The sequence below is a fragment of the Panthera uncia genome (genome assembly GCF_023721935.1).
Source record: "Panthera uncia isolate 11264 chromosome A1 unlocalized genomic scaffold, Puncia_PCG_1.0 HiC_scaffold_16, whole genome shotgun sequence".
Taxonomy (NCBI): domain Eukaryota; kingdom Metazoa; phylum Chordata; class Mammalia; order Carnivora; family Felidae; genus Panthera; species Panthera uncia.
The window spans coordinates 35,355,843-35,457,374 of record NW_026057576.1 but is presented as its reverse complement, the minus strand read 5'-3'; the positions used below and the strand labels follow the sequence as shown (position 1 = coordinate 35,457,374).

The 101,532-nt window shown below is 35.7% G+C and overlaps 1 long non-coding RNA gene across 1 annotated transcript; it reads right to left on the bottom strand.

Annotated features, from left to right (window-relative positions):
- Positions 1–25,717: 25,717 nt before the first annotated feature.
- LOC125933843 (uncharacterized) lies at positions 25,718–72,223 on the bottom strand. Its single transcript, XR_007461118.1, has 3 exons — positions 72,117–72,223; positions 50,115–50,214; positions 25,718–26,055 (listed from the first exon to the last, which is right to left on the bottom strand). It is a non-coding gene; the product is annotated as an uncharacterized LOC125933843 (long non-coding RNA).
- Positions 72,224–101,532: the final 29,309 nt, after the last annotated feature.

Below are 101,532 nucleotides of genomic sequence, written 5' to 3'. Positions count from 1 at the left end.
GGAGGGCACCTTTTGGGATGAGCACTGGGTGTTGTATGGAAACCAATTTGACAGTAAATTTCATATATTAAAAAATAAAAAAAAAAAAAAAAAAAAAAGAAATAAGTAATTTTTATTATCAATTGGTACTGAGAGACCAAGAAAGATGAGACTGAGTATGTCCATCCTCAAGGAGGTAATTTTGGTGTAAGTGAAATTAGTTTAGAAATAGGTTAAGGAGTAAGCTGGAGAGGGGGAAATGAGAGTGGGTTCTTTTACTGAAAGCTGTTTAGAATAAAATACATATTTCTCAGGTAAGATAATGGAACTGATAAACAAACCTAGGCAAGAATTGGATACTCTTCGGGACAAGGACTCATGGTCTTATCTTAGGTGTCATGGGTCTCTTGCATTTCTTTTTTTTTTTTAAGTTTATTTATTTATTTATTTTGAGAGAGAGAGGCATAAAGGAGGGGGGACAGAGAGAAGGAGAGAGAGAATCGCAAGTAGGCTGGACACTGTCAGCACAGAGCCTGATGGGGGCCTCGAACTCATGAACAAAGAGATCATGACCTGAGCTGAAATCAAGAGTCGGACATTTAACCGACTGGACCACTCAGGCACCCTGGGTCTCTTGCATTTCTACATGTATTTTTTTAAGATTTTACTTTTAAGTAATCTCTATGCCCAAGATGGGACTTGAACTCACAACCCCAAAATCAAGAGTCACATGCTCTGAGCCAGACAGGTGCTCCAGCATTTCTACATGTCTTTTTTTTTTTATGTTTATTTATTTATTTTGAGAGGGGAGGGGCATAGAGAGAGGGAGACAGATAATCTCAAGCAGGCTCTGAGCTGCCAGCCCAGAGCCAAATGTAGGGCTCAATCTCACGAACCACGGGATCATGACCTGAGCCGAAACTAAGAGTTGGACGCTTAACCAACTGAGTCACCCAAGTGCCCCTCTACATGCCTTAAAAGCAGAGGCACTGACTGCCCTATGTTTCAGACTTTTTCAAGGATGTGTGTATATGAGTCTTGGAAAATAGAAAAAGTACCTCTTTGCACAGCAAAAGGCATGCTTATTGACCATTATATTTAGGCTTCCTAAGTTTGAGGTTTATCTCCTCCTACTATACGACACACTACCTGTACAGGTGTCACCTGGCCTGCTTCATATCTCCTTGTGCAAACTGGGTCTCAGCAGACTGGCACAAAAACAAAAAACAAAAAACAAAAAACGCTGACACTGACTACTGCTATTACTGTGAGTAATGAAGTCCTTTGTCTCTGGCTGAGGACTCTTGTGTCTTCTGTCAGTATCCATGAAACTATGGCAGGCTAAGAATCCTAGATTCTTCACAGTTTGACTATTTGTACCTTTGTCCTGGTCCTGCTCAGAAATCTGACTTTTCAGTACTTAATACCACCTAAAAAGTCAGGGTAAAATTGTTTCTGTAAAGAGAAAGAGCTTACTGTTGTATGTTTTACTCTCTTAAATATATACTGTCAACTCCAATGGAAGCTGTAGACCAGCATTATAAATCAGAAAAATGAGACTCCATCTTGACCACTGCTGACAAGGTTACAGGACACTATTTGTTACTTCTGCATTTGAGAACATCACTTAGAGTGCATATTTCCTGGTTATGCTCATCCTGCATACATCTACACAGCGGTAACTGCAGTGCTGTCATTTTAATGCCAAGTTACCCCTATGACACAGACATATGATTTTGGTAAGATACCACAGGGTGAATAATTTCTGAATGATGGAGCTCTTTGGAAATGCACTATAATTCATTAAAAATGGTATCTAATCTAAAGACAGTTATTCCTTCCTAAAAATTAAGATATTATAGACTCCTTCTATGGGAACCAATAGAATTGAACGATGTCTTGAATTACTTTAAGTGAATTAAGTGAGTGAATTAAGGTTGACTTGAGTTGAAGTCATTTATGGTAGCTGAGAGCCTTGTGGTTAACATCTAAGGTCTTCTCTGAGTAAGTTAGAATCTCTCAAACCTTTTCATAGATTGTGCTCCCTTATATAAGTACAGATCTCATCAGGACCAAAATTTCAGAAAGCAAACAAATCATGTTGACCTGCACTGCATTAAATGTTCAATAAACAAAAAGCAACTGAAAACAAAGGCTAAAAGAACATCTAAAGGGCATATGTATACATTTAGCTCAACAAAATGTAATAGTAATAAACAAACTAATTGTCATATTTAAGTTATAATGTATAGAGCAGACACTGCCAGGGAAAAAATAACCAGAAAGATATTTGTATTCTTTAAAGTCTATTGAGATCAATATTATGCAGATTGTTCTCTATCGGATAGGACTTGTATAAGGTTTGACAAGGAGGGATGAGTAATCAGTTAAATACTTCAGATTAAGAGTAGGAGGGAGCATTTTTAAAATCATATTAAGCTCCAGGAAACTCTGGCCATAATCATTGCCAGGCACTATGCCCCGAATTCTAAGTACATTTCAAAGATAGAGATAACTAAAGGTAATGTGAACAATCCCTCCTGTGAAAAGTCACAGCTCAAGAACAGACACGTCTATGAAACACAAGATGTTCAGTTTTTATTTTTGCAAAAGCTCTTTTTGGGAATGTAATAGTTAAATGCCATAAGTTTCTACTCAGTAGAGACTCTGAGCAGATCCTATAGGCACTGGGAATACCACAACTCCAGATTATCACCAATGGCCATCTGAACAGAAAATAGCATTTAACATAAAATATTGCCAAAATAATTCACTCTTTACATTTTATAGTTTCCATTTGTTATTATAAATATGCTATTATGCCAATACATGGAAATTCTTTCTAGGTAATCAAACAACACCTTTAAAATGCCCCCAGCCATGGGGGTACCTGGGGGGGCTCAGTTGATAGAGCATGCAACCCTTGATCTTGGAGTTGTGAGTTCAAATCCCACATCGGGAGTAGAGTTTATTTACAAAAAAAAATGCCCACAGCCCTTTTCAAACTCCCAAACAGTTATCTTCCAAATAAACTGATCGGTATAGGAATATTTAACAATCACACTTAAGGCAGGTAAGTTAGTAACTGATTCCAGAGCCAAGACAAGTTATTAAGAGAAAAGTAACTATACTCGCAATTCTTTTAGAAAATTATTGGCTTCGGTCCACAAGATGTAGAGAAAAGGACAACCTACGGATGACATTGATGGATGCTTCCATTCCATTTCACCTGGGACAATCTCAAGGGGTTCAATTACCTAGTATATGTTTGCCAAGAAGTTAAAATCTCTACCTCATTGTATTGAAGAGAAAAGCAAACTGGGAAACTCCTGCTTCAGCCGCTAGTATAGCATGTAGAATCACAGCAGAAGTATTAGGCTTGTTAAATTCATTCTCTAAGTACCTGAGGAGTCAAATTTGTTTCTGTCCACTTTGTGGATTTGTTTTGCCATCTTTCCATCAGAGAATATCGTTCTGAGTAGTGGGCAAACAGAACTAACCCAGGACCGAAAGTCAAGGGGCACTATGGCTTACCATTATTCACTAAAACAAGGTTCTCTCTGTGTGTGTGTGTGTGTGTGTGTGTGTGTGTGTGTGTGTGTGTGTGTGGTGTAGTGTGCAGGGGCTTGAGTCTGGGTGGTGAACGGGGGGCGAATAAAATCTGTTTTCATGAGTATGGAGAGAAGTTTATAGGAAAGTACAAATATATATGGTGAAAAATCTTATCATCTTAAGCCAGGAAAATATCTTAGATAAATCATTTAGCCCATTCTCATCACATCTTCTTCCAAACATAGTTATATCTTTTCCATACTTTCAAATCTTCAGAAAATCACCTTCAGTGGTTCCATTACAGCGTTTTGGAGCTGGTAAAAAGCAAATTTTTTACCCCAAACTCTAAAATCCTTCTCTACTACTTTATAAGCATTCCCTCTTGTCCTGACCTCCAGAGAACCAGAGAAAAACCATTCAACATTATCCTTAAACTATATTTCTACAGTAATAAATGTAACTAAGTTATCATAAACACACTGAGAAAGAATGGCATATGGCAAAGAAATCTGGAAATGAGCTTAAAAAGCTGAATTGAAGTCACAGCTCCAAAAGTAACTAAGAGAAAATGGAAGTCACAACTTAATTAAACCTTTGTTGTCTCAGCTGTTACTTGGGGCTACTGAAATCTCTATTAGTTACTACACATAGATAGAATTTCAAATGAGGTAGTGAAAATGATAAAGCTTCTGAAGGTCTAGAACACTTTTAGTATTTCAGTTTAGAAATCAGTACTATTCCAGCCAAACACGAATTTCTCATCTACATAACTGTATTCCAAGTTTCGTCCTTACAAAGTTGATTTTTACAATTTTATGTAGAGAATATACTATAAAGTAGCCAGCTCAATAGCCAGTACATAGTAGATACTCAATTAAGTTTATGTAAAGCCACTGTCCCAATACAGATTATATAACAGACGTTCAATAAACAGAAGTTATTGCTAATGGTAGTATTAAACATAGTAGTAATGCCACTACTCAATTATATTTTTCCTTTATTTACAGGAGAAAGAATAGGAACAAAAGATTTATTGAGCACCTGAGTACAGGACACTCTATACTTGATATCACATGGAATACCTTATCCCTAAGAATTAGATATTAGTTTCCCCATGTTGTAAGTGAAGAAACGGACACTCGAGCAGGTTTTATAATTTGCCAAAGGCTCACAGCTCAAACCGAGTTACGTTCAATTCCAAAGCTGCTCATGTTCAATTACAATCTATTTCCTCCCAGAAGTTCAAAGTTAAGGCTGTATTCTTAGAAAAGCATGTCTAGTGCTGAATACATATGGATATCAGAAGGTAATACCTCCATTTCTGCAAACACTTTTATCATGTACATTGACTTTAAAGTTTTTAACAACTACCCTCTCAGATTCTTAAAACACACTGAAGGATGAAAGAAAATATTAATTTTATTTGTTAAACAGAGCTTTAATATTTTGATTTCTCCAATACGCGTGCAGAATTATGGTAGTGCATGCAATTAAAATTTCTTTTGTTATATAATTCCATTACCGTATTAAATCGCTTCATTAAGAAAAACTAGGGGCGCCTGGGTGGCTCAGTGGGTTAAGCGGCCGACTTCGGCTCAGGTCATGATCTCGCGGTCCGTGAGTTCGAGCCCCGCATCGGGCTCTGTGCTGACAGCTCAGAGCCTGGAGCCTGTTTCAGATTCTGTATCTCCTTCTCTCTGACCCTCCCCCATTCATGCTCTGTCTCTCTCTGTCCCAAAAATAAATAAACGTTAAAAAAAAAAAAAAAGAAAAAAGAAAAACCACTTTCTTACACATTTTGGCACATGTGAATTTGTTTGTGTTTTCACCACATCCTCCTTGTCAATTCTGCCCTACTAATTATATTCCAAAAATGCTTCTCTCACTAAATAGCTCATAATTATTTAAAAAATTAAAAAGAGGAAATTGTCCTTGTAGCATGGCATCTTGTGATCCTGCTGCTCTTTTAAATTGACAAAAATATGGAGATTGAGATGTACATTTAAAGCTTTGACAATTACGTAAGGACTACTTTCAGCAAAAATAACAGACTTGGCTCTAGTAATTCTAATTCCTTATGTATTATATTTTGGGAGAGCTGTAGTTTATGTGTCATAAATTTTTCATATTTGTGATTAATGTGACAATATTTGTGTTTTTCTTTTATCCTTCTTATTTATATACCTGTGGTCATAGCAAATTAACCCAATTCTTTTTACATTTGCAAACTATATTTAGACCTATAAGCTTTGAATATCTATTTTGACCAGGCACTTAACATTGCAATTTCTAGATAAAATACATACTCATAGACTATTTAGTGTAGTCTTCCTACAAAATAGAAATGGAAATGCATTTACAGAAAACAAACACATTAGCAAATTCAAGCGGAAGCAACTCTTTTGAGATCTCACCAAAAAACCTAATTACTTGTTTTAATACTGAATCTATAAGAAAACCTGTAACAAAGAGAAAAAAAAATAATCCATTTCAACCCCAGCCTAACTCTGCTGCTGTTGCTCCTGAACAATGAGGAATTCTATTACGTAATCCATTCACTTGTGAACTCAAAACTTCTCTAGGCTGTCCTACCCAACCATTTCACCAACGTGCACTTTTTGTTACCACCGGACCTGGTTCAATTTTATTTTCCATTACAGAACCCTAGGATCTGAGATGTTTGTTATTCTCCTTCTTTTAGCATCTGGCCAGATCTACTTATAGACAGAAGCAAGTCCTGATTCAGATTACCCCAACCCAGTAACAGACGTGTGAATACCATCCATGCACTCAGATCCCATGGAACAGCTGACGCACACAGGTGTTGCACAGTGTTCCAGCCAATATTAGGAGTGACTCATGCTCAGTGTTCCAGTGCCCAGGAAATCTGAGGTGAGCTACTGTTATCTCTGGCCACACATCTTGTTCAAAAGGCAGACTACAGTAAGGATACACTTGCAAATTTTCAGAGATAAACATTCAGACATTCTGTTTTATATACTCACCCAAATCTCTTCTAGGATACCAAAAGATGGAGGCAAGAAAGCAATATGTATGGGGAAAAAAGTAATTTTCAGTCATGATGGGATGGTCCAGAGTTATCAGAGGAGAAGTTTAAATACTTGTGAGGAACTCTCCTTTTAAATCTGCATAACATTGGAACTCTTCAATGGCATCTACCTTTTGTTTTGACTTACAGTTATTTAGCTACTTATATTACTCCCCAAGTTATCTGCATACCTACCCAATTAAGAAGGAGTCTCATATTCTAAAAGTGACTGGATTTCCTGAGCAAGTTCTTATCAGAAGCTTTAGAAAACTAAGCAAAAGGGAATTGAAATTGATTTAGTAAGAGTGGGCACAAGAAGTAAGGAAAGGTCCAAAGAACCATATCTGGAGGTTTATATCAAGACTAAGAACAAAAAAGAGGTAAACTCAGAAGGCAGAACCAGGCAAGATTTCCTGAGACATTGGTGCACTGGAGAGAAACCTTTCATAGAGTGTTGCTGATGTTCCCAAGGGCAGGCAAGCATCTGTTATGGACACTGATACGGGTCACACATTTTGCAGACTGTAAACCTTTAAATGTCAAGAATGCTACATTTCTGACTCATCTTTTAAAGACAGCTCAAATGTTACCTCCTCTGTGCAGGCTACTCTGACAGATCTCCATAATAGAATTAATTTCTTGCTTCTTAGTGTTCCCATAGCATTCGTTTATGCCACCAGAATGGCCCTTACTTGTCTTTTTATGGCCAAATATTTATTTTATGCCTCTTCCAATAGAATTCTTTAAAGTCTGGGGCCATATCTTGGTCATATTTTTATCCCCTGGGCCTTGCAAGATTGGGGGGGAAAAAGAGTCAGATAACAGATGCTTGTTACAATGATTTGAGGTCTCTATGATACACAAGAGTGTGGAAAGGTTTAATTAGATTAGAATAGAAAGAACTAAATACATTAAAATAAATTGAATATATGAAATTTTGATCTTATGTCCTGGAAGGACTGAGATAGTAATAAAGAAAATAGGGGTCATGAAAACAGATACAGATTGTCTGTGGACAGTAAAGAAGTATGGCAAGCTGCCGAAAGTTCACTTCTTGGGAAGGAAGCCAATGTAAAAACAAAGTCAAGACTCATCCACTAGAGATGATAATTTAACCTGTGGGAACAAATTAGATTACCAAGGGAAAAATAATGAGTTGAAAGTTAAGGACAAATCTTTAAAGAATTCCTATATTTATGGGGTGAGAGGGAGAAAATTTCCAGCATGTGAGGCAAAGGAAGAACCTATGAAGTGGGAAATAGAATAATGCCCAATTATGGAAGCCTAGAAAGAGTTCTAAAAAAATTGTAAAGGCAAAAGTGATGAAAGGGAGTGGATTTGAACTCTGAAGCTGGCAGAGAACAAGGTGAATTTGAGATGCTAGGTTGAAAAGAGATAAACAGCAGTGGATAATGTCAGCTCATAAAAAAGCTATTGAGCCATAGCAAAAGAACAATTACCTGAGAAGAGGTATGAACAATACAAAGAATATTCTGCATGAACTTGCCAGCAAACGAGTTCAAAGGAAGACCATGAAACAGTTGGAAAGGAATTTGCAATATTAGGAGAAAGCCAAGTTTCAGTTAAAGGGAATCAGGTAAGAGGAACTGGTTGAAAGCTGTTAAGCACTGTGAATATGATGAAATGGTCAATACGGTACAATGTAAGAGGTTATGGAGGCCTTTACAGGCAGTAGATATAGGAGGAGGGCAGGCTGGGTGGAGTAGGAGTGAAGCTATGGGAGCACACAGCACCTGAGTGGTTCGTATTATTGCCATTGGAGACACATGTGTCCTGATCACCCCAATCCTTTAACATTCTCTGTATCTGTGCCTTTTGCCAGGTAGCTTTTCAGTTCCCCCTCCACTAAAGTGGTGGAGTGTACTTGACCACTGTCGATTTTTGTTTCACCCATATGACTTACCTTAATCAATGGAATATTAGCAAGGGTAATGGCACCAAAATGTTGAGAATCATTCAAGCAGTTGGGCTAGCCCTCTTATACTTCTGCCATCTCCATGAGAACACCAAATCCAGGCACACCTTCTGATTCCCAGAGGAAAATAAGAAACACACAGAGCAGAATCAATCCACAATGCTTGAGGAGACCCATCTGAGAGCAGCAGAGCTATTCACCCAAGCCCAGCCTACATGTGCACCTCCAACCAATTGAGCTAAATAAATGCCTATAGTTCCATGCCACTGAGAGGTTTTTTTTTTTTGGTAACCATATTGTGTCAATAGCAAACTGATAAAGATAATAGCCAACATTTATTGAATAATTAAGAAGTTATTATTTTTCCCATAAGTATTTACAGTTAAATCATATTTCAATATGCCTCCTTTTAGGTGAGGTTTTGGAAGACTGGCCTTTCTAGAATCCCTAAAGTCATAGCCATTTTGTGGTATGATGCTAGAGTTCCTTCAACTCACTCTTTAAAACAACTCTATAAACAAAAGGCAGTGCTAAGAAACCTTCTCATGAAATGGACCTTTATAGTTGCACTCCTTAGGATACTTCTCAAATCTGTAGGTGAAAAAATAATGACAGCCACAATGAGGCTGGTATCTACTGAGTACTTACTATATTTCAAATGGCATAAAAAATACTTAACACAAATTATCCCTTTTAATTCTCACAAGAGCCCTATAAAGTAGATATTATTAGTCTTTCCATTTTGTAGATAATTAGAGTTCAGAAAAATTAAATAATTTTCCCTAGCTAGTAAAGAGCTGAATCAGAATTTGAAATGCAAGATGTTATCATATTCTAAGAACTGTGAAGTCATTGAGGTCAAATATTATATCTCATGTGTTCCTATATTCTAAGGATTATAACAATGCCTAGAAAGTATTGGGAGTTTAACAGATATTTATGGAGCAAATGCTATTTTTGAAGGAAGTGTCAACAATAATATAATATGAAAAATAAATTTGTTAAAATGGTGCAAATACAAAAATGCTAATTTTTCATATAAGTGCTAGAAGTCTCAGAGAGAGTTTGACATGTTCCTTGTATAACATCCAGCTACACTGGCCAAAAAATAGTTTATGTGTAAAATATAGCATCCTATCAATTATATTTTCCTCTAATATTTTATAACAAAATGTGGCAATATGTGTTTTTCTTATAATAGAAACAAAGCCAAGGAAACATATTGAGACATGGTTGTTCTTATCTCAAGACAAAATCCCTTGATTCTCCCTGATTTAAGAACTCCTTTGCACTCAGAGATTTTCCTGCTAAATTGAGATTATACCTTTTGCATTTAGAGATTACAGAGAATGAATAACTTATCAAATAAGCAGGAATATCCTGCCAGATATGTACAGTTCTTTCTAAAGTAAAATAGCAACTACCCATACAAAATGCAAAGTAAGATAACCCCCAGCCCAACCCAGGCCCCAAAACACATCACACCCATACTATCTCTCAGGGAATATCAAGCAACATTGAGATAATAGACTTGTCAGGAAAAACAAACATCCCCACAGACAAAAAGAGTCACTTTGTTAATAACTGTCAAACTGTGACATCCACAAATTTTATCCTGAGGTCTTACTATGCTAATCATAGTCCTCATTCAATTATTCACTGCTATAAGAGAAGCAGATCATACTGGGAGGTTACAGGAATTATCTGCCTCTTGGACATCCTTCCCAAATGAAAATACAAGAAAGCTGAACAGCTGCTTTCTCTTAACAATTATTTTACCATCTTTTCTCTCCCTGTGCTGAATGAAAAGTGCTGGCTGCATACTGTTATACTGATTTTATAGTCTGCCTATTGCAAATCATTTTACAACTAAAATACTGAAGATAGGCTGATGGTAAGTAACAATATTTATAAACATTATACCATTTATCTTTATTATTTTTGCCATGAAATTCTCTTTTTATCTTTGGCAAATTTTACAAGTTGAAGAGAACAGAGACAATGTACTTTAATCTTTGAAAAATACTACAAAACGCATCTAGCCTCAAGAAGTCCAGGAATGACAAGCAATAAAGCAGTAGCATAATGAACAGAAAACTTCAGGGGAAGAGACCTGTAGAAAGGAAGGAGAAAAAAAATCTCCCAGACTCCCAACAGCAAAGTACCTGTGAATTAGTCATTCAATTTCAACAATTATATATTGAAGGCTTGCTAGGTGCCAAACACAACAGTAAATAAAGTAATAATAATAAATAACCATTATCCCTGTTGTCATGGGGCAGAGAATCAGCGATATAGAGGACAAACTTATAGAGAGTAATGAAGCAGAAAAAAAAAGGGAGATTAAGGCAAAACAGCACAATTTAAGAATTAGAGAAATCAGTGACTCATTAAACAGGAACAAATCAGAATCATAGGGGTCCCAGAGGAGGAAGAGAGAGAAATAGGGGTAGAAGGGTTACGTGAGCAAATCATAGCAGAAAACTTTCCTAACCTCAGGAAAGACACAGACATCAAAATGCAGGAAGCACAGAGGACTCCCATTAGATTCAACAAAAAGCGACCATCAACAAGGCATATCATAGTCAAATTCACAAAATACTCAGGCAAGGAGAGAATCATGAAAACAGCAAGGGAAAAAAGGCCCTAACGTACAAGGGAAGACAAATTAGGTTTGCAGCAGACCTATGCACAGAAACTTGGCAGGCCACAAAGGAGTGGAGGGATATATTCAGTGTGCTGAATCAGAAAAATATGCGACCAAGAATTCTTTATCCAGCAATTCTGTCATTCAAAATAGAAGGAGAGACAAAAAATTTCCCAAACAAACAAAAACTAAAGGAGTCTGTGACCACTAAACCAGCCCTGTAATAAATTTTAAGGGGGACTCTCTGAGGGGACAAAAGATGAAAAAAAAAAAAAAAAAAAATATATATATATATATATATATACACACACACACACCAAAAGCAACAAAAGATTAGAAAGGACCAGAGAACACCACCAGAAACTCCAACTCTACAATCATCATAATGACAATAAATTCATATCTTGCAGTACTCACTCTAAACATCAATGGACTCAATGCTCCAATCAAAAGACATACAGTAACAGAATGGATAAGAAAACAAGATCCATCTATCTGCTGTTTACAAGAGACCCACTTTAGACCTAAAGACACCATCAGATTGAAAATAAGGGGATGGAGAACCATCTGTCATGCTAATGGTCAACAAAAGAAAGCTGGAGTAGCCATACTTATATCAGACAATTTAGACTTTAAAATGAAGACTGTATCAAGAGATGCAGAAGGGCATTATATCATAATCAAGGGGTCTACCACCAAGAAGACCTAACAATTGTAAACATTTATGTGCCAAATGTGAGAGCCCCCACACACATAAATCAATTAATCACAAACATAAAGAAACTCATCGATAGTAATACCATAACAGTAGAAGACTTCAACACCTACTCACAGCAATGGACAGACCATCTAATCAAAAAATCAACAAGGAAACAATGGCTTTGAATGACACACTGGACCAGATGGACTTCACAGATATATTCAGAACATTTCATCCTAAAGCAACAGAATATACATTCTTCTCTAGTGCACATGGAACATTCTCCAGAATAGACCACATACTGGGACACAAATCAGCCCTCAGCAAGTACAAAAAGATTGAGATCATACTGTGCATATTTTCAGACCACAACACTATGAAACTCAAAATCGACCACAAGAAAAAATTTGGAAAGGCAACAAATACTTGGAGACTGAAGAACATCCTACTAAAGAATGAATGGGCTAACCAAGCAGTTAAAGAGGAAATTAAAAAGTATATGGAAGCCAATGAAAATGATAACACCACAACCCAAAACCTCTGGGACTCAGCAAAGGCAGTCATAACAGGAAAGTATATAGCAATCCAGGCCTTCCTAAAGAAGGAAGAAAGATCTCAGATACACAACCTAACCTTACACCTTAAAGAGCTGCAAAAAGAACAGCAAATAAAACCCCAAACCAGCAGAAGTCAGGAATTAATAAAGATTAGAGCAGAAATTGATGCTATCGAAACCAAAAAAACAGTAGAACAGATCAATGAAACCAGAAGCTGGTTCTTTGAAAGAATTAACAAAATTGATAAACCCCTAGCCAATTTGATCAAAAAGAAAAAGGAAAGGGCCCAAATAAATAAAATCAAGAATGAAAGAGGAGAGATCACAACCAACACAAAAGAAATAAAACAATAATAACAGAATATTATGAGCAATTTTATATGCCAATAAAATGGGCAATCTGGAAGAAATGGACAAATTCCTAGAAACATATACACTACCAAATCTGAAACAGGAAGAAGTAGAAAATTTGAACAGACCCATAACCAGTAAGGAAATCAAATCAGTAATTGAAAATATGCCAAAACACAAGAGTCCAGGACCAGATGGCTTTCCAGGGGAATTCTACCAAACATTTAAGGAAGAGTTAACACCTATTCTTTTGAAACTGTTCCAAAAAATAGAAATGGAAGGAAAACTTCCAAACTCTTTCTATGAAGTCAGCATTACCTTGATTCCAAAACCAGACAGAGACCCCACTAAAAAGGAGAACCATGGACCAATTTCCCTGATGAACATGGATGCAAAAATCCTCAACAAGATATTAGCCAACTGGATCCAATAATACATTTAAAAAATTATTCACCACAACAAGTAGGATTTATACCTGGGATGCAGGGCTGGTTCAATATCTGCAAAAAAATTAACGTGATTCATCACATCAATAAAAGAAAGGACAAGAACCATATCATCTCAATAGATTCAGAGAAAGCATGTGACAAAATGCAGCAACCTTTCTTGATAAAAACCCTCAAAAAAGTACGGATAGAAGGATCATACCTCGAGATCATAAAAGCCATATATGAACGACCCAATGCTAATATCATCCTCAATGGGGAAAAACTGGGAGCTTTCCCCCTAAGGTCAGGAACAAGACAGGGATGTCCACTCTCGCCACTGTTGTTCAACATAGTATTGGAAGTCTTAGCCTCTGCTATCAGACAACACAAAGAAATAAAAGGCATCCAAATCGGTCAGGAGGAAGTCAAACTTTCACTCTTTGCAGATGACATGATACTCTATATGGAAAACCCAAAAGATGCCACCAAAAAACTGCTAGAACTGATTCATGAATTCATCAAAGCTGCAGGATATAAAATCAACGCACAGATATTGGTTGCATTCCTATACACCAACAATGAAGTGACAGAAAGAGAAATCAAGGAACCGATCCCATTTACACTTGCACCAAAAACTATAAAATAACTAGAAATAAATCTAACCAAAGAGGTGAAAAATCTATACATTGAAAACTGTAGAAAGCTTATGAAAGAAATTGAAGAAGACATAAAGAAATGGAAAAAGATTCCATGTTCCTGGATAGGAAGAACAAATATTGTTAAAATGTCGATACTACCCAAAGCAATCTACATATTCAATGCAATCCCTATCAAAGTAACACCAGCATTCTTCACAGAGCAAGAACAAACAATCCTCAAATTTGTATGGAACCAGAAAAGACCCCGAATAGCCAAAGCGATCTTGAAAAAGAAAACCAAAGCAGGAGGCATCACAATCCCAGACTTCAAGCTATACTACAAAGCTGTAATCATCAAGACAGTATGGTACTGGCAGAAGAACAGACACTCAGCTCAATGGAATAGAATAGAGGACCCAGAAATGGACCCACAAACGTATGGCCAACTAATCTTTGACAAAGCAGGAAAGAATGTCCAAAGGAATAAAGACAGTCTCTTCAGCAAGTGGTGCTGGGAAAACTGGACAGTGACATGCAGTAGAATGAACCTGGATGACTTTCTTATACCATACACAAAAACAAACTCAAAATGTATGAAAGACCTCACTGTAAGACAGGAAGCCATCAAAATCCTCAAGGAGAAATCAGGCAAAAACCTCTTTGATCTTGCCAGCAGCAACTTCTTACTCAACATGTCTCCAGAGACAAGGGAAACAAAAGCCAAAATGAACTATTGGGACCTCATCAAAATAAAAAGCTTCTGCACAGTAAAGGAAACAATCAGCAAAACTAAAAGGCAACCGACAGAATGGGAGAAGATATTTGCAAATGACATATCAGATAAAGGGTTAGTATCCAAAATCTACAAAGAACTTATCAAACTGAACACCCCCAAAAAATAATAATAATCCAGCAAAGAAATGGGCAAAAGACATGAATAGACACTTCTCCAAAGAAGCTATCCAGATGGCCAACCGACACATGAAAAAATGCTCAACATCACTCATCATCAGGAAGATCCAAATCAAAACCACAATGAGATACCACCTTACACCTGTCAGAATGGCTAACAGTAACAACTCAGGCAACAACATGTTGGCGAGCATGTAGAGAAAGAGAGAGGATCTCGTTTGCATTGTTGGTGGGAATGCAAGCTGGTGCAGCCACTCTGGAAAAGAGTATGGAGGTTCCTCAAAAACTAAAAATAGAACTACCCTACGACCCAGCAATTGCACTACTAGGCATTTATCTAAGGAATACAGGTGTGCTGTTTTGAAGGGACACATGCACCCCATGTTTATAGTAGCACTATTGGCAATAGCCAAAGTATGGAAAGAGCCCAAATGTTCATCGATGGACGAATGGATAAAGAAGAAGTGGTATATACATACAATGGAGTATCACTCGGCAATCAAAAAGAATGAAATCTTGCCATTTGCAACTACATGGATGGAACTGGAGGGTATTATGCTAAGTGAAGGTAGTCAGAGAAAGACAAAAATCATATGACTTCACTCATATGAGGACTTTAAGAGACAAAACAGATGAACATAAGGGAAGGGAAACAAAAATAATATAAAAACAGGGAGGGGGACAAAACAGAAGAGACTCATAAATATGGAGAACAAACAGGGCTGCTGGAAGGGTTGCGGGAGGGGGCATTAAGGAATCTACTTCTGAAATCATTGCTTCACTATATGCTAATTTGTATGTAAATTTTAAAAAATAAAAAATAAAGTTAAAAAAAAAGAAGACATTACCACTAAACAGAACATGTGAACTAGAACACTTTTTTTTTTTTTTTTTTTTGCTATAAAGGGTATTATTGATAGAACTGGTGAACACTGAATAAGATCTGGGTATCAGGTGGTAGTAATATACATCATTGTTAAACTTTCTGATTTGTTAGTTATACTGGGGCTATGTAGGAAAATGTCCTTGTTTTTAGGAAATACACTCTAACATATTCAGAATGATAGAGAACAATGTCAACAACTTTCAGATGGCTTAGGGAAATGCTATTTGTACAATACATTTAACTTTTCTCAAAGTTTGAGCTTGTGTTTTTTGAAGAGTTACCAAATCATCTGGAATGTATATGAAACCAGCTGGGAAAAGTAGATTTCTGTTTTTTTAAAAAGAGAATAGAGAACACAATAAAACATATAAATGAAATAAAGAAATATTGTGCTTTTTTATCTTTTCAGTCTGCCTTTTAGTCAACAATGCTTCTGAACTAATTTTTAAAACATACAAAATTTGACATAGGAAGATGATGAAGAATATGAGCTGTAAAGACACAGATACCTAATCCAAAAACAATTAAAAAAAAATCCACATGATTTCTATCCTTGTGGTCTCAAGGGGTTACTGTCACTAGCATTTCAGGTATTAGTTAAACCCGGCTTCTAATACTGAAATTCAATATTAAGTGTATTACAGAAATGCCTACCCACCTCACATTACCATTCCTTTTTGAGAGTGCCTTTGAAAGAGCAGATAATCCAAGATTACTAATTTGAGATGCTTTCAAGTCAGAATGAATACTGAGCGAATCACTGGGCTTTAGTAACTTGAAAGCACTTGATCTTCAACATAACCCTTAAGAATGTGATATGCCATCTATTTTTCTTTTACCCATGATTTACTACTGGATATCTAATTGCCTAAAAAGAGAGGAAGAACATATTTTAAGGGGATTCTTTCCTCTAATTTACATTAATAACTTGACTTATTTCATTAGATTCAAGTAAATAATAAATTCATCAGACTTAGGATCCTAAGGCCTAAAGACACAATAATGTTTCTGTTGGAGCTTAATGTATTACCAAAGTAGAACTCAGTCAGTGGAATAAAATGTTGAGGTGAAGTAAGTGCCTACCTCCTAATATTTTACTTTTTTATATTGCATAAAAGGAATAGTATGGAAGGAGGAAAGGTGGAGGAAAGGGCAGCTGAGATAAAATTCCTACCAAAAAAAGCCGACACAATTAATAAATGTAAAATAGATATTAACCATGGCAAAGATTGACGATGATGATGATGGTGATGATGATGTCAGTAAATCTATCTGTGGCCTTTTGATTTTACAGATTACACTAAAATTACTAGACATATGATCTCTTTCTGAAAACAAATAATAAACAGTAAATGCAGAATATGGATAGAGCAATGTGTAAATGGTATTTCTTCAGCCTCACATTCATTTACCACAATTAATGGTATCATCAGTAGTTATCTGCTGCTAGTCAAAACAACTAAATCACTTGAATTATGGCTTCCATCTCCTCATCCCCACTACAATTGCTTGTGGCAAAAACAAATCCACATAAACAAATCTACTCTGTTTCCATATGGCATCCTATTTTTTTAAGGCTTCATCTTAAGAGGCACTCCCTAAAAAGGGATAGTAAAAGCACATCATTTTTCCCCTTTTGGCTTGAACTTTCTTTATTATTGTCCACCATCTTCAAAGATCCAAAAGGAAATTAGTTCACACCTGAAAATGAAGCCTGAACTTTCATGTATTCCTACTGGTTTTAACTCCCACTACTGATGAAATCTTGAATTCCATTCAGACCTTAAGGTCCACCATGTCCACTAACGTCCATTAAGGCTGTTGTTACCTTCTCCACTGAAAGTATGCTGTCTTCTTATGATAATACCTGGCTACTCCAACACAGTGTGATTGTGTCAAGACCTCTAAAAATGTCAAAAAACAAAAACAGAACACAAAATTGTAAACAAAGAAAACAAAAATCTGTTTTGCTTTCTACCAAAGAGAGAGGAAAGAAAACACATCTCACATCTCTTTTTCTCTGTCCCTCTCCCTCACTTCTCTCTCCTCTCACCTTTATGTTACTACATCACTGGGCTCTCACTAAATGTCTGTTATATACTTCGAATGCTATTCAGAGTATTTTAGTGAGACACTTTTAAGGTGAAATAGAGAATATAAAAATAATGGAGAAAATCAACAAAATCAAGTTGGTTCCTTGAAAGTTCAACATTATTGACAAACTTCTGGCTGAACTGAATAAGAAAATAAAAGAGAAGACTTCAATGACCAAAATCAGGAATAAAAGAAGGGACATCACCATTAGCCTTACAGAAATAAAATACTTTATAAGGGGATATTATGAATATTATTACTATATGCCAACATATTAGATAACTTAGATAAAATGGATGTATTTCTAGAAAAACACAAATTACTGAAACTCAAGAATTAGATTAGGATAACTTTCCTAACTCATTTTATGAGCTCAGTATCACCCTGACACCAAAACCAGGCAAAGTCATTGCAAGAATAGGAAACCCCAAACCAATATCCGTTATGAATATAGACACAGAAACATTAAACAAAATACTAGCAGACCTAATCCAGTAACATATAAATAATAATACAGTATGAACAAGTGAGATTTGTACTAGTAATATAAGAATGTTTTAACATCTGTCAGTGTAATACAACATATTAATAGAAAAAAATACAACCATCTCAATGCATACAATATAGTAATTTGACAAAATCCAATATCCTTCTATGAAAAAAAAATAATGAACTAGACGTGGTAGGAAATTTCCTCAATGTGATAAATAAGTATCTTTAAAAAATCCACAGCTAATATCATACTTAATGGTGAAAGACTGAATGTTTTCCTCCTGAGATCAGGTAAAAGAGAGGGATGTGGGGCACCTTGGTGGTTCAGTTATTTAAGCATCCGACTTTAGCTCAGGTCATGATCTCATGGTTCAGGAGTTCAAGCCCCACATCAGGCTCTTGATGTCAGTGCAGAGCACACACTGGATCCTCTGTCTCCCTCTTTCTGCTTTCCCACCCCCTGCTCAAGTTCTCTTTCTCTCTCTCTCTCTTAAAATACATAAATAAACAATAAAAAAAAGACAGGATGTTCTCTTTAGCCACTTTTATTAAACATTATACTGAAGGATCCTGCCAAGGCAATTAGATAAGTAACACAAATAAAAGATATCCAGTTGGTAAAAGAAGAACTAAAGTTATTTGTATTCATAGATAATACAATCTTATATACAGAAAATCATTTAAAAATCACTAAAACGTGTTGAACAATAAACAAGCTTTGCAATGTTACAGGATATAAGATGGATATCAAAAAAATGTATTTCTATACACTAGCAATGAGTAATCTGAAAATGAAATTAAAATATAATTTTATTTACAAAATAAAAGTAATAAAATATTTAGGAATAAATTTAATAAAGCACAAGGCTTGAATGCTAAAACCTACATTGCTGAAAAAATCAAAGTTCCAAATAAACTTATATCCCACATTCATGGATCAGAAAACTTAATATTGTTAAGATGGCAATACTTCCAAATTGATCTAGAGATTCAATACCACATCAATCAAAATCCTAGGTACTTTTTTTTTTTTCAGAAATGACAAGCTGATCCTAAAATTCATATGAACATTCAAGAGATCCAGAATAGCCTGAATAACCTTGAAAAAAAAAAGAACAAAGTTGGAATGTTCACAATTCCTGGTTTCAAGACCTACTGCAAAGCCACAGCAATTGAGACAGTCATCTAGTAATGGATTAAGACAAATAAATCAATGACATAGAATTGAGAGTCCAGAAATTAACCTTTACATTTATGATAAATTGATTTTTGCCAAGATTTCCAAGACAATCCAATGAAGAATGAAGTCTTTTCAACAAATGGGGCTGAGATAACTGTATATCTGCTTACAAAAAATGAAGTTGGACCTCTTCCTTATACCATACCAACAAATAAAACAAAAACTCAAAATCTATAATAGGCCTAATATGAGAGCTAAACTATTAAACTCTTAGAAGAAAATACAGGAGTCAGTCTTTGTGATTTTGGATTAGACAATGGTTTCTTAGAAATGACACCTTAAAGTACAAGCAACAAAGAGGAAAATACAAAAATTGGACGGCATCAAAATTAAAAACGTTTGTGATGCAAAGTATACCATTAAGAAAATAAACAGACAACACAGAGGATAAGAGAAAATATCTGCAGATCATACATCTGAGAAGAAACTGGTGTTCAGAATAAAGAACTTTTACAACTAAACAATGAGTCCAATTTTTAAAAACAGGCTAGGGCCCTGTATAGACATTTCTCCACAGAGGATATACCAAGGGTCAATAAGCACATGACAAGATGCTCATCAATATCAGGCATTAGAGAAATGCAAATTAAAGCCACCAATAAGATAATACATCACACCCACTGGGATAGTTATAATCTAAAAGACCACAACAAGTAGGTGAAGAAATTGAATCCTCACACATTGGTGGGGAGAGTGTAAAATGTACATTAGGTTTAGAAAACAGTTTCAGCAGTTTTTCAAAAGTTTAAGTATATACTTAATCATATGACATGGCAATTCCTCTCTTATATATATGCCAAGTTAAATAAAAACATATATCCACACAAAATTTATCTTTGAGTATTAGAACATTATTAATAATAAGCAAGATATGGAAACAATCCAAATGTCTATCATTTGATAAATGGATAAACAAACTGTGTTATATCCATACAAAGGAACATTATTCAGCAATAAAAGGAATCAATTACTGATACATGTTATATAACAGATGAACCTTCAAAATATTATGCTAAGCAAATGATGCCAACTACAAAAAAAATCACACATTGTATGATTCCATTTATATAACTATCCAGATTAGGCAAATTCAAAGAGATGGAAAGTATATATAATGCATTAGAGATTAGGGCTGGGGCAGGTATGGGGAGTGACTGTAATGGGCACAGGGTAATGGGGTGATGAAAATGTTCCAAATTTAGATTTTGATAGTGGTTGCACAACTCAATATACTAAAACTATTGAATTGTATACTTTAAATGGGTGAATTTTACAACATATCTAAATAGCAATGTTAAAAATGTTCCTACTTTATAAATTCTTTCATATTTACATGTCCATTCCTCATAAGCCTAAAAAAAGACTATCTTTCAAACAATTTTTAAAAACTATTCCATTATGAGAAAAATTTAAAGGCAATATTCTTTTATATCCAGTTTGCAAAGTGTAACAAGTCCAGATTATATATTTTTCTTCAAACATCTTTACATCGGATGAATTTTTCAGTTTTTGCTAGTTTACTAGGAGGGATTTGGCAATGCAAATATATCATTGGTGAGAGTTATGGAAATAAGTACCTTGAAATATAGCAAAAACCATACACTTTCTCAGGATGCTATTCAGAATCAAATTCATTTTCATGCATAAATATCTTCCTGATAGCTTCCATACACAGCTCCTTTTTTTGTCCAGACCAGCAAATCTGAACCAACTGATTTGTCTTCATTTTTAAATTGCAGGGTATTTTTTAAATAAGAAAACAAGTTTTTTGACAACATATAATGAAAATTCTATTTATATCCCATAATTAATATAGATACGTCAGTCCTGTAGCTCCAATAAAGCAAGAGTATTTTTCCCTTTTCTTAACTGCTAATCACTTAAGCAAGTAAAATAAATGAAAAAATTAAGATTGAAGAAGAGGTTTTATGATAAAATTGTCAAGTTAAAGTTTGATTCCTTATTCACAGAAATGACTACAAGTGAAGATGCAAATGAAAATTAATTCGCGCATCTTTTGAAAACACTTAATATTACATGGCTAAACATAGAAGAAAAATGACAGGTGAAAGAATGTGTGAAAAGAAGGGAACAGTAAAGGTATTGGAGATTGATAAAGAAACACAATTAGAAGGTTAAACTCTGCAGATAAAGAACAGTAAGCTTTAAGGATGGATTTCATACGATTTTGCAAGAGGCTATTGTCAGTGAAATTAACACTTAGAAGTACGCTGATGAGATTTCTTAGCAGAACACCACAGTCTCCTATGGCTTGATCCTTCCTCACCTCTTCAACTTTATCTCCTTCTTCTCCTATCGGAAAAGCAACAATGATCTTGATGACCATGTGGACCACAACAACGACTTGCAATTAGAGGGTACTTTCCAGGGGCCAGAAACTGACAAGATTCTATAAAAGGCCATATTTCATCCAAACTTTATGAAGGAAAAAAAAAAAAAGTCTGAGGTGAATACTATTATTCTCATTTTTAATGAGTAAAACTCAGGTGTTGAAAGGTCAAGAGACTTGATCCAACTTATATAGACAATAAATGTCAGACAGAGCTAAGTTCAAGTCCAGCTTTTCTGGCACCAAAGTCAGTGGCTTCTGGGACTCTCCAAGTATGTGGAACTATTTACAGTTCCCTGAACAAGCCCCATTATTTCATCCCTTGCACAAACTTTCATTCTGCCTGTAATGTTCCCTCTTATTGTTCCCCTGATAGACTCTAAGACTTTCATCCTGCAAGACCAAATCTCATGTGTGTTCTCCTCTGTTAAAGCCTTTTCTTACACAACCAAGCAGAATTGATGACACTCGCTTTTTACTCCCTTTGGTCCTGGTCCAAATTGCGAATCTAACCCCACTGTAGTGCAATTATTTATACATATATCTGACTGGAACATAACGAGCATACAACATATGCTGTCGAAACAATGAAGGGGTGAATGAACGAATGCCTTGCAACCATAAAACATCACGCCATTGTGACTGGAAACATGACATTATCACAGCACTCAATAAAAATTTGCCAGTTTTAGTTTAACTATAAGGTTTTAGGCCAGACAATAATTACTTCACATAAGCAATCACAGAAAAGGTTCACAGAGGGATTTATTCACATTAGTAGGGAGTTAACCTATTAGCACAATTTTCTGTCTGTGTTTTATTGCAAGTATTCCTTCTGTCACATTGTCTGACCTCTTCCCTCCTCTTAACTTAGTGTCGATTATTGACCAGGAACATAAATGAAGGACAAGAACATTTTTAAATGGAGGAAATAAAACATAACAGCCTCTTTTACATTTGTGCATATTAAAATAGTAGTTTTCAGTTTGAGACTGATCTTTGCCTCCTTAAACTTAATGCATGTATGAACTTGACTAGAAAAATGCATGCGCTGGCCAAAAAGGAGACTTCTTAGGAAAATCAAAATCCTCAGGAAAGACAGGGGTCAGACCAGGATACATGACAGTTGCCCCAGTTACAATGTTCAACGCTGTTGCCTCTGATAACTTCAAATGCACTCATACTTGTAAAAAATAATTATGAATTCAACCTATAAATACCTATCTTTTCTAAATCTTATGTTTATATATATCATCCTATTCTTAACAATTCAGGTAGTGTATATTTTCCCTAAGATACTTTCATTTCACCCTGGAGCAGGCAGTAAATACTAATGTAGTCACTGTTTTTAAAAATAATAAGAGATTTCCTTCTAATTCCTCCACATGACACTAAAATTTCAAAGATTAATAGTGGAACCCCCTGGGGACTCCCTACAGAGCTCAAGCCAGCCTTCCAGAAGCCTTGGCAGTGAGGGAGAGAGGGGCATATGCCACTTGAAGGAAGAAAGTCCCACAGATTCCAGTGTTGGCTTGAATTTTTTAAATCATGTCTTAAATGTTGGGGCGCCTGGGTGGCTCAGTCAGTTGAGTCCGACTTCGGCTCAGGTCTTGATCTTGCAGTTCATGATTTGGAGCCCCACATCAAGCTCTGCACTGACAGCTCAGAGCCTGGAACCTTCTTCAGATTCTGTATCTCCCTCTCCCTCTGCCCTCCCCCGCTCGTTCTCTCTCTCTCTCTCTCTCTCTCTCTCTCTCTCTCTCTCTCTCTCCCCCTCCCTCTCTCTCTCTCAAATAAATAAGTTTTTTAAATGTTTATTTATTTTTGAGAGAGCGCAAGCAAACATGCAAGCAGGAAGGGGCAAAGAGAGAGAGAGAGAGAGAGAGAGAGAGAGAGAGAACCCTAAGTAGGCTCCTCACTGCCAGCACGGAGCCCCACACTGGGCTCAATCTCACAAACCATAAGATCCTGACTTAAGCCAAAGCCAAGAGCTGGATGCTTAACCAAGTGAGCCACCAGGCACCTCAAAATGTTACTTGAATACATGCAGACTTGTAAGTAGATATAAGGCCTCTATGTGTATAGTTCTTATACAACTATACAGCTGACACACATGTATAGCTTAAATAAAACCAAAGCTATAAAACAAAGCAAAACAAAATAATTAATTGTGGGGAAAATGTGCGAACAGTACTGAATGCTCTATGATTTGGTGGTAGGCTAAAACTAGCTGCAACCCCATGTGTAGCTCCCTCTACCTATAACCTTCTCCCTTACCCCCATATATAGTAGTACCTCTGCGTAGCATATAATGAATACCCAGTGACTGTTAATTTGATTTTTTCTCAAAGTCAATATCATCCTGTAACCAACAGGGGAATATCTAGAACAGCAGAGGTTTTCATATAAAAAGAGGCGAACTCTCTAGTTGGACACTTCCCACCAGAAACCATTCAAGAATTTGGAATTCCAGTCAAATGCCGCAATTTGAAACAAAATGTAACATGTTTAAGCTTTGCCCAAAAAGAAGGAAAAAGACCACAAGGGATAAGCAACAAGTGACTAGCAGAAGTAAGGATAGAAAATAGCTATAATAAAGTATTAAAAAGCAAGATGGTGTCTGTTTCAGAACAGAAATAATAGCAACAACCTCACATCACAAACTCAGTAACTCTTGTAGAAAAGATAAGTACAGAGGAATGAATTCATACAAAGTAAGCTCTACCTGATGAGATACCTTTTATTCTAGCATATATTAATAGTTTCTATTAATACATTATTTTAGTTACAGTGTTAGCAATTGTAAAGTATATTTCTTAGGTCATGCATTTCCAAATTCATTGTAGCTGGTTGACTGTTCATTTACTATACTGCTGTTTGATTAGTACTAAGATATTTCATTCTTTTTTTCCATTTCTAACCATTTTTCTCCTTTCTAGGATCCTTTGACTATCTTGTCCCGTGTTCAATCATGGTGTTAAAATCTATTTCCTCTTTCCTCTCAATTTACTTGAATGTTCTTCACTGATTCTCCCAATTCTTATACCTGATTCAGCAATTTTTATACTTCATGTTATCAACCTTTGCTAGATAAGTAAATACTCAAAACACATTAAATTCTTCAAAGAAATAAACAACTGAGAAGCATACATTTTACTTATAAGTGCCTTTATGCTCCATATTAACATTAAAAGAGATAGCACACATGTAACATGACAGGATATAGATATACCATGGTTTTAAAACGGCTAATGAAAATTTAAAAATGTATACAAATGTTATAACAACTATCTATTAGTTTTGTCAACATTTATTTTAAAAAAAAAAAGCATTGTGTTTACCTACTCATTACATTCTTCTGTGATCACTGGCTAAAGTAATGACACACAAAACATATACTCAGCCAAACATTAAGGAGAAAGATAAGAATTCTGGGCTTTGGGGAGCCTGGGTGGCTCAGTCGGTTAAGCGGCCGACTTCGGCTCAGGTCATGATCTCGCGGTCCGTGAGTTCGAGCCCCACGTTGGGCTCTGTGCTGACAGCTCAGAGCCTGGAGCCTGTTTCAGATTCTGTGTCTCCCTCTCTCTGACCCTCCCCCGTTCATGCTCTGTCTCTCTCTGTCTCAAAAATAAATAAACATTAAAAAAAATTAAAAAAAAAGAATTCTGGGCTTTAATGGGGAGAGATGAAGGTTGGATTATAAATGAAACCTTAAAGCAAAAACATGGGACTAGAAACAATTTTGCTGATAAAGAAAGCTACAGAAGTGCAATGTGATAAGCTTCGTGTATTCAATTATATAAGCAAAAGAGTTTTTAAAAGCAGACAACTGGTGTAATTAGTATTTAAGTCAATATACAGTTGTTATTTTACCACTGGAGATTTTCCTAGAGGGGAGACAATAGGTTTACAATAGCCACACAGAAGAATAAATGCAAGGGTTTTCTTTACTGCTACTTATCAAAAGGATAAAGATTATAAAGATGTGAAGTGGGTTAACCACACCCCCAATGTTTTCCCAGAATTTTCTTAAAATTCCCAAAATTTTCTTAAAGCAGGGAGGGACAATCACCACATTTGGCTACTTTGTAGGATGTATCTCAAAGTCAGCTGCTCACTGGAATGATGGGATGCTTGATTTCTACCTCTACAGCTCCTGATGCAACTGGCCTAGAGCACAGACTGGGAATTTTTTAAGTCCCCCTGCTCATTTTCGTGAAGCCACAGTTGATGACCACTGCTTTACTGTAAAGGAGAGAGAGGGGGGATGAGTATGTGTATAAGATAAAATCTCTCTCTCTCTCCCACACCATGTGTACACACACACACACACACACACACACACACACTGACTTATATAGTTTTCTCAAAGCCCCTTATCCCTCCCTGGCAGTGAACACACCAAAGCCCCTTTTATTTCTGTTCTAAGAAAGATTACCTGAGGTTGTCTTCATTCTGACAGACTTGGAAAAATCAAGTGGGAAAGCAAGGGAGAGTATGAGACGGAAAAATAAAGGGAAAGAGACAGATCATCACTGTCTTGCTGTGTATATTTTTGTGTATTTTATTATTTTCACACTCTATGGTTTAACTGGATAAGAATCAGAATACTAAAAGATTCCACAAGCTGTGAAAATGTTGCATTTGCTTTTTCTTAAATATTTATACAATTTTCCTCAAATGTGATCTCATAAAGTTTACAAATCCTTCTTTTCCTGTCACTAATCTGCATTTTGTCAACTTGCATACCTTTTCAAAATCCAAAATGTTCTCAACCATGACCTTTTCAAAAGTACTTTGGGTTACCTGTTGTGAGTTTAACTACTTTGCCCCAAACACTTTATCAATAAATAGCACATTCTTTCCTTCAGGTCTTTAATATGCAAAGTGGAGAAAAAAAGTGTTTCTTCTGCATCACATTTCTCAGCTATGGAGTTCTCTCACCTTAGCTAAATATTTAATTCTGCCTTCTAGTCTCATATTTCTAGTACAGCAATCATAAAGGCCACCCATTATAATTTGCTTCCTATAATTGAATGTTTCAATTTAGATATTTCTAATCTCTAAATTTTCAAAGAAAGAAACAGAATTTTAACTAGAAAAGAATTCATCAGTATCAAAGGATATCAGTTCAGCCAGCAGTCTCCAGGGAGCTTTGGAATTATAGGAGCCAGTTCATGACTACTTTCTTACCTCTTAAATGTGTTTTCTTCAAAAGTTGGCTATGATCTCTTTTCTCTGATTTCATGCTGACTGTCCCTAATTAAACTGTAAGTGGCTGGGTCTTTCCCCAGAGTATCCTTTGATTAGCAATTACACTTGTGTTTTTTTCTCAATTGTCTAAAAGTAATTTGTTGACTAGAGTTTTCTCCAAAAATACTTCAATGACTCCCAATTACAGGTCTTACACTCAATAGTAATAATTGTTTTCAAAGATATCAGGTGTAATATACTTGTGTATCTTTAACCACTTTTTTCCAACTTTCAAATCTCAGTTTTGAAATCACTTTTATACCCAGCCTTTGTTGAACTTAGTGAAAAGTTTAAGGAATCAGGCATCAGGCAGTCTATATTTGAATATTGAATCCTGCCCCCTAATCAGCTGTCATCTTTGAAAAGCTGTACTACTTCCTCAAAAGTTATAGTAACTTCTTCAATCTTACTTTACAGTCATTGATAAAATTTTAAGGAAAATACACAGGTTAAAGCATTTTGTAAGCTATAAAACAATACATATATATATATATATATATATATATATATTTTATTAACTTTGTTTTCAGCACTGATGTTTCCTTCAAAACTAACAGGTAGTTATAATATTCTACAATTTAAGAGCTTCCCCCCACCTCTTTTTAAAGTTTATTTATTTAGAGAGACAGATCACGAGTTAGGGAGGAGCAGAGAGGAAGAGAGAGAATCCCACGCAGGCTTCGTGCTATCAGCACAGAGCCCACTGCAGGACTGGAACTCATGAATTGTGAGATCATGACCTGAGCCAAAATCAGAAATCAGATTCTTAACTGACTCAGCCACCCACGTACCCCTTCAATTTAAGAAGTGTTTTTGAAAGACTGATCCAACCCCACTGCCCCTTTAACAATACCTTTTCCTCATTAGCTTGAACTCATGGTCAAAATGCCACCATCAGAGGCCATTTACCTGATTAAAGTACACTTATCTCTAGAGTAATAACATATAGTCAGTGATAGTGCTGTTTTGAGGTTAAATGCATGGGTACTGGGACAATAATGCCTGGATTTAAATCCCAGCTCTATCATTTGTTAGCTTTATGGCCTTGAGCAAATTTGTTAACTCCCTTCATTTTAATATCTTTATGTCCAAAATGGGAATAATTATAGTATGTACCTCATGGGGTTGCTATAACGATTAAATGAATTAATGCACATTAAGTGTTTAGAACGGAGCCTGGCACATAGCAGAAATTAAATAAATGTTATAACTAACTTTGTTATTGCTGTTATCATTATTAGCTCACCCGTCTTCCTTATATTAGCTGTTGCTTTTCTCCTAACTGCTGCCCACATAATGTATCTTGTTCTCCCACTATTATATTCAAATGTCATTATTTCCAGGACACCTTCCCTGACTTTTCTCGTCCCTCCCCCTACACCAAATACAAGAGATGGGTAGAATGAAAGAGGAGAGATGGATAGGCACCAAAGAAAAATTTCCTTTTCATAATTTTACTTAAAATTTGCATTACCTATGGGAAATATAAAATGTCTGAGAAAAGGATAGTACATCCTTTCCTTTGCCTATCCCCAACCCAATGTGACACCAAGAACAGGGAATAAAAGGCTATTTTCATCTATGAAATCATTCTCTGCTGCCAGTGGGTTGTATCAAAGCAAAAATTGCACTGACAAAAGTCTTCCCCCAAATTTCTATGTTGAAGCTCTAATCCCCAATATGATGGTATTTAGAGATGGGTTCTTTGGGAAGTAATTAAGTTTAGATGAGGTCATGAGAGTGGGGCCCTAATGATGAGACCAGTGCCCTTCAAAAAAAGAAACATCAGAGAGCCTTCTTGACCTCTCCCCTCCCACCTCCCCACCCCTGCCCCTGGTCATGAAGGACACAGTGAGAAGGTAACTATCTGCAAGCCAGGACAAGCTCCCTCATGCAAACTGGACCATGTTAACACCCTGGTCTCCAAAACCATGAAAAATAAACTCCTACTGTGTAAGCCACCCAGTCTATGGTATTTTGTTATAGTGGCATGAGCTCAGTAAGACACAAGGCTACAGTCCATAGAGAAAAGAGACCAGAACTCAGACTATGCTTAACTCCATTAACACAAAAGGTGAGAAGGATCTTAAGTGCTGGAGTAGCTAGTGGAAAAGTACTGAAGAATGCTGGGGGTCGGGTGGGGTAAGGGGAGTTCTCAATGAGATGTGTTGAGCACATTGAGTTATTCATCAGTTTGCAAATGGTTTTCTCTGTGTTTTGGCCATCAGGGTTTTCTAACTGGCTCCCAATGAAGTCAGACTGAGAGAGAGGGGCACTGAACCACCTTGATGATTACACTTCAAAGAGATGGCTCCCAGGTCCCCGAGAAAGACATTCCTGGGTTGTAAAACTAGTGTGTGTCTTCCAAGAATATTTGCATATAAAATGGCCAGAGAAAGAATTTACCATCACAAATTTTCTAAAGTAAGTGTTCTAAGAAAAAGGAGGTCAGCGGTCTGTCAAAGTTCAGCCAAGCTGAGGGGAATGGTAAGATATTTTTGGTCAGTTGCTACTCTCATCCCTAAACCACCTATTTACCCCCTTTAACTGACTACACAGGAATGAAAATACTGGCCCTATCAGATCCTCTGTGTCATCCTCATTTTATTCTCTACCTCAACGCGCATTTATCCCATTGGAATTTGACAATTTTAGTTCCATTCACATGTTGATTTCAGAGTCCTCCTGCACCGAGGAGTTCCCATGTATAGCAATGAACTGAAATGTAAAATCATGGACTTACAACACTAATATGAAAGTAATAATATAATATACCTGTGTTTCATGGTTGTGTATAGGCATTTATGTATAATAATTTATCTTTGGAAAGAGCAAATATTCATAAACAGAAATTAACAGTAGTAATTTTTTTAACAGTTTATGCTATTGATATATTGTTAACATTTATTATATCAAGTAACGAAAGACTCCTTATTTCATGGACCAAGATTTGTAAAGTAGGTTTGAGTTTACTCAACAGATAAATCTTGGCTCTGATTCTAATTTGAGAAATTGTTTCTTTCTGATCTTCAAATCAAGAAAACTAGTGTCTTTGTTCATATGTATCAGCTCTTTTAAATAAGCAGTAATAAACAGAACAAAATTCATGCTGCATGCTTTTGTAAAACTCCACCAAATCTTTCTTGATTTTTGTCAGATCATATTGAAACCACTGCACCAAGTTCATAAGCAAACAGCAACTGAGGACTGAGCCAGCTTTGAATATGAATAAAGAAACTTTTGAAAATCCTAGAAACTAACATTAATTCTATTTATAAACAAGTTTTCACAAGGTGACTTTTTTCTTAAAAGCACATGTTGAGTTCATTCAAGTGATGTATTGTCAGAAAGTCTAAACATTACTAATTTTATTTACCTGGAAAGGAAAAAGGAAGTATGTTGACTTTAAAATAGTCAAGAAGAATGAAGCAATGTTACCAAGGTTAAAATATTGACCTCATAAGCCTGTATGAAATCTATGAATGGAGGGAAGCCTACATTATTTAAGTACAAAATCTAGTAAAGCAAAGTCAAAACCTCCATAAAAATTAAAAAGGAGGAAGGCTTAGTGAAAAAAATGCTGAAATTGAATATATACAGTAATTCTAAAATGGTAAAGATGTAAATTACTTTCATTTTAAGTGCTGAAGGCTATTTTATTTTCTAATGTAAAAAAATACATCATTTTTCCCCTCCCTATTTGAGGACACACTGGTGAGAGAAGAAGTGTACTGTGGGGCACCATTCATTTTCAATAATCAGAATCTAAGAGAAGCTAAGAGGATGAAGAACTCATTAGCAAGCTGTCTTTCATGGTTTTGTGTTTTTATTCAAGTAATGTGAAAAGGAAGACAAAATAAATCCACAATTGATGTTATATTAGGCTCACAGGAAAAGGACATTAAACCTACACCAAGGGGAACCATTGCTCCTACTCACTGGCTACAACACACTCAAGCTCACTTCACACCCCAACTTACTCTGAATATTGCTCCTCGTTCTAGTTATACTGAAGCGTAGAGTTATCTTAAAGACTATGTGACAGCCTAAATTCTGTTTATTCAAAGGAAATTTTCTATTTCTTCTCTTCATCTTTAAAAACTAGTTGTTCCTGGGGCGCCTGGGTGGCTCAGTCGGTTAAGCGGCCGACCGGCTCAGGTCATGATCTCACGTCCGTGAGTTCGAGCCCCGCGTCAGGCTCTGTGCTGACAGCTCAGAGCCTGGAGCCTGTTTCAGATTCTGTGTCTCCCTCTCTCTGACCCTCCCCCATTCGTGCTCTGTCTCTCTTTGTCTCAAAAATAAACGTTAAAAAAAATTAAAAAAAAACAACTAGTTGTTCCTTAAATTAAATGAATATCTACTCCAGATTCAGATTCATCAAAGAGAGAACATGGAAGCATTCATTTATGGTCCTACAAGGTCTATAAGGTACAAAGTCTACTTGTTTTATTTCAAACACTGAATAATAGAAAGCAAATGTTACTAATTCTACTCTGGTTGGATTGATGAATGGAAATACAAGGCAATTGTACTGGGGAAAAAAGGGGGGTTGGGGAAATAAGAAAAAGATTTGGCAGACAAATGGAGATGTTCTCCTCACAAAGCTCTTTGCTACGTGAAAACCTAAACTCTTGATCTTTGGAGAACTAACCCATGAATTTCACCCTTATCTAAACAGGATTAGGAAGGAATAGTTATTGTCCTCAGGGATGAAACAGAAATAGAATGTTATCAGTGTAACTTCACTCTAGTAGCTTAAACATGTCAGGCAACACAGTACCTTTATGTAGTGTACAAACCTTGTTAATTACTTGCATTATCTTGTTATCCGGGTTTCATAATAGGTAGTGGATAAATTATAATTGGCACATCCTTAAAGACTATAGATTAAGGAATAAACACACTAGAAAAAAATGTATCTCTACTGATTGCCTTCAAAATCCTCAATAGATGTAGTCAAGAAATGACTTAAAAACCTTCCCTCTGACAGTAATGGATCATTTGTCAGTTGTTACTGTAAAGTGATGATAGAGTTATTGTGTAGTGAAGTACTTAGCACCCAATTCTTCTTTTTTTCTTTTTTTTTTTCAGCTATTTATACCTTGGCAATCATTCTAGGGAAGAATGGGAATTGGCACTGAAACAGAGACTCCTAACGCCTTCAAGGAAAAGTCTATTTTATTCTGAAATCATTTTCAATGACTAGCACATATCCAACAATACATACTGGAGATCAACAATTCTGTGACAAAATTTCATATCTAACAATCTAAGACTAGGATGAACTCCTGCTGGTTTCTTTTCAGGAACCACAACAGAGTAAAAGAAGCCACAGAACTATACTGAGATACTTACTCTTCAAAGCATTTTGCATTGCAACAATATTGTAGTTGTTTTTCAAATACTGACAGGTGAACCTTTAAAATTGCAAATAAAGTTTCTTTTGTAAGTCTGATCCAAACTTTGTCCTTTAGTAAGGAAGTTCTCATTATTTCTTACATACATAGAATTTGTAATAGGGAAAAATTGGTTAGGTTCTTTAATATTATTTTCTTCTAATATTTCTTCAATAATTTTATACATGTATAGTGAAACTTTAATGTTATAAATTTAATTCTCTTATCTATAACATATCACACAATATTATCTAACAGTTAATAATTTGATTTTTTTTCTCATGAGGTAACCTAGGTTTGCAGGTTTGAAATGTACCTCCCAAAACATAATTTAACCACAAGGGTAGACGGATCCAAACACATTCACATAACACATGTATGGGTACATTCAGATCTTCTAAGAAAATAGGGAATGACAATTCCAAATGGGACACAAGCCCTGTATCTCTGAACTGAATCTAAATATCGATGTTTTAAAGTGACTTAAGTTAAATGACAGAACCAAACTTAACACCTATGTAAGCATTCATGTCAACTGAGGATTCCCACTGGCTTATGAAAGATATTTCAGTGAATATGCCATGTTTCACCTGACTCCTAAACACTGAAATTACACTCTAAGGAGATATGGCAGTTCTTTCTCAAGGCCTAAAATTATTTTTTTTTAAATTCTAGGCAAAATGCTAATCTTTTGGGAATTCTCCAAACCAAATGGATTTTAAATTTCAGTACCTAAAAAATTGATATTTAGCCTCAGGGGAAAAAGTACAAACTAAACAAGCTGCCTCTGAATATATACATGTTACTCAGAGACAGAATCTACAAATAACATACTAAAGTCATTTTGCTCAATAAAAGATGGGAAACTTCCCAAATAAAATTAACACAGCTTTGATACCCAAACTTTACAAATATAGCACAAGAAAGAAGATAGTGGAGTAATTTCATTAAAAAATACAGACATGAACACCTTAAAAAATATCATACAACTCTAATCTGAAAATGTACTAAGTAGATAGCACACCATAATCCAATAGAAGAGATTTAAAAATATAGATATGTGCCTCAAAATTAGGAAATCAATTCAGAGAACACATTATCGATATTTCAAAAGTTTAAAAATATATAATTATCTCAATACATGTTATTAAACAAATACATATTTCAATAAAGTGTTAAGCTTTAATATCAATCCTGGTTATTTTTTAAATCCTTAAGAGGATTAAAAAAGGGAAAAAAATCTTTAAAATTATGATGCATATCTGGCCAAAATCCAACTGTAGTCTTAACAAATACATATTAAAGTAGTTATAACAAATGGAACAAAGCAAGGTTGCTATCACCACCAAGACTAAAAATACTCTAGCCAAAGGAATATATAAAAAAGGGGGAAATGTGATAGAAGTTGTAATTATCCAAAAAGAAGACAAAACTCTCATTATTTGTACATGATGCTATTGTTAACTTAAAAAAAAATCCCACAAAATGATTAAATAACTGATAAAACATATGAGTTTATTATGTTTATTTTTTTTAAATATAGGAATCAGTACATCTTTCATGTACTCAAATAGTCCACTAGAACACTTTTTAAAAATCAATCACAAAATAATATCATAATAACATATAAAACTATTTGCAGTAACTTTAACAAAAAAAATTAATCAGAAACATAAAAAAGAATAGGGAAATACTATTCCTGAATAGAAGCATAGAATATTTTAAGACCAAAATTCTCATCAAAATAATTTAGAGAAAATTTAAGAGGCATTTAACAAAAAACTAAAACTTACGTGCTATATATAGAAGAGTGACCAGGATATTTTTGAGACAGAGAAGTGTTGCTTGGCTTCTGTATTTCAAATGACAAAAAACTAATTTTAAACATGAACAAGAGGGGCGCCTGGGTGGCTCAGTCGGTTAAGCGGCCGACTTCGGCTCAGGTCATGATCTCGCAGTCCGTGAGTTCAAGCCCCTCGTCGGGCTCTGTGCTGACAGCTCAGAGCCTGGAGCCTGTTTCAGATTCTGTGTCTCCCTCTCTCTCTGACCCTCCCCCCTTCATGCTCTGTCTCTCTCTGTCTCAAAAATAAATAAACGTTAAAAAAAAAAATTAAAAAAAGAAAAAAAAACATGAACAAGAAAAAAAATGCCTGCTACTATTACTACTACCCAACACTCTATTGTCACTCCTAGCCAATGCAGGAAGAACAAAAATGAGAAATAAACACTGGAAATAAAGATTAAATTGTGTCACTATTTGTCTATGTTACGATTGTTCTGCTATAAAATCCACAAGAATCATCTGGAAAACTATTATAACTAGTAACATTTTGTAGTATGTTAGTAAGACAAAAATTTGACAGGAAAAGTTTAATAGTTTCCTATACACAAAAGAATAAACCGACAACAGAATATATAATGAGAAGGAAAAAAAACCCACAAAAGCAAAGAAAACCCATAAATAAAGAAAAATAATCCTTCAAGATGAGTGAAAACAGTAATAGTCTTTTCTGCTAGAAGTAAAACTTTTCATGAAACTCAAGTAAATAAAAGAGTATTTTATTAGCTGGGAATGGAAAAAAATAGATAATGAAATAAAACAGTGATTTCGGAAATAAATCTACATATTAGGAGAATATATTCTATAAAAAGATGAAATTTCAAATCAAAGTGAGGCCATGTAATTAATAAACAGTATTGGATCATTTGGGAAAAAAAGAAAGTAGAGAGCTGTACTTCACATCATGCACTCAAGTAAATTATAGCATATCAAAAATTTCAATGTAAAACATGTATAAAATACTGGAAAAGCTATAGAAAAATATTTGTACAATCTTATAAAAGGAAAGATACAAAGCCTAGGAATAACAAAAAAATGAGATTTGATAAAATTTTAAACAACTATATGTTAAAATGTACCATAAATAAAGTTAAAAGACAATACTATTCAAGGACCGTTTGGCAAACTATAGCCCATGAAATGGCTGCTGATTTGTGTAAATAAAGCTTTACTGGAAGGCGGCAGCACCGACTCATTTACATATTATCTATGGCTGCTGTCCTAGTACAAGAACAGACTTGAGTATTGTCACCAGGCTCAGACAGCCCACAACCCCTAAAATGTTGCCAATCCTTCATCTAGGAGAAAATATTTGTAACATACCCGACAGACAAAAGATTTCTATTTCAACTGACCACTAAAATAAGCTGTCAACCACACAAAGCTGAGTTTACTAATTATAGCACCAAAGGAAAATACTTCCTTGAGAGAGTCTTGGTATTATCAGAAACTGGCAGTGAAGGGAGGATATGTACAGGGTTTTGAACTCTGGTTTCTAGTGATTAAAGGCAAGTCTTTCAGTAAAGACATCTGACTGTAATAGAAAATAATACCAGTACTAATACTAATAATATAACAATCTTATTAAAGTATAATAGGCATAAGATAAACTACCCATATTTGAAAAAGACAATTTGATGTTTTGACATATGTATACACCTATGATACCATAACCATAATCAAATAGTGAATAAATATATCCTCCCCAGAAGATTCCTCCTGCTCCTCCCTGCAAAATTCCTTCTCCCTAGTCAGTCACAAGGGATGTCACCGTATTAGTTTAGATCTACATTAATTTGTCTTGGCAATGTTTTGTAGTTTCAAACAGCAGTCTTTTATCATTACCTATGATGTTAGCTGTATGTTTTTCATAGACATTTATCACATTAGAAAGTCCCTTTTACTCCTAATTTTCTCAGAGTTTTTCATCAGGAATAGAACTTGGATTTTATCAAATCTATTTTTTCTGTATCTACTTACATGACCATATGCTACATATAATATCTGAAAGAGCAATCTTATTTGTCAGAAACTATCCTACTGACCATGATCGTCAAAAAAGTGGTAAAATATCGACTTCCTGTAAATGTCAGTAATGAAAAGTCTATTCAGTTCATACAATTTAACTACGACCAATGTCTGTCCATTGAGTCTAAGACAGAGCAATACTACAGTATAAATTTACTCTCTCCTTACTTCAATCATTCATTCCTGTTACAATTTTTAAACGTATTGAAACAAGAAAAGAAAGAGAGGGAGAGATAGAGAGACAAGGGGACAAGGAAATCAGGAGGATGAAAACAATCTAATGAAATACAAGCAATGCACAGAAAAAATTTAAATATCCAATTACATGTGCAAATATGCTCATTATAAATAATTACTTGTTGGAATGTCTTTCTAATTTTTTTATTATGTTTCATAAATCTATTCATTCTCATGCCAACACTGCATTGCTATATTTATTTTCTCTTTTAAATTATTTATTTTAATACAAAGTAACATAAATTCCCTTTATTTGTCCTTCAGAAAAACTTTTGGCTATTTTTCTTGTATATTTTTGTAAATAAGGTTTAAAATTTTTAAGTAATTATGTATTTTACTATATTTTAAATTTATTTTATTTTATTTTATTTTATTTTATTTTAATCTTAATTTTTGAGGGTGAATGAGAGTGCACAAGCAGGGGAAAGGCAGAGAAAGAGGGAAAAGAGTCTTAAGCAGACTCACTCAGCTCAGAGCCCAACTCGGGGCTGGATTCAATGACTGACTGAGTCACCCAGGCCCCCCTACTGTGTTTTAAATTTTAAAATTCCATAATGTGGATGTATGCCATAACCATTTTTATTATTTCCACCAGAGTAGAAATTAAGTATCCATTAGTGGTGGTGAAGTAGATACTTAATCCTATTAGTCACTTTCATTCACTAAGAATTTCCTGCATCTGGGCTTTATTTAAGAGTATCACAACAGTTGAGCGGTGCCTGGGTAGTTCAGTCAGTTAAGCATTGGACCCTTGACTTCGGCTTAGGTCATAATCTCACGGTTTGTGAGTTTGAGCCCCACATTAGGCTCTTTGCTGACAGCGCAGAGCCTGCTTGGGAATCTCTCTCTGCCCTCCCCCTGCTCGTGTGCACTCTCTCTCTCTCTCAAAATAAATAAACTTAAAAAATATTTTTTAGAAAAAGCATCACAACAGTTGAATGATGGTATCTCTGGGTAGTGATTTTTAGTCTAAGCAAAAGAGGTAAGGCAACCTACTGACTCAGCAAAAACAACAAAGAGCACAACACACAAAGAGCCTAATCACAAATTCATTTTGGCAAGAGAATTCAGTAAATATTCAATAGCCAGGAGTGCAGAAAATAAAATCCAGGTTAATTATACAAACCATCCATAACTCACAGATCTAATACATCTTAAATACCAAATAAATACAACATTAAAAAAAATAATATAAAAACTTATATAGAGATAGTTTGAACACCTGAAAGAGATTTGGAAATGTCGAAATGTCTGAAGATGACAGATGTGTTCATTCCCAATCTGTCAATGATTCTACTACATACACTCCTTCCTTCAGAGACCCTCCAGGAATAACTATGTTTCAGTCTTACTTATCAATTACATGGTTTCTAAATCTATATATATCTAGTCTAATATTTCCTGGACTATGCAGGTCATAGTCTATAGAACCTAAAACACTGTTTTATCATCAAACCATCTCTTCCACCTTGCCTGGCATGCTTACTGTTACTGAGTCACTCCTTTTACATGGGATAATACTAGTGTTATATCTTTTTTTTTCAACCACTTCTTTTGTTGTCCTTATCTTTCTCAAATCTTTACCCTTCTATCATTTCCAAAATCATGAGCTGCTTTCAGTCATAAAATAGCAACTATTCAGTGAGCATCTAATACATATTAAGTTTCGAATCTCATCCTGAAAAGTAGACATTATCCTCCACTTACGGAATAAGACACTGAAACACATGGAAGTTGTTGTTCACCCTTCTCCCCTAAAATCACCTTTAGCTAGTACATGGCTTAGCTGGGATTTAGACCAACATCTGTCCAAATTCATGACGCCCCCAATTTAACTACACTCTATGTTTCCAAACTCTTTTCCAAGCACAAATAAACCAATAACAAAAGCCAGTTTATCTAAATGCTCTTGATACGATCCTTTCCCATGAAAGAAATCCAGCTTATTTTTCAATCATTATTTACTCATAATTTATACTTTCCCCAAATTGTCCCACTCTTACTTAAGTGCATGTATGTGAATTTTGTGATCTCCACAGTTTGCAAGAAAATATATATCATTTGTTAATTTAACAATATGTGTTGATTTATGTGCTGAGTTCCTGTTATTATTCTCAGTCCCTTTAATTCACAACTCTATTATTTATCTCCTTAATGCAAGTTTTCTTAATATGCCCCAAAACAAGCCTCGAGATCATCTATACTAAGCACTCCAAAAATCATCTGGAATTCAGGAGTATCGTCTCTTTACGGTTGCAGTCCTTGCATGCACGTACTCAGTTTATAGAGATGTGTCCATCCATTCATTGTGTTTATGGTGCCTCCCTTACCCATCACTATGGATGGGATGCCAGCCTAGAGCTCTCCATGGTACCTGATGCAGTAGTCAATGAGTGAATGCTTATATCTCACTTACCTTAGCTACATGCTCTGGAAAAAAAGGTGAGAATCAGGTCATTCATACATGCAGAGGATGGCTGAACACAGGAAAAAAATGTTTTATCTTAATTATATAGGTGAATGAAGCCAGAAGGTGGCATACTAGAATGTAAAGGACATAGGGTCTTAAATGCATTAGTGTCTATCTACAATCAAGCCTGATATTCTGATCACCAAAACAGGGCAGGATTAGAGGACCACAATACTCAAATGTAAAAATACCCTCCAGTACACATAAGACAGAATCAAGATTGGCACGGAGTTAAACTATGAATGAGGTGGCTACTCTTGGGAGGCTTTCAACAAATGTTCATTAATTGAATAAATGCCTACAAGATTGTTCCTTTTTAGTGTCAATGCTGTGATTCTGTCTATACAGAAATGGGATGGTGTAGAGTTGAAGGGAATTTTGTTCTCCATACATCATCCATGCACTTTATCTCAGACTTACAGTGATTTGATCATATACAACCCAATAAAATTCCTATTGTCATGTAATAAAATAGCATATTATAAATAACTTTATTAATGTTGTATGATTTATAAAGAAAATGCAATATTCTGGTCTTATTAAATGTAAGCAAATTCACCAAAATATCAATAGGGTATGTAATTAAAAGAAATAGCTGGCTTGCTTGATTTTGTTTATGTTAAGCAATAAAAATAATAAAAATATGAACATAGTCTTATTCTAAGAAATATTAAAATCCTAATAACCGTCTGGTATTTTGCTCATGCTCTAACATATCCTTTTAGTACTTTACTCTTCAGCAAAAATTGCAGTTTCCAAAGACAAAAATCTAATTGCATAGTGTTAAATCTGCTTTCTTCCAAACACTTCAAAAAATGAAAACAAATGAAAATCACTTTAATGTACATAACTAAAAAGTAGCTGCTTTTGCATTCTCACAAAGCACTATTAATTTCAAACAAAAGTTTTACCTCTTTCTGTTGCTAAACCACCAGTATTTTATTTTGTACTTAACTTATTTTCTTTAATGCACTTTTTGAAATTCAGCATAACATCTTTAAAATAGTAATCATTTTTCTTTATGGTGACTAAAGTTAAAAGCTGCTCCACTGTTGTGCTAATTCTTTTGTTTTTCTCCCCAGCAGCATCAGTGAGCACTGGGCACCAAGCTAGGAAGTTGGTTACAAAAATCACAGTCACGAAAGATCCCATTTATTAAACAATGATTCTAGATTGCAAGGTATCTTCTGATCGCAAATATTGGCTTGCCCAAATATTTATTGCCTTTAGTTAAGATAGTTTTCCATCATAATCTATAAAAATCAGATAAGAACCCACTTGAAATTCTCTTTACTGGACTTAATCAGCTTGGGCAGTTATTATTCAACCATTCTTACTATACTGATAAGTCATGTTAACATTTTCGTAAAAGTGAGGATGATGACTGAGATGCTAAAACAGCCCTGATAAGGCATTGTCTTCCTTTTGAATTAATTGATATAATTGAATATTAGTTTCAGTTGTACAGTATAAAGATTCAATATTTGTGTATATTGCGAAATGATCACCATAATTAGTTAACATCCATCACCATACATACAAGTGTTTTTCCTGTGATGAGAATTTTTAAGATATACTCTCTTAGTAACTTTCAAACATACAATACAGTATTATTAACTATACCCTTTCTTTAGTATATTAACTATACTCTTTCTATAGAGAGACATTCATCCTGAGTGTGTGGTTGAAATAAGGGATACACCAATAACTGCAGTGGAACAACTGGTAAAGCAAGGCTTTAAGGATCCAGCGAATGACAAGTGGGGCAATTTGTCACAGCAGTAAGATGGATCTGGAACAGCCCAGGCCAACAGCCTTGCACACAGCAAGCACTCTATTGTAGCAAGGGCTTTAAGCAGATCAGGAAGTCAAGAGGCAAATGTGAGAGGAGGAAGATCAGCCCCAGGCACAAGTATGGAGTAGATACATTTTTGCTCAGTTTCAGAACTCTACACCTCATTTGTTTCTCCGGATGTTTTGGCGCAACCTTATTCCTGCCTCGGGCATTCAATCCTAAAATGTGCATCTGGTTTCCTCAAATATCCTCAGGGCCACTCTCACCTTACTTCCATTTCATCTTTCTACCTAGAAAATTCAAAGTATATTATCTCCTAACACATATCAAAAAATTGTCTCCTAACCTCTATTTTGCATTCTTTGATTTCACTTATCTACACATGAAAGCAGTTCTATACCACATTCACTCTAAAATGCTAATGGCTGGGGGTAAAAAAAAAAAAAAAAAAAAAAAAAGAAAGAAAGAAAGAAAGATTATTCCACTCAGGAAGATTTACATTTTTAAAGCTGTCTGTAACTTAACCAATGTTTTCATGTGAAATTTCAGGAGGCATAGTGTTAAAAGTGAGGATGATTTTTTTTTAACATTCCAGAGCCATTGCAATGTTTGCTATTCAGATCATTATTTTCTCCACCTTACTATCAAGGGCTGTTTCTTCTACTGAAAACAGCTGTAATCATAAACCAAATATAATCTCCATCCATACACAGTATAGGAGAGACTATTAATAATTTGTCTGTTGTTCTCAGACACTTATAAATACAAACATAAAAATATTTGTGCCTGTCTCCTAATACCTTCTACCCCAGACACATTTTTTTTTTTTAAAAGGGATCTAACATGAAGATACTTAGAGGGGCACCTGGGTGGCTCAGTTGGTTAAGCTTCTGACTTCAACTCCGGTTATGACCTGGCAGTCAACTCCGGTTATGACTGAGCCCTGCATCAGGCTCTGTGCTGACAGACAAGAGCCTGGAGCCTGCTTCAGATTCTGTGTCTCCCTCTCTCTCTGTTCCTCCCCCGCTTGCCTCTGTCTCCCCCTCTGTCTCTCTCTCTCTCAAAAATAAAGATTAAAAAAAAATTTTTTTACAGGAACTTAGACTATTTTGGTGAAGAAAAAAATGTAAAAGAAAAATTTCACTTAAATGTCAACTTAAGTCATAACAAATATGAATATGTGAACTACTGTGGACTAATATTATCTGTGCACAGATTTTCCCTTATATGCTAAAGTGTTCTCGATAGTTTATTATTGACCTTAGGAAAGTTAGAAATTCTAGGATCATGAGGAAGCCTACTTCTTCAATGATGACTCTTTTTCAACTGGCATAACCATTTCTTTATCTTATCCCTGGAAAAATTAACTACTCTTGATTATTTTCAAATGTAGAACAAAATCGAGGAAAATAAGCATCAAGATAAATAATAATATAATGGGTCCAACTCATTAAGTGAAATAAGAATCTGAGGCTATAGAGACTCGAATTAATGGAAATGTACTTCTTTATAGTAAAATGGTAACTAATGAATATAGCATAGATGAAGTTAGAAAAGCATCTATGATGGTCAAAACTAATAGGTAAAATTTTGGCGAGGAACTACAAATTTACATGGTCTCAAAAATGTTTCCCATAAGTTACAAGGGGAAAATTACTAACTTTGCGGTAAAGAACCTGGCCAATTCCACCTTAATTATGTGATCAAAGTCAACAATAATATTAGGAAAAACCAGCATCATACACCTCCTGATATACACTGAGAACAACATAATATCTCTTTACTGATACTACTGACAAGAATATGTACCTGAATCTAATCATGATAAAAGATGAAACAAACCTAATAGCAATAACTGGTACTCTTCAAAAATATCAAGGTCAAGTAAGCAAAGAAAAGAGGAGGAACTTTCCCCAATTTATGAAAACTAATGGAACATAAAAATAAATGCAATGCATGATTTAATCCTGGAATAGAAAAAAAAATGCATATAAAACATTACCGGAACAATTGACAAAATTTGAGTACAGACTATGGATTAGATAACAATACCGCATCATTGTCAAGTTTTCTGATTTTGACAACTGCAACTTTTGTAAGAGAATGTCCTTGTTCTCAGGAAACACACACTGAAATATTTAGGAAAAAAGACACTGTGCCTACAACTTACTCTCACATGGTTCACATAAAACAATCTCAATTTATATATATGATAAAGTGAGACAAAATGTAAACACTTAGTAAATCTGGGTAAAAGGTATCTGGGAAATGCTGATACTTTTCTTTCAAATTATCTGTATGTTTGAAATTGAATAAAAATACATTTTTAAAAATTTTCACAAATAAATATCCCAGCCCAGTTGATATCATCAATTCTATCATCAAACGTTTACAAAGGATAAAGTAAATAAAATAAATAGGAAATATCACCAAGCATACAGAAACTTTTCAGCAAACAGAACTTATTTTACTAGGTTAATATAATCTTGATATTACAACACTGAAAAAGACATTATAAGAAATTTACTGACTTATATCCCTCGTAAACACAGACGCACAAGACTTTACCAAAATACAAGTTGAATCCATCAATATATAGAAAGGATAATACATCATGAGCAAGTAGATTTTATATTAGGAATGCAAGGTTAATTTAACATTCAAAAATCAACATAATTCACCATGTTAGAATAAATTTTTTAAAAATAAGTTCATCTCAATAGGTGCAGGAAAAACATTTGACAAGATTCAATTACATAATCATGATAGAAAAATCTTTAGCAAGCTATCAGTAGAAGGGAAATTCACTGATCTGATAGAGGAAATTCACTGATACACAAAAAAACTATAGCTCCAGACTTTATGATAAAATACAAATCAATCTCAGTGTAGGTTGAACAAAAACTATGGCAGTGTTAAATTTCTTAGTAATATTTTGGAGTTCCTAAGTATCTCCCGCCAGTTAAAAATTATGCCATCTGTTGTAACAATTGATGTTATTAAAGCCAACAGACATAAGAAAAATTCAAATTCTGTCTCAGTTCACTGCTATCTTTCTCCATGAAACCCTAGAGAAAATACATACAAAGAGCATTCAAAAAGGAAAGGAAAATAGTATTTTACTAATTACAACCACTTTTTATTTTTTATTTTTTTATTTTATTTTTTAACGTTTATTTATTTTTGAGACAGAGAGACAGAGCATGAACGGGGGAGGGTCAGAGAGAGAGAGAGACACAGAATCTGAAACAGGCTCCAGGCTCTGAGCTGTCAGCACAGAGCCCGATGCGGGGCTCGAACTCACGGACCGCGAGATCATGACCTGAGCCGAAGTCGGCCGCTTAACCAACTGAGCCACCCAGGCACCCCTACAACCGCTTTTTAGATTTAGGTTTCAAAATAAAGAATTTTGGTTAACTGAGATGGTATTTCTCATAAGAAAGTTAAACCCAAAAGTCTTCAATGTAACCAATGATCTTCCTAATTATCCATATTCCCTCCCTATCTCATTCCCTACCACTACCCTTTCCATGTTTAAACCAATAGTCTTGGATAATAAGATGAGAAAATTTACTTGCTCCTTTCGTATTATAGCTGAATAGGCAACTTGCTCTTAAATATATTGGTAAGTAGGGTTTTAGACCGTTTCCAAAGTAGTGATTATCAAACAGGGGTTTTGATATTAAAAGACTATATTAAAAGCCCATATTAAAAGACTTTTGAAGAGTCATGGAATACTGAAAAGTTATTTAAAAATCCAGTTTCAGAGTTTCAACTGACTTTTACATTTTTCTTTTATTTTTCTTTTTGGATGTCTGATCTTATTTATTATCTTAGAAAAGCTCATTTTTGACTGGACTCAGGCTCAGAGATAGAATCTCTCAGAGAGGATAGTCTCTGTCTCTTGACAATCTATTTCTGGCATTTTTCTTTGGTCCCCTTCATTGTCTTCACCACAAGTTTCGCATATTCTGCAGCTTCTTCCTTATTTTTCTTAGTACACTGCTTTTTTTTTTTTTAGAGCAACACTGATATTTGTGATAGAGGAACAACAAGACACTAAACCTTGGGCACTCTTGTTCTTATCTGCTTTGTTTAGGGGCTCTCTCACAACATATCAGAAGACATCATCTTCTCTAGAGAGACTGAAAAGTCTGTGGATTCTGCTAGCTCTTTTGGGCCCAGGCAACAAGGCACAGTAGTATCCATGAGTCCAGGAATATCCTTCTCCCCCTTTCTAACAATGACCAAATTGAGAACACTGAGATTGGCATCCACAACCTCATACAGATCTGTGCTTTCTTTCCCCCAGTCCTCCTTAGTCTGTAGCAGGAATGCCCCTTCTCAGCAGCAGGTGGAAAAGACCATGGGTCAAGACTCCCTGCTTCATGTGGAAGCCTTGTTTGCTATTGCCACCACTGGTTCGGACCATGTAACTCTTCCATTCTTAACCCAGAGCAACAGCAGCACCTTCTGTGGCCATATGCTTTTCATAAAAGGTACGGAGTTTGCATTCATCATCCACTTCAATGAGTTTCTGGCAGCCAGCAGCTGGGAAAGAGATGTTCAGCTTCATCCTAAAGCAGCGTACCATCTCCTAGGTGCGACGACAAAGAAGTATCTTTTTTTTAACTAACCCTACCTACACCCAATGTGGGACTTGAACTACAACCCTGAGATCAAGAGGTGCATGCTCTACCTACTGAGCCAGCAAGGTTCCCCTAGCAAATGGTTCTTTTATATTTTTTTCAAACACTTGATCAGCCTAAAATGTATCATGCTGGTGCCTCTTTCCCAACTGGCTTTCTCCCAACTTTATAAAAGAAAGACCTACAGCTCATGCATCCAGAACCGTGCTATGGTGAACTGCTCCAAGTTCTAAGAACCACCAAGGCAGCTGGGGAACAATTCCAAAAGAAGATGCTGATAAAATAAAGAAAATGAATGGAAATGAATGCATTTCCAAAACAGGTAGTTACTGATTATTTGCTTAAAACAAAATGGGGTGGGGGGGCAGGAAATGTCCTAAATCTATCAACTGGTAAATCATTAAAAATAATTTTTTATGGTAGTTCAGTCTGTGATCCTTAGCAGATAAAGAAGAAGTTCAAAGTGACTGTTTTATTCATATCCACTTTTTATGAAGTGCTTTCAATATTTATATTAATAAAAAAGAAAAATAGGATAGAAGTGATACTGAACTATCTCATTCTAATAATATATTATTATTCAGCTAGGGATACATAAATTAACTGAAAAAAGTCCAACATATCATTTAAATGGATTTTTATTTAAAAAAAATTTTAAGTTTATGTTCTTTTGATTATTTTGAACTTGTAATCAGTGCAATGATAATTCAAGATTTTGACCACTTAAACACTTACTAATCATAAGAAAGACAAATTTAATTTATATACATAGCTTTAATGTGTAAAATATATTAGTGCGATCAATCAAGCATAAATACGTTTAACATTAAGGTAAAATTATGTAAGAGGAATAAAAATAACATCACAGGGAAAAATAAGTAAAATTTCTGTTAAAGAATACTCGTGTTTATTTTTTAAACAATATAAGTATTAAATTGCTATTGCATTTATCTTTCATTGGACATTTTTAAAAGGATAATACGATAGTTTTCTTTTTAAATGCCAACATTTGCAACATGCTGAAAGCTGCATCTTTATTATTTTTTTTTAACAAACCAAACATATTAATCCTCATCACCTATTTTACCAATCCCACCACCCACATTCCTTCTGGTAACCATCAGTTTGTTCTCTACAGTTAAAAGTCTGTTTCTTGGTTTGTCTCTCTTTTTTTTCCTTAGATCATTTGTTTTGTTTCTGAAATTCCACATATGAATGAAATCAAATGGTATTTGTCTTTTTCTGACTTATTTCACTTAATATTATACTCTCCAGATACATCCATGTCATTGCAAATGGCAAGTTTTCATTCTTTTTGTGGCTGAATAATATTCCATTGTATCTGTATATACCACCTCTTTATCCATTCATCAATCAATGGACACGGGCTGCTTTTGTATCTTGGCAATTGTAAATTATGCTGCTATAGACATAGGGATGCATGTATCCCTTTGAATTGGTGTTTTTGTATTCTTTAGGCAAATACCTAGTAATGTGATTGCTGGATCATAAGGTACTTCATTTTTAATATTTTGTGGAACCTCCACACTGTTTTACAGAGTGGCTATACCAGTTTGCATTCCCATCAGTTGCCAGATGGTTCCCCTTTCTCCACATTCTCACCAACACCTGTTGTTTCCTGTGTTGTTGATTTTAGCCATTCTGACAGGTTTGTGTTGTGGTTTTGATTTACATTTCCCTGATTTTGAGTGATGATGAGTATCTTTCCATATATCCATTGGTCACCTGGATGTCTTTTTTGGAAAAAAGGGTCTGTTCATTTCTTCTGCCCATTTTTAATTAGACTATTTGTTTTTTGGATGTTGAGTTATATAAGTTATTTATATATTTTGGATACTAACCCTTTATTGGATGTCATTTGCAAGTATCTTCTCCCATTCTATAGGATACCTTTTAGTTTTGTTGATTGTTTCCTTTACTGTGCAGAAGCTTTTTTATTTTGATGTAGTCCCAATAGTTTATTTTTGCTTTTATTCTCGTGTCAGGAGACATATCTAGAAAAAAAGTTGCTACAGCTGATGTCAGAGAGATTATTGCCTGTTCTCTCTTCTAGGATTTTTATTGGTTCAGGTCTCACATTTAGGTCTATAATCCATTTTGACTGTGTACAGTGTAAGAAAGTGGTCCAGTTTTGTGCTTCTGCACGTAGCTGTCTAGTTTTCCCAACACCATTTGATGAATAGACTTTTTCCCACTGGATATTATTTCCCTCTTTGAATCGCAAAGATTAATTGGCCTTATAATTACGGGTTTATTTCTGGATTTCCTATTCTGTTTCATGAATCTATGTGTCTATTTTGTACCATATACCAAACTGTTTGGTTGCTACAGCTTTGTAATATAACCTGAAGTCTGGAGTTGCGATGCTGCAGCTTTGCTTTTCTTTTTCAAGGCTGATGCAGCTGTTCAGGGTCTTTTGTTGTATTTGTACTCAGCTCATACAAATTCTAGGATTATTTGTTCTAGTTCTATAAAAAAATGCTGTTGGTATTTTGATAGGAATTTCATTACATGTGTAAATTGCTTCGGCCAGTGATAGTTACATCTTAAATGGCAACTTAGGTGTGAAAATATGATTTTTCAAAATTTCTTATAAGGGCTACACAAAAATCTTGAGAATTATTAGTCCAAAAAGTAGCAGGCTAAAATTTGGAGAGACAGATTTTCCTTTTTAAATATGGGAATATCTGTATCTAGAGCTCATCTATAGAAACTCTGAGTAATTAACTGTGAGAATTTATAAGTATTTGTACTCAATAATCAGATCAATATTAAGGGAAGTTTATAGTATTTTTTTTTAAGTCTGGTGTGATTTTTCAAGTGTTTAACAATAGAGAGCATTGCACTAAATAACCACGGAGAGAAAATTTCAACATCCATCAAATATAGGGGAAATTTTAAAGATTTGCAAAGATGAGTCAGCAACTTTCCAGTCATCAACATAGATTAATTTGATACCTTTTGTACAAACAGCATAAAACAAGTAGGAACACTGTCTCCACACCTCTATTCATCATTGACTATGATCGCTGATTCACAACCTCTCAATGAATTCATTAAAATTCCTGCTTTGGGGGCACCTGGGTGGCTCAGTCAGTTGAGTGTCTGACTTCAGCTCAGGTAATGATCTCATGGTCTGTGAGTTTGAGCCCCACATCGGGCTCTGTGCTGACAGCCCCGAGACTGGAGCCTGCTTCAGATTCTGTCTCCCTCTCTACTCCTCCCCCACTCACACTCTGTCTCCCTCTCTCTCTCAAAAATAAACATTAAAAAAATTTTTAATTCCTGTTGTTTTTTTTAAAGAGGGAGGTGTTTAAATAATTTTACACTGCTTTACTTTTCTGATCATCTTTACAGAAATAAGAGTATATCTCACCTGCTAGTTTCCTTAGGTAGAGAAGTGGTAAAGACACACTACAATCTGTTAAAGTTCTACTAGAACACATCCTAGAAAATGTAATAATTTGGGTACAGCAATAAAATGTACACATCGTGAAGTCATTTACAGAATTGGAGAGATCCTTATTCCAATTCATATTAATAAAATTTCATTTTTCAATTACACATATAATCAAGCACTGACAAATTAATATTGAGGGGGGAATTAAAATGAAGAGTGGAATGGACTCCTTATACCTAGTCTAAAATATTTACCTTATGATTTTCTAGTTAGCTATTTGAATAAGTATCATTTCCTTAGGCTTAACTCATATCTTTTTTATTTAACACTATTATGTTGTGATGATAAATTTAAAAAGTAGACTTTTTTTTCTTTTGGTTCAAACATGTTCATGACAAATAATCTATATGGAAAGAATGTCTTGAGCCCACATATATTATGAATAAGCTTTATAAGAATTGTGCCATGAATATTCAATGCCCCTAAATTAGTAAGTTAGCTATTATGAAGTCAAATACTAAAACAAAAGCTGCTGAATGCTGTCAAATTGGTGTCATCAGCTTGAAGGACCAAAATTAACTTATGTATCACACACATACATTTTTACGTTGTCAAGAAATGACTGAGTATTAACAAAAACACATTTTCATTATGCATATAAGGTAGATCAGAAGTTGATCCTTTGATATTAAGATATTAATGAAGTTATTCTACCTTTGCCTTTGCAAAATTGCTTTGCTAGAAAACTAAATAAGGAAAGAATGTAGATCCCTAGAAAACGGGGGCACTTACTTCTTAAAATTCAACTCTTTCAATCAAATGTCAGTAAATTCTGACAGTAAAGTTGGGTGGGAGGATCTTTGTTTTTACTTCTCAAAACAATCTCCCTTTGGTTATTCTCTTGGTGCACGCCAATATTGTCACAGTTTATACGCTTCGGGAGCTAAAAGGATCTCATCAGGGGCAATAAATAGCCTTTGAAAGGCAGGCTTCTACTTGGACTGCCTCTCCTAAACTGGAGTTTCTCTCTCTCTCTCTCTCTCTCTCTCTCTCTCTCTCTCTCTCTCTCTTTTTCCTTTTGAGAAAGAGAGAGAGGATGCAAGTGAGCAAGGGGAAGAGACAGAAGGAGAGACAGAATCCCACAAGGGGCAGAGAGAGAGACAGAGACAGACAGACAGAGAGACAGAGACAGAGAGATGCAGGGCTCAAACTCACCTGACATAGGGCTTGAACTCACGAACCATGACATCATGACCCGATGATAGAAGTCGGATGCTTAACTGACTGAGCCACACAGGCACCCCTCTTTTTCTCTCTTTAAAAAGAAAAAAGTTCATAAATTATTGGCCAACGTTAAAATGCTAATATATTCAAATAACATAAAACATATATTACATATAACATTATGGTAAGAAACAGAAATTTTTTAAAAGAAAAATAAACAATCTTCTAGAAATATACTTCATTGTAGCAAAGAGTTAAACACTGTTTACAATTCCCTAAATTCTAGAATGTCCTTAATTTGAATAATGTTTGATTTCTTGCTCCCATCAAAGTGAATTTTTTCAAGCTTCACAACTGCCCTTCCCTTCTCTGGGAGGGAGCCTATTGATATACTATACTATGTTCTTGGTGACTTTTCACCCGCTTCTTCCATCATTGTTAACATTAACTTCTTTCTACTAAGATCAAGAAGAGTTCATTCCCGCATAAAGTTAGGGATCCAAAGGACAGTCTTAAACATTCAGTTGTTTTACGGCCACTATGTTCAATAATTGATCAGGGATTGCCTGGACTTGGTTGGGTGAGACTAGAGTTGATTGGTACTTCTCAGCATCCTACTCTGCTAATTACAAAGTTGGTTCTCTGAATGGAGCCTAGACATTTCGACTCTCTCCTCAGTCAGAACAGGCCCAGTGGGGCCTTCCCATCTTTAGTCTCAGAGAGCCATCATTCCTCCTTGTGATTCAAGTATTTTAATTTTTTTAATGTTTATTTATTTTTGAAAGACAGAGAGTGCAAGCAGGGGAGAAGCAGAGAGAGAGGTAGACACAGAATCTGAGGCAGGCTCTAGGTTCTGAGCCGTCAGCACAGAGCCCGACATGGGGCTCGAACTCACAAACTGTGAGATCATGACCTGGGCCAAAGTCAGCCGTTTAACCAACTGAGCCACCCAGGGGCCCCAATGATTCAAGTACTTTAATCCCTGTGTCCCAAAGTCTAGGGAAAAAAAATCCCACGATCCTCATTGGCTCCTTCAAGAAGTCTCTGATCAAATAGGGTTTTCATTGGCCATTCCAGAATTCCAAAGTTTCTCAAGCAGCCATGCAACTGACGAAACCCCAGGACTCTTAATACCTTAAATACATACACATTTTTCAGATATTCTAGCAATGCAGAGTTTTTTCACATTGGCCAGTTCAGCTAGTGTCGCAAACTTAGTATTATTTTTCCAGTTTACTTCTGATCTTTAGAAGTTTGTAGAGAAGGGTGCCTGGGTGGCTCAGGTGGTTGAGCATCTGGCTTCAGCTCAGGTCATGATCTCACCATTCCTGAGTTCAAGCCCCACGTCAGGCTCTGTGGTGACAGCTCAGAGCCTGGAGCCTGTTTCAGATTCTGTGTCTCCCTCTCTGTCTCTGCCCCTCCCCAACTCATGCTCTGTCTCTCTCTCTCAAAAATGAATAAACATTAATTTTTTTAAAAAAAGTATGTAGAGAAATTAAAGTTTTAAAAATATTTTTATTATTATTCCTTTATGATCTAGATCTATTCAGATATAAATGTAAATAACAAAATAATCCTCAGGAGTAAATTATCTTCTCAATTTTTTTCTCTCCATTAAGAGAAGAAGATTTAAAAAAAAGCAAGGAATTTTGATTTTCTCAGGAAACTGGGACAAATAGTTCAACATAAATTCTATGAAATTAAACCTGCAAAATTTCAATTTTAGTCAGCAAATGTAAGCACTTATCCCTGTGTCTTTACCTACTGCATGATGGCTTTGATTGTAAGAGTTACATGCCAAGGTCCCTAGATTACAGAACAACAATAAAGGCTACCATGAATATTGATCTGCTCAGACCTGAAGGCAATGAAATTTATTTTGCCTACACCAGAAACTTGTTCTCCTCTGCTTTCTGGTGCTGGAAATAGTCTTTCTGGAAATAGTCACCCAAGTGCTCTACCTTAAAAACTTTTATCTCAACCCTACCTAAAAAAAAAAAAATTCTTTTCTATACTGAATCTCCAACTCTCCATTTAAAGCTTGTTTGGGTACATTTTGGTCACTCAATATCTCAAAGAAGATAAAAAGGACTGCACATAGTTGTGCTGGTCATTTGAATTAAATTTCACGAGAGATTATTCTTTGAAAATAAGTAAACAATATGCAATTCGGTTAACAAACACAGAACAACTCTGGAAATGGTTAAGCCCAATGCCTCTAATCAGATGAACAGATCAGTGTGACAAGTAATTGAGCTGGAAGTCAATATTTAGGATTTGGGTAAGAGGGGCAGGTAAGACCTAGAGAATGTGAGAATTGCAAGCTGGTATGGGAAAACCGAAAAAAAAAAGAGAATTGATAAGAGTATATCAGGAAGTACAGGTTCTAATAAGAAGGAGGAATAAGAGACAGCACATGGTTAAATTTTAGAGTGAAAAGCAAGGCAGAAACCTAGTCATTTGATCATGTCAAATGACAAGTTGTATTAGCAAAATGTTTAGCTGCAGGTAACAGAAAATTCCAATTATTAGAGGCTTAAACAAATGAGTTGCTTTTTCTCACATAAAAGTCAAGATATGAAGAGTTTACCTTCTCCATTCACTAAAACTACCCTTAATCCAGTGTGTTATTTATTGCTCTGCTCTTGTATTACAATACAAGGGCCATCTTGTATTGGCTCTCATTCATACATGTGTTACGCAGTGGTTGACTGTGAGATGCCATTGCAGCTCCAGACAACATGTCCACATTTAAAGCCAGACAAGTGGGTTATGTGTTGTACTTGGTTAATATATCACTTTGGATTGCAAAAACCTTCCCAGAAAACCCTAGCATAAATCCATGTACATCTCATTGGACAGAACTACCATGAGGCAACTCCCTTAGCTATAAGGGAAGGGGGAAAAAGCATGTTCTGCTGTGCTATGTATTTCTTGAACATAAACTAGCCAATACATGCTTGGTAAATAATGCAATAATGTCATTATAAAGGAATATATATCTATTGTTTCATGTAGAACTTTTCTTACGCAAAAGGAGGCCAGAACAGCAGCAATAATACATATTATATTAATTGAAAGATGCAGTTTTTCACATTTTAACATTTCTGAAACCAACAAAGTTTATCATTGTTTAGATAAGGTAAACTCATCACAAATTGCCATTGCTTTTGCATACATACGCAAGCTTGGTCATAATAACATATATTATCATATATTCAAAAGAATACTATATTGTTGCTACTACATGCCAAGCAATATAACTAAAGGCATGACAAAGTGCAAAACTCCTCAAAATCAATGGAAGACATTTCAAAACAATCAGGGACTGGTATGACTGATATATCTATTAATCATGTAAAACTATCATTAAGATAGAAACCACCAATTTGTCAGAAATTTAATACTGATTTTGAACAGAGGCTATTTAACATCTATCTAGTAACACATGATTCAGTGAAGATAAAGTAAAAACTATAAATTAGTCAAAGAGAAAAATATGAGCCTCAAAACTTGTAAGTTAGTTACTTGGAAGAAAACCTCCAAGTTTTTAAGTTTTTAAGAAATGCTACAATGCTCTTAATGGCATAAGCTACTGTATGTGCAAAAATATGGAGGATTTTGCTAAGTTGAAAGTGATACAAAAGAGTTGACCTCCAAATATGAAAAAGTTTTAGCAATTTTTACCAGTTTTCTTTAATTAAAATTTTTAGTTTTAGGTATGTACAAGAGTGATTATTTTTACAGTCTTTGACCAAATAAGTCTAAAAGAATTCTTTCAAAGAGTAAACATCATTCTAATTTGAAAATAAACCATTGCTTCATTGCTTAAATAGCATGTATCACTCTTATTAGTACATAAAATAATGGAGTACCTTCTCTTACAGTAAAAGCATCTTAATAAATTTGAAATAATCAGCAGGAAAGTGGGGAGAAAACCTTCAGGTTGGCAACTGTACTGGAATCAGGAACCTTCCTTCATAATTTTAAGAAAATTAAAAATGAGCTCCACATGAGGTAGCCCCTCTCCAGGGGCATTCAACCAAGGCTTGAATGACTCTAGTCCCAAAGGAGGCTGTGCTACCTTCCGTAGTTTTGCCAACAGCAGCCACACTAGCTCAAAGCGTCCCTTCCATTTGCTTTACCCTGCACCTGCTACTTTTGGCCTGGCTGGAGTGTTGCCAGTATCTTTTCTCTGCTGTTTTTGTAAATTTTTAATATTCCCTATGGTAGCTTCTGTTCACTTCTGGTTTTCAGGAATACACTTGATTTGTGACTACTGACCTTGAACCTGCAACCCTACTAAATTCCCTTATTCTTTGTTCATAATTCATTTGTGCATCATTTTGGAATTTCTATATAAACAATCACTTAATCTGCAATGATTAAAGTTTTATCTCTTCAATCCCAACCCTTATAATAGTTGTTTTTTCATTACTATACTAAATAAAACTAAGCATAACTATAATTAAAAGCTGTAAAAGTGTAATTTTGCCTTGTTCCTAAACTCAGTGAGACAGTTTTCATTATTTCACCATGTATAAAGTTTTATTTTTGCATAAGTTTCAATTATTTGATTTCTTCAATTATAAGAAAATTCTTTTCTATTTTTACTGCCTATAAATTTATTTATTTATTTATTTATTTAATAAATGTGTTCAAATATCTTCCTAATGTTTCAGCATCTATAGCAACATTACTCTGTTCATTTCTAATACTGATAATATGTTCCTTTTTTTTTTTTCCTTCTTTGGTCTCAGTAGACATTTGTCAACTCCTTTAGCCTTTTTAAAGAACAACTTTTTAGCCTCGTTTATTGTTTCTGGTACAGGTTGCCATTCGATTTCTTTAATTTCTGCTCTTTTATCATTTCCTTCTGCTTTCTTCAGATTTTTTTTTCTTGTTCTTTTCTCTGAATTCTTTAAATGGATGCTCAGCTAATTACTTTCAGCTTGTTTTCTTTTTCTAACAATGTGCTTTTAAGTCCATAAGCTGCCTCTAAACTCAGCTAGAACTATACCCTACAAGACAAATACAAATGCAGAGAAGGAGGGCTTTTGACTCCAACATTCCTTGAGGATTTGTCTTTGTTTTGTTTTTCTTTTTGATGTCAAAGTCTGCAATGACCTTGACTCCATGCAGTACTAACTTCTCTTTATATTTTCTTGACCCTGCAGTTTGGGACATATTTTTTTGATACAGTTCCTTTTTTTAAATGTGGTGATGCTGGTGTCTCCTGGTCTTCTGACTCACTTCTCTGCCTCCTTTGGGAATTCTCAAGTCACCTCTGCTTGACTTCTAAATGTCAGAGAGCCCAGTGCTCATTCTTAGACTCTTTATTTTTAAAAAATATTTTGTCCCTAGGTTACTTTCTCTAGTCTCATGATTTGGAATATCATCTCTATCCTGATGAGTCCCACACTTTTCTCTCCTATAATCCCATGCCTGTATTTTTTTTCCAGAAAAAAAAATTGGATATATAACAGACATATCCTAAAGAAAAATCTTGATGTCTTTCCACCTACCTCCACTAAGCCTGTTTCTCCCCCATACTGGTAAGTGGTACCACCAGTCTCCCAATTCCTCAGGCCAAAAGCCCATGAATTATCTTTACTCATCTCTTAACAGCATTCACTCCAAAGTATACATGCTCTCACATATGTATACATATACACATGCACACAAACACAAACCTTGTAATGCATTGACAAATCCTATCAATTCAACTTCCAAGGCTCATATGTATATTCCATGGTTCCCACAAGTATCATAGCTCAAGCCATCATTACCTATTGAGTAAAATATCAAAGAGCCTCCTAACTGGTTTCTATGTTCCCTTGCTTGTTTCTCTATAATCCACCCACCAAAAACTCAGAGTGATTTTTATAATATAATGACGTAAGTCAAATTATATTATCATTCTGTTTAAAACCTTTCAGGGAACACCCACTGCACCAGAATAAAATCTAAATTTCTTCACCTGGATTGGTAGGCCCCATACAACTTGGGCCATGCCTACCTGTCTGACCTTTCCAGCCTCACACTTCATTCTCACCCAGTGTGTTCTAGCCTTCTACTGTTCCCTGAACACTCTAGTACCTTCACTAGCTGCTTCCTCTGCCTGAATGCTCTTACCCAAAGACTTTGTGGGGCTAGTTCCTTCTCTTCTTTTAGCTCTTCATTTATGCTACTCTTTCAGAGCAGGAGGCCAACCTAATTTAACCCCGGAGTCACTTGATCATATTAGTCAATTATAATTTTGTGAAAAACACTTCATATCTATCTTATTATATACCTGTTTGCCTGTCTCTTCCCGAATTTAACCATTCTGCAAACAAAGATAGACAATATCTTTTCCCAACAGCTTTTTCCCCAACATCTAGAAAAGTGCCTGTTACATAATGAGAACTTAATAAATTAATGAAAAAAAAACCTGAATCCTTGAGACAAAAACAAACAAACAAACAAAATTAAGATTAGTTCCTAAAGTAGCTCAGAGGAACCACTGGATTAATATAGTTATTTTAATTCCAGAGTGATTTGAAGACTCAGAGTAAACCAGAAAGCTGAAACTTGTGGCCCCTGACACAAAATCACCTTTAGTGACCGCTGTTTGAGAGCACTGCCAAAGGCAATTTAAAAGAAGACCCTGAATCAACCTCAGTTTCCATCATGAAATATCCATAAATGCCCTTCAGCTCCTCCTTTAATTCTTATAAAACATGCAAACAAGAACACTTAAGCTCTCTTTTGGGAAACTGTTAAAAATGACTTAATTAGGAAATTTATTTTTTCTTTCTCTTTTAAAACGTTTTGTGTATGCTCTGGTTTTGTTTCTTCTCTCATTCTATAATAATACTTTTCAGTGGCTGATCTCATTCCTCTGAAAGGTGAAAGTTTCTCTGCTGGGCTGGGGAAAATTAGCCTGGGACAGGGGCATCTAGACAAGAGGTCAGGTGACTTCTTCCCTGAATCTGCTAGGGTGTGAAGGTGTCATCACACTTCATTTGATCTCAGTGCAGAGAACAGCAGGTGGGGCACAGAAAAGTTCCGGAAGCTGCTTTTGGCCAGAATGCCCAGCATGGACTGGCCACCTACACAGTGCAGGGCAGAGTGGGAACAGGAGAAGCCTGACCACTGTGACCACTGCTATTTCTATTTGTCCCTTCCCTTGAAAGGGAAGCTTTAAGAAAACCCTTTGGCTGGAAATGAATAAAGATCAAGAATCAACTTAAGAGACTGATTATATGAAATTTTTATTCTTCCTCTGGACCAATTCAAATGAATTAGGACTAAGAAAAAGCTGCCTGAGACTTTTTACTAGGCCTATTGAGTCCTGTCTCCCAAACAGCCATGGCCAGATGGCAATGCAAGTCAGCTGGGTATTTTATTAAGGAAGGCCACTGCCAATGCCATCGGTGCTTTCATGGTAAGCAAGAACCTCTTAAAGTGTTTCAATAGATAGAGCCTTTATGCCAATTAAAATTGCATTCAGATGATTATGCTTCCAAAAATTGTTTTTACTAAACTGAATCTCCTCTTTTAGAAGCAGAAATTAAATATGTGAGAGTATCACCAGTTCTTCATTTTTTTACTTACAGAACTGAAGAACTAAAATTATCGACTGTGATCTTTCCAGAGCAAGGTCACTTCTGCCCTTGTTAAATTTTCTCTTTTCACAAGGTCAAGGTCCAGAGTGACTGACCTGCTACAATCTCCAAAGGGCCATAAGCTGTGGAAGCTGCCCAGTGTCCTCCCTCATGCTCTTTGCGGAAGACGTACTAGAAGCCCATTCAAACTGGCTTACATTCCAAAGTGGAAATTCGATGTAATGGTACAGAATTTTATTACTTATTATGGTACAGGACCTCTGAACAACTAAAGCCAGGGACTTAGACCGGCTCCCAGTCTCTTCACTCTGTTCCACTTTCCTGTCTGCTGAGTTCTTCCCACTCTTTGTCTTTCTGCAAACTGACTTCCTCTGCTTCTCCAGTCACCTGGATGGACACAGAGGCTTATACTGAAGTTTCTTCTACAATTAGGTGTTTATATTTAAGTTTTTATAAGAGCTATCTTCTAGAAACAAACAAACAAACAAAAGAAGAATAATTATAAACCTGAGCTCAGCTATATAATAATAGCAAACACAAGTACTGGGATCCCTCCAGATTCTCTAAAATACCACAAAGTTGAGTTAGGGGCTCAGAAGCAGTGGCTTCTAAATCGGGTTCACTTACTTCAGGGATTTTCAAGATGATGAACTGAAATGTTGGAGAAAAATATTGAAACTATAACTTTTATTTTTATCCTATTAATACTTCTATGTTTTTTATGTCACATAATGTACATAGGACCGTTTTAACGAGTTCATTTTGTTTTTCAGGTTAAGGAGTTCTCTTTTTATTACATCTACAGCTTTAATGATAAAGAACTAGAAATTGGACTAACATCTGGCCTGTCCCAAACCACAATGAACAAAGAATCAAGTTCTAAAAATAAAGTACCAACAGTTAATTTTAACGCAGGCATTTTATGGAACAATGACCACTAGTCCTATTATGGATTTTATGCAGAATGCTCAGTGTTCCAAATATCTTTAGAAACTTTATTTTGTAACTTTTCAATCCGTTAATGATCTTCAGTTCCACATTGCTGAACTGGAGACATTCAGTTCTATTGACTTTGAATACTGCCTGTTGTTTCTCTGACATTAAATGCAGACCTGGGACCCCCAACACAATTTTACAGAAGAGCTGCCAATGGTAAACGTCTATAATTTATCTATAAAGAGAAAGAACTTTAAGAAGGCAACAATTGCTATTGATTAATCCCTTCATAATTTGTCTTCAAATTAGAAGTTATTATGTTTCACATTAAGATGACACATTTGAGTGGGAAAATTGAGGTTATTTTTTTTTTTTGTAATGGAGAAGAGGATTCATTTTCAAAATGGACCTGAAGCAGTCTTGTTGATTAGCATAATAATAGGAAGGCCGTGAAGTCTCAAAGATCATATTAAACTTCTACAATAAAACCAGAAATCAAAGCATTATCAGTCTCTATACTTTGCAAGGAAAAAGGTGAGCCACCAGTTATATGGAATCAATGGGCAAATTAATGTTCTTATAGAACATTCATAGTTTGTGTGCATGAGGGTGTGTGAGTTTTTCTTTTTCTTCATTACTTGACCATGATCCATGTGAAATGGATCTGTGAGTACATCTGTAACAATATTGCTGGTACTTCAATAAATATAAATAAGACAAATTAAATCAAGTAAAAATTTAATCCAAAAAAAAATGGAATTTGTCCTGCATCCTGAAGGTTTAGCACTTTGTGGGAACTCAATAAATATTAAATCAGGGTCACAAGATTCAAGGCTTATTGAATCATAAGGAAAAACTAATTTCAAAGTCCTAGGCTATCTATAAAGGACCCCCTACTTCCAGGCTCTGAATTCCAATTTTAAGGTCTCTAGCAGATATGCTTTAACAGATAATGCTTACAGCAGCCTGCATAGGGAGAGATATTATTTGTGAGGTAAAGAAGCATAAAACCTTACAGAATATAATGAATGAAAATCTTGCACCGTACCAGGTAGCAAATAAATGAAGCAGATTAAAGACCCCAGGAATGAAACAACTCATCACATCAACTGCTAAATAATTTTCTTTACTCCCAAATTGTAAAAATAATTTGAAAACAAATCAAATATTAAGCCAAGTTCCAAAAATTTAAGAGGTGAATTTAGGCTCATGTGGGCTAGAATTTCTAGAAGCCAAACCAGTGAGCACAGATTAGCTCAGGACAATCTTTCTCCACACCCTTCTGGAGTTTTCCGTGAAAAAAACAGGTTTACCTAATAAACCTAGCTTTTATAATTAGCATTTTTATGTATAAAATTGCTCAAGAACATCTTGCATACTTTCAAGTTGCTTCTAGGCAAGTTCCATAAGGGCCTTAAATAAGACCAGTTTCCTATTAAAGAACAGGTACTTAATGATCTGATGTAAAGAAACAAAGTCATTTAGTTGATAAGTAACTTGACCATGTCATTTAACTTCTCCGGTCCTCAATTCCCTCACCAATAAAATGGGAATGATAACACTGATGTCAAAAGGTTCATGTGCAGATTAAGAGAGAAAGTAAATGAGGAACCTATATGGCAGAGGCATAGAATAAAGAAATTAAATCTAAAAGAACCCCATATGGTTCTCCAGATAGAACAAAACAGGCCCTAGAAGCCTTGGCTGCTCTGTTGGCCAGCTGCAGAATGCTGGAGTGTATGAGTTCTAAATAGTGCTGGGCTACTGGATTCCTCCTCCAGTTCCCATCATAAACAAAAGTAAGATTTTGGAGGGACTCTGGGATGGCTTCAGAAGCTTCTGTTATGCAGAGCACTCATTCATAAGACTCATACTCAGATATGCTTTACAGCTTCCTAAGGAAGTCAACACCACATTTCAGGACTTTGATCCTGAATAATCAAAGAAATGATCCAAAGAAAGGTCTTTGATAGATGAGGCAATTCTGCCCCATCCACAAAGATTTAGATGACCTGAACTATTTGTTAACCCTGAGGACATTTTTTGCCAGTAGAAATTGTCAAGGCCTAGCTTGAAGACGGTTTCTGTCAAACATCTGATGATACCACAGACAAAGGTACGCCTACCTACCACCAAAAATCATAATGTATTCTGCATCTCTTTCTAAACACATCTCAATCTACCTTATGGTATATTTATTTGTATATTTGTGATACTGCTCGTATTAATCAGCTATTGCCATCATAATGCTGGATAAAAACAACCTTAAATCTCAGTGACTTATAACCATAACCACTGATTTATCTCCTTTGTGGTTTTTTCTGGGTTTTTTTGTTGTTGTTGTTGTTGTTGTTTTACCATTCTCCTATGACCAGCGGCTTCCAGGTGCACATCCCTCTCATGGTGGGTCACAATAGTACAAGAAGGCAAGCCAAACTACACAAACACATTTGAAACCTCTGTTGCATCATGCCCACTGACGTTCCAGTGGTTAAAATAGTCAAGCCCATTCAATGGGGTCATGGTATATATTACACATATACTAGTGAGCACTAGGCACGAAGACAAAGGAGTAAAACATTGGGAACAATTATCCAGTGCCATATTATGCATAGTGTAGGACCAGCTCTATCTTGCCAAATATATGGTGTTCACGTCTATAGTCTAAAGGCCTAATTAAGTACTCAGTTCACAGGTAAATACTGAAAACTCAAAGCAACCCCGTTCTTAACACAGTGCTTGGCATTCAAGAGACACACAACCGGTATTTGCTGAATTCGTTTCTCAATGAAAAAGAGTCCATGACTTATATGTAATTTTTGCATAATCCTTTAATGCACATCAGCCACTGAATGGGAACTTCTCTACAGTTTGTGTCCTTCCTGAAGCCAAAATATCTGACCCCAAAACTCAGTCAACACCATTTCAACATCCCAAAACTGTGGACTCTGAAAACCAGGTGGTATCTGGAGTGATTTAAAAAAGACAAGCATCTCTATTAAATGCACTAGAGTCAGTTCAGTCGTTAATTCTGTGATTAGACAAAGCAGCACACTACATAAAGAAGAGAGACCATATTTACCTTTTACCTTTCCTATAAATGGACCTTAGCACCAAGTCAGATCTGCTCCTCTAGAGACCATTCTATTTTGCTTTTCTCATTTTTATTTTAAAATTTCCTTTAGGGAGTAAAGTCTACAATATCTGAAAAGCTGACTTATTTTGATGAGTGGAAAAGAAACTGTTGACTCTTCACCTGCTGACTGTATCCATGGAAAAAGAAGTTTTACTCAATTTCTCAGAGCATTTAGATTACTCACTCTGAGGCTATATCAACAGTGCAAAACTTATTCCTCTGTCTCTTGCCTATATAATGACAGTGAAGTTTCAACTACAAAGGTGCCTCAAGGCCCACTGATTATTTAATCAGCTCCTGGAAAATAATTTCCGAACGTGACAAGGGCATCAACAATCCTCGTGAGTCAGCTGCATTTACTTCATCCTTCACCTTGTCTACTGTCTCCTCGTATTACTCCCCTGCAGGGGCGGATTCAGGCTTTGTGGAGCTTAAGATGTACATAATTGGGGAGAAAGCCCTTTAAAGCAAAAAACTATACAATTACAACATTAGATTAAAATGTTCTTGTAAGTAAGGGACCCTAAAAACTTAAGCTTCATTAGCTTTAGGATTAATCCACCTATGTTTCTCTTATGCAGGATTTCCAGATAAAATACATGATACTCAGTTAAGTTTGAATTTAACTTTGAATTTAAACAACATAAAATTTTTATTATGTATGTACAGTCTTTGAGACATATTTATACTAAAACAATAATTTATTGTTTATATGAAATTCCAATTTTAACTAGATAGCCTCTATTTTTGTTTACTAAGTCTGGCAACTCTGTTTAAAAATGGAAATAAAGGGGGCGTCCGGGTGGCTCAGTCAGTTAAGCATCCGACTTCGGCTCAGGTCATGATTTCACAGTTCGTGGGTTTGAGCCCCACATCAGGCTCTGTGCTGACAGAATAGGGAATATAGTCGATGATGTCATAATAGTGTTGTCTGGTAATGGTAGCTATATTTGTGTGAGCACAGCATAACATATAGTGAAGCTGAACCATTATTTTATACACCCGAGACTAATGTAACATTGTGTGTCAACTGTACTCAAAAAACAAACAAAAAAGCCCCTTCCCTACATACCAAGATTCTTTATTTTTGAGATCTAACCGCAGGTAAATTACTAAGGAAGACCTAAAGTCAGTATTAAACATAATTTGAGAATAATCTTATAATCTGAGTTCCTATGCTATTTTTGAATAGGTTTTGGGAAACCGAAAGTGTTTGGTATTTGTTCTCATACTGACCAGAAAACGAAAATTGTCAGATAAATGAGGTAAGGGACTGTGGTTTTATGAACTGTATTATAACTGAAGAATGACGCTTTTCAGGGATGAATCATGTGCATTACAGTTTGTGTATTCAGATACAGATAGTGAACATTTAACTCTGAAAAAATGACACCCAATACATTTCCAAAATTATTAACAGGACCGACAAATTATTGAAATAAATAAAAAGTTCAATACCTACTTCCAAAGTAACAACTTTGAAGAAAATACATACTTTATTTATAAACTCTACTAGTTTTTTTTAAAAGGCTTATTTTCTGTAATTAAAAATTATTTTGTCTTCATATACAAATGGGAAAAATAAAAATACCTATTTCATTGAGGTGCTGTAGGGATTAAATGAAAATGTATTTTTAAAGCACAGCATAATGACGGTGATACAGTGAGCATTCAATAGATGTTTCCTATTATTTTCACTACACATCAAAAAAGTTCCAAAACATATTTAAAAAGGAAATATTCTTTTCTTTCCTTTCTCTTCCTTTTTTCTTATGTCTCTGTCCGCATGCTTTATTTTCAATTATTTAAGAATTGTTAATACAAATTTAGACCATTTTAAATAGAGAAACCAAAAATTTTGTACTTCATGAATATTTTCATAAAGCTCACAAAGTTACCTATCTCAGAATCCTAGTAATAATGTAGCTACATTTCCATTACACAACACTCTCACTGCAATGTGAATCAAGATGATTTCAAAAATTGCTGGTGCTAAATAAGTAAGATATTGTTTAAAAGTGTGACCTTAAAATGAAGTGAAATATATGTCTCCATAACTTTTTTCCATTGCTATTAGCTCTGCCCTCTGCAGAAGCACCCCATCTCTCTTCCATAGAATAGTCTAATATAATCTTCCTTTTGGCAGCTCTCCAAGTATCTAAAAATGTCTTTTCAGTAACTGTCCACATCAAGTCATTTCTTCTCCAGTTTAGTTCACTTTATTTTATAAAATATTGAGAACCTAGAATGTACCAGGAGCAATTCCTCATGCTAAAAACAAAAATTAAAAAATATAACACAAGCCCTGACTGCCAACAGTTCAGTTTAATGGAAAGACAGATTTTACTTTATTTTTTTTATGTTTATTTATTTATTTTGAGGGAGGGGGGGCAGAATGAGAGGGAAAGAATCCCAAGCAGGCCCCACAATGTCAGCATGGAGCCTGACAGGCTGGAACCCATGAACCACCAGATCATGACCTGAGCCAAAACCAAGAGTCAGATGCTTAACTGATGGAGCCACCGGGTGCCCCAGGAAGACCGATTTTAAAAGAGACAAAAATGTAAACAAAATAAAATTATGGAACTAGTGGAGTCTTTGGAATGAAGGGCACCTGGCCTTATCATCCTTCTTAATCACACCTTCTCAACCCTTCACTTTCCTTAGGACCTTCATTTTCACTATCCTCCAGCAGGAGGTTGCTTCTCAACCAGGGCGATTTTGCCTCACAGGGGACATTTGGCAATGTCTACAGATATTTTTTGTTGTCATGCTGGGTCCGGGAGGGGGTGCTGAAGATTCTCCTGGCATCTAGTGGGTAGAGGCCAGAGATACTACTAATCATCTACAATGCACAGGACAGCTGCTCCCTCAAAATATCAACAGTGCCAAAATTGTGAAACCTTGCTTAGCCTTTTTACCACCTTCATAAAACGTGGAATCCTGGTAAAAACACAAAATTCCAGATTGGTCTGACCAGTTTAGCTACAGAGCAACCTTTATATCCCTTAGTCCACAGTTCACACCTGAATTAATTAGCCTAAAATAAAATATTTTTTTGATAGTCACATGGTTGGCTCTTAAGAAAGTGAGAGTCATGGAACACTTGGCTGGCTCAGTCAGTAGAATACGCAGCTCTTGATCTCAGGGGTTGTGAGTTCAAGCCCACACTGGGCCTGGAGCCTACTTTAGAAAAAAAACAAAAAGTTTATACAAAATGAGAGTCAGCTAAAACTACCATGCTAATCAGTTTTTCCCCTATAAATTTTATTTTCTTGGTTTTAACCTATATTCTAGACTACTGATAAGTTTCTAGTCTAAACTTAGCTATTTTCAAGTTTTATATACCTGTTCTTTACATCTTTACCAAAATATCGGCAAAAATATCAAGAAGACTAAGCCTCATATCATTAAACTGCAAATATACCGTGAGAGATTGAAACTGGTCAATTAACACTGCAAAAGACTTTGAATAAGTTATTAGGAGTCACTATATGCCCACAGCATTTACACTAGCTCCCCAAAACAATGCTGAGGGAGTAGACTGTGTTAAACCCACTTATGAGTCAAGGACACTGGGGGTACTGTGAGGCTAAGGGACACGCCCAAGGGCACACGGCAGCAAATGGGAAGGAGAGATTTTGATACGACCTCCCTATGTCTGCGAACTTCATGAATATGCTTTCTATTATAGCATTTTAAATTTTTTTTTTAACGTTTATTTATTTTTGAGACAGAGAGACACAGCATGAACAGGGGAGGGGCAGAGAGAGAGGGAGACACAGAATCGGAAGCAAGCTCCAGGCTCTGAACCATCAGCCCAGAGCTCGACGCGGGGCTCGAACTCACGGACCGCGAGATCGTGACCTGAGCTGAAGTCGGACGCTTAACCGACTGAGCCACCCAGGCGCCCCATATTATAGCATTTTAAAAAACAACAACATCGGCTAGCTGCCATTACTGAGTACCTACAACAAACTTTTCCCTATTGTAGCTACTCCTCACAACAGTCCCATGAGGCAGATATTATTACATTCACGTTACAGATATGGAGACACCTGTGGCTTAGCAGAGCTATGATCGGCCCAAAGGCAACTGACCACTTAAGAATCAGACCCAGAATTCATACATCATCCATGTGGCTCTAACACTGCCATTTGCCCCCCACCAGGGGCCACAAATCCACCCCACTACACTGTCAGCTAGCCCTTACCTTCCTTGTGTACACAAAGGTACGTCCTGGAAAAGCTTTGCTAAAGGCTTTCTTAGAACAGCAGTACCCTTTGCTTCTTCTTATTGAGACTCATCATACTCACCTATTTGGGAAGAATTTTCATTTATGGGAGCAATTAGGAAAAACAACCAGAGAAAACTATAGAAGTAGTCAATTCCTCACTTAAAAATTATTTTTTTTTTAAATTTTTTTTAACGTTTATTTATTTTTGAGACAGAGAGAGACAGTATGAACAGGAGAGGGGCAGAGAGAGAGGGAGACACAGAATCTGAAATGGGCTCCAGGCTCAGAGCCTGACGCGGGGCTCGAACTCACGGACCGTGAGATCATGACCTGAGCCGAAGTCGGACGCTTAACCGACTGAGCCACCCAGGTGCCCCAAAAATTATTAAAAATTATAGTATAAGGCACCCGGGTGGCTCAGTCACTTAAACATCCTACTCTTGATTTTGGCTCAGGTCATGATCTTGTGGTTTGTGAGATCGAGCCCCAGTGAGGCTTGTGATTCTCTCTCCTTCCCTCTCTCTCTGCCAGCCTCCCCCCGACCCCTCAAAATAAATAAACCAAAAAATTAAAATAAAAAAATTAAATTACGATAAAGGCTACCAATTTCTGTACATTGCTTAACTTCGGTGAGACTTTACCTCTCTCCAGGAAAAAAAAAAAAAAAAGTAAAATATTTTCTGCTTGTAAATGTCCTACGCTTACAGCTATGCATTAGAAAAAGGTAAAATTTTTTATGTGTAATTAAAATGATGCCTTAAAAATACAGACCAACGTAGGGCCTGGGTGGCTCAGTAAGTTAAACGTGCAACTCTTGGTATGGGCATAGGTCATGATCTCATGGTTCATGAGAGGGAGCCCACGTCAGGCTGCGCACTGACTACACAGTGCCTGCTTGGGACTCTCTCTCTCTCTGCCCCTCCCCTACTCGCTCTTTCTCTCTCGAAATAAATAAACTTAAAAAAAATACAGACCAAACGTAAGTTTAAAAATGAAGTTTAAAAAAGTAGGTAAGCAAATGTTGCAAAATACTAATATACTTGAATATACTTGACACAAATATTTTTATTTCTACCTTTACTCTGGATGAAACTTCTCATAATGAAAAGTAAAACAAAATACAAAGTTTACAATTTGATAGTGCTTGTTTCCCTCTAGAAAGTAATTTTTCTTTCACATATTTTCATCATTTATTAATGGTAGTTCGATATAATTTACTCCAAAATATTTTTCTCATATGTAATTCTTAAAAATCATTAGATCTCAACCTTTAAAAGATAATCAGAATCCCAATCAAATCCTCACTGCAGTCAAAGCATAAAATCTGTCAGTTTTACTTTCCAGCCTTACTAACCATGCTGCCTTTGAGTAGAGTATTAAATTCATATTTGATTTATTATCAAATGCAGGGTGCTTCAATTTCATTTTAGATCCCTCACATTTAAACAACATTTAACAGAGCTGAAAGCTGCTGCTGAGGTTGACAAGTGTTAGTGTAACAAGTAAATGAGGCAACCGGCATTTTTACACGTATGAATTATTTGGCAGTATTATGAGTCAGTCTTACCCTGAAATGATAATTACTGAGTGAGCTGTAAGTCAAGTGAACTACTCCTGCAGTGAGTTCAGAAAAGAGGTGAGGGGGAAAAAAAAAAAAGAACCTACCTTTCAGTCTTTTTAAACCTTTCCAAATCTTGTATTTTCTTTAAAAAGGAAGCACTGCCAAAAATTATTGAAAGAATCAGACACCTTCATAACTATTTCATCATTGTAGGCTTGTCCAGATGGCAGCAAGATGTCTGCGGTTGATTCCCTTGCCTCAAACATGTGAGGCAGAGAGTAAGTTTTCACAGAGCCCTGAAATAGGCACTAGCAGAGAAACAGCTATTAGCCAACAATACACTGTGACTTGATTACTTCCCAAGACCAAATAGCAAATGGAATCTCATTCCAATAGAGTGTCAAAATTACTGTGTGAGCACTAGAGAGCAATGACTCCGTTCTTAACAGGGGAGAGGTGATTTGAAAAAAGCACTTCATGCAAATAATAACCATCATTACTTAGGAGTTCACTATGCTAAAACCCTTTATATACAATAACTGCTATAATCCTCACCACCATTTGTAGTAGCTAATTTTATATATCAATTTGACGGGACAACAAGGTATCCAGATATTTGACCAAACGTTATTCTGCACGTTTTTGTGAGGAAGTGTTTGGAGGATATTAACATTTAAATTGACAGACCGAGCAAAGCAGATTGCTTTCCCTAAGGTGGGTGGGCCCCATCCAATCAAAGGCCAAAATAGAACAAAAAAACTGACTGTTCACCAAGTAAGAGAGAATTCCTCTTCCCTGACAGCCTTCAAACTGGCACATTAGCTTTTTCTTGATTTTGGACTCAAATTGAAACACTGGTTTTTCCTGGGTTTTGAGCCTGTCAGCCTTCCAACTAGAACTATACTGTCAGCCCCCCTGGGTCCCCAGCTTGCTGACGGCAGATTAGGGGACTTGTTAGCCTCCATAATCACGTGAGCCAATTATCTATAATAAATTACTATACTCTTAAGTGTATATATACATCCTATTTATTCTGTTTTTCTGGAGAACACGGACAAATATACAATTTTATGGAGTAGTATATTTATCTACATTTTCAGTTAAGAAAACTTAGGTATGGAGAGCATATATATATATTACTTTTCCAAGGTTTCTTCTTCTGCTAGAAGCTCCTGAAACACAAGTGTTTTTGTCTGTATCACTTACTGATCTGTCCTAAGTGCCTAGGATAATGTGTCACATTGCTAAATCTGTTAACTAAGTAAATTCCAGTGGAGAGTGGCAGAGCCCAGGCTTGAAATCCTGTCTGGGTGCTACCCAGATCCATTCTTTTACTTTCTATAATAAACCAGCTTTTAAAATTCCTTGGTAGTTTCTGAAGGCAGGCTTTTAAAGAATAGTCCTTAAAAGAATATTACTAGACTATTTGAGCTCAGTTCTAAAATTATTAATTCCTAAAAGATGATAGAATCAGGACCCAAAAAGATCCCAAAAGGTGGAACAATGGACTCGCAAGATGAAATTTAATTAGAAAAAATGTGGAATCCTTTCTTTCATTCCAAACAGCAACTAAACTTATATGGATGTCAAAGGCTTAGCTTACCAAGAATATAAATAAAAAAGTCCCAGTAGGATTAATTGACAGGGAGCTTGATATAAATCAACACTGAGTAGTGGGTGCCAAAAGAGCTAATGCAGTTCTTGGCTGCATTAATAGAATATTTTGTCCAGATCAAGGGAAATAATAATTCCATTCTATCACCTCTATATCAAACCACATCTAAGCCACACTCTTCAAGAAGGGAGGTAAACTGGAATACATTCAAAGGGAAGTCATCAAAAAGATGAGAAGAAACAAAGCCATGTTATGCAAAGATTAGTTGAAGAGGCAAAAGATGTTGTCAGAAGAGAAAATTCTACAAATATCTCAGATGCTTTCAAAACTTGTAAGGCTGTCACATCTAAAGATATTAGAATTTTTCCCCTGACTGGCCCCAGAAGATGGACTTTGACCTAATAAATGCAAAGTTAATGCTACAATAAACTACCTCAATTTTCCAAAAGTGAGATGGCTAATATCATGGACATAGTTAAGTTCTTAATTTCTGGTTGACAAATCTATAATTTGTATTTAGTTGGCAGCTAAGCTTTAGATGGATTGTTGAAGTAGAAGCCCCTCATGCTTCCTTCCAGACATAAATGCCATGATGCCCAAGTAGGATACGAAAGGGGAAGAATCAAGGTGCTCAAAATGAATGAAATAGGAGAAAATATTTGCAAACCACATACTTGATAAAGGGTTGGTATTCAAAATATATAAGGAACCTAAACAATTTAACAGCAATCAAACAAATAATCCAATTAAAAAATTGTCAAGGGACCTGACAAGATATTCACATGGCCAACAGGTACATGGCAAGGTACACAACATCACTAATCATGTGGGAAATGTACATCAAAATCACAATGAGTTATCGCCTCACACCAATTAGAATGGCTATCGTCAAAAAGAAGAGGTAGAAAGTGTTGGCGAGGATATGGAGAAAAGGGAACGCGCATGTACTGCTGGCTCAAAAGTAGATGGGTGTAACCACATTGGAAAACAGTATGGAGGTTCTGTAAAAAAGTAAAAGTAGAACTACCATACCAGTCAGCAAATTTGACTTTTGGGAATATATACAAAGGTAACAAAAACACTAACTTGAAAAAATATCTGCATTATTTACAATAGCCAAGACATGATAGCAACCTAAGTATCCATGAATAGATGAATAAAAAAGCTGTGGTATATACATACACAATGGAATATTACTCAGCCATGAAAAATGAGAAATTCTATCATTTGCAACATGGATAGAATTTGAAGTCATTGTGCTAAGTGAAATAAGTCAGAGAAAGACAAATACTATATAATCTCACTTATATGTGGAATCTAAAAAGGGAAAAAAAACTCAGAAAAAGAGATCAGATTTGTGGTTGCCAGAGGTGGGTATGGGGGAGGAGGAATCAGAGGAAAGCAGTCAAAAGGTATAAACTTGCAATTAGATAAGTAAGTACTGGAGATGTAATGTACAGCGTTATGACTATAGCTAACACTGCTGTATGATATATAGGTAAGTTGTTAAAAGAGTAAGTCCTAAGTGTTTTCTTCCAAAGAAAAGTGGTTTTATACACACACACACACACACACACACACACACACACACACACACTGGAGTATTATTCAACCATATAAAACAAAGAAACCCTGCCAAATCTAAAAGTATGGATGGACATTGAGAGCACTACGTTAAAAGAAATAAATCAGACAGAAAAAGACAAATATTGTATGATATCACTTACATGTGAAATCTTTAAAAATCAAACTCCTAGAAACAGAGAACAGATTGCAGGTTGCCAGGGGTAAAGGTGCAGTATGGGAGAAGTGGGGGACATGGGGGAAGGTGGTCAAAAAGGGTATATAAACTTCTAGTTATAAGATGAATAAGTCCTGGGAATGTAACATACAGAATGGTGACTATAGTTAATAATACTATATTGTATGTTTGAAAGTTGCTAAGAGTAGATTTTTAAAGTTCTCACCACACACACACATACACAAGTATAACTATGTAAGGTAGATAGGTATATTAACTAACCTTAGTGTGATAATCATTTTATAATATATATGTATATGAAATCAGGGCATGTACACGTTAAAGTTATACAGTGTTATATGCCAATTATATCTCAATTAAGCTGGGAGGGAAAAAAAGAACAATAATGCTCCCATCACAAGATTCAAAAAAATAATAGTAAGATGGTCAGGACGAGGAGGAAATAAACCAAAATCTATTGTATACTTAACACTGCCAGCATTGTTTAAGGAGCTTCTAGTTAAATTTTTAAAGGAATCTTCCTAATATGATGTGAAAATTCTTATTTCCACTTCAGAGAGGAAAAGAACTGTAGCTCTGGGAAGTTAAGTAACTCATTCATTGTCATAGATAGGTAGATAGATGAGTATAGTTTCCTATGACTCCAGAGTTCTTTCACCTAAAAGGGAAAACTGGTTTGACTCTTGTCCACACTTTTCAGTTGCTTTTATCAAATCATTAGTGATCCCTTCTAAAGGGAGTTTCTTGGTGCGGATATCTATGCAGCAACAATATCTATGCTGATATCTATGCAATGGAATGTGTTTCCATGGGAGACTGTGAGGGTCCCCTGCTTTAGAGATAACAGTTTGCCTCACACCATTTAGGACCCTCCAGATTTTGATCCACATGCGTATTAAAATAAAAGAGCAATGATACTACAAGAGTATCTGAATATGGCCACCCTTTAAATTATTACATCTAAGTTTTGTATAAAATATAAAAGATTCTATATAATCTATTTCTGATAGTATTATCAAAGGAAGTTTCATTCCAAAGAATTCCCAAGAAGAATATGATTCAGAATCTTCCCCTCTTCAATAATTCTGTTGATTTAATAAGCTACTATATTCAGTTATTCTAAGTTCTAAAAATACCTTCAGACTACATTCAAAACCCTCCAGTGGCTTCCTGCATCCCTTGAAATAAAAGAAAACTGTCTTGAAATGGCCAGCATGGCATTACACAACCATTCTTCTGCCTTCTATGACCTCACCTTTGTCTACTCTCCCCCTTTCTGCTCAATTCCAGTCACACTGGCCTCTTGGCTGGTTGTCAAACAGTTCCTACCTCTGAGCACTTTCAGTTCTACTGCCCACAATGCTCATCCTCAAAGAGCTGAATGGTGAGCTTCCTCACCTTCTTAGGGTCTTGAATCAAATGCCACCTTCTCAATAAAGGCTTCTTTGACAGCCTACATAAAGTTACAACACCTCTACCTTAAACTCCCGATCACCCTTACTTTATGTTTTTCTTCAGAAATTACCATAATTTATATTCTATATCCTTTATTTGTTTTGGTTATTATATCTTCCCCCGCACCAAGCACATTAGTTCCATGAGGATAAGGAACACTTTTATTCACTGCTACACCCAGAGCTATAAATGCTTGTCGAATGAATGAATGAATGAATGAATGAATAAGTAGCAGTAACTTTTATGCAGTAATTATTTTTAATTAATCTCATGTAGCTCTACTACATAAAAATTGTATAACACACTGTATGTATTTACTGTCTCTAAAAACATCTCTGTTAGCATTAGGTAAAGACCCCTCTAAAAAGTGTTTTTAAAACAGTAAAATATCTATTAAAAATGTAGTAGTTTCTCTGAAATTCACGATAAAAAAAATAACAGAAATTTTCTATATGCATAAATAACATGATAACAGAGAAAGATGATGGCTTTCTGTTAAAAACATTGCTAAGAGATAGACAGATTGGGGGCGCCTGGGTGGCTCAGTCGGTTGAGTATCCGACTTTGGCTCAGGTCATGATCTCGTGGTTCATGAGTTCAAGCCCTGCGTCGGGCTCTGTGCTGATGGCTCGGAGCCTGGAGCCTGCTTCAGATTCTGTGTCTCCCTCTCTCTCTGCCCCTCCCCCACTCTCACTTTGTCTCACTCTGTCTCTCAAAAATAAATAAATGTAAAAAAAAAGTGTTAAAAAAAGATATAGACAGATTGGATAATGCATATTTATTTACACTTCCGGATCATAGTCTTTTCAAAGAATGAAAAATAAAAAATGTCTTCCTACTCACTCCTAACCATTGATGTGTCCTCAGAAATATCTCCACCAACACAATAAACTGCATTTACAAATCCCTCTACATAGAGCCCTGCACCAGGTATGAGGGATATAAGGGAAGCAAGCACATAAAGAAGGTCCTGCCCTGGAAGGGCTTCTGATTGTAACTGACAGAAAAGGAGAGGAGAAATTGATAATGACCAGCTGCTCTCTTAGAATCAGCAGAAATACTGCCAACACTCTTAGAGATGAATGATACCAAGAAATCTGAAAGGTTTTAATTGAATAATTGAGAAGAGATTACAACTGGATAAAACACATTGCATCAGTTATAACTTGTTCTCCATTGTTAGCTATTTTCTCTAGTGCCTCTGAAGGATTAATAAGGTTATCAAGACAGAGTATCACAATTGGTAAGTGTTTTAACCCTTATTGTGACCTGCCTGCCAGCAACTGTGAAACTTTAATAGTATCTAAATTGTTTAGAGATGGAACATGTCACTGATTTATATCCAAGTACCCTATTTGATTCTTTTATTCCCCATGACTAAAGAATTTGACAATATTTTTGATTGGTGTCACTGCAGTGATAATATTTGATGCTGCAGTATTCTGAAGGTCGATTTTACATAATTTTCAGCTCTCTACTTTTAAATCTCTCACTTAGTCATACTTTTAGATCTTCATCTGAAGTTCTCACCTTCTCAAGTTCATTTCCTAGTCAATCTAGTTATAGAAAGCAAATGCTTAAAACACGATTCAATAATGCCAAGGCAGACATATTGGATTTAAATTCCATCCGCTTCGACATGGAAATATCAGAAATGCAATTTAGAATCAACACACATTCCTTTGTTCATGAATTTAGGTATGCATTTTTTTCTTACATTTTCAAAGACTAAGTTGAATTATGCCAACAAACTGAACTTTTACTACTTTACGCTGTTTCTTAAAATATGAATCATCTGAGAAAAAGATCATGAGTATTTTACCCCTTTATGACTTGGAATGAGAATCAAAGGTTGACTTTTGTTTAATGTATTCTAGATATCCTGTATCTAGCAAACTACAGTTCCAGGAATTTAAAGATACCACTAAAGCTGTGGGGAGAGAAAAGCCAGCCATTGCTGCTTACCGCCACCTGTCAGGGAACTTTACGCTGCCAGCAGATATCTACCCTCCCCCTATTAACGATGCTTGTAGAGATAAATGCAACATGAGCTACAAAGGTAATAGATACTGCATTTTAGTAAGGTTTTAATGGACATAGACATTTCAACGAAGCTATAATAGGTGACAGCTTAAATTCAGTAGCTAAGAAAACCTTCAATTAAGATTTATAAGGCCAGCTTCTGGAAGCAAATATAAAATGATGGTTGGACACGGTAAAAAAAAGTGAAATGACTGATGGTCCCAGTGGTTTGTAACTAACACTAATTCTAACTTAGGTGATTTAATAAAAATCCCAACTCTGGAGAACTTTGTAGCTCTGTGTCACAGGAGATAGAGAGGAACAACCTTGAAATTGCTCAGTCTGGATCAGAGAGTTAACAAACGCCAGGCTTTTATCCTGGGTGATGAATACCAATATTACAGTGTCCCTCTAGCTTCTGATGATCAGGAACCATTACTCCCAGCAGTAGAAAGGCCCAACAGAGTTCCAGTCTCATCCCCTATAATGTCAAACAGGCCTCAAACCCTGTTCCTTAACCTGTCTCAATCAAAAGCAGGTTCATAAATGCCTATGCAGTCACCTATAAAGATAACATTCCTCTGGATCCAGGTTAGAATCAATGCTGTTAAACTTTATCAATGCTGATAAACACCTAAAGGAGATGACCACAGCCTGGCTCAAAGAGCATTTACAGTGCACTGACAACAACATTCGCCATACAAGGAGGTCCATATGCTGCTACAGCTGGGAGGTCACCAGGGAAAACATAATATATAAGCTTTTATTATAATCATGTTGAACAGGCAGCCTTTATTTTAACAGAAAAAGGCTACTATCAAGGGAACAAAGTAACCATAAGAACGAAGCAATAGAAAAATACTGAAAAAAAATCTGTGTACTAATTCCTACTATTATCAAGCTAGTCTAGAATTTTCTTCGTGTTATCTGAGTCATAGAATCTCTTATTTAGAAGGACACTAATAACGATCTAGTTCAAAGGCATTTTCAATCTTAATAAGACTATGAACTAAAATGACTTAAACCCATTTGTCATCTTATGACTTTCTACTGCCAAGGTACGGTTTCTTTCAAGAAAAGAAACCTCATTTTAGAGGGCTGCAGAGAAGATAGCACAGCTACATAAGACAAAGAATAAGACAAAAAATGTTAAATTATTATTTTTTATTTCACCTCAAAAAGTTATTAGAGTTAGATGTTGGAATTATAGAGCTTAATTTAGGCAGAAATTAGAATGAATAAACAGGGTAACATGTAGGTACTCAATATATTTTCATATGTAAAATTAATATAAAAAGATACATTTTTGTTATGGAAATAATCTGATAATGAAGGCCACATATTTAGCAAATGCTACTGATCCACTTTTTTTTTAATTTTTTTTTAACGTTTATTAATTTTGAGACAGAGAGAGACAGAGCATGAACAGGGGAGGGGCAGAGAGAGAGGGAGACACAGAATCAGAAGCAGGCTCCAGGCTCTGAGCCATCAGCCCAGAGCCCGACGCGGGGCTCAAACTCATGGACCGTGAGATCGTGACCTGAGCTGAAGTCGGACGCTTAACCGACTGAGCCACCCAGGCGCCCCTGATCCACTTTTTTTTTACTCAACAAATGCAAATTCAACACATTTCCTACCTTACAGTGCCATATACAATCTTCTCTCATAGCAGAACATTGTATCGTAGTTGTTTATTTACAGACTAATTCCTGTGTTAGTCTATAAACTTGCCAAAGGCAGAGATTATTCTTCAACTATTTCTATATTGCAGGACCTGAAGAAGTACCTTTAACATAGCAGGAACATATAAATGTTTTTTGAATGAGTAAGAGATACATGAAAAAATGAACAGAAGTCAGGAACTAGGCTTTCATCCAAACCAAATTACTTCTCAAAGGCCCCACCTCCTGATGATGCCATCACATTGTGGGTTAGAGCTTCAGTATCAATTTACAGGAAACACATTCAATCATGACAGTTGGTAAGACATGAACATAAAAGTATGGTCATAGAGAAAGAAAAATATTTTGATAATGATACAAAAGACATGTAATGAGAGCATTAAGAGCAGCAAACAAGCCCAGGGAAAGGAACATAGAAGATTTTATATATTCTTTTTTATTCATTCAACATATATTTATCAAGTATCGATATACACAGGCACTGTTTAAGATGCTAGAAATGCCATGCTGAACACTAGTTTCTGCTCTTGCGGAGGAGTTGAGATAATATTACCTATGATTTATGAATATTATCTATGAATGTATACTTACAGCCTCTCTTTTTCTCTCCCCCCCCCCCCCACTCCCCTCTCTGTCTGTCTCTCAATTCCCTCCTTTGGAAATGAGATGGAGATGTGAGAAAGAGAACTAAATTCAAAATTTTTTGTGCCAAAGTCAAAACTTGGGGAAAACATTTTTTTTAATTTATTTTTTTACTTTAATTCCAGTGTGGTTAATATACAACACTCTATTAGTTTCAGGTGTACAATGCAGTGATCCAGCAGATCCATATATCAGTCAGTGCTCATCAGGACAAGGGTACTTCTAATCCTCATCAGCTATTTCATCCACCTCCCTACCCACCTCCCCTCTGGTAACCATCTGTTCTGTATAGTTAATTGTCTGTTTTTCAGTTTGTCTCTTTTCCTTTCCCTTTGTTTTGTTTCTTAAGTTTTACATATGAGTGAAATCATATTGTATTTGTCTTTCTCTGACTGGCTTTTTTCGTGTAGCATTATACTCTCTAGATCCATCTATGTGGGTGCAAATGACAAGATTTCATCCTTTATTATGGCTGGATAATATTCCAGTGTGTGTGTGTGTGTGTGTGTGTGTGTGTGTGTGTGTCTCATAACTTCTTTATTCATCTATTGATGAATACTTGGGCTACTTCCAGAGTTTGGTTATTATAAATAATGCTGCAATAAACATAGGGGTGTATGTATCCCTTAGAATTAATGTTTTCATATTCTTTGGGTAAATACCCAGTAGTGCAATTACTGAATTGTAGGGCATTTCAACAGTGGCTGCACAAGCTTGTATTCCCACCAGCAGTGCACAAGCGTTCCTTTTTCTACACATCTTCACTAACACTTGCTGTTTCTTGAATTTTTTTTTATTTTAGCCATTTGACAGGTGTGAGGTGATATCTCATTGTGGTTTTGATTTGCATTTAAAATTTGGGGATATCTTGGAGCACCTGGGTGGCTCAGGCAGTTGAACGTCTGACTTCAGCTCACGTCATGATCTCATAGTTCATGGGTATGAGCCCCATGTTGGCTCTGAGTTGACAGCTCAGAGCCTGGAGCCTGCTTCAGATTCTGTGTCTCCCTCTCTCTTGCCCTCCTCTGCTCACACTCTGTCTCTCTCTCTCTCTCTCTCTCTCTCTCTCTCTCAAATAAATAAACATTAAAACATTTTAATAAAATAAAATAAAATTTGGTAAAATCTTAAAGACGATCCCTTTTGCTCCATATCTAACCCAATATTTTTTTAAGTTTTTTTTTTAATTTTATTTATTTTGAGAGGGAAAGAGAGAGCATGTGAGCAAATGTGGGAGGGCAGAGAGAGAGAGGGAGACACAGAATCCCAAGCAGGCTTTGCATTATCAGCATAGAGCTCAATGCAGGGCTAAACCCCACTAACCATGAGATCACAGGTTGAGCCAAAATCAAGATTTGGATGTTTAATCAACTGAGCCATCCCGGTGCCCCTTTAACCCAATATTTTCAGTCTCAGTAGCACTGAGTAGTGTTGTTTCTAAACACTAGACATTAAATCCCACAGGATTATGAAAAGAGAGAGAAGTGGAAATATGTAGATTATTTTCTCAAGGTAGTCTTAGTGATGAACTGAACTGAAGAAAGAAAAGGACGATGCCTTGATTTTTGGCTCCAGTAACCTGGTGGATACCGATGTCATGGTAAGATGGGGACAACTGGGGAGTGGCCTAAGAAAACAATGGTTCCACTGGCTAAGATAAGAAATAAATAGGAAAAGAAGATTTATGACAAGGAAACAATTTTAGTTTCAGGCATGTGAAAGATGAGGTAAATTGATATTTCCATATGGAATGTTCCAGTATACAATCTGGAACAATAGGTGCTCTTGAGCCCATGATACCAACTTAGGGATTTTCTACTTACAGGCTACATTTGAAGCCATTGGGGCAGATAAGATTGCCCAGGAGAAACGAAATGAGAGAAATGAAATGATGTGAGAAATGAAAGTTAGACTTAGGAGATGCCAGTTCTTGGGAATGAACAGAAAGAAGAAAACAAATGAAATTGAAGAGGTTCATTCAGAGAAGTATGGAGTCACTGAAGAAATGTCATGGAAGTTAAGAGAGGACAAACTTCTAAGAACAAAGGCTTGGTTGGCATCATGGAATACTGGGACAAGCCACATAATACAAGAACCCAAAGCATCCGTTTGACTCTTCAATTAAAGGGCCAGTGGTGATTTAAATAAAGAGAGATAGTTGAAGAGAGAGTGAATGATGTTAAAAGAAGTTTGAATTCAAACAGGAGAAAATAAGGGCTATACAGGAGCATTTAATATGAACGTTTTAAAGAGTATCGCTGAAATGTGAAATGCTTTTCAAAGCAAACATTTTAAATATAATTTTCTAGTAATAACTTGGATCTTTTAAATTCCTTATCAGTAGTATTTTTCAAGTTATTTTCATAATTAAATGCATGTTGGAAAATTCTATTTTACATAAGAGGGTTTTCTTTTTCATTCTTTTTTTTCTTCTCTTTGTCAATTTATCATAACACAAGAAGCTTTTGGAAAACAAATCTATCTACTCACAGAAAAGTTGAGGCAGAGTAAATAATGCCAATCATAAAAAAAATTACATATAGTTGCAAACTATCAACTGTGGAAAGATACATAGCTGTAACTAACAGTGATGGACATTTTAGTTCCTAATAGCTGCTGTTGAAGTAGTCCAAAAAATTTTTTTAATGTAAATAACATCTCCTTTAAAGATAAGTTAATATTACAAAGAAGCAGATTTAAAATTCTTTTCCCAGGCTCTGTGCTTAAATTGCCATCACAAGACAATTTTCTACCATAAGCAACTGGCTCAATGCTGACAATTTAAATTACCTTTTCATTTACAGAAGTGTTTGATTTTGTTCTAATTAAAAACCTTCCTTACTTTATAAACTCATTATTTGTTCATTTTGTCTAAGTATATACATTTCTACTTTCATGCTATGGAGTTTTAGTTACTATGCAATTTTTTATCAGATATTACTTACTGTTCAGTTTCAGGCAAAATTAGAATGAAAGTTAGCAATAATAACAATGAATTAACGAACCATGAAATTGGTGCATTGAAATAAATTGCACTAATTTGGCTTAAGATTTGAATACTGCCAAATGAATCCTCTTAATACAAACTATAAAATAATAAAAAGCTTCATTTTTGACACTGCTCATAAATATAAGGATTCATTCTTTGGAAATGAAGTGATGTAATAAAATACAATACAAATTGTAGACAAGGAAATGAGGTTTGGTATTTGGGGAAACCTCAAGGAGAGCCAGGACCCTCTAAAAGCAGGTCAGGCCCTTCCAGTTTACCATCAGTGAGGGCAGTGACCCCATAAGGGGAGATCCATCCACTTCCAAGTAAACCCTCAGAAGACACTCACCAAACACACATACAAAAATGCTCACTCGTCCTTGCTGACCATTGTAGAAACAAAGTTTGATTTAAATTGTCACCAAAGTGAAATGCCCTCTCCCTCCTGTGTGTTTGTTTTGAAGGGCGTTAATGAGGCCTCTGGGAAAGTCTGTGGCTGCTGGACCTGTATTTGTCTCACAGATAAATAACTAATTTCATTTCTTCAGGATTACCATGTCTATACTGTTCTAGAATGTGTCATTATTGTAAGATGTACTCTGCATTTTTCAAGAGAATAAAAATGTCTCGTGTAGATATAGCACATTTTTTCCCCTTTAAAAACACATAAAATGTGATGCTGAAACCATCTGTTCCTGCTGCCTTTACTGATTTTAAATCAGCTCTAACCCATTCAGTCTCCTCAGATGTTAAATTACCAGCTACCATTCTATGTCTCCATCCTTCAAGCTAGGGTCATATAATTGATTCCATTTTCAAGCCTGGATTGATATTTAAACCAGTTCAGTCATGTGGGGAGTATACTTTAATGTTTAAAAATGATATAATGTGAATTTATCCTAGGCTGTAGGATAAGTTGAACTGATTTCACATAACTCTCCAGAGCATTCCTTCCAGCATTATTAGTAAAGAGAGACTGCTGGGACATCACCTGGGCTTGCCAAATACATGGCACATGATTTATAACAATTCAGCTGCTTCCCAAATATGGCTATGTCTCACACTCACCTGGCAAGCTATTTTAAAAGAGCTCCTAATATACGGGGCTATTTAAAATTGTCCTAGTCTACACCTACTGGTTAAGAATCTCCAGAATTCTGCCTTTTAAAAATATTCACTGAAGATTCCAGTGCTACTAACCCAGAAACAGTCTCTTACTTCTCTAGGCTAATGGGAGAGTATTCTTAGGAACTTGCAAGGAGGAAATGCATCCACATAATCGGAGATCTTGAGGTTATTTTAAAGAACTTTGGAACTAAAATACAAAATTATCATTGAATAGAAGAGGAAACTGAGGCCAAAAGAAGCTGAATGACTTTTTTATGTTAATAAACCTAGCTAATAGCCAAATGGATCATTAGAACTCAAGTCTGGTGGGTGAACTGAACTGTCAAAAGCAAATAAGTTAGTTGAAATAACAGCAATAATGGTTGGCTCTCTTGATTTTTTTGGTTATTTTCCAGTTAATGGAGTTCATTGCTCTATATCCAGTTGTCAAGATAATTTTAACTTAAACTGTGAATGAAATCACTTGATAAGAACCCTTCAAGTTAAGGGGTTCCTGGCTGGCTCAGCTGGAAGACCATGTGACTTTTGATCTTGGAGTTGTGAGTTCGAGTCCCATGTAGGGTGTAATTGATTTATTGTAAATAAATCAATACATAAATAAATAAACTGATACAAAAAAGAACTTATTTAACTTTTTCAAGTTAAAACTCAAAATTTTTAAAGGATAAAATGACATTGATAAATTATTGTTTTTTTCTACAGCAATTAAAACTGAGTGCTTTTGAAAAAAATTGAAGAACCTCATAAGGTTTTCCATGGTGGTTGTACCTATTTATTTATTTTTTAATGTTTATTTATTTTTGAGACAGAGAGAGACAGCATGAGAAGGGGAAGGGTAGACAGAGACAAACACAGAATCCAAAGCAGGCTTCAGGCTCTGAACTGTTTGCACAGAGCCTGACACAGGGCTCGAACTCATGAGCCATGAGATCATGACCTGAGCTGAAGTTGTACGCTTAACCAACTGAGTCACACCAGGCACCCCGGTAGTTGAACCAATTTAAATACTCGCCAACAGGGCACAAGGGTGCCCTTTTCTCCAAATCTTTGCCAACATATGTCTTTTTGATGATAGGCATTCTAACGGTATGAAGTGATATGTCATAGTAGTTTTGATTTGCATTTTCCTGATGATTAGTGATGATGAGTGCCTTTTCAGGTATCTGTGGACCATTTATATGTCTTTTTTGGAAAAACATCTATTCAGCTCCTTGGCTCATTTCTTAAACTGTTTGGGTTTGGGAAGTTGTTGCTGTTGTTGTTTGCTACTGAGTTGTATGAGTTTTTAAAATCACTTGGTACATTATTTTGTACATTAGCCCCTCATCAGATAAATGATTTGCAATTATTTTTTCCCATTCTATAGGTTGCCTTTTCATTTTTTTTGATGGTTACTTTTGCTGTGCAAAAGCTTTTTACTTTGATAATAACTAGTCCCACTTACTAATTTTTGGTTTTGTTACTTACGTTTTTGGTGTTATAACCAAAAATTCATTGCCAAAATGATTATCAAGGTGTTTTTCTCCTTTGTTTTCTTCTATGTGTCTTATGGTTTAAAGTCTTCTTTTTAAGTCTTTAATATACTTTGAGTTCATTTCTGTGAGTAATGTAAGATGGATTATCCAGTTTTCCAGCACTATCCTTTCCCCACTCAGTATCGTTGGCTCCTTTGTCAAATATCAGTTGACCATAAATGTGGAGGTTTGTTTGATGGCATAACTTTGTAGTATTATTTGAAATAAGGATGTGTGATGCCTCCGGCTTTGTTCCTTCTCAAGACTGCTTTGGCTATTTGGGGTCTTTGGTGGTTCCATACAGATTTTAGAACTTTTTATATATATTTCTATGAGAAATGTCATTGGAATTTTTACAGCAACTGCAGTGAATCTATAGATGGCTTTGGGTATTTGGGACATTTTAACATCAATCCCACTTCTCAGTATATATCCGAAGGAAATAAAATCCCATATTCACTGCAGCATTATTCACAATGGCTAAGATATGGAAACAATCTAAGTGTCCATTAGTAGATGAATGGGTGAAGAAGATGTGAAAGAGAATATAGATGACATAGATATAGACAGATAGATATAGATAGATAGATATAGATGATATATAATGAAATATTATTCAGCCAGGAAAAAGAAGGAACTTTTGCCATTCTGCCATTTGGGACAACATGGATGGAACTTGATGGTATTATGCTAAGTGAAACAAGTCACAAAGAGAAACACAAATACTGTATGATATCACTTTTACATGAAATGTTTACAAAACCAAACTCAAAGAAACAGAAAAGATTGGTGGTTGCCAAGGGTGGGAGCAAGGCATGGGGGAAATGGATGAAGATGGTCAAATGGTACAAACTTCCAGTTGTAAGATGAATAAGTCTTGGGGGTATAATGTACAGCATGGTGACTACAGTTAATAATACTGTATATTGTATATTTGAAAGTTGTATATTGTATATTGTATATTTGAAAGTATATTTGAAAGTTGGTAAGAGAGCAGATTTTAAGAGTTCCCACCACACACACAAAAATATAATTATCTGAGGTGATGGATATATTAGTTAACCTTATTTTGTTAATCATTTTGTAATATATACACATATAAAATCACTTCATTATATATTTTAAACCTACACAATGTTATACATCAATTATATCCCAACTGAAGAAAGATTGAGTGCCTCGGGAACATACTGCTATTAGGGTCCTAAAGACAAATCAGGAGTTGACACCAGATGCTCCCTGCTCCTCAACCCTACTTTATAAAGAGTTACTCTGGCTGGCATCTGATTCATCTTCCAACTAATTACCTGTCCTGCTTTTGGCCCACCTCTACCTCACACTATCATGAATTGAACTCAGAGGTAAAAGAGAGATGAGAAAACTAGACAGCATTGTAAGGCGTGACCTTGACCAGAAGTAAAAAAATTTTTCCCAGAGGAAGTGAAAATATATGAGAGTCTTTATATGAGAATATTATTCCCAGCATGCCCTTATACATTTACTTTGGCCAAACAAAAGGAGGTTTGCCCCAGAGCTTGCTACAGCTTTATAGAGGAAAGGAGCTTTGCATGGCACATAATGATACCGGGACATAGGGAAAAAGGAGGTGAGTGTCAAGTCTCTCCTATTTCATATTGTAAAAAACATGCAATTTTTAAATATATTTTTAAGTAGGCCACCATAAAAGTGCTATATAACTGCTTAAAACTATTAATAGCAAAAAGATCAGTGACTATAATATGAATGTCTTTAACTAAAGAGCAATTCTGCTAATTTTGCTATTAGAATCAAGGACAATTATATACAACCAGGTGTGCTGAAGACTATTTTTTCCTTCAATATCTGAAGGTGTGTATCAAGGGACTTTAATAATGACATATTTTAATGAAGTAAGAAGCTCTAAAATAAGTAAGTGATTTTCACCTGTAATAGCATGGTATGTTGAAACTATATCCAATAACATTCACTTCAAACTATTTCTATGGAAACCTTATACTTCAAATCACAACAAAGTTACTTTTTCTAAAAACATCTCTTTGGGCACTACATGCATTAATTTTCAAATGATTCCTTTTACTTGCCTACTTAGATTCCATCCTATAAACATCATCTGGAGTATGCTGATAAAACATGGCATTGTGTTTTAGACATGTCAAATTTTGCATGATCAAATATAAAAGCACTCAGTACAGTTTTAACCTGTTTAATCATTATTTTATATAATTTAAAAACTTATTACTAGATTTTATACTGCTTTCTGATTTCTCTTTATCTCATATATATTTGCTGGCCCCAAATTATATTATTTCTTTTACTAATGTCTGTATGCACAGCCACTAAAATATAGATGTAAATGTGAAAAAAAAAAAAAAGCATAAAAGGTGTGGTTCTAAGTAGGGCTCGTGTCTCACTCGTATCCAGAACACTCTACCTGCAGTTTCTGCTGCAATGCCTTGCAAACATTAGATGCTCAAATAGATTTATTGAATAAATAACTAAGCTTTCAAACAATGCTCTACCAAAGCTTCAGGAAGAAATTACTTTCCCAGCATGCAAAATAGATAATGACACCCAAAGACCAAAATTCTAGTCCACATAATCCAGAGCCTGGGTCTGTTTATTTCCAAAGCTCGTGCTATTTATGACTTTTCTTTTTTGCCTTGAGGAGATCTTCTTAGTGAATCTAAAATATAAAGCATAAAATATTATTCTTCTTTTACCCTCCTGTATTTTGCTGTGACACAGCCCTCTGTTGTGTCATATTATATAAAGGGTCAACTCAACTGAAATCATCCATGAAATTTCTGTGTATCTTTAGATAAGTCACTTAGTCTATCTGAGCCAGTTCCTTAACTTGTTCTTATTTTTCACCTATGAAATATGATGCTTGAAGTAAACAACCAGTTTTAAAATTCTACAAAAATTATTAAGTAGAGAGGTTAGTGCTACAACTAGGTTAAAAAAATATAAAACAAGCAAACAAGGAGAACTATTTTTATAACATGTCTAGAAATGGAGTCATATTTCTTATCAGGCAGTTTTCAATCACCAATAGTCCAATTACTACTAAGTTTCTTCCAACACAATAAGTAATTTCCCTTTCTTCCTACTCTCAACAGGAAGGAGCTGCCATTAGTTAACAGGGTTTAAAATGCTGCACAAAAATATGGACTTGTTAATACCTTGGTATATATCAAATGAAACGTTTCCACAGAAAGTTATTTTATAGAAAAAAAGAAAAAAGGAAATGGAAAAATGAATATAAATTGTCACTGGATACAAGCATGAATTTAATTCCATTAAATTATGACCCCTCTATGAATATATTTCTAACAAGCAAAGCTTCATTTTGTTGCCACTGTTAAAATCCAAGAATTCACCAAGATCTCACGTGCCCACCACTGGTGCAATAAATAATCAAGTGTGTATTTCATCTCTGCGCATGACTAATTTAAATATATAACAATTTCTAACAAAATAAGAAAAAGTAAAATGATAAGAATGGCCTTTTTTAAAATTTCTCGGTGTCCTCCAAAGAGAAGGCTTCCCTAAGAGCTCATCTTTCTAAAATGTTTTCCTATAGCCTCTGGTTATTTATCCCAAATTACATTAACTCACAGAGGATTTCTATAGGCATACATCATTTCACTGTGTTTCACTTTTATTGTGTGTCAGAGGGATTACATTCTTTACAAATTGTAGGTCTGTGGCAACCCTGCATGAAACAAGTCTATTGACACCATTTTCCCAACAGTATTCACTCACTTCATATCTCTCTGTCACACTTTGGTAATTCTCATAATATTGCAAACTTTTTCAATATTATTATATTTGCAATAGTGATCTGTGACCAGTGATCTTTGAGGTTATCTCGTAATTGTTTTGGGGCACCATGAACCGTGCCCATGGAAGACAGCAACCTAACTGATAAATGCTGTGTGTGTTCCGACTGCTCCACTGACCAGCTGTCCCCCATCTCTCTCCCTCTCCTCAGGCATAACTATTCCCTGAAACACAGCAATATTGAAATTAGGACAGTTGATAACCCTACAATGGCCTCTAAGTGTTCAAGTGAAAGGAAGGGTCTCACATCTCTCACTTTAAATCAAAAGCTAAAAAAGATTAAGCTTAGCGAGAAAGGTATGTCAAAAGTGGAGACAGGCCAAAAACTAGGCCTCTTCTGCCAGTGAGCCAAAGTGTGAATGCAAAGGCAGAGTTCTTGAAAGAAATGTAAAAGTGCTACTCCAGTGAACACATGAATGATAACGGGGCAAAACAGCCCATTGCTAATATGGGGGAGGTGTTAGTGGTCTGGATAGAAGATCAAGCCTTAAACCAAAGCCTAATCCAGAGCACGGCCCTAACTCTCAAATTCTATAAAGGCTGAGAGACGTTAAGGAAGCTGTAGAAGAAAAGTTTGAAGTTAGAAGAACTGGCTCATGAGGCTTAAGGAAAGAAGCCATCTCCAGAATATAAAAGTGCAAGGTGAAGCAGCGAGTGATGATGTAGAAGTTGCAGCAAGTTATCCAAAAGATCTGGCTAAGATCATGAATGAAGATGACTATACTAAACAACAGATTCTCGATGTAGATGAAACAGCCTGCTTTTGGAAGAAGATGCCATCTAGGGCTTTCATAGCCAGAGAAGGAAAATCAATATGCGGCTTCAAAAGTTCAAAGGACAGATTTACTCTCTTGTTAGGGGCTAATGTAGCAGAGAAATTTAAGTTGAAGCCAGTGGTCATTTACTATTCCAAAATTCCTAGGGCCCTTAAGAATTACACCAAATCTACTCTGCCTGTGCTCTCTAAGTGGACCAAAGCCTGGATGACAGCACATCTGTTTACAACATGGCTTACTGAATATTTTAAGCTCACTGTTGAGAACTACTGCTCAGAAAAAAAAAAAAAAAAATCCTGTCGAAATATTACTGCTCATTGACAATGTACTTGGTCACCCAAAAATTCCAATGGAGATATACAATGAGACTAATATTTTCACACCTGCTACCAAAACATCTATTCTGAAGCCCAGGGATCAGTGAGTCATTTTGACCTCCCAGTCTTATTATTTAAGAAATACATTTCATAAGGCTATAGTTATTCCTCTGATGGATCTGAACAAAGTAAAGTAAAACTTTCTGGGGCACCTGGATGGTTCAGTCAATTAAGCGTCCGACTCTTGGTTTCGGCTCAGGTCATGATCTCATGGTTCGTGAGTTCAAGCCCCACATCAGGCTCTATGCCGATAGTGTGAACTTGCCTGGGATTCTCTCTATCCCTCTCTGCCCTATCCCTGCTCTCTCTCAAAATAAATAAATAAACAAAAAATTAAAAAAAAATCTTTCCAGAAAGATTCACCATTCTAAGTAGTCATAAAGAACATTTGTGATTCATGGGAAAAGGTCAAAATAACATTCACAGGAGTTTGGAAGAAGTTGATTCCAACCTTCACGGATGACTTTGAGCGGTTCATGACTTCAGTGGAGGAAGTAACTGCAGACATGGTAGAAACAACAAGAAAACTAAAATTAGAAGTGGAGCCTGAACATGTGACTAAATTCTGGCAATCTCATGATAAAACTCCAACAGATGAGGAGTTACTTCTTTTTTTTTATGTTTATTTACTTTTGAGAGAGAGAGAGACAGAGCATGAGCAGGGAAGAAGCAGAGAGAGGCAGAGACACAGAATATGAAGTAGGCTCCAGGCTCTAAGCTGTCAGCACAGAGCCCAATATGGGGCTCAAACCCCAAGTCGTGAGATTACCTGAGCTGAAGTCCAATGCTTAACTGATTGAGCCACCCAGGCAACCCAGTGAGGAGTTATTTCTTATGGAAGAGCAAAGAAAGTGGTTTCTTAAGATGGAAGCTACTCCTGGTGAAGATGATTTAAAAATTATTGAAATGATGAAAAAGGATTTAGAATATTACATACACTTAGTTGATAAAGCAGCAGCAGAGTTTGAGAAGACAGACTCCAATTTCGAAAGACGTTCTATCATAGGTAAAATGCTATCAAACAACACTGTGTGCTCCAGAGAAATCATTCACGAAAGGTACAATCAACGGGGCAAACTTCACTGTTGCTGTATTTTAAAGAAGTGCCACAGCCACCCAGCCTTCCACATCCCCCACCTTGATCAGCAAACAGCCATCAACATCAATGTGAGCCTCTTTACCAGCCAAAAGATTACAACTCAAGGAAAGCTCACATGATAGTGTTTCTAGCAGTAAAGTATTTTTTTACTTAAGGTATGCACATTTTTTAGACGGTGCTACTTTACACTTAATAGACTATAGTATAGTGTAAATATAACTTTTGTATGTACTGGGAAACCAAAACAATTCATTTGGCTGGCTTTATTATGATATTTGCTTATTGCAATGATCTGGAACCGAAGTCAAAATATTTCAGAGGTATGCCTGTATCTTAAAGTGCCTTCCAAATTGTGACTAAAATGACAATATTGGAGGCTTCCTCAGATTTTCACCTAAAGGGGAAAAATGCCTGGTTGTTATTGTCACTGTTTATATTTTTTCTAATGCATACCAAATTCGTGATGAAACCAATACAGGAAAAGAAGCAACCTGACTGGAGCAGTCCTCACAAACAACAATTAAGAAGAGGGCTGAGGCTCTAAGACCTCATGAATCAGACTAAAACTATTAACACCAAGATGAAGTTTAATCATCAAGTTTTCATGTTAAAAAAAGATTTCAGTCCCAAAGAGCTAAAAAAAAATACATATATATAAAATCCTTAATTAAGTATTTCTTTTATTCACAGTACTTGAAAATGTATTTCTGGTGTTTTGGTTTTTTGTTTTTTTTTTTTTTTAACTTTTATTTATTTTTGAGACAGAGAGAGACAGAGCATGAACAGGGGAGGGGCAGAGAGAGAGGGAGACACGGGATCTGAAACAGGCTCCAGGCTCTGAGAGTCAGCACAGAGCCCGACACGGGGCTGGAACTCACGGACCACGAGATCATGACCTGAGCCGAAGTCGGCCGCTTAACCGACCGAGCCACCCAGGCGCCCCTCTGGTGTTTTGTTGTTTTAATATCATCCCCTTTCTTTCTTAATTTAGGTCCAATGGGGCTAAAAATTTGCTGTTCTTTCAACATGGCAGATGACTTCCTACCTTCTCCCAATTATAGGACATATACGTGGCCTGTTCTTATGAAAAGTTGCATTATCAAATTTATTTTTTTCCTTTTTCTAATAGAAAGTAAGGTAAGTTCAATTTAAGATTCAAACAATTGTGCAAACACATGTAATGTGGACAACATAACAATGATTCTAAAAGACTAAGCGAGTAGTGGCACCTAATACCTCAAAACGTTCTCTTTCCAGCTGCTGTATAAAGGGTGAAATTCAGCTTACAAAAGAGGCTACCACGTTTGCTGTATGAAAATGTAGGTTTTAAGAAAGTCAAACCTCTAAAAGCCAGGCACTGCTTGTATATGTAATTGCATTTTAGAGAAAGTTGATGGTAATTAGGTAGGTTTTAGTTGTAATGCTGGGAAAACGTATATACAGAGATCATTTGGCTTTTCTGGCCATTCCTTAGGTATTGATTCACTACAACTTTTGATTCAGCATTGAGAGTCCATATAGTAAATTGCTGTTCTTTTTATTCTTTCTGAATTTGTCTGCCTAATCTTTAATTCTTTCTTTCCAACTCCTCTCCATTCAATTATTTAGCTTCTTACTAGCCCATCATCAGCAATTGGGTATCATCTCTTTAATCTCCCTAGGAAACTTTGAGAGATTCTAGCCACAAATGTTTCCACACCCTCACACAGCCTGTCTTTTGTTTACACCCCATATTGTTCATCAAGAAACAAATGTAATCAGAAGGAGAAGACAGATTAATGTGCAAGCACTGGCAATTTCCAAGACTCCAAATTGAAGAATATTTCGGCCTATTGTAGGAAACTTTGAAAATCTCTATACATTTAAAATCCCTCCTGTGCTGGATATATTGCATAGGGTAGTAGCTGTGGAGTAGACAACTACCAATATAACATGATCTGGGGGGAAAAAGAAGCTGCCATTCCTTCCTATGCATAGTCTGCAGTGATACTGAAACTATTATCCATGGTTGAATGATGTTGATATTTTAACTCAAGAGGCCTGTGTGAAGCATTATTGTTCAAACTCCTGACATCAGAATTCTACCTTCATTTTAAGGCAGAAAGTAGTAATAAAAATGCAACTACCTCACCCAAGAGGACAAGAATCAAGTGTGAATGGAAATACTATCCAAAAAAAGCAGGCAATAGTAACAAGTTAAACTGAAAAAAATCAATAAAACTCATAACCATAAATAGAGAACATTTTTTAAGCTTTGTCACTAAAGTTGGCTCAATAGTAGCATCAACATTACTTTTGGTTCTCATTAACTCCCCTATATACCCTTCTTTTGTGGATTTGTTCTCTAATAGCATTCTCCACTAAAAGGAACCAGAATTCTGTGGAGGGTAACTGACTCCATGACAAATTTAGAATATCCTAGTAATGCTAGTGAATAGAACGAGTCATGGTTATAAAGGCAATGGGGCCAACTAAAAAGTGATTCTTCCAGCCAAGTAACTTGTACCTTCCTGTATAAGTTCTGGAACAAGATGAACCTGCAAAAGGACATTAGTACTTCAGTACATGATGATGTTCAGATGAGAAAAGCTAATATAAATTGTAAAGATAAATATTTGTAGAAAAAATACAATTAAATAAGATGACCAGGGCTCCTGGATGGCTCAGTCGGTTAGGCCTCTGACTCTGACTCTTGATTTTGGCTCAGGTCATGATTTCATGTTTCGTGAGTTTGAGCCCTGCATTAGGCTCTGTGCTGTCAGCACAGATTGTTTGGGATTTTCTCTCTCTCCTTCTCTCTCTACCCCTTTCCCACTCATGCTCTCGTGCTCTCTCTCTCTCAAATTAAATACCTAAACTTAGGGGAAAAAAAAAACAACTTAAGAGGCACCTTGGGTGGCTCAGTTCATTGAGCGCATGACTCGGCTCAGGTTATGTTCTTGCTGTTCATGAGTTCAAGCCCCACGTCAGGCTCACGGCTGTCAGCACAGAGCCCATTTCAAATCCTCTGTCCCCCACTCTCTTCCCCTCCCCTTCTCTGCTTACTCATTCTCTCTCTCAAAAATAAATAAATATTAACAAAAAATTTAAGATGACCTTATCTTAACAGAGGAAGGTCTTGTGTACGTATGCGTGTGTGTACATATTTGATATATTTATTCTGTTAATTATAAATTTCTAAAATACAGACCTGTGTTTGCTTTTCCCTGCATAAGCAGGAAAGAAAAAGTAATAATGGATAAATAAGTTTTTTCGAAGGTAGGAATTTATGAAGGACAGAAAAGACTGATCAGTTCTGTTGGTCATATATAACAGGCAGGTGGGAAAAAAAGGGCATTCAACACAATCAGGCCAATGACAAAGTAGAGCTTCAACCATGTGTTCCAAAGTGATTAATAATTTATTTTAATGTTTATTTATGAGAAAGAGAGCAAGTGGGGGAGGGGCAGAGAGAGGGAGACACAGAATCTGAAGCAGGCTCCAGGCTCTGAGCTATCAGCACAGAGCCCGATGCGGGACTCGAACTCATGAACCACAAGACCATGACCTGAGCCGAAGTCAGAGGCTTAGCCGACTGGGCCACCCAGGCTCCCCAAAAGTGATTAATGAAATAAATGTACCCTAAACAAGGATTAAGTCAACTTACTCAATCCTTAATATCCTATGAAATATAACACAAACTAAGTGGCACAATTGATAAGCCACACATGTTTTTAATAAAGTCAGCATCTCATAATGATAAAACAAAGAAGATAGCAGATTTGCAAACAACTAAAACCTATCTCAAAGGTATTAATTAAAAAAAAAAGGATTACTGACCTAACACTGAAATTTTAACAATACAAAAAGAAGTTCAGATTGAAGATCAATAGCTCAGTTTTTAATCACCTTGGGAGAAACAAGGAAAATCTAAGTTCCAACCAAGAACCCAAACTCTGACTGCTCAGAGAAGATATTCTTTGGAGTCAATTAAGAAAACTACAACTCTGGAACTATATGAAAGTAATATCGCCAAACCTTTAAAAGATATCAAAATAACTAAAGCTATGATACTTGAAAGATTATGCAAACAGAGAACCAATGGAATTACTGATTAAATCACAGAATCGGTTTGCATAGAAATAAAGTAATTAGTTGAGTGATAACTGTGTTTGTTCTTTGCCTCCTATTTAAGGTAATGTGTCAGGGATAATAATTTCATAATTATATTTGAATTTTTTAATAGAATTTAAAATATGTAATCTACTTTTAAAAGCCAAAAATGTTTTAAAATGTTTTATCACATTTATGTATTTAATACACTAAGCATTAAAGTACAAATAATCATGAATGTGCTTCTCCATGTACAAAAGCCTGTCAGACATAAAAGGACCTTCTATCAGGAAATGGGGTGTGTGCCCATTAGCACCTATTGTCACATTAGCAGAGACCATTTTCTTGATAATAGGAGAGGGCAATATTCTCAGAAAAAACATTCTCAGAAAGGTTTTAATGAAAAATAGAAAGTAAAAGCCAGAGGTATTATCCAAAAGAGGGCAGGTCTGAATAGGACAAGGCAGTATAAATGCTGTTTTTGTCATTGTTTTGGTAAGTCAACCATGTCTGTGATTTCTGACCTGCCACTTAACATTCTACATCCCAGCGCATTTCAAATAATATGGGCAGTATCATTTCACAGGAAAAGCTGGCAATTTGGAGTATAAGAAATCTGGACTTAAATCATCCTCCCATTATTAACTATGCATTCTGGGTCCCATTGTTAAGTAGCCCCAAGCTTCAATTTTTTATCATTAGCACGAACATATTTATATCTGCCATAAAGGTGAACAAGGACTACATACACAAAAGTGCCTAATATACAGTTTAGTGCCTAATATACAGATTAATAAATGTTAGTTATCCTGATTTCATAAGGATGAGGTGGAAATACACATAAATAAGAAGTCTAACCTTCCTGGGTAATAGATGTTTCACCCACAAAGATGATGGTGACCATGAAGACGTGCCTCTCAGGTCTCCCCTATGGAGAGCATAATTGACCTACAGCTCCAGCTACTGCTCTGAAACCCATCACCGCCTTCTAGCAATGCTCCCAGCCAGTGATGGAACAAGACAAGCCTGCTAAGGAAGGCCTACTCCTGAGAGATGGGGAAGCCTTGGCCTGGGGACTCTCCATCAGTCTTGCTCAAATTTACCAGAGCAGTGCTGCAGTCTCAGCCTCTTGCACCAACCTTCCTTCTTTACTTCTCTCCTTCAGGATCAGAGCTACATCCTAATGGTACAGTCTAATGGTCTCCCAGCCTCTCCTAGCTTCCCTCCCTCCCCATTTTCCCCTAAGAAAACTCTTACATGTCTAACGCTGCCTCAGCATTTGCTTCTCAGAGGATCTGGACTAACACAGGAACCCAGGTTCTTAAATTCAATTAGGACAATAATTTATAGTATTTTAAAGCCTTTAGTAGGTTGAAGAGTTGATTCTTTTCTGAAAGAAAAACCTCACTCACAGGCAGAAACAGAGCCAATACATTTAAGGACTTGAAAGTCCTAACGCTGAAAGACTTTATAAGTCCATTAAAATAACTCATTTATAAAGGCTAATTCTACCATTAGTGAAAATAATGGCAAATGCTTGTGGAAATGTACTTAGAATTCAAGATAATCCATGGTCAAGGCCACTTGGTCTATGCTTTATATCAATCATAAAATGTACTTTCTGAAATATGTGTTTATTTATTAAAACCATGCCCCGAAAGGCCACAGTACAGATCAATAAATCTATAATGGGGTTAAGACTACATGTTCTAAAGGGGCATAATCTTTATTAGTGTATTAACAATGAAATAGTCTCCAGCACCTTAAACTGACACTGAAAAAAAATTTAAATCTTCATCCCCATCCATGGACCAAAAACTTCAAAATTTCTATCACTGAAAAGTGTTCCCATACTATTCTATTTAAATATTTTCTTAGACCCCTTGAAGTCTGCCAATATAAGGCATGTCTACAATTCATTTTCTTAGCTATTCTTTCTATAGTGCCTTCATTCTTATTTCGAATTTTAAAAGATACCTTTGTAATTCTTATAACTATTATGGTAACTCCTTCAGACACTCAAATTCCTAAGAGACCCCAAATTAACCAAACTGAATTAGGAAAAAAAAATCCCTTTCAAAGCACTCTGTCTGCTAAATTCAATCAGTAGTCTATTTTTGCTCTCTGGCCGTATACAAACTCAGAGGCCCCTTCCAAAAACAGTCACTGAACATTCAAATACTTTCTGAGCACCTAACCTCACATCAGGACAAAAAGGGAACTATCTTACTTCCAAATTACTCCCATACCATCAGCATTACAACATATCTAAACGCTGGAAGATTATTTTCACTGTAAAGAGTGAGTTCAACCACATAGCCCCAAAATTACTCATTTGTGCTTCTTCCTGACACTTGACGTTTTCCCTTAGCTCAACTTCACATTTCCCTTGTTCATTTACCCACTAGATGCAGCTCTTTGCAAAAGTATTTCTCTTTCAAGCGTCATTTTTAAATATTAGTCTCTTTAGTACTTTAATCATTTTTACTAAAATATCTGGATTCCTGCCATCTGATGACATTTCTATGGAATTAAATTTGCAAAATGATTTTAAAGTATATTCATAAGATATATATTTACATGGGCTCTAGCATACGAAAAAATCCATCATCCTTGTCTTATTGTTGTTTGTTTTTCAACTCAACGGTAGTTATCTTTAGGAAAGTCATTACTTAAGTCTGAAAAGCTAGAACTGTCAATTTATTTAATAAACACTTATTCAGTGCTTCCTATTACAAATAATTCCCCTCTATTTAGAGATATTAATTCGTAAAGTCCCTCCAGCAGTCCTATGAGGTAGGGTGTTATTATTATTCTCAATGTTGGGGATGAAGTTAAATAATTTCAAGGTCACACAACCCATAAGTCACAGGCTACGTATGAAACCAGGTAGCCTTGATCCAGATTCAGCAGTTTAGCACAGTTTATGCTGCCCATAGCGTGACTCTAGTGACTGCAACCCGTAAGTTATAGAATTCATTGCTATTGTAAAGAAAAATTAGCTTCTCTATAATTTCCTTGTGTGACAAAGGGGTTTTCTCCAATTTTCCACTGGACCATGATTGATGGTAGCTGCTTGGAGGTCTGTGTTAGGAGGAATTTTGAATATGAGTGTGCACTTAATAGGAAACAGTAGTGAGACTGATCAGGCATGTCTGACATAGTCTCAAGTGAGATCTTCTGTGGTCTCTAGATACGTATTAACCACACCTAAGTTGGATTTTTCCAGTTAAGCCTACAGCATTTTTTCCTTCTAGATCTTAAGAAATGTGAAGTTGTGGGGCACCTGGGTAGCTCAGTCAGTCGAGCGTCCAATTTCAGCTTAGGCCATAACCTCATGGTCCATGAGTGTGAGCCCTGCATCGGGCTTACTGCTATCAGGGCACAGCCCACTTAGGATCCTCTGTCTCCCTCTCTCTCTTCCCCTCCCTCCCCTCCTTCTCTCAAAAATGAATGAACGTTAAAAAAAATAGAAAAGAAATGCGCAGTTGTTAAAGTAAGACTAAAGGAACTGAGGAGTCACTGGAAACTTTAAATTGAGTTTTTCATTGCAATTGTAGTATGATATTTTAAGGAGTCAAAAATCCTCCTTAAAGAAATTGGTAACTTTGCATACTTAAAAGGCCATGAAATAAGACACTGTCCAGCAACCGAGATTCTTCCTCAATAACCTGGCTTCTGATGTACCATGTGAAACAACACTTGCTCTGGTTGAGGTGATCATCGTCTGTTGGCATCTAGGTTTTGGCTTCCAGATATAACCTAGTGGATTACTTTTTCACAAAACAATCTTGTGGAAAGAAAAGAATACAGTAACTTAAACAATAATAGTCCCCATTCCCTATTTCTCAGCAAATCTTTTTTTTTTCCTCCATCAGTGTATTTTCATTTTCTCTAGTTAAGGGTCTGATAAATTTTTCATTACCTCTAAGATGTTTTTTAAAGTGTGTCATGAACATAAATGGTTACATCCCTAACCAGAAACAAACCACCTAAGTGAAATGAAAATCTAATGTATACATTGTCTAGCTATAGATATTAAATGTGTGAAATTATATAGGTGCTACTGAAAAAAGGATACAGTGAAGATTCGTCTTCATGGTGCTCAGGGCTGAGCATGAGGGCAGATAAATAAGCAAAGACTGAAATAAAACACTAGCTGATTAGAAGAGATATGTGCAAGACACTATAATGGACATAGATAAAAGCATATTTAACTTTTTGCCTAGGTCAAGAGAGGATTACATAATTCTTCAATGAAATGACCTTTGGTCTGAGAATTAAAACATATTTCGGATTTGTCAAGTGGACAAGAAATAGGGGAGTCATAGATATTTTTTTAAACATCTTACAAAAAAAAAGCATACTGGAATAAATTAGCATGCCATGAAGCAATTCAATAGAGGGATGGGAATATTGGGAGGGCTAGGAAGAAAAGAAAGCAGAATTGAGTTCATATTCATCATGAGAAGTAGAGATTTTATCCAGAGCATGGTAAGAAGTCATTGGGAAAGAAACATGTGCTGTTGAAATGGCATGGTTACAACTGTATGTTTTCAATATATATTTTATACACAGACATTGTGCCTACCCAAAAGCATGATACAGGATAGAACAAGGGGGAAGTCTGGCGATAAAGAAATCAGTGAGCTAATTATTCAAAAAGAAGAGGATGTGATGAAGGCCTAAACTTCAACAGAAAAACCCAGATTCAATAAATATCTGGGTATATAAAACTTCCACTAATACACGTCAATGGGCTCCAATCTGATTTAGGCATTAGTCCTATTTTGATTCTGCTTTATATACACCTATTTGTAATTTCACATGTTCTTCACAACAGCATTATGAAATTAATATCATAACCTCGATTTTACTGATAAGAAAATGAGATCTGGAGAAGCGGTTCACCCAGTGAAATACTGCTACAAAATAATGAAGCCAAAGGTTAAATCCAAGACTCCACACTCCATTCTTCTCACCGACCCATAAGGCCATTATTGAAAAACTCTTCATCAAAGTGACTAACAAGTTGACTTTTGTTGTTGTGACTGTATTTGATATTTCAATGACCATTTTTGCCATGTTAAAGTTCAAAATCTATGTTTTACCATATTGTTAGAGACACGACAATCCTTGCAAATATTTAAAATACCAGTCAAGGACTTAGTAACAGAAATGTGAAATATATAATGATGTATTTTTTTACACAGTAAAAGAAAAAAATTCTTAGGTCCATAAATTCTCCTTATAAACCATTAGATAGAAAACTCCCTATTACTTATTTACTTAGAAATAAAAGTTAAATAAAGCTTTCTGTTTTCTAGCTACTTTTTGTTAAGATAAAATTTGCATGCAATGAAATGCACAGATTTGAAGTGTACAGTTCCACAGAAGTCTATTATACAGAGGATATGTCCATACCAACACCCCATCTCTTAATGGGGTATTAATCTCTTTTCCTCTTTATAAGCAGAGAAAAATCATTTTTCTTCATCCCTCATCCATAGAATATCTAGCTACTTTTGTAGGACATATGACTTCACTTCCATTACCTCATTGCAGAGGTAATCATACTTCTCCTGGGACAAGATAAGGTGAGCAGCAACACCTTTATTATTCACTGTGCAGTATTTAATAAGAACCGTATCTCTGGGCCAGAATACTCTGGAGAAAATTAATAAAGGTGAATACTAAAAAAAACAAAAATATGTTAGAAACTCCATAACACATTATTATTTATGCTTTTAACTGTCAATTACCTTTTAAGGTATTTTTATAATAATGCCGATGTCTCTTTTACCTATATATTTACCATTTCTATTTTCTTCTGGCCCGTGTATAGATTCAACTTTTTACCTGGTATTATTTTCTTTCTGCTTGAAGAAATTTAAAAATAAAAAATCCTTGTAGTGTAAGTTGGCTGCCAGTGAATTCTGTCAGCTTAACTTTTCTTCGTCTGAAGAAAAATTATAATTAACTTTCATTTTTGAAAAATACTTCTCTGGGTCTAGAATTTTAGGTTGACAGATTTTTTTTCACTGATCACTTTAACTGAAAAGTCTAACCTACTCTTAATCCCATTCAGTGAAATTGTCCAGTTAATACACTTTCTTCCTCAGAATTCATTCTCTTTTGGAGGTTGTTCTTTTCCTGGCCTCTGGAGTTGTGCCCTAGGCATGTATGGATGCAATCAAAGATTTAAGAGGATGCTTCTGTAGATTTCTAGGTGCTTTTCTTTCTGCAGCTGCCTTCTGTTCACTATTTGACCCCACAAATTTCAGCCATCTTGGTCTCTACAAATTCGGACCTTTCTCTCATCAACCATGCAAAACTGCCAAGCTCAGGTTGGTTTTTCACTACCTGTACAACAGAATGAAAATTGCCTGCAGGCAAAAACTGCCTCCAGTCGATTTGGAAGGCTTACCTTTTTCATGTCCCTTCTCTCAGGGATCATAGTCCTATGCTGCAATATGGAGAAAGAACTATTTTTAGTTTATTTACCCTGACAAGATAGTTCTGTAGCCTATTCCCTCATGGATGAAAACAGACTTGCCTAATATTTTTTTTGAGATTCATCGATGGTTTTGTGTTCATTTTTTAAATCGAGTAGTATTCTATTGTTTCAATATACCAATATGTTCATCCATTCTCTAGTTGGTAAATGTTTTGATTTTTCTTTTTACAGAATTTAGCTACTGGTTTAAAGCTTCTACAAACGTTTGTGCATCAATATTTGTATGGAGATAAATTACCATTTCTCCTGGATGTTTACCTAAAAGTAGAATTATTGTGTTACAGAATAGATATGATTTACTTCATAAGAAACCACACAGCAATTTTCCAATACAGTTATATCATTTTATATTCCCATCAGCAATGTATGAGCAATCTGGTTTCCTCTAAATTTGATATTTACAGTCTTTTTAATTTTAGTCATTCTACTTGGTATAAAATGGTATTTCATTGTGATTTTATTTTGCATTTTCCTAATGACCAGTTAGATTAAGTGTACTTTTATGTGTTGGTTGGCCATCCAAGCATATTCTTTTGTAAAGTGTCTGTTCAAGTCTTCTGCCCATTTTTGAGTTTTCCTTTTAATTGAATTTTTAAGTAAATCTGGGTTTCTTTTTTTTATTATATGTTGAACACTGTATGGAATATGGATTGTACTGACTCCTTAAAAGATCCTTTAAAGGCAGTTGAGATTGTTGTTGGTGCCAGTTAAATTCCTGGTGGCTCTTTTTAATCATGTTCGATTTCATTCTATTCTTTGCAACTATCTTAAGTTTATCCTTAATCCTATCCACACAGTAGTATGTTGTCCTTTCTTCAAACATGGGGCATTTCTGGAGTTTCAAATAGATGCCTAGGGAACTGTGAAAGAGTTCTGAAAGAGTACTCTGGTTACTTTGTAACTCCAACAACTTCTGGTATCTCGCTTCTGCTCTCAGGCTACCAGCAACTACTGTTGGTTAGAACACATAGAAATGTACCCTGTAAATGGGCACCTTAGCCTTTGGCCAAGAACTTAAAATATAACCCTCATGGATGCTCCCTTCTGCAGAACTCCGTCCTATCTAGGACTTTCCAAATATAAGCCATTTCAGCCAACCCAACTCTAACATCTGCCTGCTTTGCTCACTAAAGCCGCTATGCTTTGTTTGGGGTCTATCTTCCTGTGATTTGCTAGGGGATGTGTTCTATTCACACTTTACAAAGAGACCTCTCAAGTTTTTCTCTTATCTCAAAAATCTTGAAAACAGTTGGTTTATACATTTTGCTTAGCCTTACAGTTACAGGCAGGAAGGGAAGTCTGGTACAGGCTGATCCACTATGGCCAGAATGAAGTCATGTAGCTCCATTTAACCCTAACAAAGTGTCAAGAAATCCTATCCTACCACTACCTATCCAACGAGATTATCCTCTTCAAAAGCTACCATAATAATTGGGAGAATTTCTATTTCTCTTCCCATGGCTTTGAGGAGTCTCTGGAAAGAGGTATTAGCAAGAATCTGCCTTCAAATCTCAGATCCACAGTAAAACAAAAAGTAAAATTGCAAAGCATATTAATAAAGTGTTTAATTACATGCAAACATTAGATCTCAGCTAATATGAAAAAAAGTGTGAAGAATATTAAAACTAGATGTAAAACTATTCATTTCATCCCAGACTTTTAAAAAGCCTGAATATAGTAATAAAATGATTTCAAATCAAGTACAAAAATCTTTCATGTCAATCAAAAGCAATCTTATACATGGATCTGACATAAAATCTGTGTGTAACAAGGCATCTGACAGATGTCTGAGGAACTGCAAAAGATATTAAAATGTTATTTTTAGTAAATCCCAATTTAGTTTCAAAATGCATATTATAATCCAGAACAGCAATATATAAGAATTAATAAAATCAAAGGATAGATATGTTCTGTTCTAAAATAGAATGGGTGAGGGAAGTGAGAATGAAAACAACAGGAAGCATCTATTCATTTTACAAATATAATTTCAACAGCATGTTTCTTAATTTAAAGCCATGTTGTATCGTTGCAGTTTATTTTTTTTAATGTTTGTTTATTTTTGAGAGGGACAGTGAGAGGGGGAGGAGCAGAGAGCCCAATATGTTGCTTATACCCATGAATTGCAAGATCATGACTGGAGTCAAAGTCGGATGCTTAACTGACTGAGCCATCCAAGAACCCCAAAAAGATAATTTTATATGTACTAAAACTAGAGAATCTTATGAGAAATTTATTCTTAATTTTACTTACATATATTCATGAATAAATATATTTTCATATTTTCTTACCCACTTTCTATCATCAATTTGTATCTACACAATACCAAAATATCTGTGGATAATGAGAATTCCTTCTTCTTTTTTGTTTTTAATGTTTATTTAATCTTGAGAGAGAGAGAGAGAGAGAATGTGAG